Source organism: Malus sylvestris, chromosome 15 (assembly GCF_916048215.2).
Source record: "Malus sylvestris chromosome 15, drMalSylv7.2, whole genome shotgun sequence".
Lineage (NCBI taxonomy): Eukaryota > Viridiplantae > Streptophyta > Magnoliopsida > Rosales > Rosaceae > Malus > Malus sylvestris.
This window is the reverse complement of record NC_062274.1, coordinates 13,299,555-13,437,238: the sequence shown is the minus strand read 5'-3', so window position 1 is coordinate 13,437,238 and position 137,684 is coordinate 13,299,555. Positions and strand designations below refer to the sequence as shown.

General features: G+C 38.4%; 19 protein-coding genes, 1 long non-coding RNA gene, 1 other non-coding gene and 4 pseudogenes across 25 annotated transcripts; 15 read left to right on the top strand and 10 right to left on the bottom strand.

Annotated features, from left to right (window-relative positions):
- Nucleotides 1-28,695: 28,695 nt before the first annotated feature.
- On the top strand, nucleotides 28,696-31,877 carry LOC126604076 (mediator of RNA polymerase II transcription subunit 17). The gene is made up of 8 exons (XM_050271156.1): nucleotides 28,696-28,883; nucleotides 28,997-29,195; nucleotides 29,296-29,409; nucleotides 29,498-29,583; nucleotides 29,877-30,249; nucleotides 30,337-30,801; nucleotides 30,887-31,204; nucleotides 31,394-31,877. The coding sequence occupies exons 1-8, from the start codon at nucleotides 28,795-28,797 to the stop codon at nucleotides 31,715-31,717; spliced, it is 1,968 nt and encodes a 655-aa protein (XP_050127113.1). The 5' UTR covers nucleotides 28,696-28,794; the 3' UTR covers nucleotides 31,718-31,877.
- A 620-nt stretch (nucleotides 31,878-32,497) lies between these two features.
- LOC126604077 (uncharacterized) lies at nucleotides 32,498-35,166 on the top strand. Its single transcript, XM_050271157.1, has 4 exons — nucleotides 32,498-33,585; nucleotides 34,191-34,355; nucleotides 34,449-34,500; nucleotides 34,594-35,166. The coding sequence occupies exons 1-4, from the start codon at nucleotides 33,329-33,331 to the stop codon at nucleotides 34,711-34,713; spliced, it is 594 nt and encodes a 197-aa protein (XP_050127114.1). The 5' UTR covers nucleotides 32,498-33,328; the 3' UTR covers nucleotides 34,714-35,166.
- A 1,566-nt stretch (nucleotides 35,167-36,732) lies between these two features.
- LOC126602684 (uncharacterized) lies at nucleotides 36,733-38,287 on the top strand (annotated as a pseudogene).
- Nucleotides 38,288-47,151: 8,864 nt separating this feature from the next.
- LOC126604416 (F-box/kelch-repeat protein At1g55270-like) lies at nucleotides 47,152-50,266 on the top strand. Of its 2 annotated transcripts, XM_050271670.1 has the most exons (3): nucleotides 47,152-47,563; nucleotides 47,666-47,871; nucleotides 48,769-50,266. In XM_050271670.1, exons 2-3 carry the CDS (start codon nucleotides 47,845-47,847, stop codon nucleotides 50,026-50,028), a joined length of 1,287 nt encoding a protein of 428 aa, XP_050127627.1. In that variant the 5' UTR covers nucleotides 47,152-47,563; nucleotides 47,666-47,844; the 3' UTR covers nucleotides 50,029-50,266. The 2 variants fall into 2 exon arrangements, with proteins under 2 accessions (XP_050127627.1, XP_050127626.1); XM_050271669.1 differs by having other exon boundaries at nucleotides 47,152-47,871.
- Nucleotides 50,267-50,319: 53 nt separating this feature from the next.
- LOC126604419 (probable ethanolamine kinase) lies at nucleotides 50,320-54,146 on the bottom strand. Its single transcript, XM_050271674.1, has 11 exons — nucleotides 53,893-54,146; nucleotides 53,543-53,634; nucleotides 53,258-53,364; nucleotides 52,765-52,870; nucleotides 52,275-52,397; nucleotides 52,005-52,096; nucleotides 51,655-51,739; nucleotides 51,190-51,295; nucleotides 51,024-51,090; nucleotides 50,822-50,914; nucleotides 50,320-50,743 (listed from the first exon to the last, which is right to left on the bottom strand). The coding sequence occupies exons 1-11, from the start codon at nucleotides 54,027-54,029 to the stop codon at nucleotides 50,597-50,599; spliced, it is 1,155 nt and encodes a 384-aa protein (XP_050127631.1). The 5' UTR covers nucleotides 54,030-54,146; the 3' UTR covers nucleotides 50,320-50,596.
- A 2,364-nt stretch (nucleotides 54,147-56,510) lies between these two features.
- Nucleotides 56,511-59,266, top strand: LOC126604428 (uncharacterized). Its single transcript, XM_050271683.1, has 8 exons — nucleotides 56,511-56,788; nucleotides 56,892-57,020; nucleotides 57,232-57,347; nucleotides 57,549-57,630; nucleotides 57,782-57,841; nucleotides 57,923-58,030; nucleotides 58,476-58,521; nucleotides 58,848-59,266. Exons 1-8 carry the CDS (start codon nucleotides 56,720-56,722, stop codon nucleotides 59,057-59,059), a joined length of 822 nt encoding a protein of 273 aa, XP_050127640.1. The 5' UTR covers nucleotides 56,511-56,719; the 3' UTR covers nucleotides 59,060-59,266.
- A 1,994-nt stretch (nucleotides 59,267-61,260) lies between these two features.
- LOC126602683 (DEAD-box ATP-dependent RNA helicase 52C-like) lies at nucleotides 61,261-62,025 on the top strand. The gene has a single exon (XM_050269589.1). The coding sequence runs from the start codon at nucleotides 61,450-61,452 to the stop codon at nucleotides 62,023-62,025; it is 576 nt and encodes a 191-aa protein (XP_050125546.1). The 5' UTR covers nucleotides 61,261-61,449.
- Nucleotides 62,026-62,077: 52 nt separating this feature from the next.
- On the top strand, nucleotides 62,078-62,724 carry LOC126604429 (DEAD-box ATP-dependent RNA helicase 52C-like). The gene is made up of 2 exons (XM_050271684.1): nucleotides 62,078-62,322; nucleotides 62,514-62,724. Exons 1-2 carry the CDS (start codon nucleotides 62,086-62,088, stop codon nucleotides 62,718-62,720), a joined length of 444 nt encoding a protein of 147 aa, XP_050127641.1. The 5' UTR covers nucleotides 62,078-62,085; the 3' UTR covers nucleotides 62,721-62,724.
- On the bottom strand, nucleotides 62,635-64,777 carry LOC126604418 (adenine nucleotide transporter BT1, chloroplastic/mitochondrial-like). Of its 2 annotated transcripts, XM_050271672.1 has the most exons (3): nucleotides 63,992-64,777; nucleotides 63,596-63,754; nucleotides 62,635-63,499 (listed from the first exon to the last, which is right to left on the bottom strand). In XM_050271672.1, exons 1-3 carry the CDS (start codon nucleotides 64,589-64,591, stop codon nucleotides 63,029-63,031), a joined length of 1,230 nt encoding a protein of 409 aa, XP_050127629.1. In that variant the 5' UTR covers nucleotides 64,592-64,777; the 3' UTR covers nucleotides 62,635-63,028. The 2 variants fall into 2 exon arrangements, with proteins under 2 accessions (XP_050127629.1, XP_050127630.1); XM_050271673.1 differs by lacking the exon at nucleotides 63,596-63,754 and having other exon boundaries at nucleotides 62,635-63,448.
- Nucleotides 64,778-66,024: 1,247 nt separating this feature from the next.
- Nucleotides 66,025-68,519, bottom strand: LOC126604425 (ribosome biogenesis regulatory protein homolog). Its single transcript, XM_050271681.1, has 8 exons — nucleotides 68,358-68,519; nucleotides 67,972-68,122; nucleotides 67,567-67,618; nucleotides 67,231-67,359; nucleotides 66,987-67,104; nucleotides 66,589-66,772; nucleotides 66,377-66,490; nucleotides 66,025-66,290 (listed from the first exon to the last, which is right to left on the bottom strand). The coding sequence occupies exons 1-8, from the start codon at nucleotides 68,447-68,449 to the stop codon at nucleotides 66,150-66,152; spliced, it is 981 nt and encodes a 326-aa protein (XP_050127638.1). The 5' UTR covers nucleotides 68,450-68,519; the 3' UTR covers nucleotides 66,025-66,149.
- A 2,334-nt stretch (nucleotides 68,520-70,853) lies between these two features.
- On the top strand, nucleotides 70,854-73,473 carry LOC126604420 (chaperone protein dnaJ 49-like). 2 transcript variants are annotated; one of them, XM_050271677.1, is made up of 3 exons: nucleotides 70,854-71,029; nucleotides 71,192-72,318; nucleotides 73,155-73,473. In XM_050271677.1, the coding sequence occupies exon 2, from the start codon at nucleotides 71,200-71,202 to the stop codon at nucleotides 72,301-72,303; it is 1,104 nt and encodes a 367-aa protein (XP_050127634.1). In that variant the 5' UTR covers nucleotides 70,854-71,029; nucleotides 71,192-71,199; the 3' UTR covers nucleotides 72,304-72,318; nucleotides 73,155-73,473. The 2 variants fall into 2 exon arrangements, with proteins under 2 accessions (XP_050127634.1, XP_050127632.1); XM_050271675.1 differs by having other exon boundaries at nucleotides 70,876-72,318.
- Nucleotides 73,474-73,620: 147 nt separating this feature from the next.
- On the bottom strand, nucleotides 73,621-76,506 carry LOC126602682 (uncharacterized; the record flags this gene model as incomplete). Its single annotated transcript, XM_050269588.1, has 7 exons — nucleotides 73,621-73,873; nucleotides 74,082-74,614; nucleotides 74,864-74,909; nucleotides 75,049-75,084; nucleotides 75,486-75,557; nucleotides 76,132-76,244; nucleotides 76,365-76,506. Coding segments are annotated over 6 exons (543 nt in total), but the record flags the coding sequence as incomplete, so codon positions are not given.
- A 1,535-nt stretch (nucleotides 76,507-78,041) lies between these two features.
- LOC126604430 (uncharacterized) lies at nucleotides 78,042-79,904 on the top strand. The gene is made up of 5 exons (XM_050271686.1): nucleotides 78,042-78,148; nucleotides 78,248-78,368; nucleotides 78,469-78,572; nucleotides 79,389-79,520; nucleotides 79,599-79,904. The coding sequence occupies exons 1-5, from the start codon at nucleotides 78,146-78,148 to the stop codon at nucleotides 79,623-79,625; spliced, it is 387 nt and encodes a 128-aa protein (XP_050127643.1). The 5' UTR covers nucleotides 78,042-78,145; the 3' UTR covers nucleotides 79,626-79,904.
- Nucleotides 79,905-80,708: 804 nt separating this feature from the next.
- LOC126604414 (pentatricopeptide repeat-containing protein At4g32430, mitochondrial) lies at nucleotides 80,709-83,293 on the bottom strand. Its single transcript, XM_050271666.1, has one exon. It carries the CDS (start codon nucleotides 83,157-83,159, stop codon nucleotides 80,808-80,810), a length of 2,352 nt encoding a protein of 783 aa, XP_050127623.1. The 5' UTR covers nucleotides 83,160-83,293; the 3' UTR covers nucleotides 80,709-80,807.
- Nucleotides 83,294-88,077: 4,784 nt separating this feature from the next.
- LOC126604426 (fasciclin-like arabinogalactan protein 13) lies at nucleotides 88,078-89,070 on the top strand. The gene has a single exon (XM_050271682.1). It carries the CDS (start codon nucleotides 88,131-88,133, stop codon nucleotides 88,875-88,877), a length of 747 nt encoding a protein of 248 aa, XP_050127639.1. The 5' UTR covers nucleotides 88,078-88,130; the 3' UTR covers nucleotides 88,878-89,070.
- A 1,236-nt stretch (nucleotides 89,071-90,306) lies between these two features.
- TRNAS-AGA (transfer RNA serine (anticodon AGA)) lies at nucleotides 90,307-90,388 on the top strand. Its single transcript has one exon. It is a non-coding gene; the product is annotated as a tRNA-Ser (tRNA).
- Nucleotides 90,389-97,254: 6,866 nt separating this feature from the next.
- LOC126604431 (MAG2-interacting protein 2-like) lies at nucleotides 97,255-97,767 on the bottom strand. The gene is made up of 2 exons (XM_050271687.1): nucleotides 97,506-97,767; nucleotides 97,255-97,355 (listed from the first exon to the last, which is right to left on the bottom strand). Exons 1-2 carry the CDS (start codon nucleotides 97,693-97,695, stop codon nucleotides 97,255-97,257), a joined length of 291 nt encoding a protein of 96 aa, XP_050127644.1. The 5' UTR covers nucleotides 97,696-97,767.
- Nucleotides 97,768-99,353: 1,586 nt separating this feature from the next.
- LOC126604415 (protein NRT1/ PTR FAMILY 6.2-like) lies at nucleotides 99,354-102,929 on the top strand. The gene is made up of 6 exons (XM_050271667.1): nucleotides 99,354-99,448; nucleotides 99,584-99,689; nucleotides 100,378-100,595; nucleotides 100,941-101,491; nucleotides 101,585-101,934; nucleotides 102,130-102,929. Exons 1-6 carry the CDS (start codon nucleotides 99,446-99,448, stop codon nucleotides 102,645-102,647), a joined length of 1,746 nt encoding a protein of 581 aa, XP_050127624.1. The 5' UTR covers nucleotides 99,354-99,445; the 3' UTR covers nucleotides 102,648-102,929.
- Nucleotides 102,930-103,318: 389 nt separating this feature from the next.
- Nucleotides 103,319-104,727, top strand: LOC126602680 (protein NRT1/ PTR FAMILY 6.2-like; annotated as a pseudogene).
- A 799-nt stretch (nucleotides 104,728-105,526) lies between these two features.
- LOC126604423 (probable sugar phosphate/phosphate translocator At4g32390) lies at nucleotides 105,527-107,091 on the bottom strand. The gene has a single exon (XM_050271680.1). It carries the CDS (start codon nucleotides 106,937-106,939, stop codon nucleotides 105,902-105,904), a length of 1,038 nt encoding a protein of 345 aa, XP_050127637.1. The 5' UTR covers nucleotides 106,940-107,091; the 3' UTR covers nucleotides 105,527-105,901.
- Nucleotides 107,092-112,602: 5,511 nt separating this feature from the next.
- Nucleotides 112,603-116,095, top strand: LOC126604417 (beta-glucuronosyltransferase GlcAT14B-like). The gene is made up of 4 exons (XM_050271671.1): nucleotides 112,603-113,420; nucleotides 114,474-114,549; nucleotides 114,666-114,781; nucleotides 115,276-116,095. The coding sequence occupies exons 1-4, from the start codon at nucleotides 112,871-112,873 to the stop codon at nucleotides 115,791-115,793; spliced, it is 1,260 nt and encodes a 419-aa protein (XP_050127628.1). The 5' UTR covers nucleotides 112,603-112,870; the 3' UTR covers nucleotides 115,794-116,095.
- Nucleotides 116,096-116,105: 10 nt separating this feature from the next.
- Nucleotides 116,106-123,045, bottom strand: LOC126604432 (putative pentatricopeptide repeat-containing protein At5g59200, chloroplastic; annotated as a pseudogene).
- Nucleotides 118,139-120,028, bottom strand: LOC126604422 (2-alkenal reductase (NADP(+)-dependent)-like). The gene is made up of 5 exons (XM_050271679.1): nucleotides 119,682-120,028; nucleotides 119,321-119,498; nucleotides 118,994-119,160; nucleotides 118,825-118,907; nucleotides 118,139-118,753 (listed from the first exon to the last, which is right to left on the bottom strand). The coding sequence occupies exons 1-5, from the start codon at nucleotides 119,916-119,918 to the stop codon at nucleotides 118,375-118,377; spliced, it is 1,044 nt and encodes a 347-aa protein (XP_050127636.1). The 5' UTR covers nucleotides 119,919-120,028; the 3' UTR covers nucleotides 118,139-118,374.
- A 2,857-nt stretch (nucleotides 123,046-125,902) lies between the features above and the next one.
- LOC126604433 (uncharacterized) lies at nucleotides 125,903-126,778 on the top strand. Of its 2 annotated transcripts, XR_007616600.1 has the most exons (3): nucleotides 125,903-126,222; nucleotides 126,346-126,400; nucleotides 126,556-126,778. It is a non-coding gene; the product is annotated as an uncharacterized LOC126604433 (long non-coding RNA). The 2 variants fall into 2 exon arrangements; XR_007616599.1 differs by lacking the exon at nucleotides 126,346-126,400.
- A 4,144-nt stretch (nucleotides 126,779-130,922) lies between these two features.
- LOC126604424 (2-alkenal reductase (NADP(+)-dependent)-like) lies at nucleotides 130,923-133,915 on the bottom strand (annotated as a pseudogene).
- Nucleotides 133,916-137,684: the final 3,769 nt, after the last annotated feature.

The window sequence follows — 137,684 nt, the reverse complement described above, 5'->3', positions numbered from 1 at the left end:
TCAACAAACATGTCTTCCCGAATAAGTCTAAAGGAGTGAAGGTTGAATGGATCCCCTTGGTGGAAGCTCTTCATAACTTTGATGATGTAACTACGGGTCCGTTCATTCTTTCTCATATTTACCATCTTCTTTTTTAAATGACTCAAGGTGAGCCATTTGAGACTAACCTGAATGGGCCCATATGGATGATACAAACATGGCTTCAATGGTACTTTCCAGAGTTTCGGGCTGCCAACTTAGAATTCCCAAAAGGTGTGGCCCCTGCCCGAATCCTAGATGAAGTTGCTCCTACCGATCACTCCACCTTCGCCTGCTTTTACTTCTTCAAAGTTTGTAGGACTCGATCAGACTTGGAATGAGGCGCGTCGGTCTTGAGGAGATATCATTGGTTTTCTGACCAAGCCTTTCAAGATGCTCCTGGGGAAGATGCCACCTCCTTTTACAGCAAGAAATTTATTAATTGTATTCAACCGAGAGACATGGCCTGGGGAGTTCGGGGCAATTGATATGATCGAGGGTTGGAAATGTATCACCCTAACTTTTGCAACAAGCAGTTAGGTTTTAGGCAAGCCATTCCCATCCCGTTCTTCGACTCTGTCCATTGTGGCACTTCCTTTCGATTATCATCTCCTTCTGAGGCGACCTTTCGAGCTGCCCGACGTAGTCTTGAAGTCATGGGTCAAGCTGCCCGAAAGTCCATCATCCTTAATTTTGAATGCACTTCACTCTTCTCTTCTTGGTGGGAAAATAAATGGACCAAGAAATATGAAGGAGACTTAAGAGAGACTCATGATCGCCTTTTCAGTCAACTTTCTCTCAAATCATACCTCAGTACAGGCGAACTTGAAAATTGGAAGGAGATGATCCAGGAGAAGAATTGGTTACTTCTAATAGGTATTTTTTTCTTCTTCTTATCTTGATTCTACATCCATTCTGAAGCCTCCTAAATTTTTACCTTGCTTAATCTTGCAGCCCAAGTGGATGTTGAATCAGTACCTACTGAGTCCGAGGATGACTCAGCTGATGCAGCAGTTCTTCATGGAGCTGCGGCGGAGGCTGAAAGACAAGAAGCTGGAGAAGGTAGGGATGTTTTAGAAGATTCAGAGGCTGAAGAAGAAGCATCTAAAGTCATCACCCAAGTGTCTAAGCGAAGGAAAGCAGTTGTGATTGAGACCTCAGATTCTGATCCTGCATCCCCACCCAAGACTAAACGACCAATTCCTACTAGAAAGAGTAAGAGAACAAGAACCGTCCAAACTCACAAGTCTTCAGCCTCATTTGCTCCAGTTTCTGAGGCAGGCAGAAAGAAGCAAAAGTCTTCAAGTGAGTCTTGTTCTTCTGGATCGACACCCTTCCTCTTTATCTAATTACCCTTGCTTTCCTTGAAAACAGGACCTTAAACATCTAAGAAACCAGCCATTGCTTCTAAGGAGGAACCACTATGAGCTAAAATGCACAAAAAGGCTGAAGAATTGCGAAATATCACCCTTAAAGAACTTGAGGTATAGTTTATGTTTATGTCTGCATAATCTTTCCTGCTTCCACAAAAACATGAGCATGATTTACTTGAATCAGGCTGCAAGAGAGGAAAAGCTCCGTCCGCCCGAGGTCTCTTTACCACTTGCCCGAGAAACAAGCCTATCTCCTCCCCGAGTTAATCATTCAGAAGTGCATTCCCTTCTTTCTCGATCCTTGGGCAATTTTATAGTCTCTAGAGCTAATGCCTGAACCTTTCTATTCTTCTATCTTCCTCCAGGTTGGGGTATCTGCCCCTTTGCCTAGTCAAGGTTCTCCTTTGAAGTCTTTGATTTCTCCTTCTGCCCTGGAGGCAACTCCATCTTCTCAATTTGATCCATCCACCGGAGTTATGTTGCACTTTGTGGATGAGGACAGTAATTTGGTGAGTAACTATCCTTACATTGACTTTCTGTGCATTGCTTCCATATTAACTTCTTATTCACATTTCTCGCAGCCTTCTTCATTATATGAAGCACCCCAACCGTCAGTGGCAATATGTGATGAACTCATAGTCCTTGAGATTCCTATGACCTCAGGGGTAGCGGTATTACAGCTGTTTGCTCGCCCAACGGTTACTATCGATAAACCTCTTTTTTCTCGGGGTCAAACTCAGGTATAGAGGTATTTTCTTCCTGTTTTCCTCTTTCAATCTACTTACTAATAATTGTTGCTATCCCTGGATACTTCTAGGGCATTGGTGAAGGTTCAGGAGCAGCTCTTTTCTTCCCCTATCAGTGGTAAAGAGTCGTTCCTTCAACCAGGAATTGGTACTCTTCCTTATGAAGCCTCAGGGCTCAGTCAGGTATATTTCTTCTTCCCAAAGCTCCCATTTGCTTCAAACTGTATTTTTGTCTTAATCTGGTCTTCTTTGGTCTTTGCAGCAAGTTCTGGAAGAAGCCTCTCCTCCTCGTTTGGTTCGTAAGTCAAAGCTCCCCCGACCTCATTTAACTATTGGAAGTGCCGGGATTTCCCATCCTGGAATTGAGAAGACCGGGAAGACAGAAACTGCCCCATCAGTAAGCACTACTTCATTAGAGGAAACTGGAGTGCGAAATCCTCATCCTGCTTCTTCATTTTCAAAAACTGCTAAGTTGCTCGAACTTTTTGAAGAATTCGGGCAACTCGAGACAAGGCTAAAATCTTCAAAGCATTTTGTCGTATCTTCTGATCTTCAAGAGCAGCAATGAGCTTTCCAAGAATGGGCTAGGAATGACTTCTCAGCTTCGTTCGGCCTCAAGGCTCTTCATGATATAGAGAAGGTTACAATGGAGCTGCTCAAAACCGGTCAGCTATCCAAAACTCAACATGATTCATTTCTCTCTTTCTTTGAGAACCTGAGGGCTCTCCGGGATCAACATAAAAGAGCTGAAAGACAAGCCAATCGTGTAAGATGTTTCCAGGAGAAAGAATCAAGTACTTTTGCTCAGGTTGAAAGGTTGATCATGATGGTTTGCTAACAAAAGAAAGAATCGGAGTGGTGACTTCTGAAATCCAGAAGCTAGAGGAACAACTGGTTGTTCTAAAAGCTGAGCAAGCAACTCTTCTTGACACCCTCAAAAACCAAATCGAAGAAGTGAAGAAGTCAGACTCGGAATTAGAGCATACTAGGTCTCAACTTGCAAATAGCCATACTGTTTTAGCCGAACCTAGTAGGATCTTTGCCATCATGCAGACATATCATTCTCGAATAATCACTCTGAGTAGAGATGTAAAATTATTAAACTAGAATTGATTTGTAACCCTTCTTTTAACATAATGAACATGTATTTGCCTTTTGCTTGCTTTGCTTCTGGCTTTTGTCTGAACTTATTTCGGGCAACTCTTTGCCCCATTATCTATTTTCTTATTTCTTCTGCTTCCCTTACTAATACCAATTCGGGCTTCCCCCAATTAGATTGATCGTGTTGATAGGGGCTTCCGGGAAAGGATTGGTATCAACCATCATACTAGCTTGGGGCTTGTCAAGCAACAGCTTTCCCTTCACTATAAGGTCTTGTATTCAATCTCTGAACTGGACACAATTGATTATAGAATGGTTGAAGGTATAGTGTAACTTACAATACTTCTTCCCCCTTTACTCTTCTGGTTTGGGCATTTTTTTAGTACTGTCGGGCAAAATTACTCTTGCCCGCACCAGTTCTTCATAAATCTCGGGTGTCTTAGCCAGATCGAACGAATAACTCTGGTATTTGGGAGGTTTCATATGGACGAAGCCTCCATCGTTCATCACAATTTTCTGGTCTTTGATGGGTTGAACTAATCATTTCACCGTCAATGGTTTGAAATGTGTGGTCATCTCAGCAGCACATACCTCAACTTCCTCTCTGTCATGGCCATCCTCCTGCTCTGGCCCGATTTCTTCTACCTCCACACGATGAATTGCAGCTTTGTTTTTGTAGAAGAGAGGAGTTTTGGAAGTATGCTTCACTTGCTGTTCTTCTAGCAACAGCCTCTCATATTTTGTGGCAGCAATTACCAACTCTTGTAGCTCGTTAAATTGTGTATCATAAAATCTTTTCCTCAAAGGTAATCTCAGAGCCCTTTGAGCAATTGATATGAGCTGAGCTTGGTTAACAGGGAATTGGCATCTCATCCTTGTCTTCCTGAACCTCATTATGAAGTCCTCTGTGGATTCATGTTCGTATTGTTTGACTTCAACCAGATCATTAATAGTCATTTCTGGTTCTATTCTATAAAATTGTTCGTGGAAGGCCATCTTCATCTGCCCCCAGTTGGCAATAGAGTTAGGGGGTAATAGAGAATATCACTGAGCTGCTAGTCCCGCCAATGAATTCCCAAACAACCTTAACTTGTAGTTTGGGTTGTCTTCATATGCCACACAATGATTGGAGAATTTGAAAATGTGGTCTCTGGAGGACACACTACTATCTTCACATGTGAACGTTGGGAATGCAGGCATCTTGAAGTTGAGAGGAAATGGATTTTGCTCATCAATGTATTTAGGATAAGGCTTTTGATAAGTAACCCTGAACATTGGGCGAACTCGTGGTTGAGCATTTTGAGCTACTGTCCTCATTAGTTCAGCCAACTCATCCATCAGTTGTTGAGTAGCTATATTATTATTTTGGAGGAGAAAGGCAGATTCTTTTTTTGGGCTTTGGTCATTGCCTGCGCCTACTTCTTTCTTTGACTCAGGTTTTCTCCAGTTGGTTCCTTCTCCCTTATGAGCCAATGGGGGTGGCCTATAAGGAAGAGGTTTATCCGAAGCTGCGGAGCTTTCTTTTTGGCTGGACTCTCCTGTTGTTATGGGCATCCCATACTTCATCCTTTCTTGCTCGCTTTGCTTCCTATTATTAAATGATAATAATGGGAAGCTAGGAAATTCCTTCTCCAGAACTGTTTCTATCACGGGTTGACTTCCTTCAGGAACTACTTTATTCTTTCCCCTATCCTTTTCTTCTTCTAACAATGGAAATAGAGGAATAACTGGTTCGCTTCTAATGGTAAACTGGCTCATTCCACTTCCCTGAGAGCATTTTGGAGTGGAAAACTCCAGATCTAACCTTCTCTGTAAATTCCCTGTTAAGGTACACAGTCTACTGACTTCCTCCTTGGTTTCCAAAAAGATTTTTTCCATACTCCTTAATACTTGTATCATAGTAGCCTGTAATTCCTCATTAGTTCCTCTCCCTTCCGACTTTCCGGATGAAGATGGGTTTTCCAGGACTACCTGTCCTGATGGGGAAGAAGGATTTCCTGATTGATCTACCATTTGTAGAAAAGTTTGAGAAGAACCGTCATTCGTATTCTTTCTGCAAAGTTTATGGATGTCCTTCTTGGTCGTGCAAGATCAAAACAAATGATGTCCCACTGGGCGTGCCAAAACTATGTTCGTGGCTAGAATTTCCATCGGGGATGTCTCCTAGCCGACGAGCACACAGCTCCCCGAGAGGTCGGCGCCGGTTGATGCTTTATGTCGGGCTTCTGCTTCACTGGCGGGCTTGTCGGGCAAAGCTTGTTGGGCAAGGTTTGTCGGGCAAGGCTGAAAGAGATGGACTGAGTTAACTTTGAAAGGTGCCTTTGTAGGGCCTTAGGTATAAGCCTTGAGGCTCACAATCAAGATTAACTTTTAAGTGCTCAGGTGTGCCACTGCCATCTTTAGCATGGCAGATGTAGAATGGATGTTGAGTTTTAGTTGTACATATACCCGAGAGGCCATGTTAGTTATGATAGGTGCCTTTGTAGGGCCTTAAGTGTAGGCCTTGAGGCTTCCGATCAAGAACTAACCCAGTACTCAAATATATGATGTCTGTTTTATTGTTTGCAGAAGTGTTATAACCATTATACTTTTGATTATCCGAGCCTGCAGAGCAAAATGAACCCAAATAGATGCCTTTGTAGGGCCTTAGATATAGGCATTGAGGCTTCCCATCAGAATTCCTTCTATACTCAAACGCTCTACTTCAATCATAATATAATAGAAATAAAACAAAGAGATAAATTGATTACTTGCGCCCCAAGTAACTTCGGACTTCTTGTTATCAAAGCTTGTCGTGGATGGGTTAAGTCCACATAAGGTTCTTTTTTATGCCTTGAGGCCAAGGACTTTTGAATGATCAATCTTACATGCCCGAAAGCTTAGAACTTAGATCTGGTTTGAAATGTGAAGACATATTCAAATCGGATTCAAGAACTGAGAGAATCTTTTAATCATCATCTTACTAGAAATAACTTGAATACAACTGGAAGTATATAACATATTGCTAGGCTAATAAATGAAAAGACAAAAAACAAATAGGCTCGGGCAAGGTTTAACCTTGTCGGGCAAGGCTGATCGTCTTGCAACTTCTTATCTTTGTGGTTTATCAAGGGGTTTGAGAACTTTAGAAAAAGAGGTAGGGAGTTGAGTTTACAGAAAGAAATCGATACTACAGCAAGCTTAGGACAAGGTAGCAGAGCTATTACAAAGGCTTTTGGTAAGGTTTATCCGAAAGGGATGAAGGCTTGGGTTGACTACAGCTTCGTTTGAAGGCAAATCTGGCTTTGAGCAAAGTTTGTGCTTGTATTTGTTTGTTTGTTTGAGTGTCCTTATCTCTGATTTCTCTTTCTTCTTTTATAGACACTTCGGTTTGGCCTCCTGTAGCAATAATCTTGCCCGAATGCTTGAAGGGTAATGACTCATCAGCTATTTACTTGTACTGCCACTGTAAAGTCCTTTTGGCCTGATTAGCTGGCCGGTCTATACCACTTGGTCTCTAGGCAGGTGAGCAAGTGGTGCAAATGATCTGCACCTAGTCGGGAAAGGCCTTTTCTGCCTTCTGGGCTTGGGCTGGGCTTCGGGCCTCTCTCCTCCTTTTGGGCCAACTCCCTTTTGAGCCCAAAGTTTAAGTTTTAACCCAAACATAAGCAATATAGAGAAAACTCAGATCCCACCTCAAATTTGTACATGAAGCATTTTTACAAATCACCCAACCATGAATCACAGGAGAAACATAGGATTGAGTATGGTGGAGGAGAGACCGAGAGAGAGAAAGAGGAGAGAGAGAAAGGGGAAAATGAAGGCCAAATGGGTCTCTCCCATCCCTCTCAATCTTTCCATCACCGACACCAACCCTTGATTTAAGGAGGAAAAATCCACCCTAACCCCACTTTTTGGCAGCCTCATTCCTCTTTCTCCCTTCCCCTCCCTCTGCCATCTCACGCCTCTCTCCCCGAAATCCCTCCATGGCTAAAATGTAAATAATGCAAAATCGAGGCCCATTTTATAATAGACTGGTAAAACCGTAAATATTTCGAAATATGTTCAGAGACAAAAGTACCTTCGTACCTTTTGATAATTTCCCTACCAACCAACCCATTTGGCTGTGGCATTGTGGTAAATAGCGTGAAATCGAATGGCAAACAATTGATTGTCCTCAATTTTAGAATAGATAATTTGTATTTTGTATGCTTTAGTTCATGCTAGATGCAATCCCTCCACCAAAATATTTTGTATTACCTACACTCTTATGCGATTGAGTTTGGTTGATTTTTGACATTGATCAAATGTGAGTCGCAGTAATTAATAATTAGATAGTTGCTCACGTGTGGAAAGAAAATTTAAATTAAAATATAAAGAGAGAATATGTTGCTCTAACTAACTTGAATACACCAAAGTCATGCAGATTTGTTGCTTTAATAACTTGAATATGTCCTATATGCTTAAAAAATGAATCAACGATGGTCATTTAGGAGGGAAAAGAAACTCACACCGATAAAGAAAGGAAAAGAAATGTCACAACATAATATCTGTTAGGGTGAATTTTTTTTAGAGAATTAGTAGGAACTAGGAATATAGAGTACATTCAAACAATTTAGAATTTCGAATGACATTTAAAAATACATATTGAGATATGGTTTAGTCAAATTAAGATTTTAAAGAATTTTAAATCACTTTTAAATTTTATTGTAGTCAATTAAACTTTTAAAAGACATTTTAAAAGTCAATTTAAATTCATATGTAGTCAATTAGGATTTTAATAAATTTAATTTAAATAAGTGTATACAAATTTAGGTGTATTAAAAAAATTAGGAATTTGATCGGATTTCATTTTCTAGTGGATTTTAGTGGATTCTATGATAGAAGATAATACATGTCAATGGCCATAAACAATTCTACCCTCCCAAAAGATTTCATTGGATCCTTCTCCCCTCACCACGCAACCTTACCGGCGGCTATCCACATCGACCAACCATCACCTTACCCACAACCCTCCTCCCAGCACCGCCTGGCCAATTTCCAGCCTTCTCTTTAACTTGGACGGCTTCAACGATATGAGAGGCTACAGCCCACAGGTGGATATTTGGAAGATGTCGTTCCCTTTTGGTATTACAAAGCCCCTCCTCCTCGTCTGCTTCCATGAATTGGTTTATGTTTGCCTTGAGAACATGAACTTTGGACCTTCTACTTGATTTTCTCTACCTTGGCATGAATTCGTTTAAGTTGCAATTCTTTTTCCAAGTATATATGGTTCATAGAAGTTTGTTTGGAAAAGTACTGTAGCACGGCTCCAACTTCTCCATATGCCATTTTTTTATTTCCAAGTATGGTTCCATGATAATATTTTTGGTCCAGCTTAATAAATTCCAAAGATTCTCCTCCACCTGCTTGTTTGCTTATTAACTCATAAGTCAACTCAAGTGTAATCCCCATTTTTTCAGCCAAGTCTACTTGAGTGGCTTGTGAGGCTGTGATTTTCGGTGGGATGGTAACATATGAACATATTCTTTCTTTACTAGGGATGATTATGTTGTTTAGCACAAGTATAAATATAAATATCCCAGTACGCTTATCCAACCTAACTCCCATATGAGCACTACATCCAGTCCTCGTCTTTGCTCTTGATCTTTTAATCATATCATTTCGCTTATCTATGGATCGAAACCCTTCTTTAGCATAAGAAAAGATTCTTGAAGTAAATTCACCAGTCTTTTAATTATTGCCACTTCTTTCTCTTCGAAATTTCGAATACTAAACCCCATAATTCCACCATACTCGTATAAATCATATGATGCCTTTTCGATATCAAACTCTATATATTTTGTAGATTTCAATTTCAAAGTACCTTCTAGTTGTCATATGGTTCATCCATTCTATCATTCACTATCAAATTCTACCACAAAAATAAACCAAGATTCATAAAACTTGAGCAAAAGCATAAATTTCCAACGACGACAAAATAAAAAAGGTCATGTGTTTTAGTTCAACAACTGACTTGTCTCTTTTCTACAGAGGAAAAGCAAATTACATTGTAAGCCACTGCCCTTTAATGCTATCTAATTGCAGAAATATCATAACAAAAAAGAACTTCAATAATGGAAGACTGGCCTTTCGTTATTGAAGACTAGTGGCAGAAATATGAAGGATTTGTAGAGGAGAGTTTAGGAGAGGATCATTGTGGTGAGGTTGGGCTGAGGTAAAAGAATTGTGTTTGCTCTCTGGTTCGCGGGGATGGTGGCAGCTGCTATGCTGTTCATCCATTTTGTTTGTTTTTCATTTTGTGAAAAAAAAAATGCAAGAAATTTATTTGAATATATGACAAGAAAATCTCTAAAAATCCATTAAAATCTTCAAAAATCCATTTGGATTCTACAATCTTATCAAATCTACCATTAAAAAAATCTTTTGAAATCTTCGTATAAATCTTAATTTTCAGTTGGCAGCTTGTTGTTTTAGTGGTTGCGTAGCTAGGTTTCATTTGTTCACTGGTGCCAAATTCGTTTGGGTTATAGTACGAGACAGATGGTTATTTACAAAAGGTGAGACCAAAGAAATGTCCAAGTTTGCAAGTGGTTTTTTATCACAATGGTGAAAAGGTGTTGTGCCCTTACATAAAGGCGTGAGTTCGAATTCCGTTAGTGATTAATTTAATATCTAATTTAATAACGCTATCACGCAACTAAAAGAAATGTCCAAGTTTCATCTTAAAATGGCAGGAGTTCTAACCGTTGATTGATGCAATTTAACTAAAATACGGATTGATCTTGTATAACTCCGCCTGTGTAAGTTTATCTTACATTGCCGGTCCCAAGCCCGGATAAAGGAGGAGGGGGAGGGCGTCAGGTAGTCGACAGCCGGCACTCCACAGTTACGTCGAATCCTTATGACAATGAATCCAGAACGAAATTGCGCTAAAGCTAGGACGTCACCAGTAAGTGGCCCGCTGTGTGGCCCGAGCACAGTGATAAGTGAGCAAGGGTCGCTGTATCTCCATCGGCACCCGGATGCAGTGTTAAATGAGCAAGGGGGCCATAGAAACTTCTTTTCGAACGACTCCACTCAAAGTTGTTTGGGCATATGCTCTTATCAACTTTACACAGGACACACAAAAGAAGTACTTTGATCCTATTAGACGGGGGATGGTGAATAAGCTAGGACAGAAGGGTAGAGTTCAAGAGAGTAGAATGCGTTTAGGAACGTGGAATATAGGAACCTTAACAGGAAAATCTATGGAAGTAGTGGAAGTTATGGTGAGGAGAAGGATAAATATTATGTGCCTATAAGAAACTAAGTGGGTTGGTCTTAAGGCAAAGGATCTAGAAAACTCAGGGTTTAAGCTTTGGTATTCGGGCACAAATAGAACGAGAAACGGTGTTGGCATCATTGTGGACAAGACCTTGACACAAGATGTTGTAGATGTCAAGAGGGTAGGAGATAGAATCATGGCAATCAAGATTGTAATAGGACAAGAACTCATCAATGTGATTAGTGCGTACGCACCTCAAGTAGGGTTGGATACGAGTTCGAAGGAGAAATTTTGGGAAGACCTTGGAGACTTGGTGCAAGGAATTGGTCAAACGGAGAAGTTATTTATATGAGGAGATTTAAATGGACACGTGGGCAGGGAGACAGGCAACTATGGAGGTTTTCATGGTGGCCATGGTTTTGGGGAAAGAAACGAGGATGGGGAAGCTATCTTGGATTTTGCAATGGCATATGATCTCTTCTTAGCCAACACCTTCTTTAAGAAGAGAGAAGAACATGTGATCACCTACAAGAGTGGGTCGTCAAAAACACAAATAGATTTTCTTCTAATGAGGAAAGGGGATCGTATAACTTGTAAGGATTGCAAAGTTATACCGGGGGAGAGCTTGGCTAATCAACATCGCTTGTTGGTGATGGATGTACATATCAAAAGAGTGAGAAAAAAAAACAAGACTTGGAAGTGCCCAAGGACTAGATGGTGGAATCTAAAAGGAGAAAAACAAGTCATTTTCAAAGAGAAAGTAATCACCCAGTGTGTGTGGAATAGAGAAGGGGAAGCTAGCCAAATGTGGGATTCCATGGCTAGCTGTATCCGAAAAGTAGCAAAAGAGGTATTAGGAGAGTCCAAGGGCTTTGCTCCACACCAAAAGGAATCTTGGTGGTGGAATGAGGAGGTACAAACAAAGGTGAAAGCTAAGAAGGAATGTTGTAAAGCCTTATACAAGGATAAGACCGATGAAAATGGTGAAAGGTATAGAAGAGCGAAGCAAGAGGCGAAGAAAGCTGTGAGAGAAGCTAAGTTAGCGGCTTATGACGATATGTATAAGCAACTAGATACCAAAGAAGGAGAGTTTGATATTTATAAACTAGCTAGAGCAAGGGAAAAGAAGACAAGGGACCTAAACCAAGTGAGGTGCATCAAGGATGAGGATGGAAAAGTTCTTGCTACAGAGAACGCGGTCAAAGACAGATGGAGAGGTTATTTTCATAATCTTTTCAATGAAGGACATGAAAGGAGTACTTCTTTAGGGGAGTTGAGTAACTCAAAAGAGTGTAGAAACTACTCATTTTATCGTCGAATCAGGAAGGAAGAAGTGGTTGTAGCTTTGAAGAAGATGAAGCATAGAAAAGCAGTGGGCCCAGACGATATACCGATTGAAGTGTGGAAAGCCTTGGGAGAGACAGGTATAGCATGGCTCACTGACATTTTCAATAGGATTTTGAAAACGAAGAAGATGCCAAACGAGTGGCGAAAGAGCACCTTGGTGCCTATTTACAAGAATAAGGGCGACGTACAAAATTGCATGAACTATAGGAGTATTAAGCTAATGAGTCATACAATGAAGCTCTGGGAGAGAGTCATTGAGCATAGATTGAGGCAAGAGACACGGGTTTCGGACAACCAATTTGGGTTCATGCCAGGGCGCTCAACCATGGAGGCAATCTATCTCTTACGAAGATTGATGGAAAGATATAGAAATGGGAAAAAGGATTTACACATGGTCTTTATAGATTTGGAAAAAGCGTATGATAAGGTCTCAAGAGACATTCTTTGGAGGATTTTAGAGAAGAAAGGAGTACGAGTAGCATATATCCAAGCTATAAAGGATATGTATGAAGGAGCAAAAACTGCTGTAAGAACCCATGAAGGACAAACCGAAAGCTTCCCCATAACTGTAGGATTACATCAAGGCTCATCCTTAAGTCCTTACCTTTTTGCGTTGGTAATGGATGAGTTAACAGGACATATTCAAGATGATATTCCTTGGTGTATGCTTTTCGCAGACGATATAGTGTTGATAGATGAAACGCAGGAAGGGGTAAATGCGAAGCTTAACCTTTGGAGAGAAGTGTTGGAATCTAAAGGTCTTCGCCTAAGCCGATCAAAGACAGAATATATGGAGTGCAAGTTCAGTGCAAATGGAGGCCAAAATGAGTTAGGGGTGAGGATCGGAGATCAGGAAATACCAAAGAGCGACCGTTTTCGCTACCTAGGATCTATCTTGCAAAAGAACGGAGAATTAGATGGAGATCTCAACCATAGAATACAAGCTGGATGGATGAAGTGGAAGAGTGCATCCGGCGTGTTGTGTGATCGTCGTATGCCACTGAAACTTAAGGAAAAATTCTATAGGATGGCAATAAGGTCGGCGATGTTGTATGGCACAGAATGTTGGGCGGTGAAGCATCAACACGTACACAAAATGGGGGTAGCGGAGATGAGGATGCTTCGTTGGATGTGTAGGCACACGAGAAAGGATAAGATTAGGAATGAGGATATCCGAGGTAAAGTAGGAGTAGCCGAAATTGAAGGAAAGCTGAGAGAAAATCAGTTACGGTGGTTTGGACATGTGCAAAGAAGGCCTACTGACGCTCCGGTTAGAAGATGCGACTACGAGACAGAGGTTCAGGGCCGAAGGGGTAGAGGAAGACCTAGGAAAACTTTGGAAGAGACTCTAAGAAAAGACTTAGAGTACTTGGATCTAACGGAGGACATGACACAGGATCGAGCACAATGGCGTTCTAAGATTCATATAGCCGACCCCACTCAGTGACTTGGATTTTTTCAAGTCTCCAATCAAGAAGTTTTCCGCACTCGGGAAATTAAGGGAACAATACCTCAACCTACATGCTCCACTCACAAAGCTTCAACATACAAGCTTCAACATACAAGTTTCAACAAAAGAAAAATTCAAAGAACTTAGCGAAGAAGGCTTTGGTGTATTTAACACAATACGTTGAAATGAAACAAAGCTTATTTATTGATATCTCCAATAAGTTACAAATATGTACATATACATGAGTCAAAATAAACAAACAAGAGGAAATCTTCACAAAGGTTGCTTAGGAGAAGCCTTAGCAATCGGTAGAGCCCCAGAAAGAGAAGGCACCGGAGGGGGATCATTTGGAGCCTCAGTACTGGACAGCACCTTAGAATGAGGAGGCATCGGAGGTTGATCATTTGGAGCTTCATTACGCGGTACAGCCCCAGAAGACGAAGGCAATAAATGCCTTTGGAACAAACCCACAAACCTCTGATGATTATGTAAAATCTGACCATCAGATTCCTTCATCTGGTCAAGCTTCCTCTTCATGTTTGTAGCATAGTCATGTGCGAGCCGGTGCAACTGTTTATTCTCATGCTTGAACCCTCTAATCTCCTGTTTGATACTCATCACTTCAGCCGCCAATGATTCAACTTGGCGGGTTCGAGCAAATAGGCGTTGGGCCATATTAGACACAGAACCTGCACACTGAACACTGAGAGCCAGAAATCCTTAACAGCCAACTCATCAGACCGTTTGGAAAGTAGTCTGTTATCTTTGGGAGTGAGAAGGTTCCTGGCCACCACCACAGCGGTCATATCATTCTTCATCACAAAATCCCCAACGGTAAGAGGACCAGTAGGGGATAAGAAGGATGGGCGCCATATGCTGTCTGGAGAAGGCATGGCTGCCTCTTCAACAAGGTTCAAGTCAAAACGACGGTCGGAGGGGCCAGACATTTTCAAAGGTGTTGAAGAGAGAAGAGGTTGGATAAATCAAGATCTTAGAAATGCAAGAAGGGAGCTTCTACTAGCCTCTAAAAAAATCTGCACTCGATGGAGCTTCTGAAATCGAAGAGGCGCCTGCTCAGAAATCGAAAAGGCGTTTGCTTTCTCAAAAGCTGGGCTGCTCAGAGACCACGAGGGCCGATCTCAGGAAACGAAGAGACGTTTTCTTTTTCAAAAGCTAGGCTGCTCAAAGACCACGAAGGTCGATCGTAGAAATCGAAGAGGCGCTTGCTTTCTCAAAAGCTGGGCTGCTCAGAGACCACGATGGCCGATCTCAGAAATCGAAAAGGCACTTGTTTTTTCAGCCTTGTCAGCACCTATCACATGCACACTCAACTTTGCAAAAATTACGGGCATTCTGTCAAAGATTTCTGGTGAAGTAGAAAGCACGTGAATGTTACTGTTCAATCATCCACTTTCCACACGCAACATCAGCTCACGGGTACCATAGATAACTTTGCCAAAAATCTCTGACAAAGTTTAGACACGTGAAGCTTGCAGCTCCCATTACATCGCTATGACCAAGAAAGGTAAAAGAATAGCAAAGAAATAACACTAACAAAGTTTAGACACATAAATTTTAAAGCTCTAGCTACCATATTATTACCCACAAGGGTAAAGGAACAGGACCACTGCTGGATAATTGGAAAGTCCCTGTGTGTCAACCTCTGTGCTTCGTGGCAAGGTAGACTAGTAAACAGGCCTAACCTTTACTCACATTCGAGAAAACACTCCCAACAAGATTGCTTGCTTCAAGATCGAAGAGGCACCGCCCTCCGAATCTCGAGAGCCAGACTCCGAACATGATTACTTTCTCAAAAAGCGACGAGACACCGCTCTCCTAATCTCAAGAGCTAGACTCCTAGCAGGATTACTTTCTCAAACATCGAAGAGGCACTGTTCTTCGAATCTCGAGAGATAGATCCCCGACAGGATTGCTTGTTCGAAAACCAAAGAGGCACCGCTTTCTCAACTTCGAGAGCCCCTTAGATAAAGCTTGTCTGTAATTCTCACACCGCTTTCTCAACTTCGAGAGCCAGATCTTCTTGGATAAAGCTTGTCTATAATCTTCACACGTAACATCAGCTTTCCAGATACCACAGACCACTTTTTCAAAGTGCTCTGACAGAGTTAAAACACGTGAAGTTGGCAGCTCCCACTACCGTGCTATGACCAAGCAGGGTAAAGGAATAGCATTACTCCTTGTTGTTAGGGAGACTCCTATATATGTCTACCTCTATCCTCAACGGACAGGCAGACCTGCAAAAATGCTCAACCCTTCCTCATATCTGACAGGGCACTCCCAACGAAACCTCTCGAAATACTCAGCTTTCTTTCCCCCCGAGAATACCTCTGCAAAAAAGCTACACCAAAGCAATAATATCTCATATCATCAGGGTTAAAAGCAAGAGTATCCTATATCATGTTTTTTCCCTGTCTTTTCCTTTGGCCTTGTTCTTACCTGCAAGACAAGGAGAAAGAGAACAATCAGTCAGCACTTGGAATCAAGCTTCCAGTCCGGAACTGACTGACTGGAACCCCTTACCTGATTACTTACCTGGCATTGCTCTCAAGTACTCATCTTCAACATCTTATGCTTCCCGAGAAGATACCACATCTGCCTGAGGAACAAATAGGGCAAGTGAGAAGGATACAAGGAAGCATGTGGAGACAAGCGCAACAGAACACGTGCCGATACATCCACTACTTTGTCAACAGCAAAAGTATCCCATATCAGCAGGGTCGAACGTACTATAGATTTGATGGACTTCTTTTGACCCTCAAATTCTTCAGTCGGCCTTATACTCTGGCGAAAACCAGAAAACCCTCCAGCCCAGTTCAAGAATAAACCTGTGGAAAGTTATTTCTTCAAAAGAAAAAGTATCTCATATCAATTTTTCTCCTTTTCTTCTATTTATCCTTCATGCTGTCTGCAAGATAAGGAGAATGATAACAATCAGCCAGAACTCGAAATCAAACTTCTGATCTGAGACTGATTGCTTGGAGCTCTGATTGCTTACCTTGTCTATCACCTCTTTCAACAGATCCCCTAACTCGGCGACTTGGGAGACTCCTACTACATGGTTTGTATCGCGCTTGACCAAGCCTAAAACTACAAGTAAGCGTCAAGTGAAATTGATACATTACCTTGTGCATCTCCACCAGTTAAAGATACCACCCCTGGAGGGAGGAAGAGTACTTCCAAAGAAGATGCCACATCTACCTATGAGACAGATAAGGCAAGTGAAGACGATACCACACTTCGGTACTTAAAAGTTTCGTGATTACGAGATCATTCTCCCATAATATTTCCTAATGTCATTTGTACTAAATCATTCACTTGTACTCACTAAAGGAGAGCTTGAACCTATGTACTGTGTAAACCCTTCACAATTAATGAGAACTCTTTTACTCCGTGGACGTAGCCAATCTGGGTGAACCACGTACATCTTGTGTTTGCTTCATGTCTCTATCCATTTACATACTTATCCACACTAATGACCGGAGCAATCTAGCGAAGATCACAAACTTAATATTTAAGATGATATTCTTTAGTGTATGTTTTTCGCAAACAATATAGTGTTGATAGATGAAACGCAGGAATGGGTAAACGCGAAGCTTAACCTTTGGAGAGAAGTGTTGGAATCTAAAGGTCTTCGCCTAAGCCGATCAAAGACAGAATATATAGAGTGCAAGTTCAGTGCAAACGGAGGTCAAAATGAGTTAGGGGTGAGGATTGGAGATTAGGAAATACCAAAGAGCGACCGTTTTCACTACCTAGAATCTATCTTGCAAAAGAACGGAGAATTAGATGGAGATCTCAACCATAGAATACAAGCTGGATGGATGAAGTGGAATAGTGCATCCGGCGTGTTGTGTGATCGTCGTATGCCACTGAAGCTTAAGGGAAAATTCTATAGGATGGCAATAAGGCCGGCGATGTTGTATGGCACAGAATGTTGGGCGGTGAAGCATTAACACGTAGGTGTAGTGGAGATGAGGATGCTTCGTTGGATGTGTGGGCACACGAGAAATGATAAGATTATGAATGAGGATATCCGAGGTAAAGTAGGAGTAGCCGAAATTGAAGGAAAGAGGAGAGAAAATCGGTTACGGTGGTTTGGACATGTGTAAAGAAGGCCTACTGACGCTTCGGTTCGAATATATGACTACGGGACAGAGGTTCAGGGCCGAAGGGGTAGAGGAAGACCTAGGAAAACTTTGGAAGATACCCTAAGAAAAGACTTAGAGTACTTGGATCTAACGGAGGACATGACACAAAACTGAGCGCAATGGCGTTCTAGGATTCATATAGCCGACCCCACTTAGTGGGAAAGGGCTTTGTTGTTGTTGTTGTACGGATTGATCTTGTATCAAATCCAGAATAGGAGCGGCTCCATAACGAGTGTCTCAACTTGGTCTCTCTCACCTCGACGCCTTTGATTTGGTCGAACGACTTTAACTTTACTAACGTGACAGTGGAGGAAGACCAAATTATGGCGATGCCCTCACTTCTGGTATATGAATATACTTCTTTTCACATGACTTTCTCTCTTCTGCCTTTAGCTTAGTGAAGAGAGGGGGATTCCATACCTAAAGATTATCTTCTGCTAGGGCAATATTAGGGAGACTAACCTTTTATACTAAAATTTGTAAATCATATGACGTAGTTGTTGATAATTGAATTATTACTTAAATGTTGATTAACGTGCTTATTTACTATTAATGACACATCATATGATTTATAAATTTAATTTTAAAAGTTAATTTATCATGATTGTTTATCGTACATTGTGCGGTAAAAAATCATTTAAAATTAAATATAAATAGTACTTAATGAAAAATGATCGCACAATGTACGATGAACGGTCATGATCACGGAATTCCCGAAATCCAGGATCCTTTTCCATACAAAAACTAAAAATCCAGTTAAAACTTAAAAGGTCAACAAAGAAAACCCCATTAGAAAATGGAGCTTTAATTTAAAGGGCTTTGACTAACTTTAATTTAACCAAAAACCACATAATAACTTTATTTAATAAAAAGGACATGAATTTTAATGAAAAAGGACACAAACTATAAGAAACAGAAGCCTAACTAAAGAGCACACGGGCTGGAAGTAAGCCCTGCGTGCAAAACAATTTTTTTTTCCAATCCTTGCCCCTGACGGAACACCACTTCCGTTAGCCAAACCGTTTAGAATTTGAATGCCATTTTGTCAGCCAATTTCTCTCTCTTTTTTTTTTTTTTTTTTTTTGAATTTGCCATTGGTTTCTCCTTTTTATTTTTCTTGTTTTCTTCTTGCCCTCCCCCTTGCTCCTGGAAGCCGGAAGGGACGTCTTTTTCATAGGCTTGAGAAACCCATCGATTCCCACTTTCTTTTATTATATATATATATATATATATATATTTTACTTATTTGAATTAGGTTGTTCAAATTACCAATCTCCACCTTAATTTTGTTTACCGCTTAGAACCTGTATAAATGTTTTCTGTAGGAACCCTTTCATTGAAAATTATTTCAATTTCATTTTTAGTTGGTGGGTTTAAAGATTTGCCAGTGCGGTCTTGACTACTGATCGATAAAACAATGGTCCTGTAGATGATCAATAGTTCAGTTTGCTTTGGAAAAAAAGTGTGGTTTAGTTTAATAAATAGTTCAGTTTGCTTTGGTAAAAAAGTATGGTTTTCTAGTTCAGTTTGATAAATAGTTCAATTTGCTTTGGTAAAAAAGTGTGGTTTAGTTTGATCGCTTTGGTAAAAAAGTGTGGTTTTCTAGTTCAGTTTGATAAATAGTTCAGTTTGCTTTGGAAAAAAAGTGTGGTTTTCTACTTAACTTTGATAAATAGTTCAGTTTGCTTTGGTAAAAAAGTATGGTTCAGTTTGATAAATAGTTCAGTTTGTTTTAGTAAAAAAGTGTGGTTTAGTTTGATAAATAGTTCAGTTTGCTTTGGTAAAAAAGTGTGGTTTTCTAGTTCACTTTGATAAATAGTTCAGTTTGCTTTGGTAAAAAAATGTGGTTTTCTAGTTTACTTTGATAAATAGTTCAGTTTGCTTTGGTAAAAAAATGTGGTTTAATTAGATAAATAGTTCAGTTTACTTTGGTAAAAAAGTGTGGTTTTCTAGTTCAGTTTGATAAATAGTTCAGTTTGCTTTTGTAAAAAAATATGGTTTGGTTTGATAAATAGTTCAGTTTGTTTTGGTAAAAAAAGTGTGATTTTCTAGTTCACTTTGATAAATAGTTCAGTTTACTTTGGTAAAAAAGTGTGGTTTAGTTTGATAAATAGTTCAATTTACTTTGGGGAAAAAATGCGGTTTTCTAGTTTACTTTGATAAATAGTTCAGTTTGATAAATAGTTCAGTTTGCTTTGGTAAAATAATGTGGTTTAGTTAGATAAATAGTTCAATTTGTTTTAGTAAAAAAGTGTGGTTTTCTAGTTCAGTTTGATAAATAGTTTAGTTTGCTTTTGTAAAAAAATGTGGTTTGGTTTGATAAATAGTTCACTTTGATAAATAGTTCAATTTGCTTTGAAAAAAAAGTGTGGTTTAGTTTAATAAATAGTTCAGTTTGCTTTGGTAAAAAAATATGGTTTTCTAGTTCAGTTTGATAAATAATTCAATTTGCTTTGGTAAAAAAGTGTGGTTTTCGTGTTCACTTTGATAAATAGTTCAGTTTACTTTGGAAAAAAGTGTGGTTTTCTAGTTCAGTTTGATAAATAGTTCAGTTTGCTTTGGTAAAAAAGTGTGGTTTTCTACTTAACTTTGATAAATAGTTCAATTTGCTTTGGTAAAAAAGTATAGTTCAGTTTGATAAATAGTTCAGTTTATTTTGGTAAAAAAGTGTGGTTTAGTTTGATAAATAGTTCAGTTTGCTTTGGTAAAAAAATGTGGTTTTCTAGTTCACTTTGATAAATAATTCAGTTTGCTTTGGTAAAAAAAATGTGGTTTTCTAATTTACTTTGATAAATTGTTCACTTTGATAAATATTTCAATTTGATAAATAGTTAAATTTGCTTTGGTAAAAAAATGTGGTTTAATTAGATAAATAGTTCAGTTTGCTTTGGTAAAAAAGTGTGGTTTTCTAGTTCAGTTTGATAAATAGTTCAGTTTGCTTTTGTAAAAAAATATGGTTTGGTTTGATAAATAGTTCAGTTTGCTTTGGTAAAAAAGTGTGGTTTTCTAGTTCACTTTGATAAACAGTTCAGTTTGCTTTGGTAAAAAAATGTGGTTTAATTTGATAAATAGTTCGGTTTGCTTTGGTAAAAAAATGTGGTTTAGTTAGATAAATAGTTCAATTTATTTTAGAAAAAAAATGTGGTTTTCTAGTTCAGTTTGATAAATAGTTCAGTTTGCTTTTGTAAAAAAATGTGGTTTGGTTTGATAAATAGTTCACTTTGATAAATAGTTCAATTTGTTTTGGTAAAAAAATGTGGTTTAGTTTGATAAATAGTTCAGTTTGCTTTGGTAAAAAAGTGTGGTTTAATTTAATAAATAGTTCAGTTTGATAAACCTAATGTATAACATGGTTTTCATAATTCGCCCTCCAAGAGATCGATTTCCCTCTTAAACCTAATGAATTGCCTACATGGCTCAATGATATACACAAGTGTGTACTTGAACATGAAACTCCACATGATGCACAGAAGAACACAGTTAGTCTTTGAAACTGCAAAGCAACCTACTACCATCCAGCGGACATGGGATTCATTCCCCTTCCTCTTTGAGCATGTGCTTCTCTTCCACTACAACATGCATTATCAAATCAAAATCCATCCAAGTGCCAATCCAAGATGCATATGTACAAGCATCAGAACGAAGGAAGCAAATAGTATAACTTGGAACATAAACCAAAGTTACGGGAAAAGACAAATTTCAGACGCCAAGAATCCGGACAAAACAGAAAACAATGTTCTCATACATCGTTTCATCGACTTGAAAACAACAACGACATCGGACCCAATTCCATTTTTTAAGATTGAAATACGTAAACACGAAGCAAAACAGCAAAAAACAATTCGTCGAATTAGAATACATATTAATATGGAACACCAAACAAAAATAAGAGAGAATGAAATTTGAAAAGAAGCCAAAAATGAAAAATCTGGCCAGCTGATTATTACCTGAAGACATATTTTGCAGAATGTATTGCCTTTCTCGTTGCACCACCTCTGTATGCAATCTCTGTGTGTAAACTGAGAACAAAAAACAGAATTTATTAATCGTTTTCAGGATTATTCAGAAAACCAAAACAAGAAGAAGAAACAAAACTCGGTTTTGAGGTGTACCTTAACAGTTCCGGAGAGCATGCACAGGGAGCTTCCATGGTCTTATCGGAGCTTCCAGTTTCTTCTTCATGGCAAATCATGTGTGCTATTTATTAATATTGCAGTTGGTGTTGCAATAGATCATTGGATTCATAGAAATCTCAAGCATTCGAGAACTAATGATGTATGCAAAAGAAATTCAACTGCAAAGATTCAAAATCGTAAATTGAAAACAGGAACGAAACAGCAACATGCAAATTTTTTAAAACAAAAACCAGATCGAAAGAGAAAGGTAACGTGTTATGCTGACAGGTGAACTCGAGCTCCAGAGAATCGATGTTGAGAAGGTCGCCCGTGCTTATCCGATTCGATCGATTCGATTGATTTGAAAAATTGTGGAACTCAAATTGAATTGAAAACAAAAATACATATTGGGTGGAGAGATCGAGAGAGAGGGAGAGAGAGATTCGATCGATTCGATTGAAAAATGGAGGAATTGGAATTGAACTTGGAAATAAAAGGATTCAGATGTGTTCTTCTTTCACTTCCTTCACTTCTCTTTCTCTCTCAGATGTGTCAGGAAGAAATGGGGGAGACAGACCATAGCAGAGCAGAGAGACCCATAAAGGAAAAGAGATTAAACGAAAAAATGCTTTGTCGTTAGGGGCAAAATCAGACACTCACTGTTTGGGCCATTTTATTTGGATTGATTTAGTGTTGGGCTTCGTCCTAACCATTAAATAAACTTACAACAGGGTTTTTAGTTAAAACTTAAAGTTTCCAGGCCCTTTTGGTTAGTTTTTCTAAGGGAGCTTTAATTAAAAGGGTTTTGACTAACTTTAATTTAACCAAAAACCACATAATAACTTTATTTAATAAAAAAGACATGAATTTTAATGAAAAAGGACACAAACTATAAGAAACAGAAGCCTAACTAAAGAGCACACAGGCTGGAAGTAAGCCCTGCGTGCAAAACAATTTTTTTTTCCAATCATTGCCCCTGACGGAACACCACTTCCGTTAGCCAAACCGTTTAGAATTTGAATGCCATTTTGTCAACCAGTTTCTCTCTCTCTTTTTTTTTTTTTTTTTTGAATTTGCTGTTGATTTCTCCTTTTTATTTTTCTTGTTTTCTTCTTGCCCTCCCCCTTGCTCCTGGAAGCCGGAAGGGACGTCTTTTTCATAGGCTTGAGAAACCCATCGATTCCCACTTTCTTTTATATATATATATATATATATATATATATATATATATATATATATATATATTACTTATTTGAATTAGGTTGTTCAAATTACCAATCTCCACCTTAATTTTGTTTACCGCTTAGAACCTGTATAAATGTTTTCTGTAGGAACCCTTTCATTAAAAATTATTTCAATTTCATTTTTAGTTGGTGGGTTTAAAGATTTGCCAGTGCGGTCTTGACTATTGATCGATAAAACAATGGTCTTGTAGATGATCAATAGTTCAGTTTGCTTTGGTAAAAAAGTGTGGTTTAGTTTAATAAATAGTTCAGTTTGCTTTGGTAAAAAAGTATGGTTTTCTAGTTCAGTTTGATAAATAGTTCAGTTTGCTTTGGTAAAAAAGTGTGGTTTAGTTTAATAAATAGTTCAGTTTGCTTTGGTAAAAAAGTATGGTTTTCTAGTTCAGTTTGCTTTGGTAAAAAAATGTGCTTTAGTTTGATAAATAGTTCAATTTGCTTTGGTAAAAAAGTGTGGTTTTCTAGTTCACTTTGATAAATAGTTCAGTTTGATAAATAGTTCAGTTTGCTTTGGAAAAAAAAAGTGTGGTTTTCTAGTTCAGTTTGATAAATAGTTCAGTTTGCTTTGGAAAAAAGTGTGGTTTTCTAGTTCACTTTGATAAATAGTTCAGTTTGCTTTGGTAAAACAGTGTGGTTTTCTACTTAACTTTGATAAATAGTTCAGTTTGTTTTGGTAAAAAAGTATGGTTCAATTTGATAAATAGTTCAGTTTGTTTTGGTAAAAAAGTGTGGTTTAGTTTGATAAATAGTTCAGTTTGCTTTGGTAAACAAATGTGGTTTTCTAGTGTAGAAACTCATAGTAGTGTGAGAAAATTATAGTGAGAGAAAATGTAGAGAGAGAAGTTGTTGTAGAAAATGATTCTATTCATTTATTACAAACTGTGAGTACATTCAGTATAAATAGCTCAGACTCTAACAACCATATCTTAACAACTAAGTAAAGTAAGTAAAGTTCTAATCAGGTACATCACATCCTATTATATCCTTAATACGCCCCCTAAAGCTAAAGTGAGGAACTCAAACTGAAAGCTTGGAAGTCAACTCTGCAAAACGAACAGAGGGCAAGGATTTAGTAAAAATGTCAGCCAGTTGAAGAGCAGAAGAAACATGATGCACACTGACTTGGCCACCAAGAACTTTTTCACGAATATAGTGGTAGTCAATTTCCACATGTTTGGTCCGAGCATGAAACACAGGATTAAATGCTAATGCAATAGCACTTTTGTTGTCACAAAAGATGGCAGGAGTTCAGAGAAGAGGGAAGGAAAAATCCTGCAGGATTTTACAAATCCAGCTAAGTTCAGCAGTTGTGTTGGCTAGAGACCGGTACTCAGCCTCAGTAGAAGACCGTGCAATAGTGCATTGCTTCTTTGCACTCCAGGATATTAGATTAGGACCTAGAAAAACACAGTAATCGCTCGTTGATCTTCTGTCAACAGGGCAACCAGCCCAATCTGCATCAGACCACGCAGTGAGACATTGGGAATCTGGTGTAAACCATAGACCAGCATCAAGTGTCCCCTTCAAATACCGAAGGATTTGTTTTACTGCCTACAAGTGAATAGTGTGAGGAGAATGCATGTACTGACAGACTTGATTCACAGCAAATGCTAAATCAGGCCGGGTCTAGGTTAGGTACTGTAAAGCACCAACAGTTGATCTGTAAAAAGTGGGATCAAGGAGAAGAGAGCTTGAATGATCCAATTTGGCAGAACCAACCGGAGTGGAACAAGGCTTGACACCAAGCATATCAGTTTTCTTTAACAGATCAAGAGCATATTTGGATTGGTGGATAAACAACCCTGTAGCCGATCATTGGACTTCAATACCCAGAAAATAGTGAATATCACCCAATTCCTTCATAGGAAACATGAGTTGTAACTGAGCAATAAGAGATTGACAAATGGAGGATGAACTACTAGTAATGATAATATCGTCAACATACACTAAAATGAAAGTGATGGAAGAATCGTGTTTGATAAACAAACTGGTGTCAGAAGATGAAGAGGAGAAACCTAAGGAGAGAATGGCCGTATAGAATGCTTCATACCAGGCCCGAGAAGCCTGTTTGAGACTGTAGAGAGATCTTTTAAGTTTGCATACATGGCGAGGGTTGAGTGGATCAACAAACCCCGATGGCTAAATCATGTACACATCATCCTTTAGTGTGCCATGCAAAAAAACATTACTTACATCTAGCTGATGTATAAACCAGTTATAGGAAACAACAATGGATAATAGAATACGGATAGTCGTAGGCTTAGCAACCGGACTAAAAGTCTTAAAGAAATCAAGGCCTTCTTGCTGATGAAATCTTTTGGCCACGAGACGAGCCTTATACCGTTCAATGGAGCCATCATGTTTATGTTTGAATTTAAAAACCCATTTGCAACCCACCAAATTGAAACTGGGTTGAAAAGGAACCAACTTCCAAGTGCCTGTTGTCTGCAAGGCATGAAACTCATCCTTCATGGCAGCCATCCAGTTTGGATTCTTAGAGGCTTGCAGAAATGTTGTAGGTGTTGGAGGAAGACAAGCAAGTGAATCAGCAGAAACTGGAAGAGCATGTTTGGTGGCAATGAAGACTTTGGGCTTATGAATGCCAGCCTTAGCTTGAGTAACCATTAGATGAGAATTAGTAAGTACTGGAGGTACAGGCACATGAGCAGGTAATGAAGATGGAGGCACAGGAGCAGATGTTGTAGTGACCTGATCATGGGAGAGATTGGTTGGAGAGGTGATTGGTGCAGGAGATACTGGACTTGCAGAGGTAAATGTGCTGGAGGTAGCAAGAATTGGAATAGTCACAGTAATAGGAGGAGAACATGTAGATGACAAAGTTGGAGGTGAGGTAGAACCCGAGAACATGCCATGCTTGAAGGGAAACAATTGCTCATCAAAAGTAACATGTCAAGAAACATACACTTTATTAGTTACAGGATCAAAGCATCTGTACCCACTGTGATGAAGACTATAGCCCAGAAAGACACACAACTTGCTTTTTGCTTCAAGCTTATTAGCTGAATAAGGATGCAACAATGGATAACAAGCACATCCAAAGGCTTTAAGAGTATGATATCGTGGAGTAGCCTTGAAAATTTGTTCCCAATGACTGATAGAAGAGGAAGAAGAAGGCAGGCGATTAATGAGATAGACAGCCGTTTGAAAAGCCTCAACCCAAAATTTGGCTGCCAAACCACTCTGAAATAAAAGAGTTCTACCCATTTCAACAACATGTCGATGCTTTCTCGCTGCACACCCATTCTGTTCAGGTGTATGAGGACAACTGAGTTGATGTGTAATGCCTTAATCATTAAGAAAATTTTGAAAATTCTTGCTTAAGAACTCGCCCCCTGAATCTGATCGTAAGCACTGTATCTTACAACAACAAAATGTTTGAACCTTAAGAACAAAAGTCTTAAAAACTGCGTAGACATCAGATTTATAGGTCATTGGATACAACCAGTTGTATTTAGTAAAGTCATCTACCAAAATGAGGTAGTATTTGTAGCCAGTACAAGAAGCAATAGGAGAAGGGCCCCAAACATCAGTGTGCAGTAATTGAAAAGGCCTAGTAAAACTACAAGACAAAGTAGAAAATGGGAGCTTAGAAGCCTTCCCCAATTTACATTCAGTACAAGCAGAGACTGGAGGAACAGAACCAAAAACAGGTAGTTGGTTGTTATTCATAATAGTTCGTAAAACTAAATGCGATGGATGGCCTAATCTTTGATGCCACAGATGAATATCAGCTTTATTAATCATCAAGGCTCGAGGAGAGAGTGCAACTCCAGAAGTGCCATTTGATGCATCCCAATAGAAAAGGTATAAACCACCTTCACAAAGGCCCTGGAAAAGCATCATCCCAGTTCTTAGGTCCTTAATATAGAACCCAAATGGATCAAATGTCAGAGAGGCCCAATTATCATGAACAAACTTGTAAACTGACAACAGATTATGTGAAGCTTTAGGAACTAATAACACATCATTGAGCTGAAAGGTAGTATTTGGAGTACGAATTAAAGAAGAGCCAGTATGAGAAATGCACAGACCTTTACCATTACCAACAAAGAGTTGATCACTTCCAGTATATGGAATGGCAGAATTAAGAGAAGCAGGATCAGGTGTCACATGGTGAGATGCACCACTGTCAATTAACCAATAGCTCGGTGGAGGAGAGGTAGTAACAGTCATACCAATAGGAGGCCCAACATTAGACATGTGAGATGCAAACTAAGGAAGTTTCTCACAATTAAGAGCTTCATTACCATATTTGAGACATAATTGGCACTAAAGTGATTTTCCCGAGCTGGAATTGACAGATTGTTGACCAGAAAATACGGATCTAAACATAGGAGGAGGTCCAAGAATACCGCCTGAGTTGTTATAGTGATTACGATTACCTCCAAAATGTCGAGGTTGATAGGACCGATTCCGATTCTGAAAACGACCACGATTATTGCCTCTGTAGGAGTTTGGACCTTGTTGAGCTATATAGGCATGAAATAAGGTAGATGAAGAAGAAGAAGATGTCCTGGTCTTGCGTTTTTGGAGAGAAATTTCCTTGCTAAGAAGCATGCCATGGAGTTCATCAGGATTCACAGGTTCAAGTCTTGTTTCAATAGAATCAACAAAGGACTCATATTCATCAGAGAGACCAGAAAGAATATAGGCAACAAGATCAGGTTCAGAAATCGGTTCACCAGCAGCTGCAAAGCTTATCAGAAATTTCCTTAAGAGAATTAAGATAATCCGTCATCGAGGAGTCACATTTCTGAATGGTTTAAATCTTGGAGCGTAAGCTGTGAATGTGCGTACGAGAAGCACCAGAGAAGCGGCGTTCAAGAGATTGCCAGAGAGATCGGGAATCTTCCAAGCCAACCGTCAATGGAAGAAGATCTTCAGATATAGTGGAATTGATCCAAATCATCAAGATTTGATCTCGTTCACACCAAGTCTCATACGCTGCATTAAGAATTCGAGATCCAGAGGAATCAATCACAAATTGAGGAGGACACACATCAGCTCCAGTAACAAGACCTAAAAGCTTGAATCGTTTCAGAACAGGGATGAAGAGACTGCGCCAGGTGATATAGTTGTGACGATTGAGCTTCGTCGCCACTATACCAGTGATGTTCTGAACAGTAATCGAGGAGAGAGATTGAATTGACGAATTGGTGACATCGCCATGAGAGCCAGAAGCAGAGGTTGCAGAGTTCGACATTGGGAGCAGAAATCGAGAAAAATTGAGAGAGAAGAGAAAGAATTAGGGCTGATAAGATCTGTTTGGGAGACGAGAAAATGCAAGAAAATGGAAGTGAGGGATCGAAGTCGGTAGACTAAGGCGAAGATACCATGTAGAAACTCATAGCAGTTTGAGAAAATTATAGTGAGAGAAAATGTAGAGAGAGAAGTTGTTGTAGAAAATGATTCTATTCATTTATTACAAACTGTGAGTACATTCAGTATAAATAGCTCAAACTCTAACAACCATATCTTAACAACTAAGTAAAGTAAGTAAAGTTCTAATCAGGTACATCACATCCTATTATATCCTTAACATCTAGTTCACGTTGATAAATAGTTCAGTTTGCTTTGGTAAAAAAATGTGGTTTTCTAGTTTACTTTGATAAATAGTTCAGTTTGCTTTAGAAAAAAAGTGTGGTTTAATTAGAAAAAGGTTGTGCCATTCACACACATCCTTTTACTTTTCACATATTATTATTAACTTTTTTATTTGGAAACCTTATTATTATTTTTAACTTTGGTCATTTGATTTTCTCTATCCATTTAATCGGATGATTGACAATTAAAGAGAATGTATGAAAAGTAAAAATGGGTGTGAGAAAAATGTCCGTAATAGGCAAATACGTCTTTTTATACAAAGCAATCCGCGACTTTTCCCTTTCAGTGCCCAGCTCCCCACTTCCCGGTCCTCCTAGGGTTCTGCCCGAATTTTCTCACTTTCCCGGAAAAAATCGAGAGAAAATGGACGGAAAAATGGAAATCTCGCTCGACAAGCTTCCCATCAAGCGCTTGGAAGTCATTGAAGAAAACGGCCTTGAACGATTTCCTCCGTACGTTGTTATTATTTACCCTCTTTTTGTCTGATTTTATTTTCTCGGCAACCAAACAGGCATCAACTTTTTATTTTCTCAGAAACCCTAATTGTCTATTTCTTCGATTAAAGTGATGTAGGCTACGACGAGAAGCGGCAGAATTTGATTCGGAGAATCGATTTCGCTTGGGCTGTGGAGAAGGACGAGAACAAGAAGCAGAAGAAGAGCTCGAAAGAGAGCGCGGCGACGCAGTGGCAATGGCAGAGCATGGTGGAGAACTTGCAGCTGGCGCACCAGGAGCTCTCCGTTATCATAGATCTCATCAACACTGTAAGTATTTCGATTTTCATTCGTTTTCGGGGAGAGATTCATCTGAAGGAGCAATGCTTGCTGTGATTGAGTGATTCTAATGGAATGTGAATGTGTGCAGGTAGAAACAAACGATGCTGTAACAGTGGCTAGCATGACGCGTCCTAAGCCGCTTCCTAATGAAGCTATGTCTGATCTTGCTGTGTCTGCAGCAACCAAGCTTCAATGCTTCAGGGTAAATTTCGTAAATTTTTTAAATTCGGTAACTTTTTGTTTTGACTGTTCGTGGATATCTGTTTATGTGTTATTGATTACTATTTCAGCATCTAGGAAAGTATTTTAAGCAGTCTGCCAAAGCTTTGGACCGACAGGTTGCTCGAGAAGCGAGATTTTACGGTGCTCTAATCAGGTGAATCTGCAATGTTTAGTGATGCTCTGGCAGTGATGTTAGTTTGTTGGCCATTGATTCTTTCTTATCACCCAGCAAAGCTATTTGCTTTAATTGTGTATATTTGTGCATGACTTGTTTGTATCACCAATAAACAACTTCAATAAGCCCGTTGGTTTCTTCTTGCACGGATGAATTTGGGTAACTTAGAATTTGTGATACTCTATTTGTGCATGAGTGAAAGGAACTTGGTACGATAGTATTCATATATTCTTAAACAATATTCTCTATCTCGTATATTGACAAGCGGATAGATTGCAGCAGAACTGGAAAGTTAAGCGGCAGCGTATGGCAGCTTCAGCTTCTGGAAATGAAGGCTTTACCATTGATCTGTTTGACAATTCATTATATGATCCAGCTGCTATATTTCGGCCAACTGCTCTGTCTACAGTTCGTGTTGAACATGACTCAGCTGGCATGCTGGCGATAAATCTACCTCCAAATTCATTTCGATCTCTTCAATTTGGGTTTCTTGGTGCTGATCCAGGTGATACTTCAATTGAATCCAGTAAAACCAAAGTCTATTCATCAAGGGAAGCTGAGAAAGAATCAGTAAGTGATGATGAGTGTGTTAAAGAAACGCATTCACTTCTTCGTGAAGTTCATCAAGCAATCTTCGATGAGCAGGTATATTTTTCACATTATTTTTTTCCTTATTTATCCCTCTTTCACACTTCTTTTTAATGGTTTTTAACTCCTGGTCTTATGGTCCAGGTGTTTAATTTGGTAAATCGTGAAGCTTTCAATCAAACTCTAGGAGTCAATGTAACTGGAATACAAGAAAACTATTTGCAACTGAACATTGGTGAAGGAACATCTGTGTTCATATCACTTATCCCGTCTAAAGATGAACAAACAGCTGACAGTCCAAGCACCCAAAACATAGAGAATGCAATTTTACCTTTGGACACATTGGATGGCCTGCAGTTCCCAGAGGATGATAAACCGGAAACCCCAAAGATAAAGTCAGTAATTCCTGATCAAATTAGTTGTGAAATATATCTGCAACAGATTTTTCACCAGCATGTATTTGTCAAAGCAAAGGATATACCAACTTCAACAGGTGCTCGAGTATCTGGTCAACCAGCCAAAGAAGGTTCTGGACTTCTTGGTCATTTCTGTTTGTCTTTGGCTCATCGGATCTTTTCAAACAAAGTTCTTAAGGAGCTGGAAAATGTGGTAAAGCTCAAATTCTTGTGAAGACATCAATGCTTGAATTTAAATGTGGTTGAACTTTTTCTCACTTGTGTTCATGATTCTGTAGGTTAAAGGGATACCATATCTGCAGCTGTTATCTCACCCCACTTGGCATTCGCGGACATCATCATGGATGCTCTCTGTGAAGATTCCTCAATCTATTCTACATGCATGCCAAACCCGAGCATCTGACATGCGTCACATGAGGAACGTTGCCAAGTCTCAGTTTCATACTAAGGTGGTTGTAACAGATGATTGCATCAATGTAGAAGGGGAAGGTGCTCCTAATGTGGTTGGCCTGTTCAACGAGAATTCTGAGGAAATTTGTTCAATGAACAGATACGATTGCGACTTGGCAGATCTTCCCGTGATAATTTTGCAGCAGGTATTTCTTATATTTCTGAGGTGGTTTAACCGGTTTTAATTTATATAAAAAAAAGGGGTAGTGTTGTGAAAAACAGATTATTGGCAAACACACCATTGGTGTCTTGTGATGCCTGTTTGCATATATATGGTTGCATGTGGTACGCTACAACTCATGTGTGCTTAACATGATTGTGGAATTTGGCAACAGGTTGCAGGTCAAGTTATTCGCTGGCTTCACGAAGAAGCTCTTACAGTTGGAATAAAGGCAAAACGAGACTTTCTTTGTTTGTCATTTGAGCTGGATCAGGGCGAAACACTCAGTTTGGTGGCACATGTGGACCCAGAAGACAGTGAAGGATGTATCTCATGGTGGTTGGTCATAGACGGCGGGTTTATAGAGGAACGAAAACTCAGTATAGACGCTTCCGATGCTGCATCAGAAACTAGGAAGTTTTTAGGTCATCTATCCCTGGAAGTGTTATATTCAACACTGATGGACTTGGTTAGCCTGTGCAACGGAGGCGGTAACTGACGATGAAGTAGCTTCTGGTTGTTTTTTTCTTTTTTCTATGTTATGTACAAATGTCGTTGTCATGTAATCGATATACAATCCCATAACCCATTGTGGCATGTCCTTTGTACCTTCAAATGGGGTACTTTTTGCCCCCATTAACTACTGTACCCATATGTAACCTTGTTTTTGTGTGGGAGAGCAATAGCTCTAGCGTCCCGCACTGGCCGGCTCGAGATTGGCACAACCCTCGGCCACTAACAACATCTGAATGCAACATTCTTCCTTTTGCAAGCATGCAAAACAACGTCAAATCAAAGCCAGCAATTTGCTTGCTTGCCTTCGAAGCAGGCAATCAACAAGAAAAGTAAAAGTCAATTGGGAAAGATGAACCTGGACGTTTCGCGTTTGGGCCAATCACCCCTCGCCAACTTTTAACAGGCGTGACTTTTAAACCATTCCATCTCAATCTTTCCATTGTGCAGTCAAGTTTGAATTCGGCTTTCTCTATCACGTCGAAAAAATAATAAATCTGTGATAATTAAACCAATTAGTGACACAATTCTTTTCATGTAGCAGCCGAGTTTGAATTTTTGTACTTATATAATACAAAAAATGTAATAAACTCAATGATAATTAGTTTGATATCATTGATTTTGATTTGTCATGTGAGTGTTCTCATTTTTTTTTTCCATTTAAATTCGAATTCTCTTATTCCTATAATACAAAAAAGTTATAAATCACGATATATTACCTAACCAAAAACATTCAAGAGGGAAATTTAAAAAATTTTAAATCAAAATTGGAAGGTTCTTTTTCTTTCCCAACATTCTTTTTCTCAAACGTCCAAGAAAGGAATAACATCCTTAATTACTTGGTCCCCAATCCCTGCAAACTTGCAATCCAATCCAAACACTTTCTTTCTTCCGTTGATCCAATTCTGTCTTCTCTCTCCAAACACCTGCACCAGCTCGCAAAGACCCAAAAGACCAAAATACCCCTCTAGAATTCCGTTAGTTACAGAGTCTTTACACACAGCTCTCCCTCTCTCCCTCTCTCTCTCTCTCTCTCTCTCTGCTCTCCTCTACTAGGACTGCTGCGTGCTTCGGATTGGTGTCTGGAAATCGGAGAAACCGATGAAATTGGCGTCTGGGTTCCGACGGGAGGTTGAATTCGGGAACTGGGTTTGAAGACTTTGAAGCATTCGTTGGAGGAAGATTTTGGACTCCGGCGCCAGATGGGTTTTTTCTTCTGAAATTCTTGTTTTTTGTATTGGAATTCGAGATGGTTTTGCGGGAATTTGGATTTCTGATAAGGGTTCTTTGGATTATCAAGATTTATTGGTTCTTTGATGAGCATGTGGTGGACTTCTGTAATTTTAGGTGATATTGGTGATTGGATTACTAGATTATTGCATTCAATTTTCTTAGGTTGTGATAGATACAGAAACACATTGCTGCTCTAAATTTGATTAGAGGTTTAGGAGCAGCAGAAAGAGTGGACAGTTTACTACATTCCTTGTAGAATTGAATTTTACCGGTGGGGGTTTAGTTAGTGATTGATTAGTGTGGTTTGGTCAGATTCTGCGGCTTGAGATTCTTATAGTTTGTGTAGTTCATATTGTTTGTATCGATGTCGGGTGGTACGCCAACTGGCGCCAGATACATGAGGCAGAGACATAGCCAGGGCTATGCATCTAGCGGCGATGATCTTGAGGATGATGCATGCTCAGTTATGCGCACTTCATCCCCACAAAGTCCGAAAGTTTGGTCACGGATTGAGATTTTTGAGAATGTCCTTTGGCTTGCCTCAGCAGCATTCATTGTGTACTATGGTGACAGGAAATCCAACTTGATATATCTCTTCTGCCATGATGAGAGAATTAGAAGGTATCGGTTTTGCTTGAATTGTTCTCAGTTTGCACCTCTAGTTATTATATTTGTTCATTTGTTAGAAGGGTTGTGCCTCAGGCTTGTGATAAGTGATATGTGTTACTGTTTTATTGCTAGTGTTATTGGACAAGTATACTGTATGACTTGGTTTTTTAGTCTTGCGTTGTTGGGAAACGATACAAAACGTACTCGTGGAAATTTGGTAGTTTCCCATTGAATTGCCTGATTGCTTTTGCAAGCTTCGACAGAGCTTAAACTTATGTTTGATGTATTGCTTGCTATTTTTTTGACAGAGCCTATGCCTCTTCATTTCTGTTCACGCAATTGTAATATTAATTTGTTAAATGAGAATTTGGATTATGTGATTTTGATTTATGGTCAAGTGATTTGTGCGTATGTTTGCTTAAGATTTGGGTTATGTGTAAGACAAGCATAATCATGCTGTTTAGAAAATTCTTATGCTTTTAGCGACTGGAGAAGCAAGGTTTGCCTGCATATATTCAGTAGTTGCTCACGAATTATATGGTGTATTAACTTTTAACTAATCGGGATACATATACATTTTAAAGCTTTCGTTCTTATCTATTTTATATAACCTGCAGATTGCCTTTATACCTTGGGATGGCGGGCATAGTTTTAAACATTATCATCTTCTTTTATACGAGTATGTCGGCATGGAGCGTGAGGAGATTTGACGAGAAATGGAAATTAGCAAGTATATCTGCTTTGCCGTTTGTGACACTACTTGGCGGCATCTCCTTTTGCTTGTAAGAGGAACCATACTGCAATTCCATTTACATTCATCAGGTGGTACGTTTACGATTACTGCTTCTGACTTGCTGCTCTTTATTTTTTGGCAGCTTCTGCTTCGCTTTGTGGCCAATATGGAGTTTCTTGACGCTTCCTCTTCTGGTAAATCCTGTTTTTTCATCTTGTCATACCTTGTAGATTTACGTATTATTTTTGCTGTGGCAAACTGTCTAAGTACTGTTTGCATTACTGCAGTTCACGCTGTTTATGGCAGGCATGGTTATATGCCCATACATTATAATTGGGATATTTAGGCAACAGCATGACGTGCTGCGTACAGATTATGCCTCGGAGTTGGGTGAAAAACAATACTGATCTAGATCAAGAGCTTCTAACTCAAACCAGGGATGGTTAGTCGCGTCAGAAGAAGATTGAAGTTTTATCAGATGCTCTCCTTGCCATATTTTGCGAGATTGGCCGTTCTGTCATTGTCTTCCAAATCAGTCGGCTTCTACTTTTACCTGAACCTTATTCGGTCGATAAGACTGATGGTACATCCATAGAGTTCTGTATTAACGTGAAGTGGATTGGTTGGGATGTAGTTTTTGTGATCTGATACCGGTTAGCGATTAACCATATAAACACATTGAATCTTTCGAATAGAAATGATGCTCTTTGTTGCTGGTATGAGCCATCTTCGCTGGGGGAGGAGGTTGTGAAATCACCTCTTATGTCCTTTTTTATTTATCTTTCCTCATTGTAAATGAGCAATGTTTGCACCATAAACTCTGTAGCTTTGAGAGAAACTTCACTATTCGATTTTGTATACCCCTCTCGATCTCGTTTGCTTGCCTCGGCTAGAACTGGCATGGCAATTAATTTTCCCAAACTAATGAAAACTTTAGGTAGGAATGTCCGATCAAATCATTTATAAGACACCTCTTACAAAAATATAAAATCTCTTATATTTTGGTCCACCCGACCCAAGCTCTAGTTCTACTCCGTGTAAGAGTTGCTTTGGTCAAAAAGCCCTACCGAAGTTTCTTTCATGACCAATAGAATGCGTGGGAGTGTTGAGTTCGAAAGTGAATGTGAACCCCACAAAGAATGAAAGAAGTCAAGTCACTATGCCTTGTCCCCCATCAAAAAGGAAAAGTGGTCTGTCACTACTCTGATCATTCTCTACTTAGTGCTCAGAATAATTGGTTTGAGTTTGCATCGCATGGTGAATAAATGTCACACTCAAACTCCAACACAAAAGCTTGTACAATTATACCGTGCAAGGTAGTGAAACTCCCAATCTGATGGCCACGTTTATTGACTAGGATTGGATTAGTGCACTAGATTAGATCACATTGTATTAGAGAGGTTAACATTAGTCTAATGTGAAAGTGCTACACAAGAATGAGGAGTTGGATTCCCCTGAAAAATGTACTTGTGTTCAAAAGTCTAAGGGCTCGTTTGGATGTACTTTTAAAATGACTGAAAATGCTTTTAGAGAAAATGTTTTTTAATTCCAAAAGCACTTAAAGTGTTTTCTGCAAGAAGCACCAGTTATGTGCTTATTCCAGGAAGCACTTTAAATGTTTTTGTAGAATTTACTTGTATTTTTACTAAGGATTGGTTCCAAAAATATTTTCACCAAAAGCGCTTTCTGCCATTTTAAAAGCACATCCAAACGATCTCTAAGTTCCATTTGTCTTGGGTTTGCATATCGGGAACTGAGAAGGATAGGAACGTTCTTTACCAATTAAAAGAGCTTCTGACCAAAAAAAAAAAAGGATTTGAGTTATTGAAGTGCTTCATAAAGATTTTTAATGGTGCATGTCACCACTTATTTACCACTTGACCAATTAGAATATAAATAAGAGGAAATAAATAAATAATCTCTCTTAATCATGGATTGAGAAAACCCGTCTTCTCAACTCAATTTGTCAGCACTACTTTTGGATTAGGGCATTAGATTACTTTGGAATGTGAAGTTTTCACTAAGCCCACAATAACTTTCCAAATATTACATTGGATTAGTGCATATGGATTGCTGCTCTTCAAAGATTACTTTTTTAATTCACGCGAGATTTTTTTTTTTTTTTTAATTTAATTACTTCTCAGAATTATTGTGTTTCGGTTTAAGAAGAATGATTTAAGTTGATAGTTTAATCTACCAAATAATTAATCAGAGGACTCATATGAAAAAGAAGCTGATAGTCCTCAAAATTAGGACTTAGGAGAGCAGTTCTGTTGAATGAGAATCCAAACTTTTGGAAAAAAGTAAGAATCCTAACTAAGCCAAACTCATAAATTGCTTGGCAGCAGAAAACAACGTAACATACAATTAGAAGCAGCCAAACAGGTCTACCGTCTAGGGTTCCGCCATTAATTACGTAACTAAAGATGTTTGAGAAGAAGAGAAAACGAAGTGTCGACATCAACCAACCCAAAATGGACGCAGACTTGGACATGCCGGCACCCGAGGAGATGAACGAGGACTTGAATCTTCCCCGGGGGTGAAGGGAAGGAGATCGGCATGCAGGGCCTGAAGAAGAAGAAGAAGCGCCTCAAGGTCGAGGACACCAAGAACGGCAACGAGGTTCAGGGTAACCGTCTTTAACTTACTCGTTTTTCTGAAATTTTGAAACTTTCATTTTTTGGAAAATTGGTTTTGTTTTTTTTGGGATTGGGGTTGATTGGCATGGCTATGGCTAGTTGTAGAAGGGTGTTGGCAGACACCACCTTTGGATATAATGGAGAATATCATACAGCGCCTCGACTTACTAGATCGGATTCGCGGCTTAAGCATCCTCTGCAAGTATTGGAGTTCGATTGCATTGCGAAGAGGCATCGGCAGTGTTCAACAATTTCCTTGGTTAATAGGCACTAAACCAGATTGGACCCGCATGTTTGGCAGTACTAAACCAAGTCCCAAGTACTTAGGGTTAGAGTTCACCATCCCGCCTGATGGTAACGTTATCAAGTTAGGGTTGTCAAAGCGGAATCAAGGGCGGTTTCATAGTTCCTGCAAAGGTTGGTTGATTATGGTCAATGAAGAAAACTTCAAAATATTTCAAAGATTTGGAGTTCGAAAAGCTGATCGCTTTCTTCTTAAAATTGCACCGTCCAGTTCAAATATCTCAGAATGTAGGGTGGCAGCAATTTTTTCTTCTATGGAAATTGGTGTGTGCAGGCTGGGGAAAAAAGGTTGGAGCATCTGTCCGATGTTGGATGATAGAAAAGAGTCCCCTTTATGCCTATTGTTTTCGTCATGTGGCATGCTATATGTTTTGATAAAAAAAAAACAAGGAGATTAAGAGTGGAAAGGTTGTAAGTCGAACGTTACGCTTTGGAGATGATCATGAGAAGTTGGAATTGAAGTTGGTTTGTGACAAAAAAGAAGAATCAAGGAAAAGTTATTCCACTGGCGGTGGTCGTCCTAATGGTTTTAGTCATGTCAAGGTGAAGGACAAGTCAAACTTGAACCAACAATGAAATCTTGTTGATCCATCAGTTTACGGATCACGAAAATAACGATTCTGGTACCCGGATATGATGACTCATGATTTTTTAGTTTACAAGGTCGATCTGGAGGATGGCGGGAGCTTTATCGAGGTACAGAGTTTGGGGAACCAAATATTATTCGTAACTAGTCAAGGTTGTTCTTTTTCCTTGTCCGTGAGTAATTTCACAGGGTTGGAAGCCAACTACATTTATTTTGCAGAGTTAGGAGTTAGTTCCTATATTGCTGTACGTAGTAAAACCAGCATGTGTGATTTTTCTCATCATTTCTACTTAGATGGTCAGAAATTTGGACAATCAAGAGAATACTACTATCATGCTTCACCTAAGCTCATGCGGGGACTGAGTTGGTTCATTCCAAATTTATGATAGCTTAGCTAGAGATTTTTTGTTTCTTTTGTTTCAGTACTAATTATTTTATTTTACCAGTGTTATGCTTTGCAATTCTTAAATTAAGTTATGTACTATTATCTTTAATTTGTAACCTTGTTTCTTGGCGGCACTAAACCAAGGCCCAACCTATTGTATGTAACGTTATCAAGTTAGGGTTGTCGAAGCAAAATCAAAGGCGGTTCATAGGTCCTGCAAAGGTTGGTTGGTTATGGTCAATGGAAAAAACCTCTCTAGTATTTTTACTAAACCCTATTTCCGGAGCCAAACACAAACATTCTTCCTTTCAAAATATCCCACCGTTCGAAAAATTTTGAGGTCGAAAAGCCGGTGGCTTTATAAAAGAATTGTACTTTTCAGTTCAAATATTGCAGAATGTACGGTGGCAGCGATTTTTCTTCTGTGAAAATCGATGGGTGCAGGCCGGGGAAAAAAGCTTGGAGCATCTCTTCGGTGTTGGATGATAAGAAAAAGTCTCCATTATGCATATTGTTTTCGTCATGTAGAATGCTATAAGCCTAAAAACAAGGAGATTACGAGTGGAAGGGTTATAACTCGAACGTTACGGTTTGGAGATGGTGAGGAGTTGGAATTGAAGTTGGTTCATGACGCACAAGAAGAATCAAGGAAAAATTATTCCCTTCCATTGGCCCTGATAGTTTTAATGGTTTTAGGCATTACGTGTGCTGTGTAAATGATTTCAAGTCATACAACCAACACTGAAATCTTGTTGATCCATCAGTTTATAGATCACATAAAGAGCGATTGAGGTCCCCAAACAAGGACTAATAGTTTTTTTTGTTTGTTTACAAGATCGATCCCGATGATGACAGAAGCTTTCTCAAGGTACATAGTTTGGGGAACCAAATATTAATTTTCCAGAGTTAGGACTTGGTTCCTATATTATGGACGCGGTAAAACCAACATTATATATGGTTAGGACTTAGATGGTGGGAAAGGAATTTCAAGAGAATACTACTCTCATATTCCACCTACGCTCATGTGGGGACTGATGTGGTCATATTTTCATATATTTCTATCATTTATTATTTTGAATTTTGTACATTTGAATGGATTAGATGCACTGAATTATATTGTTTTGATCTTTAGACATACGATAGTGGAGCTACATAAAAAATAAGAATATAAAACGAAGACTTGGGTGCCTATAATAATTTTTTACGTGCATATTTCGCGAGAAAGAGTTTGATCCCATGATGAACTACTGCTTATGCGGCAGCAGTGCAATGATTCCTCTATGGAACAATTTTTGGCAATACAAAAAGGCTTTAAGGGAATTAATTATTAGTCTATTATTTTATTTTACTTCTTAATTAAGGATTTATAGACCACATGAGGTGGCCGTTGATAGTTGAACTTTTTTTTAATAATTTAAAAAATGAGTCCAACCATCAATTGCCACATCATATAGCTTATAAAAATTATTTTAAGTTTTGATATCTCAAGCATTTATGAGATTAGTCCGTCACCAAAACAAAATATCATCATATTTCACAGGGGGTTCAAGGCAAAAGGCAAAAGGCAAAGGAGGAAGAGCTGGATTAGAGTTTTTTTTTTTTTTGTTAGGGCTTCAATGTAGCATAATCATGAATACTTAATTTCTTTTTGGCATTGTTATTAACAAGTTTTTTTTTAATCCATATTGAGTATCTTTTGCTATTTGTAATGCACTTGATTTTTATTTAGATGCTTGATCATCATTGACACACCCCGACCTGGAAAGGTCGAAGCATGTTGGCCATCACCGTGAGGTGACGTAACCATAAGGGTAAGTGATGGAAAAAGTGAGTAAATTTAAAGCTAATTAGAACTAATAATACTAAATAGTGAAAAAGTGCGCAATCGTGGGATGAACCCACTACAATTATTCAGAGCGTAATAGACAGTGAGACTACAGAAGAGTAGTCAAAGTAACTAAGTACATTTATTACATAACAGTGATAAGTTCGTACGTCTAAACAGAAGAGAATGTCAGAACTGCCATGATTCCTCGAGTGCCACAAAGAGTACAGCTATCTAGGTCCTAGAGGGGCGAAAAACAAAGTTGAGTGGGTCAGCAAAATAATGCTTATACGAAATCCTTTAATTTTGAATATACTAACCCCTCACCGTAAAACAAGTATAATTTCCTTAAAACATACTACGTAGCTATGTAAACGATAAAACAACACTATTATAACAGTATTATAACAGTATTATAACCAGAAATATGCCAAGTCATGATGTATCAAATGCCATAATAATATAATCATGTGAAAATCAAGTATAGCTAAGTGCTCATCCATCTAGGCTGACACACGAGTTCGAACATATAATTTCTGACACGAACAAGACTGGGTGTAATCAATAAGCTCTAGTACTACGATCACATGAAGGCTAGTGCAGAAGCACGGTCACATACAAGTCGGATTGCCTAATGCAATCTACCCGACAGGACTGGCACCTAACTTGGATCCAAGACGAGCGAACAGTGCAATGTGAACATACACGTGAATGGTTGGCCCTGGCCCTGGCCCTGAGGTGAGTACTAACACCAGTGCAGCAAGATGCGCATGTACAAATATATATAGGAGTGTCATGATAGTAATATCGCAACCATATAACATAAAAGTGAAGTAAATACGCATTTATGGAAACTATAAATATGTATAGGTATAAAAACAAACTGCCCACTCACAAGTATGTCACTGGGTCGTAGCCCCCGAGCCTAGCTTGGCCTCGAACGTTCTCAGGATACGTTTCCCCTATATGTGAAATAACTAAAATAGAATTAATTAAAGCACATATACGGAAACCTAAATAAAACCCTCATAGTTTGCTCAAACCTAAGGTTTAAATATACCATTGTGACCTACTCGACGTCACGAACATCCCCAAATTTTTAAAATAATTTTTTGGATGGTTCACGCGCCCCCACTCGCCGTCAAGGGCACGGCCAGACGCGCCCTCACGCGCAGACCAGTGCTGACGTTCGTCAGGAATATTCCACCGAATATTTCATTAAATGCTAACAGAAGTTAACGGCGTTACCTGACGCCGTCAGGAATATTCCATCAACTCTGACGGAATATTCCGTCTCCTTCTTCGGTTGTCCTCGCCATCGCCATCGTCTGGAACTTGATTTTTCATCGGTTTTCTGGAAAATTTTCAAACTCACTATTCTCTTTCATTTCTTAACCATTTTTTATGTACTCTATATGGATTTGAAGCTTATGAAGAGAAGAATCGCGTTATACCTGTTTGGAGTCCAAAAAGTGGACGGAGGTCGCCGGAAAAAGCCTCGAAAGTTCCGGCCAAAAGTGAACTCTTCGAAACTCGGTTGTTTCGACGTCCAAGCTTCTTCAAAAATATCCTAGGGGCCTCAGGGAGTTGTGGGAAGGTTTCCTCTACCTTCAAAACTCCTTAACTCGGCCTGAAATCCGATGAACTCAGATCATTGAGTTCGGACCTCACGAGTTCGACGTTGAAAACTCGTCCATTCTGGGTTTCAAGAACATGGTTGTAATCATGGGACTGAGATGAGTACAATGGAGAGGTTTTTGGGTTCAATCTATGAGCTTTGAAGCTCGCTTGAGGGTTTTGCAGAGAAAAAGAGTATACGGGGGAAAGAGATAGAGGGAATGAATAGAGAAAAAGTCATTTTTTCTCTTTTTCTGATTGGTGGACAGAAATGAGGGAATGGATGGGATTGGTGGAGTGCACGGGATGGGCTAAATAAAAAGCTAGGGATAGGGTTTTGGATTTTATACTGAAAAGAGTATCGAAAATCTATCCAGAATAATGTTTTCACATTGATAAAAATTTATGTACACTCATAACAACGTGTACAATTTAAATGCGATAGCGAGAAATAAAATAAAAGCGATATGAATACGTCCACATCACTTGCTAATAAGGGCATAACCGTCAATACACATACTAGGGGAAAAATTACATAGGAAAATTAGGGACGGGTCGTCATAATCATCTAGGTTTGAAATAAGTTGAATTTTTTTTTTTTTTTGAAAACACTATATTATCTACACTAAAAAAGAAGGGTGTGGGTTTAGCTTCTTGCAATCGATACCATGAATTCTTATTTGGAGATGTCATGCACTTAGGGGATTAAGTAGATGCCATGACCATTAAATAACTTGGAGAAAATCGATTATCAATATTGGGTAATTACTTGTTCATAGCATATTAAGGGGATTAAGTAGAATTGGTTACGGTAAATTCGGATGCCCTAGGTCTGGTTTGTTTTTAAATTATTATTTCAATGTGTTTATTTTCAAGCTTAATTTAAATTTCCAGTTTAATTCAAATCTTCTCACTTTTATGTTAAAGCTTATCAACTATGATTTGTTTCAATTTGCTTAGTAAAACTTTTAGGATCAATTCGATCTGTGTGACTGTGGGGGACAATATTTATGCTTATTTGTTATACCATCATCTGATTTATATACTTACAAACCCTAAAATACGAGACTTATTGAAGTTAATTTTAATTAATTTAATTTTCTCAACAGAAACTGAGTTGGTTCAAATCCCATTAAGTCATTAACCCCACAAAGAATGAAAGAAGTCAAGTCACCGTTCCTTGTCCCCCATGTTGGGAAAGACATGTTTCAACGTCCATCATCCTCTAAAAGGAAAAGTGGTCTCTCACTCTGACTCTGATCATTCTCTACTTAGTGCTCGGAATAATTAACTGGTTTGAGTTTGCATCACATGATGAATAAACACCACACTCAAATTCCAACACAAAGCTTTTCCTCATGACCATGTTAAGGGACTGGGATTGGATTAGTGCAGTAGTTTACGTGGGATTGGAAAGGATAACATTAGTCTAATGTGATGTTTGGGGCTACACAAGAATGAGGAATTGGATTAATGAAAAATGCACTGGTGTTCCAAATTATTGAGTTCGGATTCTCTTGGGTTTTAGGCACATGGTTGGGTCTCGGGTCTGAGGTCATGCGATTGGAGTGGTTGGATTAAACGCTTGTTAAGTTCTTGTTGTAAAGTATAAAAAATCAATTGAAAAGTCTTATTCTTTCTAAGTTTCCCCATCAGAATATTTTGAGAGACTAACAAAAAATAAATAAAGATTAGCTAAATATACACTTTTGCCATCTTCCTAAAACTTTAATGAAGGGGTAATGCCAGGAAAATTTTGTCAAACTAAATGATGTGTCATCGATAAAAATGAATACGTTTATTAACGCTTAAGTCGTAATTTAATAATTAACTTCCATAGTTCCATGTCATTTAGTTTACAACATTTCGTCTCCCTAACATTACCTTTAATAAACCAATGAAAGAAGTATTGGTTAGTGTGAATTTTATTAATTGATTTCCTGTTTGGATGATTTGGATTATTCCCAATCATGGGTTTAATAAAGCAAAAAACAAAAAGAAGTATGAGCTAATGATCTTGCTTTATTTTTATTTACTTGAATTATAATATCAAGTTAAAAATCAGCCAAATGATCTTTAGGAGACAAATGGTTAGGAATTAGGACTAGCTGAGATTTTCGTTTTGGTAATTTCAAATTAGTCTCAATCTTATAAAATGTTCTAAATAATCACTTAATATTTTAAAAATAAGATATTTGGTAGGTTACCGGGGACTTTAACAATATTTATTGATGACATTAATAGCATTAAATGATAAGATGGACAAATACTAAAGTCGGTTTTCACTAATCGACATCTTTGGAGTTCTAATTCTTCGAATGACCCATTTTAGCCAAGTTAAACCATAAATTCTCTTAGCCAAATGGCGTCAATTTGGAGATTCAAATCTCCATAGATGACTTAAGAGTTAAAAACACGTTTAATATTTGTCCATGTCATCACTGAACTCTAGTGAACCTAACAGATGTCAATTTTTCAAAACTTTAGGTAGTTATTTGAAATATTTTAAAATGTTATGACCAATTTGAAATCAGTTCTAAAGATTAGTAGTTATCCAAACTTAACCCTTATTTTATCATGTAGCAAATTTTTATTGGGTGAATTATTCATTTTTAAACACATATGATCAGCTACTAAAACTATAAAATGAATAATTGCATGATAGACATCAAATGGATGTTATGCATAGATTTTCAAGTAAAAACGGTTTTCTTTTCTTTCTTCAAAGTGCGGTGTTAGGCACATAATTCCTTCTCGAAATGTTTGAAGATTGAAAAGTTGTGTGAATTGGAAATTATACGAACTATTTTAGTACCTTAACGTTTAATGTTGAGTATTCTACCACCATGACATGTTTTGCAATTTTTTATGGCTGATAATTTTAGCACACCAAATTTCATTTTGAAAGCTTTCTTCTGCAAATATTTTGGCACTTCAAAAGTCTCTTCTAGTTTTTAGCACTCCAAATTTCACTTTGCGTGGGACATTCTTGTGTGTAACTAGAAGTAATACTTTAGTTGTAATTTAGAATCTCTTCTCGCACGTAAAAAGTGTATTTAGTTATTTCGAGAGTGTCGATTTTTTATTATTTTATATGAATCTAATTAACCCTCTTATCATGGTTGAGTCATTGTTAACAAGTCTTATGTATACAAAGTAGTTTAGGATAATAAACCACCATTTTCACGGGTAAAAAGAACATAGGAAGTTATAGAAATGTAGTCACATTTGTGGGTCAACTAGACAGCCCTTAAGTATATTTTACTTCAAAGATCCAATAAAATTCACACGGGCATTGATCCTATCACTTAATTTCACTAATACAATAAATTATTTACTAACATTATCCAACAGTGTGATTGTCATGCTAAAAAATCTCTCTTTTTTACTCCTCTATCATATTTATTACAATACATAAATTACTAGTATCACATGGCCAATGTGATTGCCACGCTCAAAAGTTTCTCCTTTGACCTCTCTATCATCTTTATAATGCATAAATTATTAATATCATGTGACAATGTTACTATTATGCTTCAAAGTTTGGGAACTTTAACAAAATACTCATTGTACTGTTCACTTTAACGAAAAACCACATTTTTACACTAAAAAGTCAATCATTGTACTATTCACTTTACCTTTTATTTTATCCTTATCGTTAAAACTCAAATTTTTTAAGCATTTTCATTAGTTTTCTTTAAAAGTTTTTGTTTCTTTTCTCCACTACTTATAAAAGATTATTGAAAATATATAGAAACAATAAAATACGGCAGCACAAATTAATTAAGTTGGTAATCACAGTTTCATAATGCAAGACTAATTTGATCATCACCAACACCAAGCAATGACTAATATTAGGATAGGTTTGTAGTGACTAATATACCCTTGGTGGAGTATGAGTCTCATGGTAGTGTGGTGCGGTGGGTCAATGCAAACACGTAGCATGGATTAATCTTGTGTCGTTAATACCATTTGGCATTTTGGTGGAACCGCGTTTTGTGATTTATGGGGAGATTTATTGTGTTGTATAGACGGTCTGGTACATTAAGTGTAATAATACAAGTGATTAAGTAATTGCAAAACAATTTCAACCACATGTAAGATAACACTTGGTGTACCAGGCCATATTCTCGGTACACTAAAATTTGTTTTCTAATTTGTGGAGAAATTTTCCTTGTGATCGAAATATGAGTGGTACATCATGTGTTTTTATACAAGTAGTGGGAAATTGTATTTTTTAAGTTATTAACTTTTTAAAACACATATCTCATCATTTGTATAATGATATGTGGTGTACCACTCTATATTCTGAACACACTAAAAAATCTCTCCTGATTTGTGAGGCTATGGTGGGCGCGTGGGGCACCTCTTATTTTATTTTTGAATCTTTGTCTATATCCTATTATTCTTCATCTAATGAATAACACTAGCTTATGACCAAAAACAAAAAATAAATAAATAACACTAGCTACATTTTGCTGAAGCTCGGTTTCCACTTTATAGGGCCTATTTGGATTGTTTTGTGTTGAAATTGTTCTTTAACAATTAAACGTGTTTATAGTTTTAATTGGCGAAAAATTAAAAGTATTTTTGTATTATACGTGTTATTTTTAAAGGTATACATGTTCGATGCTTTTTCATATAACACTTTCAAGTATTTTTACTTAACATGTATTTAATGAGAACACTTTTAATAAAAGCTTATAAGCAGAATACTCCGAGTAGTGCTAATGAGGCTAAATTTGTAGATAAAATTTAGTAAACTATATAACATGAAAATTGATAATTTGACTATTACTTAAGCATTGATAAACGTACTTGTTTCCTATTAGTTACACATCATTTAGTTTGCAAATTTTGTTTACAAATGTAATCTCCCTAGCATTACTTGAGCACTTCATTGAGAAACAATCTCAATTGTTTGTAAGTGAACAACTTAATGAAAAACGGTAAGACACTAGTTTGGTAAGAGTTTATATTGTATGAGTTTAATTTTCTCTCTTAATTGTTACCTAGTTGTCACTTAGTATTACGATTTAGTAGTATTTCTCTTCACTTATAAATGAGAGGTCTTAGGTTCGATTTTCCTCAAAGGAGAATTTGAACCATATTATTGCTAGCCCATTGTGAGGATAAACCCATCACTTTCCCTTAAGGTAGATAATATCGTTTGTTAAAAAAAAAAAAATATTACCTAGTTATTTGTGTAGTTTTATAAGTTTTGTTTTTTTTTTCCTTAAAATTTATATGTTAAAAGTTGAGATTCGTGCTTTTTTTCTTTTTGAAGAAATTAAATTATATGGAATTGTGTATTATTAATAACAAAAAGTTTTAAATAAATAATAAAAAATAAGATTTTTGAAGTGCTAATAACAGTTTCATAAAAAAAATCATCTTGTTTTAAAAATAAAATAAAATAAAATAATTTGACCCTCAAATTTCCCACTCTCTTTTCCTCAAAGTCTCAAAGCAAAAGCTAACTTCCAATCTTTGGTTTGTTAATTATTACTTCAATTTCTTTCACAAAACAACCACCAAATCGTCATCACTCTCAATCAAAACCCTTTCTTTCTTTCTTTCTTTCTTTCCATAATCCTCCAATCCTTGGTTTGATAATGGTTTAGGTTTGCCCCTTCCTTTTCCTCTCTCTCTCTCTTTTTCAACACTTGTGCTTGGTGGGTTGTGCGGCTGAGGTGAAAAATGGGCCCTAAACTCCACTGAGACATTTTAATGGCGAGAGGGGTCTCAATCTATTCCTCCACTTCTCTCTTTGCCTCCTACTCTTTGTGCTGCCTCGCATTTGGAGGTTTTGGGTTCTCTTCCTTTTCGTCTTTTTGTTGAAAATATGAGATCTTTGGAGGTTTTGGGTTGTGATTTTTGAAATTTTGGAGGCTTTTTCCAAGTGAGTTTTTTATTTTTGATTAGTTTTGATGAGAAATGAAGTGAACAATGTTGGGTTTGTGTTGTTTTCCAATTGGGGTTCCTCTTCCTGTGATGTTTTCAGATTGTGATTCTTCTGCTGAAAGTTGAAGATTTGAATTTTGAGGTGGAGTTTTTGAAGTTGAAGTTTTGGTTAGGTTCAAAAGTAGGACATTATGATTGAGAGATTGGTAATTTGATTTCTGAGGTGTCGTTATTTTGCTGCAAAAGCTGGTATTGGCAAGTTCCTCAAAGGAAGAAAAGATGGACAGAAGGATACAGCCTCCGTTGGTAAGTTTCTCTTGTCAATTCTTCTACCATTTTCATGTTTTGCTTCCTATACTGTGCCTTACTGATCTTTCGTTTTCTGACTTTTACATTTCGAATTGTCCGATTCTCCGGTTTTGCTTTTGATTTGTGCGTGTGTGTGTGTGTGTGTGTTATAAGTGTTGTAACTATGGAAAAGAAAAACATTAAGAAGGTGAATGGATGGTGGATGAAGTTCAGCTGTGTCAGCTTTCATTGAATCCAGGGAGAATGTTGGTTGTATTTTGTGAGCTTAGAAATTGTGTATCATAAAGTGCATGTTTTGTCCAATGACTTCAACGGAAATCGTATATCAGTTGGATTGGTTCCATTTCCAACCAATTTGGAATTTCTCTAGTAATGCAAACATCCTTCATGCCCATTCTAAGGTGTAAGAGGCAACGAAAAACACTAAAAGAGGACAAACATGTGAACAACAAGGTTGCAACACTGACAATCTTCCTACTTTTTGGTACCCGTAGAAGAAAATTTTGGCTTCTCGCTAATTCAAAACCTATACTCCTGTCTGCTTTGTTTTTATCCGTTTGGTTTCTGTTTCCAGGATTGTGTTGTTGCCGGTTGCTGATTTTAAGCCTGTCATAGATTAAATATATAATTTACATTTGCATGAGTTTCGTATGTGTTTAATTGGCTGACCTGTTGTACCCCCGTTTGTGATATTGAAAGGAGTTCGTCATGCTAATTGTTCATGAAAATTATTAGAAATGATGGAAGATCATCCATGCCACCTGCTCCCTCGTGGTAATGACTTACCACGAGATCTGGGAAACTGTGTTTACATAATGCATTTGTGGAGTTGCCGTATTTCCAAAGTAAAATGGCCTGGTTGATTGTTTAAGTAATGTACATTTCGCTTTGCAGGTTGATTCAACAGCTTGCTTATGTAGAGTAGATGCTGGCCTTAAAACTGTTGCTGGAGCTAAAAAGTATGTCCCTGGGGCAAAGCTCTGTCTTCAACCCGACATTAAATCATCCATTCATCCAACTAGGAGTAAGCCTTCGCGTGGGGAGAGTAGCCGCATTCAATCCCCTCTGCTTCCTGGACTCCCAGATGATCTTGCTGTTGCTTGCCTAGTTCGGGTCCCAAGAGTTGAGCATCGTAAGCTCCGCCTGGTTTGCAAAAGATGGTACCGTCTTTTGGCTGCTAACTTCTTTTACTCCCTCCGTAGGAACCTTGGCATTGCAGAAGAGTGGATATATTTAATTAAGAGGGATGGAGAAGGGAAAGTCTCTTGGCATGCTTTTGATCCCGTATACCAGCTCTGGCAACCCCTCCCTCCTGTCCCTAAAGAATATTCTGCAGCCCTAGGGTTTGGTTGTGCTGTACTCGGTGGCTGTCACCTGTATTTATTTGGAGGAAAAGACCCGCTAAAGGGATCAATGAGGCGAGTCATTTTTTATAATGCCAGGACCAATAAATGGCACCGTGCCCCAGATATGCTTCGGCGGCGCCATTTCTTTGGCTCGTGCGTTATAAATAACTGCTTGTATGTTGCCGGCGGGGAGAATGGGGGAATACATCGGTCCCTGAAATCAGCTGAAGTCTATGATCCCAACAAGAATAGATGGTCCTTCATTTCAGAGATGAGCACCGGAATGGCTCCCTACATTGGGGTTGTTTACGAAGGCAAATGGTTCTTGAAGGGGTTAGGGTCTCATCGACAAGTTTTGAGCGAGGTCTACCAACCAGAAAACGACAGCTGGTACTCTGTGTATGACGGAATGGTTGCAGGCTGGAGGAATCCAAGTGTTGCTTTAAACGGGCATCTCTATGCTTCGGAATGCAAAGATGGCTGCAAACTTAGAGTTTATGACAAAGCGACGGATTCTTGGAGCAAGCATATTGACAGCAAGATGCATTTAGGTAATTCTAAGGCTTTGGAGGCAGCTTCCCTTGTTCCCCTCAATGGCAAACTTTGCATCATTCGGAATAACATGAGCATCTCGCTGGTTGATGTTTCGAAATCCAGCGATGTTGGCGAGGCAAGTGCTGAATATCTATGGGAAACTATCGCAGGTAAGGGGCAGTTCAGGACCTTGGTCACGAATCTGTGGTCGAACCTCGCCGGCAGGAACCGCCTTAAAAGTCACATAGTTCACTGCCAGGTTCTTCAAGTTTAGAAACTGTAAATTGTATCAAATTCAAAGGTTCACTCTTTTGGTTCGATGCTTCTGAAAATTTCACAATTTGACGGACTGCATATGTAATGTTGAAGCCTAGAGGCTTCGCCCTGTCTGACGACAGGGATTCTAAAGTCCATCGGTATATATTCTCGTGTACCATTTGCTAGGTGTTCGACAATGTTTGTATTGGTGAAATTACTTTCTCACATATATGATACACATATGTTCGTTGCTATGTGCAACTGTTCATTTTCTTTCATATCGCTGCGCTTAAACGAACAACAGTCATGAGATTTGCCACCTCTCTCGGTGATCTAAAATTCGACAAATTTAATCACGAAAACTCAAAATTGTTGTACATGAATGCGACGACAGAAAAATATTACACAGATCAGATACATAAGTTTCTGCATTCCACTGCTTCGGGAAGCTCCTGAATGCCAATTATTTGTTCATGTTTGTTTTCATTTTTCATCTAACAATTGGCTACAAAAGAATACAACATTTCCAAAATTTGTAAACAAAAAATAATTTCCCTACAAGTTCATCACATACCGACACCTACTTATTGCGCCTTCATGTTTAACCCGGTCTCAGATTGCGCGAGATGTGATCTTGCCATGGAGAAGCATCTTTCCTTCTGCTTTTTGTATTCGTTGTACCGCAGGAAGAAATAACCAAGATAGTCGAAATTGATCGGAGAAAACTTTGCCTGTATACGATTGAACAGAATTATATTCAGCGATAAATTTGACGGTATGGGAGAAGCACAAATAAGAAAGAGGTATACCTGGATTATTCCCCATAAAGCCCAATATAAGTGTGAAGCTAACATATATGTATTTGCCTCAACATAGAGAGCTTCAAGTTCCTTGTCTGATACCTGTTGGTATGGAAAATATGAATGAAAACTTAAGAAGCAGATTATCATCCGTTAACATTAACTCCGCCCTTCAATTAACGCTAAAATTATTAATTTGAAACCAGTTTACCTCTTGTTGATTTTCAGGTTGTATATAATGCCTCAAAAAGTGGTATTGTTCATCCTTATTCGGGTATCTGCATGGACACCGTGTTTAACAATCAAAGGTAATCCCATGAGATCGTGATGGTATGAAATAAAAGGAAAGAAGATAGAACAAGAAACAGAAAACATACAAACTGTAGTCGCATTCATAGCCTGCATATTCATTGAAGTGATTCCCAATGTCAAAGCCTCTATAATTGTATGATCCGTACTCAAAATCGATGACGTAGAGTTTATCTGGAAACTCATCAGGAAAATCAATGTAAGTGGAAGGAAAAAAGGGGAAAACAATATTACTTTCATTTTATAAAGTTATGAAACAAAAAATTGAATCTATTCTAGCTTTCCCCCAATGCATGTCCAAATACTATTTCAAGCACCAATCACGGAAATCTCATTCTGTTTCATTTCTGACCATCTTGGACATCCAATAGCAATGGTGGGCACAGGAAGACGTCATAACCCTAGCGCCTAGGCAACTATCACAAACAGATATATAGCAGGATTGAATTCTGACTATTCTTTTAGCATCATAGGAAGATAAAGTTCTTTTTAGGAGTCAATGATAAGAGACAGTGAAAAGAAGTGTGGAATACCTTCTTCGTCATTAAACATTATATTTCCAGAAAGCAAGTCATTGTGAGCGAAAACGACTGGAGCGTTAAAACGGTCTGTCAATTCCTGTTCCATTATCAGGAGAAACATCTAGGTAAATATGCACAAAGTACATTAACCATACAGTATACTAAACCAACACAGAAACAGAAAATGACAATTAGAAACAAATTTTTTGATACAAATAAATATATTCCTTTATCGTTTCATCAACACGTCATTTTTAAATCACTTCGGGATTTGCCTTCCACACATCATTATTATGCCAATTTCTACGTACTTTCTAAGTTGATTAGAAGGATAGCCGAGTAAACAATGATGGTGGAGATACCTTGAGCTCAATCATTTCATTGTGAACTTCACTAAATGAAATGGTCTTATAAACTTTCTGCTTCTCATTGTCATCAAATTCAAGAGCAGATGCTGCAACGAGAAGGTGACTCAATCATGAGAAAACTTACATGTATGAACTGATGTTAAAAATTATATGAATTGTAAACCCACCCATGAAAATCAGGCCACTTCCAGTCGCCTAATATCAATTTAGCTAACAAGAAATGTTGAACATAACATATATGAGGCAGGTAAGACTAGAGATAACCTTTCTCAAAGAACTTGAACATGTCAATCCACAACTGAGGTTCCTTGGAACCTGGAATTTCCACTTGATGGAATCTGCGCAGTTCCTTGGCAATATCGGCAGCCAGCTTTGGATTTCTCATGTCTGCCGAGAAGGGAATAAGTTAAAATCATGTCAATGGACAGATTCAGTTCAGCAAGAACCCTGAAAATGCATATGATTTACTTCAACAAAAGTGTCCTCCTGTCCCTGAACTTGTATACAGTTTCAATTGCCTCAAAGGACATTTATTTCAAAATGAGAGTTGACCCAGAGATTATCCACTGACCGAATGAGAAAAGATTTTGAAAGGTAGAAGTGGTGGAGTAAAGGGGTGAATTAGTCCATCTGTTTTTTAAGTGTCGTATAAAACCTGGGAACTCTTTATATTGTTTACTTGATTTTCTTGCTTTCCCTTCAAGCTTCTTTAACAAAAAACTTTACTTTAAAAATAACATATAACCGAAGTTACCTGATGGGACTAGTGTACGTGCATTGATAAAAGATTGCACCATCCCATTGGCAAAAACTCCAAGCAAATTTGCACCAAATCCTGCAACGGAGAGGTATTTGATTGCCTGAAGACAATATGCAGTGAGAATTTACAAAGCGAAGCATACAATTAAAACATCACCAATCAGTTAAGATAAACAATCAGTATAGTCAGAAAGCCATCTCATATAAACATCAACAGAAACATGATTCATGGCAGTTACATTCAAAAAAATTGCAGATGGGGCATAATCCAAGTAGGCGAAGAAGTACTCAGATCTGCTTTACCTAAAAAATAAACTAACCAAAACTTTAAAAGAAAATGAATCGATATCGGGAAAAGGAAATGTGAAAGTTGAGTAAATGAGCAGCCAACCGGACCACAACAGAGACTTACAAGCTTTGAAATGGTAGTAATACTACTAGAATTAATTTTTCATACATAACAACATTACAAAACTTCTCAAAACTACCTGCAGTTCGCGTTCCCTATTGATAACATAATCGGTGTTAGGCCCGTACAACCGCACTGTCACAGACACGGTATTTCCATTCTCTTCCTTCACAGTCACCTTCAGCACTGCATGCATCAACGATCACTAACTTAGTTCAGCTCTACACCATAAATCACTCAGAAAAATCGAATGAACAATAACGAACTCAAAGTTTTGTTTTTCGATAACAAATTTTCACGTACGATAACTTCTCTTAGCTCATAGAATCCAAAAACAACAAACAAGAAGAAGAACAGCACTCACATTGATTTGTGATGCCGCCGGAAACTGTCTCCACGGAGAAGCGAGAATTCTCCAAATTTGACCATTTCTTAAACAGATCCTTGCACAATTCTCTGCAAATTCAATCATATAACACATTAAAATATAAAATTTACTCCTTATAAAGTAGACAAATTAATTAAAAAAATTTGAATCCATTTTTCAAATTTTCCTCTCGTTTCCTGCAATTTCTCATCCACCAAACTGGATTTTAAAAAAATGTATACATAAATATCAATTCTAAAAATCGAATAATTTATCTGAGCAAAAACAAGTTGCACAAAACGAATTGTAGGCCATATACACATATATAGAGAGAGAGGGAGACTGACATGATGAGAGGCGAGACGGGAGGGAGAGGGAGGGAGGGGTCGACGGAGAGGGAAGAAGAATGGATCTGAGAGGTGGAGCAATCTGAAGCTTGCGCAGCTACTTCCATGGCGTTCCAGATGTTCTTCACCGCTCCCATTTCTCTCTGACTTTTTTTTTTTTTTGGCTGAATTTTTTGCTTTAATTTTCAAACGCAACGTTTTTCTGTAGCACTACTCGTTCCGAATGCACAACCGAAATTTCCAAAGCTCCTGCTTAACCGGGAGGTTCTTATAGGGCCGGTGATGTGGAATGACCGACTTGGGCTTCCGACAATTTATCTTTTGCCACGTGTGTCCTGTTATGTTAGAGGCCCGATACGTGGTCCTATCAAGAAAAAGCAAGATTCTATGTGGTCGACTCTTAAAAACAATATCTTATGTGATCGATGACTTGTATAATTTTGCTTTCAAACGAGAAAAAGAATAAATAATATTCAAATTACTTTTATAAATTGGGAACCCATGACTTGTATTAGAAGGAATCAATCGCGTATTGGTTATTTAACTCATGTTTAAATTTAACATGGAGATTTGAACTTAGTTGCAGGGTTGAGAAAGTTCGCTATACTCACGTTTGAGGAATTACTCACATTAAAAAAATAAATTTATAGAGATTATATTGCAAAGTTAGGAATATGTATATGTATGAACATGTGGAATTCACAAACACATCCTAGACTTTCTGTGATGTTAGGAGGAAACCAAATAAATAACAGAAATATATTAATTTATTGATATGAATAACTAATTATAAGTGAGCTGAGCCACTTATAGTTTGCCAAGTGCTGAATTCCGGTTTGCGATTTGGCCTAGTGTTTATTCAATATGACATGTGTCACAGGTGTTGAATTGGCAATTTGGAAGTATGCCGTGTGGACGAGGAGAAATTTCATCAATTTGGTAATGTGAAAGGAAATGATTTTAGAAATGTCATAATATTGGTAGTGTGAACGAGTGAGTTTGTGTTTAGAAGTTTCATCACATTTGGTAATGCGAAAATATTTTAAATAATTTTAGTATTACGAAATATTCGAATTCAAGTGTATAATTGTAAACATACTATTTTAGTTAACTCGGTTAAAGTAAAGTCTGCTAGTAAACTTACTGTCTATGAAACATTATACTCATAAGCGTTTTTTACTTGAAATATTAACGTGTTAAAAGTTTTATCAAAAACTCAATTTATTTATGAAAAAACACCTAGAAGTGGTTTTCTCCTAGGTGTTTTAATGCTTTTATATTTTTGTGTCATACATAACTAAAAGAGTGGTACTATCCGCATAGAGCTTTTATCGAAAATAGCCAAAATTTAACACTTAATTTCATAAATGTCATTTTTATAAAATCTTTCAAAAATAACAGAAAATCCACTTAAATAGACTTAAATACCCTCAGAATTAAAACAAAATAAACATAAAGTAAAAAAGTCTGGGTTAGCCAAGAACCAAGGACCATAAGCAATAAGATTTACACAGCCCTCAGCCACATCATCGTTCCCAACTTCCTTGTCGTAACCACCAGCAGCAAAAATTGCTGCCAATAATGAAGGTACCATTAAAAGCCTTTCTCATGGGTACAAGACTGTGGGGGGAATCACTCTTTTTCTCCTACTATCTTCATCGTTGGCTCAACCATATGGCAGTATGGGATCCTATATTTGATCAATGAATTGGCCAGATAAAGGCCCAATGTTTTCGAAGCGATGTCCCGAGCAACTGAACGTCAACACCAGCATCAACAATGGAGATCGATCTTGTGGCAGGAGGTAAAAGCAAGAAGATGAAGTACAATGCGCCCAAGTCCAATGATGTCCAATGATATCTATCTCAAACTTCTCGTCAAGCTGTACCGTTTTCTTGTCTGAATGACTAGAAGCAAGTTGAATGCAGTCATTCTTAAATGTTTGTCAACAAGGCACCCTTTCTCTCTCGATGTTGATTAAGTATATGCAAGGAAAGGACAACAAGATTGTTGTGGTTGTAGGGACTGTCACCGATGACATTAGGGTTTATGAAGTTCTGCAATTGAAGGTTACAACACTGAGGTTCACTGAGATTGCGACAGTAGGAGTGTGTTTGACATTTGATCAGCTTGCTTTGAGAGCACCATTAGGTCAAAACGGGGTTCACCTCAGAGGTCCTAAGAATTCTCGTGAAGCACTTCTATGTAAATGGTTTTGAATTTTGAGGGTATTTAGGTCTATTCATGTGAGTTTTCTGATATATTTGAAAGTTTTTATAAAAACTAACATTTATGAATTTGGATGTTAAATTTTGGTTATTAATGATAAATACTCATCCATACTCGTTTTTTACTTCCCACACAATTCTCTTAATTTTCGATGTCGAATCAAATGATTTGAAGAATATCAAAAGATAAAAATTAACAAAGACGGTGAAAAAAGTAAAAATGAGTGATAACACCACTCAACCAAAAAACTTTTGATCGCTGTGTTTGTGCTACCGGACTTTATGGGTCACGGGCCTCGATTTGTTACAGGCTAAAAAGGACCGAAGCCCAATTACTTTTAGGCTGAAAGGATGAGATAAATCTTGAGTTTTATTTACATCCGGGTCAGGAAGACCCGGATTTCGTACTCGGTAAGAAAATTACTACTTTGAATCAATCACTCCTGTTCTCTCCTCTCAACCGTCTCTCTCCTCCACCAAAACCTTCGCCGCTACTCCGCCCATCGCCTCCACCACCCCTCTCTCACTCTAATTTTTTCTTCCTCTCTCTCTCTCTCTCTCACTCGCTCTCACTCTAGAACTCACACGGTACACAGACGATGCAGAGGCAGCTGCTGAAGAAGCTCAGACTGAAACCTCCCAATGGACTCACCCAATTCAACCAACGAGTCCGTACACATTTCTCTCTCTCCCAAGCTTACATTCCGGCCGAATCTCTCACTTATAATTCCATCTGCTTATATCACCATTTCTTGGTTTGGTTTTTTGCAGAGAGAGATGCACAGCAGGAACAAGAAGGCGATGGAGTTGATAGCCAAAGGCTGGAGTGCCCTCAAGGAAGTCGACCGAGTCATCGATTACTGCGAGCTCAACGATCGCCGCCTCATCCCTCTCTTACGGGTAATTTTTATTTTATTTTCTGATGTTAATTGTGTATTTGCTCTAACCCCATTTGTGAATTTGTATTTTTGTTTATGAACTTGGATTAAATTTTTAATTTTTGACGTAAATTATGTATTTTTCTCAAACGCCATTTGTGAATTTTTATTTTTTGTTTATGAACTTTATTTATTTATTTTTTTAATGTTTTTGTTATTTGAATTTGTATCAGGCAGCAAAGGAGAGTTTTGAGTTGGCTCTGGAGGCTGACAATTCAAATACCCATGCCAGGTATTGGTTGTCGAAATTGCATTTGAAATACCATGTCCCGGGAGCCTGCAAAGCTATGTAAGTGTGATTTCTCGTAGTTTTAATCGATTCGTTTAGGTGTTTTTCATGTTGCTTCACTGATGGTGGTGGTCTGCATTCCCTACATTACTACACTGTATTGTATTTCAGAGCACCTAGATAAGCATTTGATAAGAAAAAATAAACGAACAGGAAAAGTAGGTCATGTAACTTATATTTTGTTCTTTTTTGTCATAACAGCGGAGCTGCCTTGTTAGTTGAAGCAGCGGATATGGGTGATCCGGATGCACAGTACGAACTGGGTTGTCGTCTTAGAGTTGATGTAAGAATTCTAAGAAGTTTGTACTTGAAGTATAGATCAGTTTAGCGTTCTTAACGATAGTTTACGTTTTCAAAACCTATAAAGTTTAGTGATTTCCGTGCTTAAGTTCTCCCTTATTACTGATTTTCCAACTGTTTTGGTTTTCCGTTAGAATGAATACGTCCAGTCAGATCAGCAAGCTTTCCATTATATAGAGAAGGCTGTTGACCGGGTATATTTTCACAATGCAGATACAAATTATAATGATTCTGAAATGTGGTTCAAGGCCTTACGTGAGCTCGCTATGTTCTAGTTGCATCCAGGTGCTCTTTACCTTCTGGGTTCCGTGTATCTGACGGGAGACTGCGTGAAAAAAGATATGGCTTCCGCATTATGGTGTTTCTATAGGGCATCAGATAAGGTAAACGAGCTCCTACTACTCCCTACTCAGTTTCAGCAATGGATCATCGACAAGGGATATGCATGTGGGTGGAAACTAAGTACTGGTGATGGAAAAATGGACATTGTTTAAACAAACTTAAATTGCTTTAGTAGTTGTACATTTTTGTTGTGTAAAAATGGTGATCTTTGAAACGGGCTTAGATATACTTGATGAGCTATTATGACACATACACGAGTAAATTAAAACTTCCGTATTTCTCGGCTTGAGTAGACACTTTCTTCCATTTCCAAAATGAGTTTTAAGTTTCATGATCCAAAACATGGTTGCATTTTGCCTTTGTAATACCGAACCCTTGTTTCTCCAAATAATTTATTAGTTGTAGCAACTCTCTCTCTCTCTCTCTCTCTCTCTCTCTCGTTTGACTAGTGCACCATTTTACTTTTATTCCTTTTAATATATGCAGGGACATGCTGCTGCAGCTATAGCATTTGGATCTCTTCTTCTAAGAGGTCTGTTCTTCCAACCACGCTTCTTTTGTTTTACGTGAAACTTGTTGTCCACTCATATTCATAGCTGGTGTAACTATGAAGGATGATTGGGGAGTTTCACAGTTTCATTGGTAGTTTTTTGCGATCTTTATATAAAAAAAAAATAATAAAAAAAGAAAAAAAAAAGGGGTTCTGGACACCGATATTATCACTAACTGTCGAACAAATGGCATGGCTATATTTTATTTTTCTGCATTCCCTCATAGGAGATGACAGTGCGGCAGAACCAAGAATTTACATTTTTGTAATGATTTTTCTACCCTTACTGATAAAACTGCACGTCTTAGGTGCTGAAATCCCAGAATCTGTGACGAAGTTTGCTTCAAAGAGGGGTCCTTTGGCCAGAAAGGAAAGCATAACAGATCCCATAGAGATGGCAAGGGAACGATTCCAGATTGCTGCGAAAGCCGGGTGTGATCTAGGACTGAAATGGTTGGAAAGACTTGAGGAGGAAGAGAAGCATCTATTAACTGGATCTGAAATGGCCGAACAAACTTAATGAGGAAAATGTCTGGTAATCGGACATTCTACTGACGGGATAGAACCTCTTCCAAGATTTCTCGAGACGGAATTGATATGCGTCCATATCAAAGTATGCGACGCCACAATCCGATCCTGTAAATTCTCTACCCTGCATGAAGATTGAATCTTTTGTATACATTCTTCATATTTAATGTATGCCCCATGCTAGGTACCATTTTTCTTCCTTTTCCCGGGAGTCAATAACTATTCATAACTATTATACAGCGGTATTATGCAAGCGGATGGACCAGTGCTCTGGCTATCTAGCTTATTCACTCCATGAGTCAATCACAGGTTTGACCTCGTCGTTCATGGAGTCACCGTTCATGGAATCACCATCCATGGATAGGAATACAAACTAAAGTGCTCGTGACAACGATGAACTTACTTGAGTACACAAAAGCGAGCAACAAACTTTTTGCAATGGAATACACTATTCGGTGGTATTTCATATGTATGGCTCGTTTGAAAGTGTTTTTAATACGACTAAAAGCGTTTTTAGAGAATGTTTTTTTATTTCAAAAGCACTTGAATGCTTTATGTACCAGTTATGTGCTTTTTCCATGAAGCACTTTTAAGTGTTTTTTCAAGATTTACTTGCACTTTTACTAAGTATTAGTTCCAATAACATTTTTACCAAATACGCTTTCAGTCATCTTAAAAGCATTTCAAACAAGCTCGTAAACTCTATCTCCATATAATTTTGAATCCCCTCCATTGAATAGTAATTATCTTTAATGAACAGTAATTGTCTTTTGCATCTCCACTCCTAAACTGAATAGCCATGGCAATAGGCAATAAAATATTAGTATTTTTTATTTTATAAAATAATAAAAAATAATTTTATTTGTAATTTCGGATATGATTTTTAACCAGTCTCATTACGTCACATGTCATTATATTGAGATTTCTACCGTTGGATTACAAAAAATTTCTACCGTCAGATTATAGAAAATTTGAAATCCAACCCTCCAGTTGTGCCACATGCCATAACGGTAACATATCAGATCTTTTTTTTCTTTTCTTTTTTTTAATTTTTAAAGTCGAAAAACGTGGATCGTTGATTTGGAATCGAACAGCTCAGATTGTGCCACGTCATCTAGCCGTTAGGGGAATTTTGAATTTTTTTTTTACCGTTGGAAATCGAACGGTCCAGAAAAAAAGTTGTTGAAATCCAACGGCCAAGATGGTGCCATGTTGCACCCAATAACACCCACTTCCAGACTGTAACGCGCAGGACCCACCGTCTAAAATCTTGTCGGTAATGCGCCCCCACACGCCCGTGTGGTGCACATGGCTGACACAAAAAAATTTATAACATGAACTTGCTTCACAAAGCCCTCAAGCACTTGGGCCTTAGACACCCACCTGCCCTCTAACCCAATTGCCCGAATGGACTGGAGCTAGTTTGGGAGGCAATTGGATTGGATTTGCTCCATGTCCACGGGGCTACCAAGCATGCTGGAAGTGCTCTAAAGATACTAAATTATCATGGCCGTTGGTTTTTTCGATACAAAAGTTCACTTCGCATTCTTATCGCGTGTTGGAGCACCAAAACGTCCTACAATTCCCAGCATTGGCAACTAGCCACGTCACCACCTGAAAGATATTTTTTGAGAAACGATCGGCCTCGTTGCAGCTCTACTAGGAACACATACGTATTTTTATGTAAGTAGCGGAATTTTTTATTTTTTAAATTATTAATTTTTTAATACATATATTTTATTATTTGTATAGTAATATGTGGTGTACCATTTAATGTATCAATTACATTGAAAAATCTCTCTCCAATATGAAAGAGAGAGGGTCCTTGCCGAATCCTCAAATAACATTAATTTATTGTACATCGTACGATCATAAATTATTAAATATTTTTTTATAAATAATATTTGACAAAAATTAACCATGGTATAAGATAAACAAATATAACTGGATAATCTCCGAAATATCCGCAAATATGATTCGGGGAGCATCCTCTCTGAATACGGAATACCCAATTAAAAAGGATCCTAAAAAGGCCTCCACGTCACACGAAACCAGGCCGTTGAGAAAAAAAGAATAAAAATCGGCGAACAAAAATTCGCGGGATCAGAGCACGCGCGCATTAAATGAACGTGCGAAAAACCATCAATCTCTCCATCGCGCCATCGTGCGAAAATGGTGTAGGTATTTGAGAGAGAGAGAGAAACAGGAGAGAGAAAGAGAGTGATTTTACTACACACTGTCACTGCAGCCTTTTCTCTCATCGTCTCCATCGTGCTTTCTCTCTCTAAAATACCTACACCATTTTCGATATTCGAACCAAACCTCCGGCCTTACCCGAAACCTTAATCTGAGAATTTGTTTTACAGTAAAAAACCATCGCAGATGACAATGCCTTGGTCCGATTCCTCCACCGAGTCAAACCGGAACCCGACTCGCCAGCCCTTTAACTGCTACGTACCTCCGCACCTCCGAAACACTGGCGGGGGCTCGTATGGTTACGGTTACGCGCCCCCAATCGAGTCCACCCAGTACGGCTTTAGGCAAAGCTACACTGGCGGTCCCGGAAAGCAAGCCGACCGGAACGGTCGGGGTCGCGGCGGCGGAGGACGAGGACGAGGTCGCGGTCACTTTTGGGCACAACCGCCCCCAAACCCGTTTGATAATGTCTCTGAGAAATTTGATCAGCTCAAAGTCACTGAGGAAAAAGGCGGTGGCAATGGCGGTATCAATTTCGAAGCCTACGAAGACATCCCACCGGAGGCGAGCGGCGAGGACATTCCGCCGCCGGTGGACACGTTTCTCGAGATCGATTTGGGCGAGTGTTTGAACGAAAACATCAAGCGGTGCAAGTACGTGAAGCCCACGCCGATTCAGCGCCACGCTATTCCGATAGCCATGGCTGGCCGCGACTTGATGGCCGGTGCTCAGACCGGGTCCGGCAAGACGGCTGCGACTTGATAGCCATGGTAACGTTTTTTGTGTTGTGTTTATTGGTAATCCTTGACTCTGCAGTTGCGTATGCTGGAGAGAGGCTGTGATATTCTTGTTGCAACTCCTGGGCGCTTAGTGGACATGATTGAGAGGTCGCGAGTTTCGCTGAGAAATGTCAAATATTTGGCATTAGATGAGGCTGATAGGATGTTGGACATGGGTTTTGAGCCTCAGATAAGGAGGATTGTTGAACAAACGGACATGCCTCGCTCTGGTGCAAGACAAACGTTGCTTTTCAGTGCTACATTTCCAGATGAAATACAGGTGCACCAATTAAACGTTAATGCTCCTTCGTGTGATTAGATGTTATGCTTGGTGTGTTGGTTTATTCTAGCTGCATATTGTATGATTGTTCTCTTTTAGGTTCGATAATCAATCAAAATCTTGTGGCTAGCGATAACCATTTACTAAGCATTCATTAATTTGTTTGTGTTTATAATTACCGTCTTCTGCAGAGGCTTGCTGCAGATTTTCTGTTAAACTACATATTTCTCGCTGTTGGAAGAGTTGGATCAAGCACACACAGGTCTCATCACACAAAGAGTTGGTTCAATTTTGGTCAATGGAGATTGGAGATTCGAACTTGGTATCTCATCCTTTTGAAAAATCTGTTAAAACCCCAAGGCGCATCTACTCAGATTGTACATAGTAAGATCATGTAAGAAACACAGTTTTTATAAATTTGTAAGTGTGACCACGGCAAGCCAACCACCGGTTTTGTATTTGTCAGCAAGGTGCCCTTGGTAGTCCACACCATGTACAACTAGCAATCGAACTGATTTTCCTCCCCTGAAGACAACTTGAACTTTTCTTGACCCCCAAGAAACGAGTTTGAGAGCATGATGAAGATTACTTTCAGTTTGATGATTGTCCAGCCAAACCCTGTATATATATGGTTCAGTTTATACCACCTAGCTACTTTTTGATGGATGATCCAAAATTGCAAATTCAGAGTCCTTAAGCTCGCGTATTAGATTTCTTCCTCGTTCTCAGTCAGTATTCGCTTGCATGCTTCATAGCACATGAAGGAAATCCCAGCAGCTGAGACCAATTTCATGTAGCTCGGCCCTAACCCTTTGTACAGGCCACCGATTCCTTCACTCGCATGTATGCTTGAAAGAGCATCAAGTATGTGCTTGTACTGCCTCCCACTGAGAGCCCCAACCTGCATTCTCTTCCGAGCCACCTCAAGCGGGAAAGTTGCGCTGCTAGAAATTGCAGCAGCTGCTGATCCGATCAAGAGAGTCGTTATGTTTCCGATTTCCTCCTTTTTGAAAGCTTTCTTGTATGCTTTTGAGAGGGCATCATAAGCAAAATAGTTGGCGGCAGCGTATGGAATTACGCCAATTAAACTCGGGGTGAGTCCTCTGTATAGCCCTGCAGGTCCCTCCTGTCGGATAATTTTTGAAACTACGTCGAAAAAGTTATTGTACACTCCTCTCTGCAATCAAGTAAAATATGTGACTATGAGTACTGATGCGAAGAAAACAAACCAATGAATTCAATAGTTCTTTTTGAATTTCGGGGTCTGATTTACCTGGATGGTTAATCGTGTTTTTAACAACTCTAGAGGGTATGTACACAAGGTTGAGCTGAATCCAGCAACAGCGCCTGCGATTGATGAAGCGGGGATAGGGATTTTCAGCTCTTCACCGGGTCGAGTTAAGTGCTTCTTCACCGTGTCATAAGCAAATAACTACACAAAACCAGAGTCAGAAATATGAAGTTATACTAGTCGGGTTATGAAACAGATGTTTGTTCTTTATAAAGTTAGAATATCATTGTCGTTGACAAAACCCATCAAGATGTTATCAATGATCAAACATTAACGAACATTCTGCATAAAGAATTTCACGACGAAGATAAATTCTTCGTGTTCGTGTATCAAAATTTACACGTACAATTCACCAGTATCAATTCTTGGCGATCATACCTCAATAGCCTTGCATGGAGCAACCCTGATGACATTGACCAAAGTACCCCTAAACAAGCCCTGCCATCCATCAGCTTCCATGATAGAATGAAACACTTGAGAAGCACTGGAGTGGCCACTGCCCTCCACCATCAAATGCGTCCGTATCGTCTCCAATGGAGCAACCGCCGTCCGCGACACCACTCCCGCCACTGCTCCGCTCAGCAGCCGCCTCAGCGATGCATGTCCAACCTTTATTTTCAATCTCAAACCACCACCGTTACCATTAATTTTCTGAATCTTCAACAGCTCTTCTGCTTCTGCAACCTCCAGCAATGCATCTGCCTCCACCAACTCATTAACCCTGCCAATCCAAAACCCGAAACCCGGCGTCGACATGTATGTCATGCACGTGGAGCTTAGAAGCTTTGTGGTTTGGTCTATGGAGTTCTGAGGACTCGGTGTGATACCAAATCCTCTTGCAACTTGAACGCTGGCAAATAGTCCACCGGACTGCGAAGTATTATTTAGAGGACTGCATCGGATTCTAATCCCGGAAGAACAAGAGAATACTACATCGTCGTTTGTATTTCCAGTACCCTGCAATCTTCTTCCACCCATTAATCCAAAAGCTTGAAACTATATAAAGATCAAATCTTTGAGCAGAAAAAAGAGTTGGGGTGGATTTAAAATTTGATATTTTTGGGGGAAGAGGAGAAAAACACTTTCTACTTCTGCATTTGTTGTCTCTCTGTTTTCTTTGTGGGTGTGAGAAGAGTAGGGTTTTGTTTGCCAACACTCCCAACTTTTTTTATGTCGACCAACACTCCAAAACTAAGGACAGCCAATTAAATTTTATTCTTTTGGGGTACAACACTCGTTTGGAATATTATTGGAATTATTTTTTGTGTTTATTAAAATATAAATATTCAAGTTTTTTAGATTTATGACTTTGTTTGCATTTATTAACGAGTAATGCTAGAGAAGTTAAATTTGCAAATCAAATGACGTGGTTGTAGATGATTAAATTATTAACTAATAGTCGATTAATATGCTTGTTTCTTATTAGTGACGCAACATTTAGCTTACAAATTTGATTTAAAATTTTGATTTTCCTAGCATTATTCTTTACTTACACATATGATATCAATTATTTCATAAACACGCATTACAGTTCTTAATCCAATACATGAAAAACAAAAAATTGGAGTATCTCATTTCAATTAGGGTACACAAGGCATGGATGTCATTCACGTGTCATACCTGAACAACTAAGGTCATTTCCATTCATAATTTATGTCATTCAAAATAATTTTTGAATTCACGACTTATCTCATTTTAAATAAGCAGAGCACACCATTGATTTTAGGGAACTTTAATGAAAAGCTCCCGGTATTGTTCACTTTAATGAAAAACCACATTTTTACACTAAAAAGTCAATCCTGGTACTATTCACTTTACCATTTATTTTGTCCTTATCGTTAAAACTCAAAATTTTCAAGCCCGTTTCATTAATTTTCCTTTGATTTTAATGAGTTAGATTTTCATATTTCAGACAACTTATCCACTTCTGTCAATGTGTATCTTCGTGATACATTTGTCTTTTTATTTTGTAAGATGCTTTCTTAGCAGTTTGAGGCCACGAGATTCAGATAGAATTTGGTTGTTGATGTTTCAAATTTGCCATAAGTAGAATAAAATTATATTTTGATTGGAAGACCCTAATCAACTACGCGGCTATGTTTAATACCAAAAACCACACGTCCACATATTTCATCTCAAAGATATGGAATTGAGATTCTCTGATTCTCTCTGTCCGGAGCTGACAGACCTAAAATTTCAGACCACTAAATTTAAATTTTGCGACTCCCTTTAGCTTATTCTATTGGCTCACTTTAAACAAAACCAAACCCTCTACCCCAGATCCTCTCTCTTGAACAGTCCAAATTTCCGAGCCCATCGATCGGACACAGAGATCCGGTTGCGAGGATCGCAACATGCACGCACAATAGAAATTGACCCACTTGAGAGAGAGAGGAACAGAGAGACAGAGAGAGAGTGAAAATATTTCTCCTGAAAAATAAAGGAGTCTTACATAATAATCTTCGATTCCAAATGATTAAACTTGTAAAACCTACATCAAAACTCCCACAGGTTATAATCATGACTAATAACAAAGTCACTTTCCCTTTCCTTTCGATGAAGATCCCTTCTTTAATGGCTTCTTCTGGATGTTCTTCTTCGGTTTTAACGTGCTCGAGGACATCCCCGGCTTGTTCTTTCGCTTCTTGTCCTTCTTGACATTGTACATGTTAACAGCCTGTGTCACAAAAATTCAATTAATAAGTGGGACTCAAACCAGATGAATACTGCAGGAGAAAACATTTGACAGCAAAAGAGATGAACCTTGTCGACGTTAAATATCTCATGGGAATTCTTAGAGATTAGCTTGTTCAGTACTTTATCTGTTTGCTCCTTCTCTTGTGATTGTTTTCCTTTCCCTTCTACAACCGGCAAAAACTGAAAGCAAAAGCCGAAAGAATAAGGGGCAGGTACTTTATCAGCTTATTGTGATGTGCAACAATTAGTTGAACATGGCTAGGATGAGAATTACATACCTTGCGGAACTTTCCTTTATGTTTAGGAGGCTTTTCACCAGGCAATTTCTTGTCAAACTTACCACCGCTGGCCGTTGCGGTTGCTGCTATTCCAGCTACATTACCCAGTTCATCTTTAGAAAACTTCTTGGCTGCAGACTGGGTTCCCGTTATGGGCAACCGTGTGGCAGCTAGCTGAACATGGCTGTAGAAGAAGTTTAGTTAGATTCTGCGGTGCAATGCAAAAGATACATTCAAAGATCACTAATACTTTCCTGAAGTGTGATTTCAATATAAAGGCTAGCTTATCTCATTTTTCTGGTTAAGGCTCAGCTTATATTGATTTGTAGTTATCGATTGCCCCATTGGATGTCTAAGCAGCTAGGCCTTGAATAACATGGAGAAGTATAAGGACAAACCTTGGTAAAGCACCGACTTTCGCAGCTTGCTTCAAGTTCTGCAACCTATTCTTATCTTGCTTTTCAACTCTTTTCTTCTTATCCTCTCGCCTTTTAGCAAAAGGATCCTCCCCTGGCACTGAAAAGAGTAACAAGCATGGGCAAGATTATTTCGAGTCACCTTGGCAAAGCAAATCATGCATTTCAGTGCTTACGAAAGAAAATAATAACTCTTCTGAAAGCATTAAGGCTTTTAAAAAATTACCATCATTCTCCTTCGCCTCAATGATAGGTACACTATTCTCATCATTTGCACGATCATATCCAAAGCGACGTTTCCAAGTTTCAGTCGGCTCATCATATGCAATCTTGTCTCTTTTACGGTTCTTGATACCTACAATACATATCAAAAGAATGTAAGCACCACGTATAAGTTCAGCTTAAGGATATTCCAATTTCTAAAAATCTTAAATCCAACTACCTTTCTCAAGGCCCAAATGCCCGCATATGAGAAACCTAGACAAAGTCTTAAAGGGGGGAAGAAGAAAGAAAAAAAGAAACAGAAGAAAGGTACTGTTCGACTCATACAGTAACGACTAACCTTTTGTTTTGGCAAAAGTTTCCCATTTTGTTGGAGGTTTAGGCACTGGCAGCTGTAGAAAACAAAAGAATATGCCATTGGCAAGTCAGATGCTTATGCTAAGGATAGCAACTGTTAATTCGGTTACAGAAAAAAACCAGCAGCATCAACAGCCAGTTTGCATACGCTAACATTCTAGTCAACCAATTTACATGAGAGGAACCGTAAATTGGCAGCATGACAAGGGGGATCAACAAAAATCTCGACAATTACCTAAACAACCTTAAAACTTCTTTTAAAACAATAGATTGTGAAGCACTATATTTGTATTCACTACCGAGTACTTATATAAGTTATATACATGATCAAACGTATAAAAGAACGTCGTTGGAGGATCGTAATCGTAAACTAAGACGAATGACTTACATGCTTCTGTCTAGGCAGTTTAGTTTCGGGACGCGGCAACTGCACAATGGGACCGTCTATGTCTTCAGTTGAAGGTAAGTTGAAAAGGCTATTTGCAATAGCTTGAACCAACTCGGTCCCTTTCGTTATACATTCCTTCACTAATTCCTCCCTAAATACAATGAAAAAACAAATCAGACTTTCACTCGCTAAACAAAAACCTATCAGGTAGAAAAATCACTATTTCACAGGACTGCAACTTTACTACTGGGATTTCTCCAAATAAAAGTCCCAATTTCCAAAATTAAATTTTCAATTAGTTTCTGGAAAGCAATAATATAAAACCCCAAAAGTATAATGTTAACACAAAATAAAGATAAATTGAATAATTAAAGAAAAAAAATAACCTGGAGGAGGGGATGGAGGGGAAGCTGTGATGAGGGTCGAAGGCCATGAGATTACCCAGATCGACTTGAATCTGCTGCTGCGGGGTCTCCATTGCTGCGAGCTCTTTTGGTTTTGCAGTTCGCGACTTGAAAGCTAAAGAAAGAAGAAGGCTAATCGCTTCAGGTTTAGGGTTTTTGTATAAAGACGAAACGACACAAAACGCGGCGTTTCTCTGTTTGCCCTATGCTCCCAAGAGCCTAGAACCATTCAGCAAAATGCACACTATATCGGGCCAACGGGGCTAATTGGGCTGATTGGGCCATCTAGTTCTACTACTTGAGAAAGACTTACTTAGAGTATCTCCATTAGGGTGCGTTTGGTACGCAAACGGGACGAGACGGGACGGGACGGAACGGGACGGGACGGGTCGGGATGGGACGGAACGAAGGTGTAATTTTTGAAAAAGACATGGGGTATATTTGTCTTAAAATGGTAAAACATTGTGTTCCACATACGTGGAACAAACCCGTTCCAGGGGGGGAGGTGGAACGCAAAAACACCCAAAATCTGTCCCGTGGAACAGCCCGTTCCACCCATTTTTGGCGCACCAAACGCGGGACGGAACGCCTCGTCCCGTTCCGTCCCGTCCCGTCCCGCGTACCAAACGCACCCTTAGAGTCCCTATATAAGGACAACTACCGTATAAATGAGTATAAAATAAATATAGGGACAAAATGAATGTTTAATGAATCAAAAAATGAGTCCCTAAAGTATAAGGATTCCCTTGATACTTGATGTATGTATCCACATATAGGGATTTAAATGGTGAACCCAACAAGACAATTTAAATGGAAAAGCAGACGTGGGGCCCAGACACATGGCCTTGTCTTTTTTTTCTTTTATTTTCAACCGTTTGAAACGGAGGGTCCAGATTGATTCTTTCTTTCAACTTTTTTTTTACCATTGAAAGATCAACGGGTCAAATTAAATAACCGTTTCAATTTAGGTTACTTTTTCATGTTAGTTTACAAATTCTTTTGTTTTCTCTTTTCGTAATACCTCTATTGAAACATTAATATTTTCAATTTGTGTTACTCTTTCATTTCATTCTCTCGTCATTCCTATAAATGCCAAATTATCTAACCACAACTTCATCTCCTATACTTAGTTCACTCATACTCAATTCACTCATTCCAGTTATGTTTTTGTGAAGAAAAAAAATTAGCATCAGAGTTTGGACTTTTTTTTTGTTAAAATTTTCACAAAAACATTTTACGAGAATGTAATGTTAATATAAACAAAAAATGTGCACCTAATCAAATTATCACATAAAATTGTAAAAACCTTAAATTTAGGGATTCTACTATAAGGACTCTCATATTGGAAATAATATTCATTTAGGGACACAAAAATTCCCTTTTTAAGTCCTTAAATGAGTACTCAAAGGTGATGGTAGGAATCCCTAAATTAGGAGTCCCATTGGTGATGCTCTTAGCACATAATGACTTTCATGTCAAAGCTATACATCATCATTACGTATCGTGCTAAATAAATTGTCTTTCCCTGAGGAAAGGGATACCCCCTTTCTCCTAATCCACTAAGTCCTGGGATATGAGCCGTTGAAATTTAATTCAATGGCTAAAATTATTATAACTTTTAAAGTGGGCCCCTGTTTGTAGCTATTGAATCAAATTTCAACGGCCTAGACCCCCAGACTTAGTGGATTAGGAGGAAGGGATCCGGAAATGATCCCTTTCCTCTTCATTCTTGCTTTTCAATTTTTTTACCATTGAAAGATCAAAGGTTCAAATTAAATAACCGTTTCAATTTAAGTTACTCTCTCATGTTGGTTTACAAATTCTTTTGTTTTCTCTTTTCATAATGCCTCCGTTGAAATATTAATATTTTCAATTAAAAATTTTAAATAATTTTTGACCGCACGATGTACGATGAACGATCACGATCACGGGATCAGATCATTTTCCCTAAATAAATTGTTTTTTCCTGAAACGCTATAATGACATATCCAATCAATAACAAGATGCCACAAGGCTATATCGTTACATGATTTATTTAGACCATCATTAGCTTGATGTCCCGATTTCATGTTAGAAGTCCTTTTGCCATAAATCAATGCATAACATATACTACTTCTAACAGTTCAATTCACTCATTAAGTTCTTAAGAAATTTTCAACGCGGATTCAGTTATTGAATTCAGCAATGTATATCATATGAATCTATAGTTAAAAGGTTATACATAAACCCTTATAAGCATGACCTTGACATGTTGAAACGACAACCGACGCCATGTATTCTAAATTTCTCACAAAGAGTTGCATGATTAATTTAAACAAGGTCACCTTGACCTCTCCGTTTCATATAACTCTTCCTACTGGAAACTGGGCCAACTGAGACAACTGGGCCTTTTGTTGCTACCGTTTTTGGGCTTAATATACGTGGGAAGTAGTAACGACTTTTCAACCTTCCTCAAAACGACATGAAAGTACCAAACTATAAAAATACAAGAACTTCCACTCCCCCCACCAATAAATCAATATTCCCCAAAATCCCCCACTGTGTCGGACTCTGCCCCAAATCCCCCGCACCATGAAACCCTAATTCGATCAAAATTTTCAATATCCAGTAATTGATTTATCCCAGCACACATCTCCTTCAGATCCATCTCACTCGTAAGTCAAAATTTCCCAAAATAATTTCAACTTTTGTTCATTAATCAAATCAAATTGCTGAAATTTGATTCTTTGTAAATCGATCGAATTCAATTTTCTATGGGGTACTAGTTTTCTCGGAAGATATTTGCTGAGAATTCTTTGTTTTTGTCTTCTGAGAAGATTTCGAGATGGACGGAAACAAGGACGACGCGTTGAAATGCTTCAGGATTGGGAAAGATGCGTTGGAAGCTGGGGATCGAAGCCGTGCCGTAAAATTCCTCACGAAAGCTCGCCGTCTCGATCCGGCGCTGCCCATCGACGATCTCTTATCGTCGATTGACGGCAATTCCAATCCTCAATCGGGTTCGGATGCTGATGGGTCCGCCAATGGGCCATCTGGGTTGGGTTCAGCTAAGCCGTTCGACCAACCATCGCTTCGCCAGAGGGCTACGGCAACTGGGTCGTCGTCATCGAAACCGTCGGCTGGTGCGTCGTACTCGGAGGAGCAGATTGCGATGGTGAGACAACTGAAGAAGAAGAAGGATTACTATGAGATTTTGGGGGTGGAAAGGAGTTGCACTGTTGAAGATGTTCGAAAGGCTTATCGAAAACTGTCATTGAAGGTTCATCCCGATAAGAACAAGGCGCCGGGAGCTGAGGAAGCGTTTAAGTCCGTTTCGAAGGCGTTTCAGTGTCTGAGCAATCAAGAGAGCAGGAAAAAATATGATGTTATGGGCTCGGATGAGCCGGTGTATGAGAGACGTGCTACCAACCATGGAGCACATGGATTTAATGGATTTAATGGCTTCTATGATGCGGATGTCGATGCTGAGGAGATCTTTAGAAACTTTTTCTTTGGAGGAGGAATGGCTCCGGCAACCCAGTTCCGGGGATTCAGTTTTGGGCACAATGGAATGGGGCAGAGGGGCGGTGATCATGGCTCTGGTGGGTCCCATATTCGGACTCTAATTCAGTTGCTGCCTGTGTTACTGATTCTGCTTCTCAACTTCATGCCGTCTTCTGAGCCTATATATGCCCTTTCGAGGTCCTATCCCTACGAATACCGCATTACTACGGAGAAGGGTGTGAATTTTTATGTCAAGTCGACCAAGTTTGAGCAAGAGTTCCCACCAGGTACCTCGGAGCGTGTCAATCTAGAACACCAGGTTGAGAGAGAATACTTCAACATTCTTTCCCAGAATTGTCGGCTTGAGATGCAGCGCCGCCAGTGGGGATTCATTCGCGAAACACCACATTGTGACATGCTGCAGCAGTTTGAGACTGCAGCTTAAACTCTTGAACCAAAGGTCCATTTTATCTTGCCATATTTTTCTTTTAGATGATGTAAAATTCTGTCTTTCTAGGGAAAACTAGTGAGGAATTGTGCAATAAGTTATTCTATGCCTTTGTTCTCTTTGGATACAAATTATAAGCATTAAAACACATGATATAACATCGTGCTCCTCCCCGTAATACTTGACCAGATATTACGTTTTTACGGTTTATGTTGATAATTGCACAAGCTAACGTTGGATGTGTGATCAGGTCATGGATCTATATCTGTTGATCTCCTGTCTCTAGCTATGTATTATTGTTGATACTTTCTCTTGCTAAAATAAGTCCGACTTTGAGCTTTTGAGTTATATGATAATTAAGTTTCTGAAAGGTTGAATCACCAAAAAAAACCATCTCGTGTGCATGGTGTTTTCATGAATTTTAGTGTTATGCCTCATTTCAGCACCCTTTTACCTATTCTTCTTTCAGTGAATTACTACTCACAAAGTTTCGTTTGCTAGTTTGATGACACTACGTGGTTGAATCTTTGGTTTCAGTTGTAGAACTTTGAAACAAAAATGATCTCTTCGTGGTTTTTCTTTCTTTTCTTAATATATTTATTTCCATGTTACCTGCGTGAACATTGAGTATAGTATGACATATAATCGATGGAAAGTTTTTGCGTAATTTTGTTTTTGTTCCGTGCTGGTGTGAAGTTTAGGGCTAGTCCGGTCTAATCTGTGGTGTTTGTGTTGATTCATTGTTCATTTTTGTACCATATGACTTTGGCTTTTGCATGATAGAATCTAAAGATGTCCCGTTGTTTTCGAAATCATAACGTGTTTTGGATTCTTGATTTCTGGTGCAGGCTGCTTGTTTGGCGCCAGTCTTTCGGTATTCTTGTTGCGGACCATAGCTGCAAATTTTGGAGTTCTACGCAATGGAAATTGACGGTATCTGCGGCCTGCGCACGTTTTATATTCTTTAGTCCTATATATGATGCACAATGAGTTTGTGTAAAATTGTTGTGATTTAACCAGTGCTTGTTCCGTATGCGTAACCACGGTGTTACATATCATGCTCAATACATACTCTTCGTGGGAATCCTTGCAATCTTTATTGTACTACATAACTAGTTTACGAAATAAAATAATTAATGGGGACTTTTAGCTTCCCAGTTGTAGAAATGGAGCCGGTTTGGTATTGACTTATGGAAAGGCGAAAAGTGCCTATGAGCGGAAGTGCTTCTTACAGAAGCGGTCCCCAATGTGCCTCGCTCGTGACAAGAATTTGACTCCGCATTCCCTTTCATTTATTTGAAAGAAAAAAAAAAAAGAACGAAGAAGCTGACATTGTTTATTGCTGGTGTGTGATGCCTTACTACAATATGGTTAGAGGGTAAAGATTGAATACGAAATTTCAGAAATTAGAGTTCCAACCCAACTGGCCTCTCTCTCTCTCTCTCTCCCCTCTCTCCCCTAGTCCCCTGCTCGAGAAAATAAACTTGTATCTGGCTATGTCTCTGCGATTGCATCCCTAATCCTTGGAGGTTATGACCAGCAATCCCAGCGCCCCTATGAGAATGTACTGCAAGAAAGAAACACACGAGATTAATGCGAAACAACGCTACCTTCTAATCGATAACAAGAGATTCCACCAACGCTTTACATAAAATTACGTTTCTGAGTGAGTAAGAATGAATGATAGAAGCAAATCTGAAGAATGTCTGCAACTAAAGTTAAGGATGTGTAAGATACACAAAGAGAACATATTCTGAATTCTAACAGAAGCAAACCTTGATTATAGGCTTTTCTGTCAAGATAATTGTCACCCAGCCAGCATAAGGCAGGGAAACAAAAATGTATGTAAATACACAATACATGTATATTGGTGAGTACATTTTTTATACGTATACATGGCAGAAAATGACCACATTCTGCTTTTGGTGAAACCTTTTCTGTTCAAGGATAAACGGATCAATCACAGAAGGTTCGATCTTATGATAAGGCAAAGAGGCAAAAATAAGCGCAAACAGATTCTCCCACGTACAACTCAAACTTCATAGAACCAAATAATTTTAACATGCATGAATGCGTGCAGAATCGACTTTGGTAAACCAGCCTTATATTAGTGTATACGTGATGTTAGATGCATCGACGTTCGAGTCATGTCTCTACATTGTTATTCCAAGTTGTTAATTTATTAAAGAATAAGAATTTGAAAACATAAAAGAAGAATACCCAACAGCTCTTCCCATTATATGGCGTCTGTGCAACCACCGCTGGCCCCGAGCATACAGGCTTCTGTCATCGTCATCGTTATTGTCTCCTGCAAAATATCAAACGAAACCACAGTAACTAATCATGCATCATAAAAGCATACACCACAAGTGATCAAAACGTATTTGAATCCTCTAAGCACAATTATGCCGTCATCTAATGACTTCAAGATTTTGTTTCACTTCCTTTCTTTTTGAGTTATATGAACAGTTGAACTGTAAATAATTTACTGGGAACAAGTGACAGGAACACAAAGATTAAAATGGTCTAATCCATCTGTTTATAAACAAAATAGTACCTTTTGTGAGGACATAGACTTCTCCAGTATCTTTCTGCTCATGAACCTAACAGAAAATGGTCATTAGCGTGAAACGGATTCAACAAAGATGAAAGGATATGCTATGACCTCACAGGGCCACCCTTTTGCTCAGATGGTTAGCTTCATCTAGATATTAATATTCACCCATGATTCTTATTTCTTACCTTAATTACTCGATGAACAATTGGAATATCACGTCCCTGGAGAACAAACAAAAGATATGTAAGCAGAAGTACAAACACAACAAAAGCCAAACATAGGCCAAAAAAGTACTTTTGGAATTATCGTTACACTGAAAAGCAGCCCAATAATTAGAGACTGAATTTCATAGCTGAGATATTGCCCAGTGCCATTCTTCTCTGTCAAAACAGTTACTCTATACCGATGAACCAAAGAATTTCTTGATACTTTAGGAATTACCATTGATGCCACACCACTTCCAGCAGTGAAAGCTAATCGTCCAATGCTTGTCCAAAAAATTTCAGAAAAAAAAATAATAACAACCATATGATACTAAATGATGCTCGTGTCAATGAACTGGACATATAAGAAAGTTTAAAACGAATGAACCAGAGGAGGAATAACATAAAAGAGGACATACATCCACATTAAACACCACGATTTCTCCTGCACGAATGGGATCCTCGCTCATACGCAAGAACAAAATGTCACCCTGAAAGACATCATCATGTCAGTAAACAAGTGAAAAAATGCATTGTGATATTCAATGATAATAGGAGATAATACCAAAACTCAATGAAAAGCAGAGATAGGTCAGTGTAACAGTTAAGCACGCTACATACTAAATTAAAAGGCGCATAAATTGTATAACTGAAAGTCTGCAAGTGATACCACGGTCAATGGTTCTAGAAGGAAGAGTTGCATCAATTGGGGCAACAAGGACCATTCATAAACCCTTCTTTGATCTAGTAATGGTGGTTCATTAAACATCTCAATACTGAAACTTGAAATGACCCAAAAAATAAAGAAACCATCGCTCATTGAACGAAAATAATCAGCACATCCACTAGGCCTCTTAGCACCTCAACACTAATACATTCGTATATATACCATTTGATAGGTAAAATGCACAATCTACATGCCAAATTTAACTTAAATCCCTGAACTTTTTTATTGAAACATGATTGCTTGACACTTCTGGACTAAACTAAAAGGCTTAAAACACATAAAAAATCATGGGTATTGAAAAACACAGAACTTTTACAAAGCAAGTGAGCTCAACTCACCCTTGCAAAGCCAGGCTCCATGCTTTCAGATGGTACAACCACCACAGGCGATTCACTCCCAGTCATACATATCAACCCTTTCCAAATAATCAATGCCGACGTCACAATCAAGCCTGAAACATTACATCAAACACCTTAGCCGCAATCTTTCATTAACCGCCGCCCCCCCCCCCCCCCCAACAAAAAAAAAAAAAAAACTACTGAAACATATATACATGGACACACACACATACATGTGTATATATATACGGACCGAGAATGAGGGCTTGGGAGAGAGCATGGACTTGATGGAGTCCAGGGTCTCCCCGAACCACCCCATTGCTTCTGGTTTCGGAGCAACTGTGAAAGCAGAGAGATTACGGGGTGTAAGTTGTAAATTCAATGCCGCTGCCTGCTCGGAGAGGAACTACAATTTGGTAGTTGGATTTCGGTGGTGGACCGGAAAGCAAAAGAAAATTGGATTTCGCGGTATTTATGTCTGCACTGCGGTGTTTGTCACCAACCAAATCATGTTTCGCCACCTGGACATGGACAGCCAAATCACAATTTTCTTTTTAAGGAAAAAAAAAAACTTCAACAACTCAACCCATTCTCTAGAATCTCTACCATGTATCACACTTTTTCACAAAATAACGAAACATCATGGGTTCCGAGATCGGCCAAAATGACGGCGGACCGTTTGGCGTCGAAAAGTAATACGGAGATGTGCGTTTCTGCTTAAGTTAACCATTTCCCATTTTCTTTGTTGCAAGTTTTGATCAAGGATGGGCTCCCAAGTCTTCCGTAAATATGTTTTGATAGTGAAGGGGGCGACACCTTTGCACTTGGTGCAGCGTCTTTAGTCTTTGTTCCCTCCTTCACTGATTTTATGTTTGGTTTCCTTGGTTCTTGCCTCCTTGTAGGCCTCCCTATACTCTTGGCTGCGACCTTGGTTATGCTTATTTCCAGTTCTTCAAAATAAAAAAATAAAAAAATGAAACATCATGTGTTCTACACGGGTCACAATCATACGTTAATCTATCTTACGTGAGAATTGTCTTACTCCATCAATTTGTCTAAACTTGTTTTCTTAGAATACTCGATCAATCGTTGACTTTCTCTTTCTAGATCGATTAAGTTGATCACAAGTAATCAATCTAATTATCAAGTTTACAGATATTGTATCAATGATTGTTATTTAATTTTATTAAATTCACTTAAACGCAAGAAAAAGTCATAATTTTTTTTTAAACGCAAAGAAAGTCATAAATGAAATGCCTAAATTTGTTAGTAATTGAAAGTATTGAATTGAAATCTAGATCGGGACATCGCAAGTCAATCCTTATGGAATAAAACTAACTGAACAAGAAAGAAGAGTATCAAAATAAAAATTGCCTAAATCTAAATCAAGACTATAGGTCGCTAAACCGTCCGTGACAAAATTCTAAATAAGCATTGAATTGAAATGACTTCAGTATCTATGAAAATAAGTAAACAAGTTATAAATGACTCCCAAGTGGTAGAAAAAAAATCAGTGGGATAACAAACATAAGGATAACATCTCATACACCTATCTCCAAACCAGACGTTAAAATTAGAATGAATTCTTGATATTATCACAATTTAAAAAAAAAACATTTCAGATCCAATATTTTAGAAGAAAAAATATCTCAGCTTACTTTGTAACGCCAAAGAAATTTTACTGCTAAAAATCGATTAAGCATAATAAGTGAATAGATGAGAATTATTTATAAATTTATGGTTCTCGTAGTGTTTATTCTTCTAATTTATTATAAAATATAATAAAAATGGACCTGAAAATGGACCGGTCCAAAATCAAGAAAGGATTAGCCCAATGTTCCATAACGGGCCGACAAACCCAAGTGCATTACGCTCGGTATAAAAGACGGCGGCCCAGAAAGCTCCTCTATAAATATCCCGGCAGTAGACGGCAAACGCTCTCCTCCTTAAACCCTAATTTGGTGCGCAACAAAACCCTAGCCTCTCTGCTCCCTCGAAACATCGACGACACAGAATGGTACCCTCTCGTTCATCTCTGATCTTCTCTTAGGGGTTTCAATCGATCGATTAGGGTTTCTGAATTGCTAATTTGTTTTGAGTTGGACTGTAATTGCAGACCGGAGAGGCAGTGAACCCGAAAGCGTACCCGTTGGCGGACGCGCAACTGACGATCACCATACTCGACCTGGTTCAGCAAGCTGCTAACTACAAGCAGCTCAAAAAGGGCGCGAATGAAGGTACTCACCCGAATGCTGCTTCTTTTTAATCCATTTTTTTATTATTTTTGTGTCAAATTTGGGGCTTGGAATTTGACATTTGGGTTGTGATTCTTTTCAGCAACTAAAACCTTGAACAGGGGTATTTCGGAGTTTATAGTGATGGCGGCTGATACTGAGCCTCTGGAGATTCTTCTTCACCTTCCCCTGTTGGCTGAGGATAAGGTACTCTTGCTCTGGGGCTGAGTTTTTCGTATTCTGAATGCTTTATTATTTGTTTGTCAGTTGGAATTTTTGGTTGGTTGATTGGGATAGTGTTGATTCTCATATGGGGGTAGTTTAGCGGCATATTCAAGTGCCTTTGTTGTTTGTTTTTCTACACTTTTTGGATAAAATGTTTCTTTTTTATTTGGCTCCATAGTTGGCGTATTATTTGTCAGTTGAGTTGGTTTGTGTAGTTTCCAAAGTGTTTGATTTTCCAGTTTTCTAGTAGGCATCACTGATTTTATTTACATCTGTTGGTTGGGCTGTGTTCAACGGCTTTACATCGAGGCACCAAAGATCACATGTCTGTTTCGTTTTAGAATGTACACGTCCCATATACAACAACCTTTTAAGACTTGATAGTTGGCTTATTATTCGTCAGTTGAGGTGGTTCGTGTAGTTTCCAAATTGTTTGATGTTCCATTTTTGTAGCAGGCGATACTGAAATTTGTACCCAAACCAGGCACATTTACTATATACGTTTGGTTGGTGCTTGTGGCTGTGTTCTACGGCTTTGAATTGATGCACTAAAATCTTAAGTCCGTTTCATTTTAGATTGCACACATTTCATATGCCACACTGTTATCAATAAGCATCACGTGGTTATAGACATGTAACACCATGCCCCAAGACAGTAGCGCACTCTAAATATCGTGTGTCTGTTTCATTTTGTACTGGAACTTTAAAACCCTTTTATTTGCTGCTTCTCTCCTAGAGTCTCAGGTATGATAAACTAGTATACAACATGTTATAAACAGTGTACTTGAATTTGTGCAGAATGTGCCGTATGTGTTTGTCCCTTCGAAGCAAGCACTTGGACGAGCATGCGGTGTCACAAGACCCGTCATTGCCGCCTCTGTGACAACAAACGAGGGAAGTCAATTGAAGTCACAAATACAACAACTCAAGGTACTCTTCATTCTAGTTTTAATCTATAATTTCTGGATTTGGTTCTGTATTGTAAACATCGTATATGTAAAAATGCAGGATGCCATTGAGAAGCTCCTTATCTAAACCATTTCGGAGAGCATACTCGGTGTGATGGGCCTCTCGGACTGTAGCGAGAGCCTTCAGAGGCTTTGACTGATGGAGTTGTTGTGTACTGGGAAATCCTTTAATGTTGACTTTGTACTAAAAGTTTTGTTTTTAATGAACTGCTAGGCAGCTTGAATCTGAAATTTATTTGGATGAATTCGAGATGAGTGTTGCTGTTAAGTACAAGCTTATGTAACAGAGTGATTGCCTTGTTCTTCGGTTGCTATTTCAGAGAGATCATTAGTCATGCTTTACTCTTCTGTGTCGATTTGGTGGTTGAATGTAGGGCTCTTCCGGCTGAATGAGCTCCCTCGCTAGAGGTTATTTTTGGTTAAAAATCATTGTTACCGAACATTTCTGGGTTCAAATAGAGTTCAAGTGAAAACACTCCCAATCAAAGGTCTTGGGTTTAGGGCAATTGAATTTCCCAAAATTTTACCTTATGCTTGTGGACTTGTGAACACAATTACAACTTGTTGAAGGTCGCTTATCAGAGTCAGTGCTGTAATTTGGTTAAAAGAAGCATTAAAACTTCTGTGAAAACTTCGCGTAGAGGTGTCAACTGCGTCATCTAGAAGGGCACTTGTCATAAAAGTAGGGTGCTTCCTTAATGTTCACATGTGACCTCACGCTGGTCTCTCTTACTGTTTTAGTAGTTCTACTAAAGTTTCTCGCAATCTTGTACACAATCATATTCATCGTAAAAAATGTAAGTGTTAAATCAATAATTTCAAGTAATCAAAGTTAAAACTTTCAAGAATCCTTGCTACAATTTGACAGAAAACGCTTACGTGTGGAAATCATGTAGCCTTCGCCAGCGCGGTTGGTGATATACTCGAAAAGAGTAGATTGCATAATCTTTCACACACACACACACACACAAAGAACCTTTATCAGATTAGTACCATGAATTATTATATATTTTATTATTAACTATATTGTCTTTCTTATTGATTTATTTGTGCATTGATACGAACACGACCTAGATATAAATAAATAAATAGAAGTGAACACGAGCTAATGGCACCGCTAAAATGCTTCCAAGAGTGTCCAAGATATATGTTATCTTAAAGATGAATTTCCCTCTCTTTTTTCTTTAAACTTTTGCTACAAAAGAATAATTATAGTACACAATCATGAGTTGCTTCGGCCTCAAATGTTTCACATGTACATATTCAAGGCCCTCACAGTCAGTGAGCTCGTCTCCCACACATTATCCCTCAGAACTTTCATCTCCAATCCTAAGCATTTCGCCATTCTCCAAATCTCTTCCGAAAGCGGGTGAGACGTATCTCCCGACGAAAACGGATGCAAACACAAGGAACCATCAGCAGCATCACCACCACCAGTGTCCACCCAGCTAAACCCAACTTCCTTTCTCACTCCCCTATCTCTCATCCCTTTCCGTACTTTCGCCACCATTTCCCAGTCCCCTTTCTCAGCATACAAGTTCGACATCTGCACGTAAGCACCTGACTCCGTCGGTTCCAATCCCATCAGCGCGTTGGATACTCTCTCACCCATCTCCACATTCCCGTGTATCCTGCATGCCCCGAGCAGGCTTTGCAGCAGCGAAAACCCTGGCTGTCCTGGCATCTGACTGATCAACTCCTCCGCTTCCTCCAGTTTCCCTGCCCGCCCCAACATGTCCACCATGCTTGAATAATGCTGAGGAGATGTCTCAATCTGATAGTCTTTGATCATTGAGTGAAAGAGATGACGCCCGGTCTCAACCATTCCCTTTCTGCTGCAGGCAGCTAGTACAGAAAGAAACGTGATTGAATCGGGTTTAACCCCTTCTCTTACCATCCCCTCGAACAATTCTATTACCGAGTCACAGTCTCCATGCGCAGCATATGCAGATATTATTGCAGTCCAAGCAAACTGACTTTTGTGAGGCGTTTCACTGAAAACTCTTTTGGACTCACTAATACTTCCTCGCTTTGCATACATGTCAAGAAGAGCACCTGCGATGATCGGGTCAGTTACTGATCCAAGTTTAATTAAAAATGAGTGGCATCGTTGGCCATACTTCAGAGATATATCGTGAGCATCGCCAATTGCGCTCAAGACACTGCCAAATGTGTAATTGTTTGGCGTCGCCTCCATAGTTGCTACTAAGAATGTTTTGAGAGCATCCTGGCACAGCCCATTCTGAGCATACCCTGAAATCAAAGCGTTCCACGATATGATTTCTCTGCATTCCAACTCCTCGAAAACTTTGATGGAGTCCTGCATGGACTCAAACTTAGCATACATTGTGATAAAGCTGTTGCAAACATTATCCTTAGACAAAAATCCAGTCTTTATGCAAAACCCGTGAATCATTCGGCCTTCTTCCACCTGCTTCCCAATCGTTACAGCGTGGATTAGCCCAACAAATGTAACATCATTTGGATATACTCCATCCAGTCTCATCTCATTAAACAGAGAGATGGCATCTTCTTCGTCCATAGAAATCATAGTCGTCCAAGAAACTACATTGCGATCGTTCGTGTGCTGAAACACCAATTTTGCATCTTCAGTATCCTCACACTTTGAATATGTCGAGATCAATACATTACAAACTGAAACATGCCTTCCGTATCCTGATTTTATAGTCACGCCATGTATCTGTTTCCCGAGTCCTAAATTCTGTTCATGACCGCAAGCTGAAACTGCACTAGTAAATGAGACATGATCTAACTCCACCCCTTCTCTCATCATCTCAATAAAGGCCAAAACCGCTTCAAGCCCGTGATTTCCCTCTTGCGAATAACCTGATAGTATTGCATTCCATGAAACCAGATCCTTATTCCACATTTCATCAAACACGTTCCTAGCTTCTATTAGATGTCTCTGCCTCGAATACATACTTATGAGTGCATTCCCAACAAAAACTTCACAATCCAAACCGGACTTAAATATGAGAGAATGAAGCTGCCATCCAAACAGAAAGTCCTCATGCTCCGCACAAAAGGAAAGAACGGTTGTATAAGTCACCGGATCAAAAACAACTCCATTCAAGTTCATCCTAATAGCAAAACTCAATGCACCCTCACTCGACCTGAACCCCGAAAGAATTGTATTCCAAGAAACTATATCCTTATAACACATCCTCTCAAAGATAAATAACGCACTATCAAACTCTCCAGCTTTAGTGTACATACTCATCAAGGAATTCAAAACCGTAACATAAGAAGCAAACCCAGAAGAAACCGCAAACCCGTGAATTTGGCACCCGGGTTTGAGGTCCCCTTGACAAGCCTTGACAGCAAGGGTAAGAGTAACTTCATCGATATTCTGTGACGAACATAACTGAACCTGCTCTCTGAAGATGCCGAGGGCTCGACGCGGAAGGTTTCTGTGTAAGTTGTTGAGCATAGCGTGGTTAACCGATGCTGCTGCGTTTGGTTGGGGATTTTGGTCGAACAGTTGGTGCTCATGTTTGAATGAGTGGAAGTTAGAGCATGTCGTGAACCGTTGGTTAGGTATTCGTTGGAGGGCTTTGAAATTCAGTTGGCGGGTAATCATGGGAAACTGACAAACCGCCGATTGTAATCGGAAACTAGCATTTGGCAGAGAGAATAGGCAGATCCTTGAACCTTCTCCAAGTCTAAAACCCTGTGTTCTTCACTTTCTTGTCTTGTAATATGAAATGGGCCTTTTGTATTTTGGTAAGATGTAATAAAACGGGCTTTATAAATGATTTGGTAGCCCATTGGGTTTTATCTTGCCCATTCCAATAATCATTCAAGCCCTAATCCAAGATGAATAATGATCCGACAATCTAGCCTAGGGACATAAATAAATACGTTACGGTGTATGCGGAAATCATTTTCCAACATACATGGGACTCATTCCGATAGTAATGTGATTATTCTTTTTTGTGTCTAAATAACACTACTTCTTTTATATTGGCTTTCATCTGCGTGACCTACTCTTGGCTTCTAGATCAGCGAAAATCTAAGTAACACATTATGTGACGGAAGCTATCATTGCAATGAATCTAATTTTGAGTAAGCATGTAGGAGGTGAAATGTAATTTGACCATTGATTTTAGGGATTGAGACAGAAGATATATGTTTGTTATTAAATGTCTGTTGTGATTGAGTATGATCCTCTCTACCTGTATAGAACATGAAGGGGCAGCAGCTACACAATAATAACTTTATCTATCTGGTTCTAGAATATGAAGGCAGAGTTGGTACAATGCTACAAAAATATTTATATGAATGAATGCATAATTGATGGAACAACTTGAAAGTTGTACATAATATACATATATCCACACCGGTAGATTTAGGATTTGAATTTTTTGGGTGCTAATGTTAAAAGGTTCAAGTTTTTAGATAGAAACTTGGCAAAAAGTGTACAAATGTCGATATCTATTGTTTATATGTCAATAAATATCAACATTTGCTGAAGCAATCTGATGAGTGTTATAGAGAGTGTTTGTTGACGCAACTTGTCAAGATATGCCTTGTAAACATTACATCAAACACTTAGTGAGTACAAAAAGATATATGTACCAAACATTCGAAGAGTCCTTAGATGACCTTCACATGCTTATTTCCTGGCCTCCGGATGGTCTCAGGATCATCCTGATCCCAAAGTACAACCATCGTATTGAATATACATATACAAGTGCTTTTAAGTGCAAACCAATTAGTAGCTTAATAAGATGCTAACCAGTCACTTTTTTTTTAATTATAAATTTAAAAATCATCCCCGTAAAATCATACAAATCATGCAGTATATTTCCATTTCCTCTTCCTCTCCAAATTGGTAGGTAGGCTGTATGGTGAAACCAGATTCAAACAGTTGTTATTAATTAGTGGAATCCCACGTGGCCACATGCCATGTTCAACGCCAGGCTGACAAACTGATCACATATATTATTATACCTTTTCGTCTCTTTAGTTTTGAGTAATATATGAAAGAATGCAGACAAATCGAGTTTAATTTTTTCTTAATTCGTTTTTGTTTTTTTAACAAATAATATTTTATCTACGTTAAAGAAGAAAAAGTGGGCTTAGTCTCACAATAGGCTAATAATAATGTGGTTCAAACTCATATTTGGCAAGAATCAAACCTAAAATCTTTTACTTATAAATGAAGAAGAATATCATTATAGTACTAAGTGGTCTAGTACCTGTTACTATTAAAAAAGGACTTCACTTCTTTTTTTATTCAAATCTGGTATACACTGCACTGGGTGTAGTAAATATTTATTAAATGTCGGTTTTTCAATAGGTAAGATTGATATTTGTAATACCCTAACAATGGATTTGAATCCTCTCCTGAGCTAATGGAGATGATCCTCTTGACCACTAATCATGGACCGTTGGATTTTTATCCAACGATTATAATTATTATAACTTTAAAGGGACCCCCTGTTTGTAGCCGTTGGATAAAAATCCAACGGCCCATGATTAGTGGTCAGGAGGATCCTCTCCATTAGCTCAGGAGAGGATCCAAGTTCCCCTAATAATATTGATAATGTATCAATACACGTCACCATATTTGAATACTTTTATGTTATCTATTAATTTTAGAGAGTTTTAATGAAATACTCTCGGTACTATTTACTTTTAACGAAAAATCACATTTTTACCTTTCTTTGATACTATTCACTGTATCTTTATTTGTCATTTTTCATTAAAACTAAATTCTAAAAAAACTTTTTATTAGTTTTTCTTTAATTTTAATGACGAATTATTGACACCGTATCAGTCCATCTTTTTGAAAATTGAGTGCAAACTGTTCAAATACAAGAGAGACTTTGGTCATATCACACATACAGATGTGCCTCCCTCAACTTATTCTGGCTGAGTAGGGTTTCAGTATTTAAATTAGTCAAATCTCTCCATCCGAAGGCACCAAATCAGACTCAGCAAATAATTGTTAATTAGGTTGTTTGGTGAATTCAATATGGCAATATGCTAATCTATTTGCTTAATTTATATCTTCAATTTGATATATTTTTTTACCAAACCATATATATATATATACTAAGAGAAAGGGGTGGGTTAGGGCTGGTTTGGTATTACTGTGCTTTGAAAAAAAGCTGCTGTGAGAATAAGCGGCTGTGAAAAAAATCAGCAGAGTGTTTAGTAAACTTTTTTGTAAAAGTGCTTTTGAAAAAAAAAGCAGTTTGATAGTGAGTCTTTTCATTAAAGGAGCAATGTAGCTCCGTGTGCTTTGAAAAAAAACCAGTTTTCCAAAGCTACAAATAGCAGCTTCAGCTTTTTTCTTTGATTTCAGCTTATTCTCACAGCAGCTTCCAAAATAAGCCCTTTTTTTTTCAGTTTACCAAACACCTAAAACCCTCACAGCTTTTTTTCATTGGTGCTTTTTTTTAAGCACTCACTCCCAAACCACCCCTTAGCCTCACAATAGACTAGCAATAATGTGATTCAGATTTGCCTTTGACGAGAATCGAACCTAAAACTTCTCACTTATAAGTGAAGAGAAATACCGTTAAATCATAATACTAAATGGCTTAAATTTGATTTTTAAGGAGAGAGAGATTTGTCTCGTTTTCCCGTGAAGTAATTTCTACACACCTATTTTATCTCATTCCCATTGTTGTGTTTATTCCTATCAACTATATGATACAAGCAAACGAGAATTAATAAGCAAATATAAACAAAGGTGATGAAAAAAAATGAGTGAAAATTATTTTCACATCTCCAAAGAGTCCAAATATAATTTCGTTTATGTTTGTCTTAATTTTTATTTTATACAAATAACGTGACAAAGAGAAACCGAATTCAGAATTTTAATAAACGATATTATCTATCTACACTAAGAGGGACTAAGGCCGTCTCCAACCGAAGGGTGCAGAGGGACTAAGGTCGTCTCCAACCGAAGGGTGCAGAGGGCCGAAAATAGCCGTCTCCAACCGAGGGCTAGGCTAGAGGGCTCATGGACCCCACGAAATCTGAAAGGGCCAAAGGGCTGGTTGCATGCAGCCAGCCCAGGGCTGGCCAGAAATTCCAGCAATCCTGTCAAATATAACCGACAGGATTGCTTAAACAAAAATTTGAATTCAACAGCTAGCTGACGCCAGTTACCATTGGATACATTTTGTTTTTGGTTTTTTGGGCCTTTTTTTTTTTAATTCTTAAAAATTCTAATTTATTTTTCCTATAAAAACCTAAACCATTCATTCACCATTCCACACAAAATTTTCACCATTCCTACACCATTTTAATTTGTCGTTTTTAAATTTAAGTTGTAGTTTTTAAATATAAGTTGTAGTTTTTAAATTTAAGTTGCTGTTTTTAAATTTAAGTTGTTGTAGTTTTTAAATTTAAATAATAAATTATGTTTGGACATCGGTTGGAGACGGTTTTTTGTGACAGGGCTAAAACGAGCCTTATAGCCCTTTGGCCCTCGGTTGGAAATGGAGGCAAATATGGCATTGTACTGTTCATTAAAATATTAATATCTTGGAGGGCCAAATGGCTAAAACGAGCCATCTGGCCAGCCCTCGGTTGAAGATGGCCTAGGGAAGGGGGTGAGCTTAGCCTCACAATGGGCTAGCAATAATGTGGTTCAAATTCGTCTTTGACGAGAATTGAACATAAGTCCTCTCATTTACAATCATATTAATAGGGGCTTTTAGATTTTGGGGTTTAACCTAGATTCTATTTATATTTTAATCTAAATGGTTTCTAAATCTAATTCAAGTCCCTATTATTAAAACTCACCACATTTAAATATTTATAGCACACTTATTATTTGTAAACGTCTCTCCTCATCTTCGATGAAAAAGAAAGAAATTCTCTCCTCATACAAAATTAATGTATTTTGTTTTCTCCAATCATATTAATAGATAAAAAGTATTCAAAATTCAAATTCTTATAATTAAATAAAAGTCAACAACAATACATATAATTAAATTAATTTATTTTGTTTTCTCCAATCATATTAATAGACAAAAATTATTTAAAAAAACTCATAGATATGGAAATATCGGTATGAATACATGAATTTTGATACAAGTGTCTTGGTACATAACTATAGTACATACATAGGTACGTAATATGCATATACATATATATGAAGAAATTCACGCACAATAAAAAATAGATGATAATATATGACTTCTATTTTTATGAGAAAACTAATAATAATTATCAATAATAAATAACATTTTTGTTGTTTATGAAAATCAATATATAACCTAAACACAAAAAGCTCAATAATTAATACAACCAAATTAGTATTCAAATATTAAATGCCAAAGATTAGAGTTAATTTTTAATCTTGTGCACGGTTTTATGCTAAAAGTAATTTTTTTTCAAAGATTGGAATAAAATTTTCTGATTTTCTTAACTAGCTGAGTTAGGAGCCGTTGCTTGTTTTGATTTATTTAGTCTCCTACCAGAGCCACGCCAGCTCATGCCAACGAAGTCTCCCTCACTCACACCCGATCCCATACCTTATAAGCTTATCCCACTACACTACACAGCACCCCATATCCTCACACCTATCATGGCTTCCACACCTTCCTCCTCCCTCCTCCTCACCGCAGCCACCGTCCTCCTCCTCCTCCTCATTTCCCACACCCAAGCCCAAACCGCCCCTGCCCCAAGCCCCGCCGGCCCCCTCAACTTCACCGGCCTCCTCGACAAAAACGGCCAGTACTCCACCTTCATCCGCCTCCTCATCTCAACCCAAGTAGCCAACCAAATCACCAACCAGCTCAACAGCTCCACCGAGGGCCTCACCGTCTTCGCCCCCACCGACAACGCCTTCGACAACCTCAAAGCCGGCACCCTCAACAGCCTCGACACGCAACAGCAAGTCGCCCTCGTCCTCTACCATGTCCTCCCCAAGTACTACACGTTGGCCAGCCTCTTAACTGTGTCAAACCCCGTTAGGACTCAAGCCACCGGACAAGACGGAGGAACTTACGGACTTAACTTCACCGGGTCCGGAAACCAAGTCAACGTTTCGACCGGGATCGTGGAGACCCAGATCAACAATGCACTCAGACAGCAGTTTCCCCTTGCTGTGTACCAAGTGGACAAAGTGCTTTTGCCTTATGACTTGTTTGGTGCCAAGGCACCTGCTTCCGCTTCTCCTCCATCAAAGGCCAATTCGGGCAGCGGCAGCGCTAACGAGACGACAATAAAGCCTGCCTCTTCACCGGATAATTCCGGTGCCGGTTCAGTTTTGAGCAATGTGGGATTCATGGGTTTGGCTCTTGGGTATCTTTTCATGGGAACTTTCTTGTAACTAAGAAGAGTTTGAGTTTGATGATGGAGATTGATCCTAGTGTTTGTTAAGTTTGTCTTTGAGATTTTGGGAGCTCTGTGAGAAACACGATTTGTGCAGTACTTTGTGTGGTTTGTGTTACGATCTAGACCTACCAACATTCATGTAATTTGTAGTAATTCTATATATCTGTCTCTGTTTTTGGTTCTTTGAATCGGATTGTTTGATTGGGGTCCCCTAAAGAAAGAGAATTCCATACATTATGCATTCATGTTCATAAGATGCATTTGCAAAATTAATATTAAGATCTAAAATGTAGGTTTTTTTTTAATACAAAGATATGTTAAGTTACTCTAACATACTGAGTAATATGATTGGTCTAAAATACAATAATATAAACACATTATCATAATAAACTGATTTAACTTATGTATGCAAATCTGCAATACAGTTAATAAAGATGTGTTTAGCCAGTTGGACTGAAAAAAAAGATGATGTGCATAGCATTTGGTTTGGACTTTGGATGATTTAAGAAAGATTGCACTAGTAGTCACATGCATGGCTAAATAATTAGTTTGAACAATGATCCAGTTGCCATTATTATATAACAAAATTTTATAACTTAAAAATCATTGTCATGTTCAAATTTATATAAAAATTATAAATCTCGAAAACAAAACGTGATTGTGGTGGTGTTGGCTTCCAATAGAAGCAACTGAATTCTATATCAACTTTGGCTAATTATGTCCTTCAGACTTAATGTTAATACATCTGGAATGAACAAAAAAATATAAGTTGCATGAATGCATTCAATACCGTGACATGCAAAAAATTGAACTTCGCAATCATGAAACTGGATCAGGTACGGTGGCCTTTATGTGGCCTACATCATTATTGATATGTGCTAAGTTTATAAAAATAAAGTTGAGAAGTGTTAAGCTTATTAGCACGTGTTAATTAGTAACAGAGACCACACACAAATGAATACCGAAGATTTGAACTCCCTAAGCTACTTGATGAAATTAGTGTTAAATTCTTTAATTAGGTACAATTGGGGAAGGACTATCCTTAAAACAATTGATAAACTATACCGAATTCACTAAAAAAGAGACGAAATTAACATTAATCAACTTAATTTGATATGAAAACATTAATCAACTTAAACTAAATATGTGAAGAGTCACTGAAAATTCGTAGATGAACTCATGAAAGCCTGTAAATTTCATACAAATGAACAAGAAGTAGACATTTATTTCTTGTTGTGTTGTTTTCCAATAGAACTGTTAAAATAAAAAAATTAAAAAAAAATTGTTAAATAAATATAACTGTTAAAATATTGATCATCACCGGATCTCTTTCCTTAATGGCACCATTAATTGAAAATACATATAGAATTAATTAAGAGCCCATATTGCTTTATTTAATTAACTCGTAACCTATCTTCCATCCTGTGGTCGTGCCGGAGTGGTTATCGGGCATGACTAGAAATCATGTGGGCTTTGCCCGCGCAGGTTCGAATCCTGCCGACCACGTTCTTGTTAAACTTTTTTTTTCTTTTTCTCTTTTTTAACCATTTGGACGATTAATGCTGACCTCTTACAAGAATGATGAGTTTTTGGGACATGGGTTTCTTAACTCTCGTTTCTGAATGAAAATTAATATTTTGAATGGTTAGGTTGATTAATGACTCTTTTCGTTTAAGGGAACCAAAAGGGATTATACATGAAGAATGCTTATTCCTTTTAATTCTACAATTTAATGGTTAGATATTGATCCGTTGATGAGATAAATCTCTTTCATAAGTAATTCATCATCTACTTTTAAGCTGGACAAAAGTTATTCATTTCTTAACTCTCATTTCCAAACCTCGAGCCCTTTAAAAAAAAATTATATTATTAAAAGGAAGGAGAATGATTTCAAACTACTACAATAATTTAAGGAGGGGAGAGTTTCGAATCCAAAATGCATAGGTAGAAACTCAATACCCTATCCACCAAGATAAATTGGAGATTGCAACAAAAATCTTGTCCAACTGCTGCATGCATATCAGACATGTATAAACGCATGATGATTAGCTTGAGATAGGCTTAATTAACTAATTAGGAAGAGTTTGTTTTGCATCGCAAGGTTACATCAGTTAAACAGAAATGAGTAATCATGTTATATATGAACCTAAATAAAGATGCATCAATATTTTGAAACAAAATATGAGACATCATATATATATATGATGAGTCATCTTTATATATGTATGACAATTTGACCTTAAGGGAGACTAAACGTGTAGCTAAAATTTTGTTAACTAAATTACATGAAAGTTGATAATTGGATTAACTTGTTTATTTCTTATCGGTGACACATAATTTAATTTGTAAATTTAATCTACAATTTGAGGCTAGGGGAGTGTAATTTTATTTCTTATTCTTCGACCAAATATGAGTCATGTAACATCCCACATCGTCCAGGGGAGTGGATCCTCTAAGCCTTATATGTATATTCTCATCTCTACCTAGCACGACGCTTTTTAGGAGCTCACTGGCCTCGGGTTCCATCGGAACTCTGAAGTTAAGCGAGTTCGCGCGAGAGCAATCCCATGATGGGTGACCCACTGGAAAGTTCTCGCGTGAGTTTCCAGAAACAAAACCGTAAGGGCGTGGTCGGGGCTCAAAGCGGACAATATCGTGCTACGGTGGAGTCAAGCCTGAGATGTGGTGAAGGCCTAGGTTGGGATGTGACAATTTGGTATCAGAGCCAATCCTTGTCCGGAAGTGTGCCGATGAAGACGTCAGGCCCCTAAGTGGGGTGGATTGTAACATCCCACATCGTCCATAGGAGTGGATCATCTAAGCCTTATATGTATATTCTTATCTCTACCTATCACGAGGCCTTTTGGGAGCTCACTGACTTCGGATTCCATCCGAACTCCGAAGTTAAGCGAGTTTGCGTGAGAGCAATCCCATGATGGGTGACCCACTAAGAAGTTCTCGCATGAGTTCCCAAAAATAAAACCGTGAGGGCGTGGTCGGACCCAAAGCGGACAATATCGTGCTACAGTGGAATTGAACCCGAGATATGATGAGGGTCCGAACCAAGATGTGACAAGTCATCACATGTATGATCCTTTTCCTCTATTATTATTATGTGGTTAAAGTTAATGCATGAAATCGAAATCCATAATCTATCTAATTAATTAATGACCTTAAAGGTGATAAGACATCCTTCACTTACAGACTTCGGATTCCATCACGAGGTATTTTGGGAGCTCACTGACTTCGGATTCCATCCGAACTCCGAAGTTAAGCAAGTTTACGTGAGAGCAATCCCATGATGGGTGATCCACTAGGAAGTTCTCACATGAGTTCCTAAAAATAAAACCGTGAGGGCGTGGTCAGATCCAAAGCGGACAATATCGTGCTACAGTAAAATTGAACCCGAGATATGATGAGAGTCCGAACCAAGATATGACAAGTCATCACATGTATGATCCTTTTCCTCTATTATTATTATGTGGTTAAAGTTAATGCACGAAATCGAAATCCATAATCTATCTAATTAATTAATGACCTTAAAGGTGATGAGACATCCTTCACTTACAGAGTTCAGACTGCAGATATTTTGCATTCATTAATTCAAATTTAATTAGATTGACAAGATCTGCTCACCACTGTAAAAACCGATCGATATAAATCTTTCATGGCATTGCCATTGCAGCTTACTGATATTGTTAAAAAATCAGAAAAAATTATTTTTCATGTTTTAAACAACCGTGCCCACTTATCTATCATGGTATTGGAAAGAAAAATGATAACATAAATAAAATAATATAATATGGGGAAATGACAAGAGTCCAAAGGGATATTTATTCCTGGTGGGATTATGGAATTATATATATTCAAGGGTGAAGGTGTGGGGAGTGGGGACTTGCTTCTAGAAACCCCAAGAGGGTTTGCCTGCTCAAGTGATGGGTTTTATTTCTCTCATCTTTTCTGAGTTCTAGAAAACACTTCATACTTTTGCTCATATGTGCATGCTACCCCAACGGCCGGTGGATATATATGGATGAAAGTTCAGCAACTCAGTGTTGTCTGTTGTCAAAACGATACACACGATTTGATGTATTAACCCGATCGAACTCAGTACTGATTTGGTACTGACGTAATTTTATAAAAAATGGGTATAAAAAAAACTCAGCTCAAAAAAATGTTTGGTAAACACTTAAAAACATTTTATTTTCATAGTTTTTGGTTAAAAAAAAGTTGAAAACGTAAAGCAGAAAAAATGAGATTATTCTCACAGTATAGTAGAAACAGTTTTTTTTCTTTTCAAAGTACAACAATATCAAACCAGCCTTTAGAAACAACGATAAAACGCTACAAATTTGGAAAACGGACATCCCTACTATGCCCCGGCCATACCCCTTAACTCGCTCGTTCAACAAATGTCACAGCCCGTCCCGAGAATTAATTATCGTGGTTGTGAAAAGATAGATTTACCCTTGAGCGTTGGATGTGTGTTTGTGTTTTGGGTTAAGGAATTGGGTCAATTAGTTCTATTCCCAACTAATTGGACCCAATTAGAACAAAAGGATTAAACAAATTTGATTGGTGTGCATTTTTGGACCACACACACATCCATACCCCTTTCTCTCTCTTCTCTCCCGTGCTATCTCTCTATCTCTCAGACTCTCTCTCTCTCTTTCTCCCTCTCGGCATTGTGTACGAACAAACACCAAAATCCATTCAAACTTCATAGATCGAGGACGTTGAAGGTACCATCGTGTTCCTTGCAAGCTCAGGAACACATCTAGACCATTTTCAGGTAAGGACAACTTTGTCTTCATGTCGAAACTATAACCCTGATTTGGGATACTGTTCATGCAAACGTTAAATCTTGTGTTTTTGGAAATTTCAAGCTCACAGGAAGCTTAAGGAGGTCCTCACGAGTCTCGGGGTACTTCATTGGAAGGAAATGGACGTCGGAGGGCCGAGATCGAAGCTATTCTAGGTAAGCCAAACTATCGAGCTTTCCTTAGGAAAAATGTAGCAGTTTTTAGGTCTTAAAACTGTTATAATGTGATTGTGGATGTCCCTAGCTTCATTTTGGTACAAATTTCATGAAAAATGGTTAAGAAACAAGCGAGAATAGACGTTTTAAAGTTTTACCCAGTTTTCCGGCGACCGGCGACTCGTCGGAGAAGATGACGGCATATTCCGTTAGTTTGGACGGAATATGCTGACGCCGTCAGTCATTTTTAACAGAATCTGTTAGATTTTAACGGAATATTCCCTAACGGCAATTAGGGAATCCGTCAGTGCGCCTGCGCGTGGGCCGCACTTGAGGCCGTGCCCTCCCAGGCGCGTGAGCCACAGAAAAATTATTTTAAAAATATCACGATGTTCATGAGGTTGTGTAGATCACGTTGGTATATTCAAATACCAAAATTGAGCAATGCATGAGAAGTTATTAGCTAGTTTTGCCTATGTGCTTTAAAATAGCGTTTTTATAGTTCATTCGCAAATAGGTGAGACTTATCCCGAGGACGAGCGTATCCACGAGCGACTCGGGGGTTACGACCCGTCGACATACCAGTGAATGAGCTTTTGTTTTCAGTATATATTTATTTACTTGATATATTCCTAGAAATGTTTTTTTTTTTTTTTAGGAAAGTATGCTTTGAAATAATATACCAAATGCTTTTATATTCTGAATATGCATTTCATGGTTGCATATATATATAAATGTGGTGTTATGGAGGCACAGGTAAGTTCAAGTAAGTTATGTTTGGTTATGTGAATCATCGATGATGTGATATGTGATTGAATAATGTTGAGCTCATAAAACTGCACCTAGGGTGATTGTAATTTAGCCAGAGATGTGAAGTACATGCCTGTTTATTTACGTCACCTCCCGCACTGTATGCTCATATTGGATCCAACTTAAGTGCACAATCTTGTCGTACATACCTTATTTATGGTTCCGACTCATAGGTGACTAGCGATTTATCGCCTGGTTATTATGAGAGAATAGAATTGAGCATAATTATATTACACCCAATCTTGTCGTACATACCATTTTTTAGTGGTTTCGACTTATGTGCAGTATATTGCCTTATAGGTCATTGTAGTGACTCCGGCTAGATTGACTTTTGAGCAATGAATTCAGCCGTATAGACTACCACATGGGTTTCGGCTAACATATCATATTTCTATGAATTTATTCTTACCTGAATTGCTTACTCTGTTATATATTGGCATGTCATATATTTGAATATGATTATGTGAAGCATGAATTGAATTGATATGATTTCATATATATATGTGTGTGTGTGTGTATATATATATTATGTATATGCTTATATTCTGATTATGGGAAAAATTATACATGTTTTACAGTGAGGGGTTAGATATGTTGATAAAGAAAATGATTTTGTAAAACATTTGTTTTTGCCCACTCACGTTTTCTGTTTTGCACCCCTCCAGGTTTTAAGTAAGCTTACTGTTGGTGGCTTGAGGACGTCGGCATTTCTGACTTATCTAAATAATAGTAGGACATTCCTGGTACTGTATAACTAGTACTTGTCCTACTGGACTGCACTTAGACTTTATGCTCTGATTATGAGTGTTTACTGTTGTAACTAACTCTTATCACTTTCTGTTTAGTAGTGCACTCTAATAATTTTATTCGTATAATACTTATCATTATCGCTTCTGCATTGTGCACATGGCTACATGACTCTCACGTGACGACCAGCATGCCTTGATCTCGGTCGGGGTGTGTCAACAAATATGCAATATTGGCCTTGGATTTGAGGGTTTGACATTTGAAAACTTTTCTTTTTCACGTTAAAGATTAGTATATCATCACTATTAAGATCGACAAATTGCCTAGCAGAAATAATAGAAAGTAACAAAAACACTTAAGAGACTTACAGATGCATGGAGAGGGTTTTTTGGTGGGGCAGCAAAAGCACTTAACATTACGGGTGCGTTTGTTGCACCGGACTATCTCGGACTGGACTAGGTTCAGGGACTAAGCTGGACTGGCTTAGACTAGACTAAGCTGGACTAACTTAGTGAAGCGTTTGGTGCAGTGTCGGATTAAGAAGCAGGATAATGAAAATAGTATTGTCACCAGTTTGGTGTTTGCTCGGACTGAGACTAAATTATTATTCTAATTTAATTTCTTTTTATTTAAAGATATTATCAAAATTAATAATATTAGATAAGAGTATGACTCAATAAAAAATAAAAACAAAACCAAATTTCTTGCCAACGAAAGAAACATACATGATTCAAGAGTAGTATTGCTCCAAACATCAATATAACAAAGGTGTTTTCCTAACAATTGACGGGTTTTAGAATGCTTTTCTTAATTATTCAACTTTGGTTTGATTGCATTCAATCCCAAGACCACAATGATGTGTGAGGCGCAATGGCAAATGGATAGCCGAGCCTTGATCATTGCTACATTTGGATTTGAGCACGTAAATTTCTTGCTCCAACTAGTTTGAAGAAAACCAATAACAATATGCAAAAGGAAGAGATCATGAATATACCTCGAGCAAAATACACAACGTTTGGAGCAAAGGATTGTCAAAAGTGAAGCAACAAGTTTTAGCTGAGGGAATGTAAATTTAAATGTTATGATACAGACAAAATTTTGCTATTCTAACTAATTTACTGACTAGACTAAAACACAAGCTTGTTTAGGCTACACGAATACGATCGTACTCCTGCACTATAGCTCCTCTGAGTCGACTCCTTACATGAACATACAGTTACAAACAATTAAAATCTATTGAATCAATAACATGCCTTTTGTTGCTCTAGCAAGCAAGTTGGTGCCTGCACATGTAACAACTTGCTGCATCAAAACTGCCATTTATGACTCTACTACGATGGCTGAGTCTGATCTCACCGAAAGCAGACCAAAGATGTAAGCAAGAAAGCAGACCAAAGATGTAAGCAAGCCGCACCTTATGGCATCCATCAATTGCAGCGTATACAATATATGAAATAGCTTTGATGGTTTCCACAGCATAGCCAACTATTTCACCTTTAAATTCCGAAATTTCACAAGTAATATCATCATTGGTCCAAACCTCAGAAACAAGGACAGAACTCAAATAACACAAAAAGATCTGCAAGGAAACAATAGATCACTATCACTCAATGGGGGAAAAAGCCATCTCTATGTTATAGAATTTAGAGATGTAAGCCTACAAAGCTGCCTACCTGTGAACGGTTCAAGTTGTATTCATCAGCTAATGTTAAAACATCCTTCAAAATGTGCTTATTCTCTAACTTGACTGAATCAATCAAGGGACGCACAACACTCTTAATATAATCAAAGTCCTAAGACTAAAAGCGTACTGTGTCAACACCAGGGATTATTTTCTCTAATGCTGTACAACGATCTGCAAACGCTTTTGGTCTTCTAATTTTAGTTTCCATTCCCTCCAAAAGGTAGACTGCACCTTGTCAAATTTGCCTATTTCACCTGAATCCAATAAAACAACATACAAAACCATGAACTCCTTATCATTGTAAAAATGTACATGCATCAATAATATTACTCTTTTTCACATTTCCACTGCTTGGAGCTTTAAGATGATAGCATAGCAAATTGTAAATAAGTGTAGCAGATTACCTGTGTGTTTTTCTTTGAACTTCCTTAGTAGCAGCTCCCTCCTTTGCGTAGGATCTTCACACTCAAATGCTGAACTATACAACAAGCTATATGTCATCCCCACATTCATGATGCTAGAAACTTCTTGGTAATCCTTCCTTGTTCTAAGCTGCTCATCTATCACTTCAACCCCACTCACAGCATCCAACATATTCAACAGAAATGAGCAACCCACTATGTCTTCCTCTTTGGTAACATGTGGTTCAATTATTGATTTTGCCAGAGACACGACCACATTGTCGGTAGGAGCAAAACCATTTCTCGCCAACTAGGACAGAATGGTCACTAGAGCCTGTGTTCTTACACTGACATATTGCTTTCCAGGAATCAAGTTACCACTTGACTTCTTACTGTGTTCTCTATTCCTACTTAATTCCTACTTAAGCTCACGCAACCATGGAAGTTGCAGGGCAGAAAATGTCACAAAATTTCCATTTTCTCTCAAAATAGATTCCCGTTCGTATAAATACGATTACAAATAAAGTACCAATTCGCAAATCACAAACTTTCGCATATATAAGAAAATATCAGCAAATGGTCAGACTTACGTAGTCGTTTAGCTGGCGAGCAGCAGATTCAACTTCTTGAACACTTGACATAGCCACAAACCCAAATCCTCTACTTCTTGCGGTCGTCTTATCATATATCACCTGCTAAAAACCTTCCAAATTTAACCCACAAAACACTAAACCAGCAACAACCGATTTCACTTTTCACCCAAATTTCAAGTAAAATTTACAAAATTTCGAGTGAAAACAAGGAATTACCTTGACCATCTGGACATTTCCAACGCTCTCAAAGATACTAGCAAGCTGAGCGCTATCGACGCTGAAGGGAAGGTTACCCACGAAGAGTTTGAGGTCAAAAGAGGCCTCTCCGTCGTCGCTGAGAACCTCCTCGTCCTGCTCGAACTCGGATGAGACGGCGAAGTCGTGAAAGAGATGGGAGATGGCAAAGGTGCGAAGGAGAAGAAGACGGATGGATCAGCTGCGAGGGAGGACGGGACTAGGAGTCTGCTCGAAATCGAGGGCTCTCGCTAAGAACGGCTAGCGAGGCGTTCAGTCGGGGCGAGTCCCCTTTAGTCTCATTAACGTTTGTCCGTGTAAATAACAAACATCAGACTGGACTATTATTTAGTCTAGTCCAGTCCAAAGAATGCTAGTGAAGGCAAACAAACATACCCTACAAGGCTTGGCTAGCCAGGTGACTTCACAATCAAAATTTTAAAATATATCTATATATCTACCACTTTATCAGGAAGATCATACAAGAGATACTGTAGTACTTCCCCAATAAGTCTATCACCATCACAACTTTATATCTTCTGATTTTAAAAAAAAATATCAACTTATTTAACACAGAATTTTAATTAGTCCTATAACCACTTTCCACCCATTAAAATGCGATGAACCTAATCCTTTACTTTTGTTAAAACAAGGCACCAATCACTCTCATACCTCTATATCTTACCTTTATAATATGAGAACTTTAACGAAAAGCATCTGGTACGGTTCACTTTAACGAAAAACCATATTTTTACACTAAAAAGTCAATCCTGGTACTATTCACTTTACCCTTTATTTTGTCCTTATCATTAAAACTCAAAGTTTTCAAGCCATTTTCATTAGTTTTCCTTTATAATATATTAATAAAAAATAAATTTACGTATTATAATTTGAGTAGAATAGTACTGTCATCGAGTTCCACCTACACCAGAAAATTGTTCCTCGCACTTGTAGTGGGGAGGTCACCTTAATCATGCATGTGCCTATAAAAGGATAAGCTCCCAAGACAAAATCCAAGTTGTGAGCTGGAAAACATAAAATAGAAAAACATCCTCATTTCAGTCCCCTAGCTTACTTATCAGCATTCATATTTTCTTGTTAGTTAAACTTCCGAAAATGGTACTTACTACTTAGTAATCATTTTTTCTTTCTGAGTAATATACTTCTTGTCTTGGTTAATGGAATTCGTTGAAGTATTTGTTTCTCGGACTCAACGATATATAAACTGAACATGTTAATGTATGTTTTCTTCAGGAGGGAGGGAAGATGGGTTGGACTGTGGCCGGTGTCATGGACTACAAAGGGCTCCCAGCCAACAAGTCCAGAACTGGTGGTTGGGTGGCTGCTGCGCTTATATTAGGTAAGAGTAATGTTATTCATACCATATTTTCATACTACCTTAGGTGACATTTGATGTTGAATTAATCAGATTTTTAAATTTAGTTCATTATTTAATAAACTAATAATTAAGAAAAACTAGTTAATAAATGATGATTGTGGTATACGAGAAGTATTTCTCCTTGGTTTTGCAAATTTTTCAAATGATGTGGCTGTTCACATCAGATGCTATCTATGGTATAGAAATATGGTATAAAAACATAGTATGAATAACATTACTCATTAGGTAAATATGTGTATATGCTTTTATTTTTAATGGTTGCTGCATTTCTTCCACCACCATTTTAGCAGTTCCTGTTAATTCCAAAATTTTATGCATGAAAGTGATCATATTTGATCGACGTGAGAAAGATCATGAACGCTACTGGTTGGCCGTATGTTTGCACAACTTAGCCCTGTGATGGAGTAGAAAGGTCATGCGAAGGTGATGATAACGTAGAGGTTTTGGGGGGTGTAGAGCATATGTTTAATCTTAAGGCCGCATGGTGGCTCGGTCTGGACTATGCTATTTCAATTAAATTGGCAACTTAATAGTATTGGGACCGAACTTTTTAAATTGGACAACAGTCCAACAAATTGTGTCTTACAAGTCCCCTCCAAAAAGGCAGAACTCTATGCAGTAAATAATTTTCTCATTTTTGTTTTTGTAGGAATCGAAATATGCGAAAGGCTTTCGACCATGGGAATAGCAGTTAACCTGGTGACATACCTAGTCGGAACAATGCATTTGCCGAGTGCAACTGCAGCTAACATTGTCACAGATTTTGTGGGAACATCTTTTCTCCTGTGTTTGCTGGGAGGCTTTCTCGCTGACTCCTTCCTCGGCAGATACAACACAATTGCAATCTTTGCTTCCATACAAACACTGGTTCGTTTTTATAAATGAGATATTATATTCACAGACCTCAAATTACTTCTCCCACACATTCTTAATTTTTTAATATTTTCTACACATCGCCAACACTTGATAGAAAAATATTAAAAATTTTAAAAAATGTAGAAGAAGTAATATAGGGTGTGTGAATATAATCTCCCTTTATAAATTACGTCCAATAGAGCCCGTTTAATAATCATTTTAGCTTTCAGTTTCAAGTTTTAATTTATAGCTTTATTTAAAAAAATGAAAACAAGAAACTTGTTTGGAAACTGGAGTACAATGCATGTTTTGTGACATAAGGTTGATTCAATCTTTGCCTCAACATATCTGATGCAGGGCATGGTTGGATTAGCAATATCAGTGAAATTGCCACAGCTACGCCCACCTCACTGTGACACTACTGCCGCCACCAACCACTGCAAAGAAGCCAATGGATTCCAAATGGGAATTCTTTACCTTGCTTTATACATAATCGCATTAGGAATCGGCGGCCTGAAATCAAGCGTTTCGGGCTTTGGAACCGACCAGTTTGATGAAAAAGATGACAAGGAGAAAGCCCAAATGGCCTATTTCTTCAATAGGTTCTTCCTCTTCATTAGCACAGGAACTCTGGTGGCAGTCACGGTCCTCGTCTACATGCAAGATGAGGTCGACAGGAGTTTGGCCTATGGAATATGTTCGGTTTCTATGTTTATAGCCATCGTAGTATTTTTTGCAGGGACGAAAAGATACAGATATAAGAAGAGCTCGGGAAGCCCCATTGTTCAAATTTTTCAGGTTGTTGTGGCTGCTATAAGAAAGAGAAAGATGAAAGCTCCGCTTGACATTGCCTCACTGTACGAGAATAATCCTGAGGCTTTGAGAATCGATCACACAGATCAATTCCGGTAAGTTTACTTTGTACGAAATGATTAAGTAAATTTTTTCAAGGTTGTCTGTAGTCAGATTGGTGATGAAATGTTATGTTTGAGTTTGGATAGTTTCTTGGACAAGGCTGCCGTTGTGGTGGAAGGAGATTTTGAGGAGGGAAATGCTACGGGATCTAGTACCGCGAACCATTGGAAGCTACGGACAGTTACAAGGGTGGAGGAGGTCAAAATGATGGTAAGATTGCTTCCAATATGGGCCACAACCATCATGTTTTGGACGGCATACGCGCAGATGATCACCTTCTCCGTAGAACAAGCGTCCACCATGGAGAGATCAATCAGAAAATTTCAAATCCCGGCTGGCTCTCTCACAGTCTTCTTTGTGCTAGCCATAATTATCACTCTTGCTTTTAACGACCGTGTCATCATGCCTCTTTGGAAGAAATGGAATGGCCAACCAGGTATATAAATATACACGAAAACAAAAATACTAATGGTCAGTAGCGGATTCAGAAATTTTTCTATGCAGAGTCAATGCGTAACACCTCCCAAAATTTTGTTACAAAACATATCCTTTAAAATTAAACCGTAGTATTTCACTAGTGATTCATGGAACCAATAGCATTACTTGAAAAACATTCTCTTTTGTGCCATAGGTTTCACTAATCTACAGAGAATTGCAATCGGCCTTGTCTTATCAACTATCGGAATGGCAGCAGCAGCGCTATCCGAGAGGAAGAGGTTATCGTTGGCTAAATCTGCACGCAGCGCCACTGGAACTCTGCCTATTAGCGTGTTCTTGTTGATCCCACAGTTCTTCCTGGTGGGTTCTGGTGAAGCTTTCATATACACTGGGCAGCTCGATTTCTTCATAACCAAGTCACCCAAAGGAATGAAAACAATGAGCACCGGCCTCTTCCTCAGTACTTTGTCCCTCGGTTTCTTCGTTAGTAGCCTCTTGGTTTCGATCGTGACGGCAGTGACAGGAAACGAAGACGGGCAAGGATGGCTCGCAAACAACATAAATTATGGGAGGCTTGATTGTTTCTATGGACTATTAACTGTTCTAAGTGTGATCAATTTCGTAGCTTATCTTGTTTGTGCAAGGTGGTACCACAAGACACACAAACAGCATGCATTTGTTTTGCAGACGGCTTCTGCTAATGGTGCATAACTAATATGATTTGTATGTAATTCCAGCAAATGAAGTATCTTCCCCTAGCTTTGATGTGTAGTTCAGCTCGCGTAATCATTCATTACCCTTGCTCTTGTCGTCAAGAAGAAAATATCTTCTAGATATTATATGTGTCATTGATTCACTTAGGGTTTTGGTGGGAATAGTTATGATTTAGGGTTGGTTGTTTTGGGCTGTGTGGGCTCGGATGTGAGTTATGTTAATTTTGACGTTATGAATTTTTTTAGTTGGTAGTTATTTGGAGTTGGTGCTTTCATGTTATGTTAAAATTCATGTCTTGTACATGTCTTTGATGTACTGTTAAAGTTGTTTTAATGAATACCGTATTTCTTAAAAAATATGTACATGTTTGATAAGAGATTTCTTGCTTCTTCAGTAGTTCTTCAATGCCATAATCATAGAACAGAAATGAATTAAAAATGAAAAAAAAAAACCAAAAAAGATGTTCGGCACAATCCACTGAAATTGTGGAATTTATTAGGCACCAATTAACCGAAAAAATTCAATAAGTTCGGTAGACTATTGCTGAACAAGAAGAAAAAAAAAATGATAAATTTATCGCTCCGACTGTGGCATGAACACTACAGATTATTTCTTACAGGAAAACAGTCGTACATGAATAAAGCCGAGTTTTCTTCAGGAGGTGGAAAATGAGCTCGATTGTTGTTGCAGATGCTGTGGACTACAAAGGGCGCCCGGCTGACAAGTCCAAAACCGGTGGTTGGCTTTCCGCAGCGCTTATAACGGTTGTGCACATGTTCTTATTTTCTTGATTGCAGCATTGATTTTGATCTGTGATTACTACGATGCGAACACGATGAAGTATAAGATTCAAACAAAATTTGCGGTTATAAGGGTGAGAAATTATAATTTCGATTATTTGTTTCTTTGTAGGGGTCGAATTCTGCGGAAGGCTTTCGACAAAGGGAATAGCAGTGAACCTGGTGACCTTCCTAGGTGGAACAGTGCATTTGCCTAGTGCAACTTCAGCCAACATGCTAACAAATGCGGTAGGCACATACTTCTTCCTGTGTTTGTTTGGCTGCTTAATCGCTGATTCCTTCCTTGGCAGATACAAGACTCTTGCAATCTCCGCTGCAATACAAGCACTGTAAAGTTATCCGGTCTAATCCAATCCTAACCGCCAAACGTGGCCTTGATCCTAAATACTTCACAAATGTCATACTCCGGTGCATTGCGATATTAGCAATATCAGCAAAACTGCCACAGCTGCACCCGCCGCCTTGCAGCCTGAGCGCCAGCTACTGCAAGCAAGCAAACGGGTTATGGAAGCGACCAATTCGACGAGAAAGACAAGAAGGGGAAGGCTCAAAGGGCCTACTTCAACAGGTTTTGTCCTCTTCATCGGCTTTGGAACTTTGATCGCAGTCGCAGTCCTTGTCTACATACAAGACGCTGTGGATCGAAGCGTTGTGCACAGAATATGATCCATTACAATGCGTAGAGCAATCTTAGTGTTTTTGGGTGGGACTAGAAAATACAGATATAAGAAAAGCTTGGGAAGTCCCATTGTTCACATCCTCAAGGTTCTTGTGGCTGCTACGAGGAAGAGAAAGATGTCCTTTTGCTTACGACTTCGCCTCTTTGTAAGAAAACTCCCCTGAGGATTCAAGTCCTGGACAAGGCAGCCATTGTGGCTGAAGAAGATTTTGAGGAAAGCTCTTAGAAGTCAAGGTCAACTACAAAGGTTGAGGAGGTAAAAATGGTGATAAGACAGCTTCCGGCAACAACCATCATATTTTGGACTAGTTATGCACTGATGATGACCTTCTCTGTACAAGCAGCATCCACCATGGACAGGTCGATCGGAAATTTTCAAATCCAACTGGCTGGCTCTCTCACCGTCTTCTCTATAGAAAAATTAATGTTGCGAAATCAGGCTGTGAATTTAGACTGCACGTACGTAACGTTATTTCTAAATGAAGACTCATTTTTTCTGCTTGCAGTGCAACAACAATACAGGTTTCACAAAACTGCAGAAAATGGCAATTGGGCTTGTACTAGCAACTTTTGGGATGGGAGCAGCAGCACCATGTGAGAGGTAGAAGTTAGCAGTGGCAAAAGCCAACGGAGGATTGAGTCCTTTGCCGATTAGGGTTTTCTTGCTCCCTCAATTCTTGCTGGTGGGTTCTGGTAACGCTTTCACGTACACCGGGCAGCTCGATTTCTAGGTTTCGTCATTAGCACGGGGCTCTTCGTAAGCACCTTATCCTTTGGTTTCTTCTTCAGCAGTCTCTTGGTTTGGATTGTTAATAAGGTGATAGGAGGCAAAAATGGGGGATGGCTTGCAAAAACCATAAACCCGGGGAGGCTTGACTGTTTTTATGGGACTTTTAACCGTTCTCGGCGTCATCAACTTCAGTGCATATATTTGTTGTGCAAGGTGGTTCAAGCCACGAAAACTCACACCACCACCGGATTCTGCCGCTAGTGGCGGTTCCCCTGCTGAGGAAGATAAGTGCTAGTAGTAAAAAATCAGTGTACCCATATATAGAGTTGAGAATTTAGATTTTTACACTCGTTTTCCTCCCGGAATTTAAGTTCAGGGAGTAATATATGAACACCTGTTTTACTTTTATGAGAACAAGCAATATGTAGGAACATAGAATGTCCTGACAGAAAACCCAACAACAATTTGATGAAATCTCAAATCCAACCATTTCACTGAATAAAGTAATATCGCCTCTTTCGACCAATTTTATTGCTGCAAGTTATACAGCGATCAAAGAAATCAGAGAACGACAGCTATAAAATTGGTGTTCAACCAAACCAAAATTGGGCAAGCATTCAACCGAGTAGAAGCAAAATACAAGAGCGAACCCGCATACATAACACAGTAAGAATAAAGCACATTAATATTGATATACTCAATGAGTTTAAGTTCTCTTTGTAAACTAATTACGAGTCTGAGAACATTTATAATTTCCTACTCATAAAGATAAATTGCCACAATGCACGCGATGATCAAATATCAAACCAACCCCCCCCCCCCCTTCCCCGGGCGGTAATTGAACTATTCGATATAAAAACAAAAATATGACCAAGAACAAAAAGCAAGTAAAACACAATTATCTAACACCACATACCCCCAAACAATAGGCTGCTAACTCTGGCCAAGCAACAAGCTTTCCATTTCCTTCCTCGCTTATCTTTGATCTAATTCGCTATCTCCATATTTCTCACACACAGTGCTGAATTTATCGGTTTGAAAATCAATCCTTAGTCTCACTCTTCTTTCCGTTCCCTTCTCCGTCCCTCTCCTCCAACAACCTACCGGCCTCCACATTGTCCTGTTGAGACTTCCTCTGCGCATCGGCCGCCTTAAGCCCCTGCAATTTGGCATGATTGTAGTACGCAACACCGCCAAACGCAATCAGGTACCCCATCAAATTGATAGGTGTCACGGTATCCTTGATCACAGACCACGAAAATGCAATCAAAAGCCAATCTTTGACAACCCCAGCAACATTCATAGTCAAAGCAGAGGTCTTTCCCACTAACAGAAACACCGCCAGATTCAACGCAAACGCGCACAGTGAATTTGTCCCAAAAATCACGAAATCAAAGTGAAAACTCGAGGTCTGCCTCAACACCGGCAGCTCAACGATGACCCACGGCACGCACAAGAACACGAAACAACACGGTGCAACATAGTAAAGTGAAGTAATCGGATTCAAGCTAATACCCTTAGCATTAAGCAGAATCTGAATGAGAACCAACCTCGTGGCCTCGAACGCCACGGCCAACAGCTGCAATGTGACTCCCCATGAGTTGAATTTCGCCTCCCCGTACGCTGCGATGGCAACGCCGACGGATATGGAGACCATGTTGAGCATGGTGTCGCTCTTGAAGGCGTCCTTTTTGAAGGCGACGCCGATGGAGTAGACCGCGACGGGCATGAGGGCCTTGAGCATCTGGATGAAGGAGACGGAGAGGAAGATGTAGGCGGAGTTGGAGAACCAGAGGGAGAGGGCGTAGAGGGCGCCGATGGGGACGACGGACTTGAGGTAGACGTCGCGGGAGATGGAGACGGCGTCGACGAGGCGGAGGACGCGGACGAGGAGGAATGCGAGGGAGGAGCAGAAGGCCATGTGGATCATGGTGAGGGAGATGGGAAACGGCCAGTTGTACATTTTCCGGTCGAGGATGTACTTGTTGTAGACGATGACGGTGAAGGAGAGGAAGATCCAGACGGAGACGTAAGCGTATGAAAGGAGGACCTTCTTCACCACCCCCTCTGAAAGCGCCATTTTTTCGAAATCTGAAAACCCTAGCCCTAATCTGGGGGTTTGGTTAAAGGACTGAGATTTAAACAAGGAGGAGACTCTTTCTCTCTCTAAACCTCGTTCTCTCTCTAAAATGACCCACAGTGTGGAAGGGGGAAGAGTGGTGGAGGAGTTACAGTCGGATTAGATGTAGATCTGTGGGATAAGGGCTTTTTGGTAATTTAGGTGGGATTTCGGTATTTTGCAACATGAAAATTGAAATACTATAACAAATTTGTAGATGTTTTACCGGTAATTAACAACACTTTCCAGAGAAAAATATTATAGTGTCTCAAAACCAATAAGACAATGTATTCAACTGATGACGTTTTATCACGGTGATCAAATTAATTATGTTTATTCACTTTAGTACGAGTTGGATTCCACCGATTATCTTCTTTTCAAAAAATAATTATTTAAGTTACTAATGTTGTTGTCAACTAAAAGAATATGTTTTCATATAATAATGTCTTATTTGTTAACATTTGGTATTGAGTTATTTGTTATGTCTTCCGTATTAATTTGGAGACACTTGTTCACATAAATGTATTAGTCATGGTGTAAGAGTTTATTTTAATCTAGATACTTTTTTTTCTCTATTGAATTGGGTTCGTTTAGAAGTAATCATACTCCTTGTAAAGATCTATACATAAAAAATAGTATTGTTCTTTACTGTTCCACACAATATCTTAATAAAAAGTTAAAATACAAATTTTAGATATGTGCTCAGAGATGACCAAGTTAAGATATTATCATTTCTATGAAGTACCATACATATCAAAACAGAGTTGTTATCTACACGCATATTTTTATTTTTTATACACTTATTTTTAATTTTGTTATTTGATATTCTTCAATTTAATTATTAGAATGATCAAAATTTGAGTATGAAAGATAAAAAAAAGGGAAATTTTATTTGGACCCAGCTATCCTATCTCTACACCCAACTAAAAAAATTTCTCTACTAAGCTTTCAAGTTTGCCCTTAAATAAATAAAAATAAGAAAATAAACATTGGTGTTTTTATCTCTACACCCAATAACTCAAAAAAATAGCACATATCTGCACTCCTCCATTATTTCCCTCGAAACACACCCAAATGACAACAAAATATGCTCTTGAGTTCATTAACAAGTAAGCTTGCTAGAAACCTGTGTTGCAAGAAACCCTTAGTGGCCCTCATTTATAATTTCAACGAAGAAAACTTTTTACCAATTCGTTGGACATGAAACAAATTCCTGCAATATGAGAAAAAAGCTTCCATGTCAGTGTCTATTTAGAAGAGATATCAACAAGGGTTTCTAGCAAGCTGACTTGTTAGTTTTAATAATTTATACAAGTAGCCAACTCCCAGATAATGGTTGAAACAAGCAAACATATCAGCCGGAAATCTACGCTGAAATTATAAATGAGGGATGATAAGAGTTTCTAGCAAGCTAATTCATTGATGAACTTGAGAGAATATTTTGTTGTTATTTGGGTGGGTTTTACTGGAAATAGTGGAGGAGTGCACTAGTGTGCCAGTTTTGGAGTTATGGGGTGTAGAGATAAAAATACCAATGTTTATTTTATTTTCTTTTTCTTATTCTTATTTATTTAAGGGTAAACTTGGAAGTTTGGTAGATAAAACTTGTTAGTTGGGTGTAAAGATAAAATAACTGAGTTCAAATAAAATTTCTCTAAAAAAATATGTGCGAATAATTGTCACAACCCGTCCCGGAATTTCATTATTGTTGAAGTGAAAAGACAAAATTGCCCTTAACTGTTGCTAAGGTATGTGTGACATATTAATTTGAATATTGCATACATTCCTAAATTCTTGGAAGCAATTGAGTTGGATAAAAAAAATTTGATTGTATTTTGTGTGGTTAGGGACTTAGATGGACCACCCACAAACAAAACAATCACTCTCTTCTCTCTCCCGTGTCTCACTATCCCGTACCCTCTCTCACTCTCAGTTTCTCTCTTTCTTCCTCTCAAAACCGTATGGACACATTCACCCACGATCATCCAAGCACGGATCGAAGGTGCCAAGGGCACCATTGTACTCGTAAGGACCCTACGAACTCATCCATACCCATTTTAGGTAAGAAATCTTTCGATTTCACGTTGAAAACTCGAGGTCCGATTTGGGTACTATTCATGAACTTTGTAATGGTTGGTTTTTAGGACAATCCAAGCTCACAGTGAGCTTTAGGAGGTTCTCATGAAGCTCAGGGACGTTTGTTTGAAGGTTTTGGACGTCGGGATCACAAGGTTTGAAGGTGGCCGATTTTGGGTGAAATTTCTCAACGTGATTTCGAAGGATTTGGAAGTTTTTAAAGGTATAGCCTTCTTCCTCTCATAATTTGTGAAGTTTGGGTGAAAATTTCATGGAAAATGGTTGAGAATCGAGCGAGAAAATGGCGATTACAGGTCTGCCCAGTTTCCGGCGCCGGCAAGTTTTTTCGGCGACTGGAGGTAGGGGATAATGCGCGTGGGGGGCGCGTGGACCTGTGCCTATCCTGGCGCGTGAGGGCGTGTGGCAAGCCCAAAAATTATTTTAAAAATACCTCGACGTCCGTGACGTCGAGTAGGTCATTGTGGTATATTCATATACCCAAATTGAGCATCGTATGAGAAATTATTTCGAATTGTCGGTTATGTGCTTTAATTAACATTTTTATAGTTGTTTCGCATATAGGTGATACCTATCCCGAGGACGAGCGCATTCAAGGACGTCACGGGGGTTACGACCTTTCGACTTATCAGTGAGTGGGCAGTTATTTTCTGTTATTACCTATATACTACTGAATTTCCCAGAAATTGAATTTAAATGAAAGTATGTTTTTAAAATGCCATGCATGCATATTATGAATTATATGAATTAGTAATTGATGCATATATATGTGAATTGGTGTTGTGGACGCACATGTGAGTATCAGGTGAGCTTTATGTTATTCATATGGTTTATTGATGATGTGAATTGTGTTGAGAGCTCATAACCTGCACCCCTGGTGTTAGTGCTTATATTATTCACCCCGCACCACACGCTCACCTTGGATCCAAGTAGGTGCATGTCGTGCATACCATGAGAGGGTTCCGACATGTCGTACAGACCATAGAGTGGTTCCGACTGTAGGTGATTTTAGATTATTATACAGCTGTTGATGATAGAAGCACTAAAGCGTATTCTTATACCTTTCTTATTGTACAGACTAATTTAGGTAGTTCTGATTTATATGTAGAGTAGCGTCGTACAGGTCACTGCGGTGACTCCAGTTGGATTGGATAATGAGCTTTAGAATTAACCACACAAGACCAACTGCAGGGTCTCCGGTTGATTCCTTATTTCACCTGTTATAATGTTGCATTCTTATTATGTTGTTGACATTTATTGCATGGCATACCTTCTGATTTTTGATAAAGAATTGTGATTTTAGATATATGAAGATTATATGCATATTATGTTATTTTCTGGGAAAGTATACGGGTTTTACAGCGAGGGGTTATAAATGTTATTATTTGAAACGTTTTTGAAAAGCTTTGTTTTACTGACCCACTCAATTTTGTTTTGCACCCCTCCAGGTTCTAGTTAGCAGCGTTGGTGGCCCACGTGGCCCACGAGGATTTCCACGGCGTACTGACAGACTACATAAATGTAGGACTCACCTTCGGGTGTTGTTATTTAGTTATGGTCCTACTTGACTGCACCTAGTACTTATGCTTTTGAATATGTGTGTTTCACACTTAAATTCACTCTAACATGCTAGTTGGATATTATTGCTAGTATTTGGTTTTTATTTCTTCGTAATTCTCTTACCTATTGCTTCCGCGTCACACTTTTGGTTACGTCACACTCACGTGACGGCCAACACGCCTTGATTATAGGATCGGGGTGTGTCAATAATACCACGCATATCAAAAAAATTTGTTTTGTTAAATTTATAATCAATGATCTACCGACCAAAATTAAATAGTATAATTTCTTAATCTTGAATTCCCTCAATTTTTTGCAGGACAATGCAGTTAATTTTTTATCATTACAGCCCCGTTTGATAGATGAGATGTATTATTTCCAATTGAATTAGACTCGGAAATAACACATTTAATCGTCAAATGGGATGAGATGTGTTATTGCCAATGTTTGATTAAAAAAAAAAAAGAAGGTAAAATGGATTGGATTTGGATACTAGTTCATCTTCGGCTCCGGCTCTCACAATCTTTTTATTTTGCTCAATTTCTTCTCCTTGGTTGTTATCTTTTCGTTCGATTTGGCCTTCAATCATCTTTTCGGTCTACTTGTTCGATTGCCGGTGTTCATCTTTTTCGTTTTGGTCAGCTTTCTTGTTCGATGCCTGCCTGTTAGCTTAGGCTAGCTGTCCCGTATCCCAAGAGAGAGGATAGAGATGTTTGTTTGGTTGTTGGCCAACAGAAGAGCTGTTATGCTTTTACCTATCCCAACCCATCCAATTTGATTGTTTACACCAAATATTAGATATGTATCTCAACCTATTTATTCTAATCCTAACCTAACCGGTTTAAAATTCAATATCCTATCCTGTTCAGCCCACCAAACGCGCTTGCATGTTTCTGATCAAAGACTTTCGAAAGAAGAAAATGGTGACATCAAATGGGCCTTGAGGTTGCAAATTGTGTATTTCCAAAGTAGTGAGGGTGGCCCAAAAGTAAGAAAGAAGTCCCAAGATTCTCAATACTCCACTTGCAATAAATCTAGGGATTTTTAACGAAAAACTCTCAGTACCGTTCATTTTAACGAAAAATTATATTTTTACACTAAAAGTCAATCATAGTACTATTCATCTTACCCTTTATTTGTCCTTATCGTTAAAACTTAAAGTTTTCAAATCATTTTCATTAGTTTTTCTATAAATCTATGGTTTTGGCACACTCTCTACTAACAATGCTTCTGACCATTTCCGCTTAAATTAAGTTAAAAAAAAAAAAATCCCTAATCGGATATGGTTGCAAAAGTAAAAAATAAACAGAAAAATATTTCATTGTTTTAAAAGTTACACAGAGACGGTTATAATGGTTAAAATTCATATTAAATTAAAATAACATATTCCATTACTGTTATGCCGGCCGGCGAGCGAACTGAGGCATTTTCAGGCGATGTTTTCTATTTGCGTAGGGTAGTTCTAATTTTCTAAAAAGAGCCGTACACAACCATGATTGAAACAAAATTGTGTTGTATGAATAAATATAGCTATGACGTATGCCCCCACATAATAGGATACAAAGATTTATTTTTCCAGCTAATTTAGCTTACTTTCTGGAGTCTGGCCATTTATCGACCGCCGCGTGTTGATTCTTCTTAAATAGTAAGATGGTCCAAAACTTACTTACAACGGATATATTTTTGTATCAATACCAGTATTCTGCGAATTACACTTGTCATTCATTTTCATTTTGTTCACCTAATATTGCATAATTATATTAAAAGATCACAATGATATATACCGTTGCGTTATAAATATGTAACTCAATTAAATACCGTCACAATAACATTCCGACTTAAAACAGTGTTAGAGTTGACTCGCGCAAAGCGCACTGCTCAAAGTCGCTCAAGAAAAGTGGTCTGCTGGTTCCTTTCCAGTCCCTCTCACCTTTCTCTCTCCTGCAATCACATTCTCTCAGGATCTCATTGTCTATTGCACACCCACTAAACCCCCACTAAACAAAAAAATTGATCACTTACTGTATTGTATTCATTCATTCCGTGAACCCCACCAAGCACCTCTCTCTCTTTCTCTCTCTCAGCACGGATCCCCTCTCCAGGCGCACTTCCCCATATCATCCGCCGCCCAAACCCAAACCCCCCAAATTAAATAAGCTTCCATCTTTCTCCTCCTTCTCAGCTGAATAAATCTTGGGTTTTTCTTCTTGTTTCTTGCTGTGAACTTGATCGCCGGCAATGGAGACCAACAAGCCGCAGAAGAAAAAGAAATGGTTTTTACCGTTGGTGCTTTCACTTCTTCTCTCCACCCTTCTAATATTCATCACTGTTTTCACCTCTTCCAGCGCCTCCTCCTCAAGGTTTTACCGACCCCAGGTGAAAAATCACCTCCCCCATTTCGTCGAATCGAAGCTAAAGATTTCGGAAACATCCAAAGACCCAGTTCCTAGATTGGCCTACTTGATCTCTGGCTCCGCCGGCGACGGCGGCAGCTTGAAGCGGACGCTGAAGGCGCTGTACCATCCGAGGAACCAGTACGCGGTGCATTTGGACCTCGAGGCGTCGGCGGAGGAGCGGCTGGACTTGGCGAAGTTTGTGAAGGAGGAGCCGATGTTTGCCAAGCTGGGGAATGTCAGGGCGGTTCTGAGGGCCAATTTGGTGACTTACAGAGGGCCGACGATGGTTACCAATACGCTGCACGCGGCGGCGATTTTGTTAAAGGAGGGCGGCGACTGGGATTGGTTTATCAACTTGAGCGCTTCTGATTACCCTTTGGTGACCCAAGATGGTAAATTAAATTTACAGCATTTTAATAGCATAATGTATTTTTTTGGCTTTCTGATTCTTCTACCGCTATTTTTGCTGCTTTGGGTAATTTATGAATTTGGTTTTTAAATTCTTGTTAATTTTGGTTAAGCATTGGATTTTGCTATATTTGTATTCTTGCATTGGATTTCTTGGTTTCTCAGGCTTATTTTGGCAACTGCAAAACAGTTTGTATAACTTATTTATCACTGCTTTTTGTTTTGGCAGACGTGACGTGAGTTAGGCCAGTTGGGAGGATCAAGGTTTAAAATATCGATATTATCATCATATTTTAATCGAAATTTCCATGTTTTTAGACTACCGATATTCCGATATCGTCGATATTTTAAACCTTGATTGGAACTCTATGTGGTAAAGTGTAAAATATTGTACTAATTCATTATATATAAATGATTATAGTGTGTTTAAACTTCTTTTATTAATTACTACATATTTTCTATACTCACAATGTTTGCCAGCTCGCTATGTAATCAACTTAAATCACTTAAATCCATCATGCAATACATTTTCTTTCAATTTTTTATGATAAACTAATAGATAATTGACTAAATAAACATCTTGCAAAGTTTCAATAAAAATTTCCAAGTTTTTCTTACAATTTCCGTGGTTTTTATTCAATTTTTATCGATATCGATAATATCCCAATATTTCCATCGAAATTTCCGTATTTTTGGACTACTGATATTTCCGATATCATCGATATTTGAGAATTTAGTGGGGATAATGTGTCTGCCCTTTCCCTTCCCCGTTAATTAGGGTAATAGAAAATTATATTGCCTTGTCAACAAAATGGTTACTGCTTTTGCTCATTGCTAGCTGTACAGTGAAGCATTCAGATAGTTGAGGGAAGAGAGAAGGGGGGGGGGGGTAGTCTTTGTAGTTTCGTTTGTGATCTCTGGCGTTCATTCAATTCGTTAGTTTCTGTGCTTTTATTTCGTTGAATATAGAGTAGCGGTTAAATGAATAAGCTTCATTGTCGTATCCTAACACCTTAATTTACGCGTTTGTCCAACAGATTTGCTTCATGTCTTGTCATCCATTCCAAGAAATCTTAATTTCATTGAGCACACCAGTGACATTGGCTGGAAGGAGTATGTTCATCTTTCCTTATTTCGGAGTAATTTTTAGGTTTTGGTCAAGTTCGAAAGTAGGACACACTGATATGTATAGCTGCTCCTAAAAGGTTTAAATTCCATGAACCCCACAGGGACCAGAGGGCAAAACCCATTATAATTGATCCGGGGCTGTATAGCCAGCAAAAATCAGATGTGTTCTCGATTTCACAGAAAAGGAGCGTGCCGACTGCATATAAGCTGTTTACAGGTGAAAATATCTGCTTCCGCTGCTTCTCATTTTGTTTCCTACAGCTACTTAATGGTTATTGATCTTTCGCAGGATAGAATGCAAAAATATCATCTACTAAAAGAATTTCTGCATTACTTGGTAAACATGATATTTTAACTAAGCATGGGATTAGACACCAAGTACGGTTTAAGAGAAGTTTAAACTATTTTTTAGCACGTATCTGGTTGATGGTCTGGAAATGTGTTATATCTTATATATTACTTTCAAAGTAGAAAGTGCACTGCTTATGGTGTTCTGTAACACAGGTTTCATAGCAACTTCCTTCTAAAAGTTTACGAATCTTAGTTATGCGAATGCACCTCCAAATCATAGGTTGTGAGTTCTTTTCGTTTGGTATATTCTTTATTGCTCTGTTCGGCTTGGTCGAATTGATTTGTTCAAGTTTAAGCCCTATGTCCCTCTATACATATAACTTATAGCTGATTTTGGATTCTGCTCAACAATTTCCTCAGGCTCTGCTTGGATGATGCTCTCCCGTCCTTTTATCGAATATATTTTATGGGGCTGGGACAATCTGCCAAGGCTAGTCCTTATGTATTATGCCAACTTCCTTTCTTCACCAGAAGGGTATTTCCACACTGTCATCTGCAATGCTGAGGAGTTTCGGAACACTACTGTGAACCATGATCTCCACTTCATATCATGGGACACGCCCCCAAAACAACATCCACATTTCCTCGTCAGTGATGATTTCCAGCGTATGGTAGACAGTAATGCGCCTTTTGCCAGGAAATTTGGGAGGAACGAGTCAGTTCTTGACACGATCGACTCAGAGCTTTTAGGCTGCAGTGCTGATGGATATGTACCAGGTGGATGGTTCAGTACTCAAGCAAATGGAAGTGCGACAGTTCCAGATTACAGTTCAAAAAACATCACCACTCTCAAGCCGGGTCCAGGTGCTGGAAGACTAAAACGTCTCATCACCGGTTTGATATCTGCAGAAGATTTTCATGTGAAACAATGCACCTGACACCCGGAATCCAGATAAACGACCATGTTGGTCTTATAAGTTATTCCAAGTAAGCGATGCCGACGATTGATCTTAGTTCATAGTAATAATGGCTGACAAGGGCATATTAGCAGGCTATAGGTACTTAGTGGGGAAGACAAGTCAATACCTACAATCATATATATATATATATGTATATTTTACCAATTTACTATATCTGGTAATGTTCAATACAATATTCTTCTAGTTGAAAAGCTGAAGGTTACTGTAATGTATTATACAGTTTACATAATGATAAGTGTTCTCGAGTCATGCTTGATTAATTTCTCTGAATCAGGTTCGAGAATCGAACAATTTACAGAAGGGGTTGAGCGTATTAACCATTTCTTATGCTTGTGGATGACAGAGATCACCAACAAGGAATTCTTCGGCCATGCCATTTACCTCTATCACACTGGAACCAGGTTTCTTCTTCATTCCGGCTTCCAAGATCATATTTCTGCCTCTCTTTGCCTCAAATTCCCTGCCAGCTTCCTTGTACATATTATACGAAAGAACATGAAAGCCACAGTCCGCTACTCCTGTACCAGCGAGCTTTTTCCAAATTTGGTCCTCAACTTCAACATTCCCATGAACTCCACACGCAGCCAGTAATGCCGCCCACCCGTTGGCGTTCCCTCTTCCTAGTCCTCCCATCTTGTCCCCTACAAACTGGTCAGCTTCCTCTGTGCCCGCTCTAGCTGAAAGGTCAACAATGCACGCGTAGTGCTCAATCCTGGGTTTAACTCCGTTAAGGTTTCCATTTGATCAAACAATTCAAGGCCCCTGTCAACCATTTGATCAAACAGTTCAAGTGATTTCCTTGCATCCCCAATCATTGCAACTCGAGCGATCATACCATTCAATGCTCTAGCAACCTTATTAGGAATGCCCTCAAAACCCCGTAAAGTTGCTTCCACATATCTGCATTACGTGTACATATCAACGAGAGCAGTGGTCAATCTCGTGTTAAAATCAAGATGGCACCTTTTAGCATTAGGAGTGCACCCACAGTGCTAATGTGACCGCACCGAGATATGAACAGAGGTAGTGAGAAGTATAACAAGAACCGACTCATTACGCTTTGTGCCTGCTTCTTGCATTTGCCTGAATAAAGAAAGCACCTCTCTGAAGTTGCTCACCCGAGAAAACGCAGCCATCATTGCACTCCACGATATGGTGTTTCTCTCAGGCATTTCGTCAAACAACGCTGGGCATTGTCAACATCCCCTGTCTTCACATACGCGTCAATCATTGCCGTCCACACCACCACATCCCTTTCAGGACTTTTATCAAAATCACCTTTGCAATTTACAAGCCGTGGATTACCCCATAAAACTCGATCAGCAAGCCAAGAACAAGAGTCGTCACCGTACCCGAATTGAACTACATGACCGTGAACTAATCGACCACTGAGCTTCAAATTTGGGCCAGAATCGTGCACGCTTTGATAAACGGCGGAAAAGTGTAGTTATTCGGGACAAACCCATGATTCAACATGTCCAACTAGCACGAAATGGCAGGAACCAGCGAATGCGACTGAACGTATCCTCTGATCATGGTGTTGTACATGAAGATGTTTTGGTGGTGATGGTGGTGCTTGAAAAGTGAGCAAGCGTAGGGAAAGAAGGAAGCATCTTTGGAGGTTGCTTGAGCTGGTTTAAGGTTTTGAATTATTGTGCGAGGGGAAAAAGGTCGTTGCTTCCAATGGTTTTCTGAATCATTTGAATTGGCGGGTAACCTTTGGGCAGTCCCCAAGTGGACTTTGGACATATGAGGGTATAACTTCATCAAAATGATCATGGCCGTGGGATTTGATGACTTTGTAAAGTCAAAGTTTATTTCAAAAGTATTTTTATTGTGAACACACAGAAGTTTTTATAAAGAGTTACGTGTTTAGTGAAAAAAAAAACACTTCGGAAGTGTTTATAGAAAAAAAATACTTGGAAGTGCTTTTTGAAAATTATATAGCATCTGCTTTTTTAAGAAAACATTTCAATAATCCATAAGTCTTTTAAGTTTTTCTGTTAGACATAGCCTGAAGAGTTTTTATCGTCAAAATGCACTTTTAACCCTTCTAAAAGAAATCACTAGTATCTTCGAAACCTATTACGTTTACATACTTGGTTTGTTTGCCCCATGAACAATGACTTTTTGTCTTAATGAACTACTCATATCCATGAAGAGGAAAATCGAACTTGATTGGAAAGGAACATATATGTTATCTTAGTCAACCGGCTTAACCAACACCTGCCGCTAAAAAGCAATGGTTGGATGTGGCACATTGTCTTTTCCTTTCTTTGGATTTTGGAGCTTGGACCAAGCAATTTGCTAAAAACTACTTAATCACCTGCTAATTGCTTAATAACTTCCACTTACAGTTCAGAGGTCCTAATCAAGCTTATAATTATATTCCATCAATTTGAAGCCAAATGCAATTCAAAATTGGAGCTGATGTGGACTTTGTTCTGCTTGTTCCTGTTTGTGAATTTACTTTTTGGTACTGCAGATAAAAGTAGTGCAGGTAAAACAAAACAACAATGAGATATTTCATATCATATGTTCACTCATCTGCAAGCTTAACCATTTTCTTTCCGGTGTTATGACCGCGAAAAAGTCCAATGAAAGCAGATGGAAAACTCTCCAAACCACACGAGATGTCTTCAACCGCTTGCAAATTGCCCGTGCGAAGATGATCCACGGTGGTGGAGATAAAATCAGAGTACACATTCATGTGATCAGCCGCTAAAAACCCTTGGATCTTAATTCTCTTGCAAACAACGTCTAGCATATTTGGCGCAGCTCGATTTCCGGCATCTGTGTACTCAGAAATCATGCCGCAGACAGCAACCCTACCGAAGGTGTTCATGTTCTCAACTGCTGCTTCCAGCATCTCAGCTCCCACATTGTCAAAATATATATCAATCCCATCCGGGAAGTACCTGAAGATCAAACACAATTTAGTCTTCATGCGTATTTCGCTTCAAAACGATAGGATCAAAGGGAGGTTTACTTTTTGAGAGTTGACTTTAAATCAGGCTCTTCCTTGTAGTTGAAGGCATCGTCTAATCTGAGCTTTCCTTTGAGCAATGTGACCTATAAAACAGAACATTCGGATCAATTTTCATGAATAGATTCCGACTGAACGTGGTGTACCTAAAAGAAAAGTTTTGTAAGGTCACCTTTTCTTTGCTTCCGGCACAGCCAACAACATAGCAACCAAAGAGTTTTGCGTACTGTCCGACCAAATTTCCAACCGATCCAGAAGCTGCAGATACGAAAACTCTCTCCCCCTTTTTAGGCTTGCACACTTCAAAAAATCCCCCATATGCTGTAAGTCCACTAAAACCTGTAACATACAAAATAACCAAATCAATCCAATTGTCAACAAATTACATGATTCAAGGACACCGGGTGCCTCTATTTTTAAGGGTAAGAAGATATAAACAGAGAAAATGCCTTGAGCCAATATTGGAGTATCAGTCGTCGCGACGATGAAGTAAAATTACCTAGAATTCCAACTTGATAAGAAAGTGGAAATCCCAAAGGGTCAAATTTCCTAAACATGGTCCCTTCTTTTAGAACAGTGTACTCTCCCCAACTGATGAACCCCACAACCAAGTCATCCTTCTCAAACTCTGGATTCCCAGAAGCCACAACTTTTGCCAAACCATAAGCATCAATTTCCTGCCATCACCATAAAAAAAAGAAAAAAAAAGCTCAATTATGTTGAGACGGGAGCTGCTATTTACACTTAAAAACGTTATTCTGCACTTTAATAAATAAAATAAGAGGCGCAAAATGTCTGTTTTCGAATGCTAAGAACAGTTTTCTTTATGAATTTTGTAACAAATAAGCTTCAGAGCTTACATCTCCTGGGGCGACGGCAGCTAAATAATTTATGGTTTTGTGGGAGGAGCTAAACCTTTTCATGCGGTTGTGCAGGTACGGATCGATCGACACATAGAGATTTTTCACGATGACATCAGTGGAACCAGCGGAAACTGATAGAGCAAGGGGTGAAGTTTTGACCTCAAAGTCTGACTCTTTCGGTTCTCCGTCGTCGAGGGGGGATTTTTTAGTAATGCACCTGTTGGTTACTTCCATTTTCAGCTGCCTTTTTGTGCGGGCAAAGCTCACTGGATATACATATATAGAGAGAGTGAGGGAAAGGATGAGAGAGAAAGGAGGACCCAAAATTATCGGCCTGAGTAATCGAGGCCGTTGAACGAGCAGAATTTTAGACCATTGAATGACAAAATGATTGAAATGATTTTCAATTAATATTGAGAAATAATATTGTGATTTTAATTATGATATTATCTCTAAACCTAATATTAGGTATATCCAAACCTAATATTAGGTATATCCAGCTAGATGTTTTGAAAAGAGATGATCTTCAAAGGATTGCACGAAGACATTCGAAGGCTCATCATATCAAAGCCCCAGGTGCATGCAATCGCCTACGTGGCTAATTATTATCAAAACCAAGTCCTATCTTTGGAGAAATTTTTAGTTGTGATGGGAACACAAGTGATACACTACGTATTTTAATAGGAATGGTGGGTTTTTATTTTTTAAGTTATTAACTTTTTTAACACACATATCCCACCATTTGTTTAGTGACAGGTGGTGTATCACCCCATGTACCGGTCAAACAGAAAAATCTCTCATATCTCTAATATTGAAGTAGGTGGTAATGGTACAATTCAAATTGGCTTGGAATTCATGGACGTGTTGGAGTGAATGGGGTTGTAGCACGTGGCTTTATCTTGAGATATGGTGATTATATTTCATCAATTAGAATTACTTTTCAGAGTTTAATTTGGTGAAGGAACCATCATGCATGTATATGGTCTTTGTAAGGGGAAATGTGCATGGTGGATTCAATTGGTGAAGTGATTTGATGGAAGGATTTGGATTCTCTCCCATTCTGTTTCCATCCCCTTCCATCTCCTCTTCTCACATTCTTTTATTTTGTCTTTTTCTTGTTATAAAAAATTAATATAAGATGTTGACGTGGTATAACTGTGATCGTTCAAATATGAGGGGAAAGAAGGGGAGGGAAAAAAAGAGGGGAGAGAATCCTACTCATTGATGGAATTATGATGAGGTAAAAAGCCTAGGTAGGCTAGGCTTTTGGTTATGATGGGATAAGTCTACCACGGATAGGCTTTTGGATGGGTGATGGGATAGGTTTTTATCTTGTTTGAAAAGTCAACCATATGGAAGATAGGCTTTGACCTATGCCACGAAGAGGGCAATGTTTGGGCCTAAAATATTATTTTGGGCTGAGCTTGGGGTTATTCTCGGCCCAATGTCATTTATCTAGAATTTTCTTGTGGGCCGTCCAGTTAAGGCCGGCTGAATCCTGTTGCGAAGAAGATTAGTTCAGATAAAAGGTAAAGTAGTCGATTCCTAGTGGAACAAAGAGTTTTGAAGTCGAAGGTGCTTGGGATAAGGAGATGAATCTAGTTTGTTATGGAGTTTGGTTCAAAGTCCTATTTAAGTTAGGACTAGCCAAAACCTAATCAGATTGGGTTGAGGAGTTCTAATCCGAGTACGATTCTATCTTGGCCATGAAGGGGTTTGCTACTATAAATAGAGGAGGGAATGCATCGTTCAACCCGTCCAATTCAACTCACAAATTGCCCCAGCGCAAAGCTTCTTAACAACCTTTGAGATTTTATCCTTTCCCATTTTCTTCATGCCAACACATCTTTAGTTTGGATAAACAGCAATGTGAAGGCAACCAGCAACATCTTCAGTTTAGATAAACAACACTAGAGCCGTAGAATCTACCGATCAAGGAGCACCTTTAGTTTGGATAAACAACACTACTTCGAGATCAACTGGTTATTTATCCAAGTCTAGGTCGACAAAGATTTTCGAATCCTTGTTGGTAGAGGTCATCTCATCAGCCTTTTCGGCAAAGTGAGGTGTTACAGGTTACTAGGCTTAACACGTTGAACGCCAAGTTGTTTTATAATTGGATATTCACAAGTACACTTTAGAGTTGGGCATTCTGACGGTCAAACCACATTTACCATCAAGACATACATCTCTTTCAAGTATTTGTGTCCATATAGTCTGGTGCCAGTTCGGCGTGCTTATACTCTCACGAATATAATCACCATGACCGAACCCGGCGCCGACGACTTGTGAACTTCGCAGAACTAGCAGCCTTGGTTTCAGGTTCTAGAACCCAAAGGCCGAGACGTGTTCCTTCCTCGGCCACAGTCGCAAGATCAAAAAGTCAGCAGCGCGCCCAACGCCACATCAACATATTTTACTTTCCGGTTGAACTCGGCCGATGAGTTGGCACGCTCTGTACATAACCGAAGGACATAATTAGCTTATTAAGTACTCGACCTGCATATCAACGAGAGAGCAGTGGCCAATCTCGTGTTAAAATCAAGATTGCACCTTTTAGCATAGCAGTGCACCCACAGTCCTTATGGGACCGCACCGAGATATGAGCAGAGGTAGTGAGAAACAATAGTCGCTCAATAGGCTTTGTGCCTGCTTCTTGCACTTGCCTAAGAAAGCACCTCTCTGAAGTCGCTCACTCGAGAATACGCAGTCATCATCGTACTCCACGATATGGTGTTTCTCTCAGGTATTTCGTCAAACAACGCTGGGCATTCTCAACATCCCCTGTCTTCCCATACCCGTAACCCGTCAATCATTGGCGTCCACACCACCACATCCCTTTTAGGACTTTTATCAAACACAACCTTTGCAATTTATAAGTAATGGATTACGGCATAAAACTCGACCAGCGACCTAAAGAACAAGAGTCGTCACCATACCCGAATTGAACTACATGACCGTGAACTAATCGACCACTGAGCTTCAAATTTGGGCCGAGAATTGTGCACGCTTTGATCAACGACGGAAAAAGTGTAGTTACTCGGAACAAACCCATAATTCAACATGTCCAAATAGCACGAAATGGCGGGAATCGGTAAATGCGACTGACGTATCCTCTGATCATGGTGTTGTACATGAAGATGTTTTGGTGGTGATGGTGGTGCTCGAAAATTGAGCAAACGTAGTAAAAGAAGCATCTTTGGAGGTTGCTGCGGCGGATAGGAGTGGCGCAATGGCGTATGGGTTTTCGGGTAGACGACATATGAGGATGTGAGCATGGATTTGCTTGAGCTGGTTTAGGGTTTTGAATTTTTGTGAGAGGGGAAACATGGTCGTTGCTTCTAACGGTTTTCTGAATCATTTGAATTGGCGGGTAACCTTTGGGTACTCCTCAAGTGGAGTTTGGACATATGGGGGTGTATAACTTGATCAAACTGATCACGGCCTTCGGATTTGATGACTTTGTAAAGTCAAAGTTATTTCAAAAGTAATTTTATTGTGAACACAGAAAGTAATTTCAAAATTATATCACGTTTGCTTTTTTAGAAAATACAAGCAATGGTGCATGAGCGATGATGCGGGTTTTTAAACAACATACAACATGTAGAAAGTTATATTTACAACTCTGCCTAACTCAAGGAATAAGTAAAAGTTTGTTTCTTACCGAAATATACAAATTTGAATAAAACGTATCAAAGAAGTATAGAGTGGAGCAAACCTTGTAAATTCTGTAAGGTGGGCAGCTGCAATACCAATAGTGATATAATTTAATGGAATCTGGCTATAATCTAGCTTGGTTGTTCTTTGCAAATTTGTTGGAAAATGTAGTAGTTGGCTTGAAAAAAACAATCAAGAGCGTTGAACAAATCAAACCTGAATGATATCAAATCAAATCTTAATTATGTACCAATGGTCACAGGCACCATGAAGCATAAGGCTTCATTTGGCAGCTCGAACTGTACTGACTATTTCTGTCGGACAGGATAAATAGTCACCGGATAGTACTGACTAAATTAATCGGGTGTTTGGTGCAGTATCGGATTAATGACCGTATTATTTATACTGTGTTTGGTACTGAATCGGATAAAAAAGTGGAATGTCAAATAACAAAGAAAGATAGTAAATTTCATACATCAATTTCAAAATATTTTCCAAATAAACTGACAGAAATAGTTTTAAGAAAAAAATTGTTAATAAAATAATTTAAAAAATGGAAAAATAATGATAGAATAATGCACAAAGGGCTCTGCTCTTAATTTGTCGTTCATCTTCTGCAGAAAAACCTATTTTGTTTATCTTTTGCAGACAACACGAATCAGTTATGGGTTTGTTTTCACGGCAAATCGAGGCACTGTGAAGGTGCGGCTTTCAAGCAGAGACTACGGTCCATCCACGTCGACGAGGATTGACAGAGCTTATGGTCTTGCAGTTTTCTGGGAATCGTTGAGATTCTACTCTAGATTCCGGCGAAAGGGCGGCTGCAGGTCATCAAGTTTAGGATCCTGTCAAGGAAATCGATTAATTGGATTTCCATAGTGGTGGGTCATCGCAAATTAAGCCAAGAAGCTGTATGAATTTAGCCAGGAAGCTTCATCGTCCAACCCTAATTAACTTCACATAATTTTATAGAAACAGAGAGAAGAAGAAGAAGAACGACGACGAGAACAGGAATGAGTCTTGCGAACGATGCAAGAGAGAGGAACGAGACGACAGAGGGACAGAAAGAGTGAGAGAGCGAGAGTTTTTTCATACCCGACTAATAATCCTTAGGTTCTGGGGTGGATAAATTAGCAGGTGTGTGCCGTATAAAACATGTGGGGTCAGTACAATTAATCCGAGTGCTATTTAGTACGAAGCTGTGCCAAACACTCGGGACTGTATTATTTACCCTATCCAGTCCCTTATACGGGCTGCCAAACGAAGTTTAACCAAACAATGAAAATTCAGCTAGAAGCGTCAATGTTAAAACATTTGAAACGTATAAAAGTTTAGTGAAACAATCAAAACCCAGTTAGAAACCTCAATGGTTGAACTCACAAACTACGTAAGTTTATGTTGTATTAATTCATGCACATCATTTCACTAAAACGACTGAAAATGCTAAGAACGGTTAGACATACATAGGATTTTGATGCTAAAAGCAGTACCTGAAGTGGGTAAAAAAGTTGTGGACGGTGCGGTGGACTTGAGAGCTTCTCAATGAGATATAAGACACATCATTGTGGGCAAGAAATTGGGAATTTAGTGTTATGGTTTCAGTGTATGGAAACAATATAAATTAGAAAGAGAAGGGGGAGAGCTTGAACACATATTGGAGGAGTTTTGACGCTATCTTTTATCAAATAGATGGTGGGCACAAAAACATTCAATTTGACATGGTCAAGCTCATTTACAGTTGTTTATCCACTGAGCAAGAGATACACTATGAATGTAAATGTTATTTTTAAACTCAAATCAAAAGCGTGAAATTAACATATTTTTGAAAATTTATTTCATTAAGCTGTGTTACCCAAATGAAGGAATAAATATAGGATGACAGGAAACTGGTGCATGTTCTCTACGAAGTTTTGCTAGTTCTCTGTTTTCCTCAATTCAATTAAGAGTTTAGACCCACTAATTTATCAGTAAATAAATAAACACAGTAAAAAACCTTAAATTACCCAATTAGAATAATGACAATAATTGGACAAAACAAAAGAAACCGTACAGATTCAGCAGTTAAGTGTCTACAACCTCAAAATTTTACTGAGTTTATGCAACTAAAGGGGCAATCAAATTATTAAGTTGTAAACAAAGTATCCAATTTCACGAAAAAAAGTATCTAATAGCACATTAGATAGTAAACTTGGAATTAACCACTGGATTTTGCAAGACAGCATTTAAGATAACTGTGTAAACATGGATACAAATTATACATATACTAAAACCCAACATAAAAACACTGTTCATTAACAGTGGTTTGACCGAAATGCCCTCAGTTTCTTCTTTCGATAAGATACTGTTTTACGTTTTCTACAGTAAAGAGTCTATTTTGCCCTTCCCAGACATAGGCCTTTCATCGTTTCTTTCTCTGCTTCAACCGCATCGTTTTTACTTGACCTTTCCACGTGTCAAACATCGACCCACCCTCTATCCGGTTTTCCTTTTGCTTCAGTCTTGCATGCACTCTAGCTGGATCTCTAGAATTTTCCCTTGGTTTCTATCACACATCCAATCCATCTGACTCACCATTACACCCCCACTAATTCACTCAACCCTCTCTTCACTTCTCTTCACTTCTTTCTACCCCACTCAGACTCCCCCAACTTCCAACACTGTCACTCTCTCTCATTCCTCACGAGTCACTACTCTCTGCCTCTCCCATCTGTACCCCCTCTGCAACTCTCCTTCTCCCTCTCGGTAAAATCGAGAACCACCACCGTAATCCCTGGAGCTTTTGCGCTGATTCCAGTTTTTTAATGATTTCCAAGAAACGCAGTCTACGATGCCTGATCCGGCCTGATTTGAAGAAGATTTCTCAAGCGACTGTAATTGTATGGTAAGTTGGCTTAAAGTAGTTCCAAAATTTGGGATTGTTTGGGATATTTTTAGATTTTTCTGATTCTTGAAAAAAACCATGGTTAAGAGTAAATTAATTATATTTTCATTTCATTTAATTCAGGTAACCGTCTTCAGTTTTTGGGTTTGAACGCTAGAACCAGTGATCTTTGAAGAAGGTTGGTTCTTGAATATTTTTATTTATATCCTTTTGGTTGTTTGAATGGACTTCCTGTAATCTAAATGAAGCTAAATTGAATATCTGTTTTTGTATAATGTATTTGCTTTGTTAAATTAGTTATTTTTGGTTAAAAATTTTTGTTTGGTTTTGCAGATCAAAGGGGTCAAGCGGTGGAGGAGTGGGTTAATAGTTATGTGTTCTTCTTGATAATTGTATGTGTTTATGCCCTCATGATATTGTGAGATATCATGGGATTGTTTGTGATCTGATTAAATAGATAGTATGCTTTTCAACATTATTACAGGCTTCAGTTTTTTTGGAACTCATGGATCATTAGATTTACTATATTTGTTGATGCATTGAGTAACTTATTTGATTTTAGTTTTCCTACCCCAGTGAATATGTTATTTACTGCATTCTCCGCCTTATTTTCATTTTAAAAAAGAAATTGTTTTTTTTTATGAATTAATAATAAATAAAAAACTGAGAATATAAATTTAGGAAAGAACGAGTGTAAATCTACAATCTATATTATTAATTGAATGTAAAAATTGATTAAAAATACCAAATCAATAACTCACAACTAAGAATGTGAGTAAATCTTGCTATATGTGCTATACAAATGTTGTTTTATAACAACTGTATGTAAGTCTATTCTACTCGAGATTATAACACGAAAAACTCCACAGAATAAGACTGCAGCAGCTGCAGCTCCACCATCATTTCTGAAAAATTAGGTAAAAAGTCTCTTCTCTGCAATTTCTTTTTTTTAATAATGAACCAATGAATGCACAAAAAGTTTAGCATGCTCTGATTTTTGTGTCTTGATAGCACATATTTACTAAGTCAATTACCTGCTTTGCAACAACTTCTTTCTTTCCTTCTTGATTGCCAGGTACGGATGCATGCATTATAATTATTTTTTTGTAGTTTAATTATCCTCCTTGAAATTTCTTTAAAAACATTCATTTTTCCTGCGTTTTAAAGTTGAATAGTGTAGTTTTTGGAGTGAACATAATTTCATGTACAAGTCACTTGCTTTTCAATTTTTAGTTTGTGTTCTGTTAATGTCAGATGCTTTAAGAAGCACTTCTATGTTTTTTTAAGGGAGAATTTGGACCTTGATAGAAACTTCAAACATGTTTTAAGTAAAAACATTTCTAGCAAAAGCGCTTGAAAGTTTAAGTGCTTCTTATAGAAGATCTTTCAAATGACTAATAAGCCCTTTGTTTCATTGCAATTGAAGATTTGGTTTTGGATTTTAGATCAAGCTCTCCGAGTACATTGGGAATAAGTATGTGATTCTCTTTTTTTCCGCATTTGACGTCACATTTGTTTGTCCTATAGGTAAGCATGTTTTCGTAATCAGCATTTCTGCGTTGTACATGTTTTGTGTAAATAAATAGTTTTTACATATATACGCACAAAGCTTATAACACATATAGTCCATTATTCTAACAGTTATATACAATACTGATAATCTATTTCACAGTCCCACGACAACGTGCAAGTTATCTATATATACGAATTTGATAAGCAATGTCCATTATCTAAAATTTGGGACTGGTCATAAAAAAGGGTTGTTACTTTTTATAACAGGAACGTAGAGGAACAATGGAATCAACTTTCATTTTCCAACGACTGACTCCAACTTTGTTGTTTTGTTCTCAATTTTAATCCTTTTTTTTTTTTTTTTTTTTTTTTTTTGGAGAACCTCGGCGGTACGAGAGAAATTTATTGATAAGAAAAAAGAAGATACACCTAGACAGGGGGGGACATAAACCTAACCCCTCATAGAACAAGAGAAAAGAAATGCAAAAAAGGGGGGGACATGCACCTTACCCCTCAATTTTAATCTTCTATCTACTTGAATCCGTTTTTTTTTTAAGGCTAATGAGTTCATGCAATTATCATGTTTAAATATGCTAAATCCTTTATATTTAAAATTTTGTGTGTTGAATATTAAGATAGAGAGACTTTTCTCTGAAACACTGTCTGTCCATTAACCACACATATGTTCAGTTATCTCATTGTTATCATCCATAGTTCAAACCACACATAATATAAAATTTGACATAAACTTTACATGTTTGGTTAATAATGCCTAATGTTTTCAACTGCGTAAGTCATTTTTCTAACTTTCCGTTAGTCATTTTATTGTTCTTATCTTTAGCAAGAGGATCCTGTTAGTCATTTTATTGTTCTGATCTTTAGCAAGAGGATCCTTTTAATAAATCCAACCGTCATTTGTTCACATTAACTTCTATTTTTCCAATTTCTAACAGATAAATGAAAACAGCTCCATATGAGAAGAAAGGAGGAACTGGTGCGAATTTTACTTAACACACAAATTAAACCCTCTTGTATCAATTGTAGTAAAGAATGTAAGTAGGGATCGTTCTGGACCGGGGATTAGGAGGGCTTGCTAATAACCTCTAAACTGACTTAAAAACATAAAATTAAGTTTAAAACACCAAACTAGACTCAAAAGATGCAATACAAACTAAAAAGACTCAAAACTAGTTTAAAATACTCAAAACAGCTTAAGACAATAAATTAGACTCTAAACTGACTCTAGGGATGGTTTTGGACGAAATTAGGTTCTAACTTGACTCAAGACACTTGAAAACACAAATCAAAACAGATTTTGACTAATAAAACACTTTAAAGTAAAAGGGGATTTGATTTTGACGAATTTGAAAACAAAACAAGTAAATTAAAAAAACTAATGAAATATGCACAAATTTGAGTAAATTGAATGGATGGAAGGCTAGCTAGGAGGTTCTTCTCCACACATGACATACTTGCACATAAATCAATTTTCAGTTGTTCTTTCGATCAATCATGAAACTCAACACCCCAGGTTAATTAAGTCCGCTTAAATTAACCTTCAAGTTCTCCTTAAGTTATTGAATTGGATGGGAAAGTGCATACAACAATTCAAGCATTCTTCAAAAGTTTTTTATGTGAATAGCACAATAAAGATACAATCAAAGATCATTCAGCATTATGAAAACTATAAGTATTGACGAGACATTCGTTACTATGATGAGCATGAAACTCCTGCCAAGAATTTATTTAACGCGATCGTTTATAAGCGACCTCCACTACTTGCGAATATAAGTTTGTAACTATTAGGTGAAACTCCCTTATACTCTAGCATCATATTCATGCATGCAAACTAAGTGTGCACTCTTAATAAGCATACACGAATAAGTTATCAATCAAGCAGTTAAACAAATTGAATTCACAACTTATGAAATCATAACTGAAGGTAATCAAATCATATTGCAAGCATGAACATGGTTTCGAATTCCCCCCTAGCTAAGGGGGGTTTAGTTCCTCATACTTACAAAGCAAAGATAAACAAATTTAGACATTGAAAACAAAAGAAAGAAAACACCTAAAAATGCTCTAACAATCTAACTTGAATGGCAAGCACGTCCAAGGGTCCTCATTCTTCTCTTTGTTGCGGCACAAGGTGTGGTTTGTTGGATGAGTGGTAAATTATGGTGGTGGATGGATATAGGTGAGTTATGGTGAAGGGTGGAGGGGTGGATTGTGTTCTCTCTGGTTTTCTTTCCCTTTGTTATGGTGAAAGGAGGATGTATTTATAGGCTAGGGAGAGGACCACCATCTAATTAAGGTGGTAGTGATGAGTGTTGTGGTAATGAGTGGATGTAATGGGTGTGGTGGATGGATGTTTGGTAATGAGTGGATGTAATGGGTGGATGAATGTTTGGTAATGAGTGGATGTAATGGGTGTAGTGGATGAGTGTTTGGTAATGAGTGGATGTAATGGGTGTGGTGGATGGATGTTTGGTAATGAGTGGATGTAATGGGTGTAGTGGATGGATGTTTGGTAATGAGTGGATGTAATGGGTGTAGTGGATGAGTGTTTGTAGTTGTAGGTTAACACACTTGCACACACACATGCTGATTTCTAGCCTTCTAATCTTCAAAAACGTCCATCCTCATGTCTCCATGCTTGCACTATCCAATCTTGGCTTAAAAATGCTCCAAAGTGCTCCAAATAGCACTTTGTTGCCAACTTTGTTATTTGAACCTACAAACACACGAAAATAGCTTAAAGTACTAAAATAACTAGAATTAAACTAAGTAAATGCCAAGAAACAAGCTCACTAAGTTGCATAAATATGCTCTTATCAGGAACAAAGTGAAGAAACAAACTCATTTGATTAAGGAAGTTCAACTCTACTAATTGTTTCTTATTTTAGATAGGGTTGTAATTGGATTTCCACACATATACAAGTAGTACGGCTTATCATGTATATTTAAAACTTAGGACATATTTTATACAGTTTTAAAACTCGTAGCATTGCGTGGGCACTCTTGCTAGTGTTTATCTAAATGGGTAAGGCATGTGTGGTTGTTTTTGTGCATTCATATGTTTATCACAAAAGATAACACAGGGCGATAAAGTATTTTGTCAAATTGGAAATTGTGAATGTAAATTTTATTGTATCACAACAGCAGCAATTTTAAGCAAAAGATTAAAGTAAAACCAAACAACAATGAGAGATTTCATATCATATGTTCACTCATCTGCAAGCTTAACCATTTTCTTTACGGTGTTATGACCGCAAAAAAGTCCAACGAAAGCAGATGGAAAACTCTCCAAACCACACAAGATGTCTTCAACCACGTGCAAATTGCCCGTGTGAAGATGATCAACGGTGGTGGAGATAAAATCAGATTACACATTCATGAGATCAGCTGCTAAAAACCCTTGGATCTTATTTCTCTTGTAAACAACGTCTAGCATATTTGGATCAGCTCGCTTTCTGGCATCTATGTACTCAAAAATCACGCCGCAGGCAGCAACCTTACCGAATGTGTTCATGTTCTCAACTGCTGCTTCCAGCATCTCAGATGCCACATTGTCAAAATATATATCAATCCCGTCCGGGAAGTACCTGAAGATCAAACACAATTTAGTATTAACCCCGTATTTCACTTCAAAACGATAGGATCAAAGAGAGGTTTACGTTTTTGAGAGTTGACTTTAAATCGGGCTCTTCCTTGTAGTTAAAGGCATCATCGAATCCGAGCTTTTCCTTGAGCAATGCCACCTATAAACCGAACATTCAGATCAATTTTCATGAACAGATTCCGATTGAACATAGCGTACTAAAAGAAAAGTTTTGTAAGGTCACATTTTCTTTGCTTCCAGCACAGCCAATAACATAGCAACCGAAGAGTTTTGCATACTGTCCAACCAAAATTTCAATCGATCCAGAAGCTGCAGATACGAAAACTCTCTCCCCCTTTTTAGGCTTGAACACTTCAAAAAATCCCCCATATGCTGTAAGTCCACTAAAACCTGTAACATACTGTTGACCCTAAAAACTACCAAGCCTACGTGGCGCGTAGGTCGAGTAATCTATGAGCTAACTACGTCATTCGGTTGAATGCGGGGCATGCCAACTCGTCAGCTGAGTTCAGCCAAGGAGTAAAATGAGTTGATGTTACGTTGGATGCGCAACTGACTTCTGTGTCTTGCGATTGCGATCAAGAAAGGAACACGTCTCGGCCTCTTGGGTTCTCGAACCTGAAGACAAGGCTACTATTCTTACAAAGTTCACAAATCGTTGTTGTTGGATTCGGTCACAGTGATGGTATTCGTCAGAGTAAACTCATGCCGAATCGACACCATAGTGTAAGGGCACAAATACTCAAAGTGGATATAAGTCTTAACAGTAAACGTGGTTCGGTCGTCGAAGTGCCGAACTCTAAATCCCACTTGAGAGTATCCAATCATAAAATAACTCGGCGTGCAATGTTTCGAGCCCAATAAACTGTAACAGCTCACTTCGCCGAGAAGGCTGATGAAATGACCTTGACCAATAAGGATTTAGAAATCCTTCTCGATCGAGACTTGGATAGATAACTAATCGCCCTCGACGCAGTGCTGTTTATACCGACTGAAGATGCTGCGAGACCGGCTGATTCTACGGCGATAGTGCTGTTTATGCCAACTGAAGATATCATCGGTTACCTTCACAGTGCTGTTTATCCAAATTGAAGGTGTGTCGGCGAAAAGAGAAAAGAAAAAAATCTCAAGGTTGTTGAAAGAATTTGCGCAGGGCAGTTATGTGTTGAATTGGAGGGGGCTTGTTTCGATGTCTTCCCTCATTTTTTATAGAAACCAACCTGTATTGAATCTCATTCACTCCCAGATTAGAACTCCTTCTCATGATCCAACTTTATCTCGACCAATCCTATTCCAACTAGGACTTTGAACATAACTCATTATCAAACCGTATTCAATCTCAGCCCTGACCTCGTCGAGACTCCCTCTCATAACAGGATTCGTCCACATTCCACTTTTTGATAGGATATGGCCCATTTCGACCGCGCGGCCTATGGGCTGAATATCTTCTAATGACACCTGTTTACCACTTCTGGGCCGATGATGAATCTAAACTTGGCCTATCCCACACTGGGCCGAAAAAGATCTAACTCGGCCTAAAACAGTATTTTTTGGGCCCAAACACATACAAAATAACCAAATCAATCCAATTGTCAACGAATTACTTGATTCAAGGACACCGTGTGCCTCTGTTTTTAAGGGTAAGAAGAGATAAACAGATAAAATGTCTCGAGCCAATATTGAAGTATCAGTTGTCGTGACGATGAAGTAAAATTACCTAGAATTCCAACTTGATAAGAAAGTGGAAATCCCAAAAGGTCAAATTTCCTAAACATGGTCCCTTCTTTTAGAACAATGTACTCTCCCCAGCTGATGAGCCCCACCACCAAGTCATCCTTCTCAAACACTGGATTCCCAGAAGCCACAACTTTTGCCACACAATAAGCATCAATTTCCTGCCATCATAATAAAATATTAAATATAATTATAAAAAGCTCAATTATGTTGAGACGGGAGCTGTTATTTAGAATTTAAAGGCGTCATTATGTACTTCAATAAATAAAATAAGAGGCGCAAGATGTTTGTTTTCGAGTGGTAAGAACAGTTTGCTTTACGACTTTTGTAACAAATAAGCTTCAAGGCTTACATCTCCTGGGGCGATGGCAGCTGCATAACTTATGGCTTTGTGGGAGAAACTGAAACTTTTCATGCGGTTGAGCTGGTACGGATCGATCGACACATAAAAAATTTTCACGTTGACATCGCTTGAACCAGGGGAAATTGATAGAGCAATGGGTGAAGTTTTAACCTCAAAGTCTGACTCTTTCGGTTCTCCGTCGTCGATGGGGTATTTTATAGTAATGTACATGTTGGTTACCTCCATTTTCAGCTGCCTCTTTGTGCAGGCAAAGCTCATTGGATATACATATATAGAAAGAGTGAGGGAAATATGAGATAGAAGAAGTTAAAGAAGAGAGTCCAAGCTCATTACAAAATTGGACCAAAACGTTGTACGAACCACACAAATGGCTGACACTCTATCGCTAACTACAATATATGGATAGTCTCCAAAACAAAATACAAGTTGAAACTGTATTTAAAATATCGGTATCGGTGTACATTGTTGAATTATGGCCAAATTCCATTGGGCCTTTCAATAGCCCATAAAAAGGGCCTTTTTATTTGGCCCATGTGGAAAGCCACGGGAGTGGCTAGGTTATGCATTAGGGCAACTGCTGCCCTTTTGTTTTGGAGCAGAAAACTAAGAGCAGAAATATAAAGGCAGCAGCAGAGAAGAAGAAGAAAAGGTGGTGCCGTAGCTCCACTTTGAACAGAAGAAGAAGGTGCTATTCTCTTTGGTTAGTAATCATCCATCAAAGTAGTTGTTGTAATAGTTTTGAGCTTTGTGTAGAGAAGAAATCAATCATAATATTTCCTTCTCTATTTGTTTATTTGATGAGTGAGAGCTTTTGGGTGTATTGGGTTTTGGGTTGTGAGATTGCGAACACTTTGTAAACTCTCATTTGGTTGATAATGGATTATTGGGTGAGCTCCTACTATTCCAAGGATGTACTCCAGTCACACTGATTGTTGAGTAATCTCGTTAAAATCTTGGTGTCTTTTATATTTTGTTCTTTTGCTAAAGATGTCAGACGGGTAAGATGAGAATCCTTTTGGAAGTAGCTTCAGGTTCGCAAGAACTACGGTGCAAAATGCAAAGTTCGAAGTGGAAAATTTTGATGGCACAAACAACTTTGGGATGTGGCAATGTAAGGTTAAGGATGTGTTGGCTCAACAAGATCTACTTACCGCTTTAGGAGATAAGCCAGAAGCTATGTCGAAGTTGGAATGGGAGAAATTAAATTTGTGGGTTTGCTCCACAATTCGGTTGTGCCTTGCAAAAACTCAGAAGTATTTTGTGATGCGGGAGACATTGGCAAAGGTGTTGTGGCAAAAATTAGAAGACAAGTACATGACGAAGAGTGCGGAGAACCGACTATACTTGAAGAAAAAGCTCTATCGCTTCCAATATAAAGAAGGTACAAAAATGATTAGACACCTTGATGCTTTTAATAAGTTGATTGCCGATTTGATGAATTTAGATGAGGATATTAAAGATGAAGATAAGGCCTTAATATTGTTGAATTCTTTGCCGGACTCTTATGAGCATTTTGTTACCACTATTATGCATGGTAAAGAAACTGTGAAATTTGAAGATGTGTCAAATGCCTTGATGAATTATGAAATGAGGCATAGAGATAAAAATCATGATAGTACTTCTGAGGCTTTGTTTGTTAGAGGTAGATCATTAGAGAGGAGATCTCTTTCTAGTAAGAAAAAATCACTTTCTCGACCTAGAGGAACTTCTAAAGGTAGAAAAAGTTTGGAAAGTGATAAATATGCCTTTGTCATAATAAAGGCCATTGGAAGAAAGATTGTCCTAGGTTGAGGACCAAAGGCAAAGTGAGTTCTGAAGCTAATGTTGCTGAGCTTGAAAATGATTTTTTTCTGATTTTGCTTTAACCTTTTCTTCATCATTTGATTGTGCTACTAAGTGGGTATTGGATACGGGTTGTACTTATCATATGACTCCTCACAAGGATTGGTTTTCAAGCTTAAGAGTTTGATGGTGGTGTTGTTTTCATGAGAGATGACAATCCTTGTACAACAAAAGGGATCGGTATAGTTTGATTGAAGTTGCACGATGACATGGTTAAAGAGTTGACTGGTGTTCGGTATGTACTGAATTTGAAGAAAAATCTTATTTCTTTGGGTACTTAAAATCCAAGGGCTTCAGGTTTCATTCAGATGGGCAGACATTGAAAGTTACTTATGGTGCACTTGTTGTGATGAAAGCTCCTCGATGTGGTCATTTGTATCTATTGCAAGGAAGCACCGTGACAGGTGAAGCGTCTGTAGTCTCAGAAAATATGGGCACATCTGATTCAGATACTACTAGACTATGACATATGAGATTAGGCCATGCCGGTGAAAGAGCTTTAGAAGGGCTTGTGAAACAAGGTCTTCTAAAAGGTGCCATGACTTGTAAGCTTGATTTCTGTTAGCATTGTGTCTTAGGGAAGCAAACTAGAGTGAATTTTGGTATTGCAGTACATCAGACAAAGGGCATTCTTGATTATGTGCATTCAGATGTTTGGGGTCCTACAAAAACTCCCTCTTTGAGTGGTAGACATTGGTTCGTGACCTTTGTTGATGATTATTCTAGAAGGTCTTGGGTCTACATTATGAAGCACAAGAGTGAGGTGTTGAGCATTTTCTTGAGCTGGAAGACAATAGTTGAGAACCAGAATGGGATAAAGATTAAGATTTTGAGATCAGATAATGGTGGTGAATACACATCCGACCCTTTCTTTAAAGTTTGCAAAGAGGAAGGGATTGTGAGGCATTTCAGTGTCTGGGGAACTCCACAACAAAATGAAGTTGCAGAAAGATTGAATCGAACCTTGCTTGAGAAGGTTAGATGTATGTTGTCTCAATCAGGTTTAAGCAAGTCATTTTGGGCAGAGGCAATTACTTATACATGTCACATCATCAACCGGTTACCCTTAGCTGCTGTTCAGGGTAAGACACCAATAGAGGTATGGACTGAAAAACCTTCTACTGATTATGATTATATTCGTATTTTTGGTTCACCTGCTTATTTTCATGTAACTAAAAATAAACTTGATCATAGAGCCAAAAAGACTATCTTTCTTGGTTTTAGTAGTGGTGTCAAAGGTTAGAGGTTGTGGTGCCCAAAGATGAAAAAACTTGTAATCAGTAGAGATGTGACATTTGATGAAGAAAGTATGTTCAAAGACTCTGAAAAGAATGCGAAAGATGTCCAACAGGTGGAGCTTGAGAAATTTGCCTCTAATACTTCAAATCCTATTTCCACTGATGTCAAAGCCACTACAAGTGAAGAAGTGGGAGACCGAGAGGATGTTGAAGAAGTTGAACTTGAAGAATCTATTCTAGATGAATAACAAGTTTCACCTCAAGAGTCCCTTGCCAAGAACAGAGGAAAGAGAAATATTACCAAGCCTGCTCGTATAGTGATTATGTTTCTTTTGCTCTTCCTATTATCACTGATGAGATGCCATCCAATTTTGAGGAAGCTATTGAGAGTGAAGAAAAGGAGAAGTGGTGCAATGCCATGGGTGACAAGATGAATTCTTTCTTGAAGAACAAGACTTGGGAGTTAGCTAAATTGCCTAAGGGTAAGAAAGCTATCGATTGTAAATGGGTGTATGCCAAGAAGGAAGGTGTTGATGAGAAAAACAATGTGAGATTTAAAGCAAGATTAGTTGCTAAAGGGTATGCACAAAATGAGGGCATTGACTACAATGAAATCTTTTCTCCGGTTGTGAAGCACTCCTCAATTCGTATTATGTTAGCTCTTGTTGCACAATATGATCTTGAGCTTGTGCAACTCGATGTGAAGACGGCTTTCCTACATGGTGATTTGAATGAAGAGATCTATATGTGTCAACCGGATGGGTATAAAGTGAAAGGGAAAGAGAATTTGTTTTGCAAGTTGAAGAAATCACTTTATGGCTTGAAGCAATTCCAAGACAATGTGGTATTTGAGGTTTGATAGATTTATGAGATGTCAAAATTATTCTAGAAGTCAATATGATCATTGTGTGTACTTCAAGAAGTTGCAAGATGGGTCTTTCATTTATTTGTTGATATATGTTGACAGCCTCAAAGGATGTTGAAGAGATTGAGAAATTGAAGAAACAAATGAAGAACAAGTTCGAGATAAAGGATCTTGGTGAAGCGAAAAAGATCCTTGGCATGGAGATCATTAGAGATAGAGAGAAGGGTTTGGTATGCTTGAATTAAAGACAATACCTTGACAAGTTGATTCGGAAGTTGGAGTTCA

Excerpts from the sequence above, each read along its gene's own strand:
- LOC126604076 (XM_050271156.1), top strand. The coding sequence starts at position 28,795 with ATGGACGGAAAAATGGAAATCTCGCTCGACAAGCTTCCCATCAAGCGC. Across the intron at positions 30,802-30,886 it reads TTAAGGAGCTGGAAAATGTG|GTTAAAGGGATACCATATCT; the intron begins GTAAAGCTCAAA and ends ATGATTCTGTAG. Across the intron at positions 31,205-31,393 it reads CCGTGATAATTTTGCAGCAG|GTTGCAGGTCAAGTTATTCG; the intron begins GTATTTCTTATA and ends ATTTGGCAACAG.
- LOC126604077 (XM_050271157.1), top strand. The coding sequence starts at position 33,329 with ATGTCGGGTGGTACGCCAACTGGCGCCAGATACATGAGGCAGAGACAT. Across the intron at positions 33,586-34,190 it reads CATGATGAGAGAATTAGAAG|ATTGCCTTTATACCTTGGGA; the intron begins GTATCGGTTTTG and ends TATAACCTGCAG. Across the intron at positions 34,356-34,448 it reads GGCGGCATCTCCTTTTGCTT|CTTCTGCTTCGCTTTGTGGC; the intron begins GTAAGAGGAACC and ends ATTTTTTGGCAG.
- LOC126604416 (XM_050271670.1), top strand. The coding sequence starts at position 47,845 with ATGGACAGAAGGATACAGCCTCCGTTG. Across the intron at positions 47,872-48,768 it reads GAAGGATACAGCCTCCGTTG|GTTGATTCAACAGCTTGCTT; the intron begins GTAAGTTTCTCT and ends TTCGCTTTGCAG.
- LOC126604419 (XM_050271674.1), bottom strand. The coding sequence starts at position 54,029 with ATGGGAGCGGTGAAGAACATCTGGAACGCCATGGAAGTAGCTGCGCAA. Across the intron at positions 52,871-53,257 it reads ATAGGGAACGCGAACTGCAG|GCAATCAAATACCTCTCCGT; the intron begins GTAGTTTTGAGA and ends TATTGTCTTCAG. Across the intron at positions 52,398-52,764 it reads ACGTACACTAGTCCCATCAG|ACATGAGAAATCCAAAGCTG; the intron begins GTAACTTCGGTT and ends CCTTCTCGGCAG.
- LOC126604428 (XM_050271683.1), top strand. The coding sequence starts at position 56,720 with ATGCAGAGGCAGCTGCTGAAGAAGCTCAGACTGAAACCTCCCAATGGA. Across the intron at positions 57,348-57,548 it reads CCGGGAGCCTGCAAAGCTAT|CGGAGCTGCCTTGTTAGTTG; the intron begins GTAAGTGTGATT and ends TTGTCATAACAG. Across the intron at positions 58,031-58,475 it reads TCTATAGGGCATCAGATAAG|GGACATGCTGCTGCAGCTAT; the intron begins GTAAACGAGCTC and ends TAATATATGCAG.
- LOC126602683 (XM_050269589.1), top strand. The coding sequence starts at position 61,450 with ATGACAATGCCTTGGTCCGATTCCTCCACCGAGTCAAACCGGAACCCG.
- LOC126604429 (XM_050271684.1), top strand. The coding sequence starts at position 62,086 with ATGCTGGAGAGAGGCTGTGATATTCTTGTTGCAACTCCTGGGCGCTTA. Across the intron at positions 62,323-62,513 it reads CATTTCCAGATGAAATACAG|AGGCTTGCTGCAGATTTTCT; the intron begins GTGCACCAATTA and ends CGTCTTCTGCAG.
- LOC126604418 (XM_050271672.1), bottom strand. The coding sequence starts at position 64,591 with ATGGGTGGAAGAAGATTGCAGGGTACTGGAAATACAAACGACGATGTA. Across the intron at positions 63,755-63,991 it reads CTCCATGCAAGGCTATTGAG|TTATTTGCTTATGACACGGT; the intron begins GTATGATCGCCA and ends GGTTTTGTGTAG. Across the intron at positions 63,500-63,595 it reads AAACACGATTAACCATCCAG|AGAGGAGTGTACAATAACTT; the intron begins GTAAATCAGACC and ends ACTTGATTGCAG.
- LOC126604425 (XM_050271681.1), bottom strand. The coding sequence starts at position 68,449 with ATGGAGACCCCGCAGCAGCAGATTCAAGTCGATCTGGGTAATCTCATG. Across the intron at positions 67,360-67,566 it reads AACTTTTGCCAAAACAAAAG|GTATCAAGAACCGTAAAAGA; the intron begins GTTAGTCGTTAC and ends TATGTATTGTAG. Across the intron at positions 67,105-67,230 it reads TGAGGCGAAGGAGAATGATG|TGCCAGGGGAGGATCCTTTT; the intron begins GTAATTTTTTAA and ends TACTCTTTTCAG.
- LOC126604420 (XM_050271677.1), top strand. The coding sequence starts at position 71,200 with ATGGACGGAAACAAGGACGACGCGTTGAAATGCTTCAGGATTGGGAAA.
- LOC126604430 (XM_050271686.1), top strand. Across the intron at positions 78,573-79,388 it reads CCCTGTTGGCTGAGGATAAG|AATGTGCCGTATGTGTTTGT; the intron begins GTACTCTTGCTC and ends GAATTTGTGCAG. Across the intron at positions 79,521-79,598 it reads CACAAATACAACAACTCAAG|GATGCCATTGAGAAGCTCCT; the intron begins GTACTCTTCATT and ends GTAAAAATGCAG.
- LOC126604414 (XM_050271666.1), bottom strand. The coding sequence starts at position 83,159 with ATGATTACCCGCCAACTGAATTTCAAAGCCCTCCAACGAATACCTAAC.
- LOC126604426 (XM_050271682.1), top strand. The coding sequence starts at position 88,131 with ATGGCTTCCACACCTTCCTCCTCCCTCCTCCTCACCGCAGCCACCGTC.
- LOC126604431 (XM_050271687.1), bottom strand. The coding sequence starts at position 97,695 with ATGTTGGATGCTGTGAGTGGGGTTGAAGTGATAGATGAGCAGCTTAGA. Across the intron at positions 97,356-97,505 it reads GTTCAAAGAAAAACACACAG|GTGAAATAGGCAAATTTGAC; the intron begins GTAATCTGCTAC and ends TATTGGATTCAG.
- LOC126604415 (XM_050271667.1), top strand. Across the intron at positions 100,596-100,940 it reads TTGCTTCCATACAAACACTG|GGCATGGTTGGATTAGCAAT; the intron begins GTTCGTTTTTAT and ends TATCTGATGCAG. Across the intron at positions 101,935-102,129 it reads GAAATGGAATGGCCAACCAG|GTTTCACTAATCTACAGAGA; the intron begins GTATATAAATAT and ends TTTGTGCCATAG.
- LOC126604423 (XM_050271680.1), bottom strand. The coding sequence starts at position 106,939 with ATGGCGCTTTCAGAGGGGGTGGTGAAGAAGGTCCTCCTTTCATACGCT.
- LOC126604417 (XM_050271671.1), top strand. The coding sequence starts at position 112,871 with ATGGAGACCAACAAGCCGCAGAAGAAAAAGAAATGGTTTTTACCGTTG. Across the intron at positions 113,421-114,473 it reads CCCTTTGGTGACCCAAGATG|ATTTGCTTCATGTCTTGTCA; the intron begins GTAAATTAAATT and ends TTTGTCCAACAG. Across the intron at positions 114,550-114,665 it reads AGTGACATTGGCTGGAAGGA|GGACCAGAGGGCAAAACCCA; the intron begins GTATGTTCATCT and ends TGAACCCCACAG.
- LOC126604422 (XM_050271679.1), bottom strand. The coding sequence starts at position 119,918 with ATGGAAGTAACCAACAGGTGCATTACTAAAAAATCCCCCCTCGACGAC. Across the intron at positions 119,499-119,681 it reads CTGCCGTCGCCCCAGGAGAT|GAAATTGATGCTTATGGTTT; the intron begins GTAAGCTCTGAA and ends TGGTGATGGCAG. Across the intron at positions 118,754-118,824 it reads TTAAAGTCAACTCTCAAAAA|GTACTTCCCGGATGGGATTG; the intron begins GTAAACCTCCCT and ends TTTGATCTTCAG.